At 40.4% G+C, this 144,179-nt stretch overlaps 3 protein-coding genes across 8 annotated transcripts; 2 read left to right on the top strand and 1 right to left on the bottom strand.

The window, feature by feature from the left end:
• The first annotated feature begins 25,061 nt into the window (after window positions 1-25,061).
• ZNF366 (zinc finger protein 366) lies at window positions 25,062-37,559 on the top strand. Its single transcript, XM_009949551.2, has 4 exons — window positions 25,062-26,366; window positions 28,484-28,675; window positions 34,362-34,536; window positions 37,024-37,559. The coding sequence occupies exons 1-4, from the start codon at window positions 25,071-25,073 to the stop codon at window positions 37,557-37,559; spliced, it is 2,199 nt and encodes a 732-aa protein (XP_009947853.2). The 5' UTR covers window positions 25,062-25,070.
• A 31,684-nt stretch (window positions 37,560-69,243) lies between these two features.
• Window positions 69,244-87,237, bottom strand: PTCD2 (pentatricopeptide repeat domain 2). Of its 2 annotated transcripts, none has more exons than XM_086479429.1 (10): window positions 87,132-87,237; window positions 84,965-85,060; window positions 82,484-82,613; window positions 81,523-81,640; window positions 80,006-80,084; window positions 78,735-78,826; window positions 75,393-75,506; window positions 73,802-73,876; window positions 72,884-72,997; window positions 69,244-71,512 (listed from the first exon to the last, which is right to left on the bottom strand). In XM_086479429.1, the coding sequence occupies exons 1-10, from the start codon at window positions 87,235-87,237 to the stop codon at window positions 71,288-71,290; spliced, it is 1,149 nt and encodes a 382-aa protein (XP_086335555.1). In that variant the 3' UTR covers window positions 69,244-71,287. The 2 variants fall into 2 exon arrangements, with proteins under 2 accessions (XP_086335555.1, XP_086335556.1); XM_086479430.1 differs by having other exon boundaries at window positions 84,965-85,057.
• Window positions 87,238-87,322: 85 nt separating this feature from the next.
• MRPS27 (mitochondrial ribosomal protein S27) lies at window positions 87,323-136,930 on the top strand. Of its 5 annotated transcripts, XM_086479456.1 has the most exons (13): window positions 87,323-87,387; window positions 89,356-89,433; window positions 96,872-96,942; window positions 98,887-98,945; window positions 99,455-99,481; window positions 113,067-113,126; window positions 121,469-121,583; window positions 122,086-122,164; window positions 123,472-123,587; window positions 126,352-126,454; window positions 128,777-128,919; window positions 132,302-132,457; window positions 136,601-136,930. In XM_086479456.1, exons 1-13 carry the CDS (start codon window positions 87,324-87,326, stop codon window positions 136,838-136,840), a joined length of 1,311 nt encoding a protein of 436 aa, XP_086335582.1. In that variant the 5' UTR covers window position 87,323; the 3' UTR covers window positions 136,841-136,930. The 5 variants fall into 5 exon arrangements, with proteins under 5 accessions (XP_086335582.1, XP_086335586.1, XP_086335584.1 ...); XM_086479460.1 differs by lacking the exons at window positions 99,455-99,481; window positions 113,067-113,126 and having other exon boundaries at window positions 87,323-87,375; window positions 89,341-89,433; XM_086479458.1 differs by lacking the exons at window positions 99,455-99,481; window positions 113,067-113,126.
• The last annotated feature ends 7,249 nt before the right edge of the window (window positions 136,931-144,179 follow it).

Here is a 144,179-nt window from a genome sequence, read left to right as displayed (position 1 = left end):
CAGAAGAAAAACTGCCATACTATCAGAGCTAACAAGGTAAGAAAGATCACTGCACAGGAAAAAATAAGCAAACAGGCCTTTTCCTGATATTTTCTGAAATGTTACACATTTTACAACATTAGATGACCAGCCTAAGCCTGTAAACATGTTAAGTAATTTCAGATGTTATAGTCCACTTAGTGGACATTAAAATACATGAACACTCTTAATCAAGTAAGATCACCAAGAAAGACCAGAACAAATGCTGAACTAATTTCCCAGTCTAAGTAGATACAAAACTGTGGCCTTTATGGTTGTCAAATGGCCAGCTTTGAGAAATCACTAAAAAACTTGGTGGATAATTTGGCAACTCTCCACATGTTACAGATCTTCAAACACGACACCAAATTCAAACATGCTGACCAAAGCCGAGTTCTTGTCCACCTCTGACCTGAATAGGGCTCACAATTCTGCTCACATAACTTCATGTATGTTGAAAGATAAAAACACATCGTTTTAAACACACCATCTTGTTTTAGAACAGCTTCTGATGGTATTGTTTTAATAAAGGTAGTTGTGATGATTACATACAGGAAAAGCTTATCTTTAAATGACTGCAACCCATGCCATTTACCAGAAATGAGTTTGGCTTAGGATGAGTTATAATGGCCACTTTAATTTATAGTAAGGCTTTTATCACCAGAAAAGCTCCTCTCTTTAATACAAATTCCCACTTTTCTCTCCCCAAAACAATTGACAAATGTGGTTGTTCCAAAGGCTGCAGTCTGCAAATACTAATAGTTCATTAGAGTGATGGTTAAATATTACCTGGCTCAAAAGTAAATTATGTAGATTACAAAGTAGTAAATCTAACTGTTTAAGCACATAGTTGTGATAATACTCTGATCATACTATGATCATGAAAGACAGACAGTAGTGTAAAAACTTTGGAATATTTTCTAATATTCTGATATTTTCTAATCTTAGAAACTAAATAAAATACATATAGTATGACTGCAATAATAATAACAAAAAACCACTGGAGATATATTATTATGTAACAATGTATGCAGGCTTAATGCGTAGCAATACAACAAACTGCAATACATGACTGAGTATTGGTAACAAGAGCCACATTCTCCATGTGCTGCAGTACAGAAGGGTAGTCTTTTAGACTCAGGTCAGCTAGCATTTTGACAGCTTGCTCGTGAACAGCCTGTGGTAAACAGGCAATGCAGAAAAGAAACCAGGGAAACACAGCAGAGAGTGACTTATGGAAAACAATTAAGTGTCCTTAATTTTTTTTTGTCTCTAAGTGAGAAGTGTATTATTTTCACTCAGTTAAAATGCCACAGGTATGCTCTAAATCAGAATGAGGGTATTAATCTTATTTTTTCACAAGCAGTTCACATGTATAAAATTATTGTCCTAAGGCAATCAAGCAAACCAGTAAACGTATCTGTTTTTGCCTCTGGTCTCATTTTCTCAGGATGAAATGAAATACTATTGCTGCTGCAGTTACCTCTGTGTTCTTCCCTATCTACGCTAGATAGAGGCTCAAATTATTTTTAGTGTGTTGAACTTGTTTAGTTCAGTCTTATTTCGGACATCATATAGGAAAGCATCCCTGCTGTCGTTGGGAACAGGCTGTGAAACACAGAGAGGTATTCCCTACTGGAGTTAATAAAACCAAATCAAACCAAACCAGAAAACAGAAGAGAAAAGAAAGAAGTCAAGGCCTTAGCGTCATAGATGTCAGTCTGATCATACAGACTTACAGACTGGTATTAGAAGAATCTTCCTGGTCCTCCGTACTTACCCTGATTGTGGCCACAAGAATGTGTTTTTCCTGTCCACTCCTTATAAGAGATTATGGACTGGACTCTCGAAACATTTACACTTGAAGTTGTTCACTTACCTGCATTGAGACTGTACCTTTCTGAATTTGTATCAGCGATTTCATTTTGGCAACAGCATGGTGAGAAAAGGTAAAAAAAAAAGGCCAACGCTTCTTCCAGAAATATGTTCTGAAAAACAGAAGAACTTGTCCCTTAAAACTTGAGCAAATATCATAGTGTGATCTGTTGTGACTTGGTTTGCATGACTCCAGATATCAATGATTTTGGCCATGCTTTTATTTCTTCATAGTCAGTAATTGCATGGGCAATGACCTTGCAAGGTATTCTTCTGGCATGAAAATCATTGTTCCAGTGCCTCGTGCTTCTTGGGTTGTGATTTTCTTGCAACAGTTGGGAGAAATTGTCAGAAGAAAGAGCAAATACTACAGGGGCTGCATGCTGGGAAGGAAGATTACTCTACCTGGCCTTGGATGTAGGAACTAAGTAAGTCCTGAGCACTTGGGTGGAGAAAAGGCTGCTGACAATGGGGCCTGAGCTAGGGTTAGCAAAGACCTTACATGTCCTGCTCTCCTTGCTGAAGTAGAGGGCTCTTACAGTCTCCTTCAGTCAGAATAATGAAGACATATCCTGCTGAAGGTGCCACATGGATGTTTGTGGCCAGCTTCTTAGCTTTGTAATCCTCAAGAAAGGAAAAGCTGCTATTTGAAGAAGTATGGGACATCTGTGAGAATTAAGTCCTTCATAGAGTCCCACACAGACTATCTCATACCCTCAGCAAATTATATCAGAATGATCCTAACTCGGCCAGTATAGGTTTTCAACTAAACTTCTGCAATGTCTTCCCAATGGAGAGAAACAGAATGACATGTAATGGCAGTCTTCAGGGTCTCATTAACCTGGCATGCCTGGCAAATAAATAAACAAAAGAAACTTAAAAAGCCTGGAAGCTGCTACCATCTTTAAGGTCTTGAAAAACAATTTCAAAACAAAATCAAATTTTTGAGCTATTAGACTGACCTCACAGGACAACAGATTAATTTGGTGGCTTCCCATGCCTCTTCATTTTCGTTATGCTTGGTATGCACCCGAGATCTCTTTGATTAGGGCCTCCATTCCCAAGCAACCATCAAGGACTTCATTTGCAGAATATAGCCCAAGTGCATTGCATTCTTTTGCTTTTAAAATTCACCCTCCTGTTAAGCTTTCACCCATTCCAGGAAAAATTGGTGACGTTGTAAGGCCAGAGATCATTCATAGTACCTGCACTGCTCTGCCAGCTACCGATGTTCATTATAAAAGCTTTCAGTTTCTGAATATTAAAATAAAAGCTTCTCCAGCCAATTCTCCATTGCTAGATGTCTTCTGGAAATAGCCCAGGAACTGCATGAAGGAACACAGGTGTCAAAGAGCTACTTCCTATGTTGGTTTGCAGCTTATCAATTCTCATTATTGTACAATAAAAGAAATAATAATCTTTATGGGATAGCGTACCAACTTGTCCTCACATTAACACTGGATTTACAGCAATAACTCAATTTACTTTAGCAGCATTTGTCTAGCTATTGCTCCCAGTGCAAATTCTGGATGCACAGTTTGAAATTGCTTTTTGTTTTATGTCTTTCAACGAACTCAACCCTGAACTGCTTGTTGATGAGCAGCTCCATCTTTGGAACCACATTACAAGGCTGACTGAAAATGCAGCTGCAGTGACAGTGTGAAGGTGTTTACTCACAAGAATACTAGAATGAAAAAAAGATAGTGGGGAAAAATCCAGGGAGTGTCTGATCACTATGAGTGGACTTTAGTTGATAGATAAAGTTAGGGGGAAATATAAAAGCAAAAAACCCATTGTGCTCATTGAAGCACAAGGGACTAAACTTATCCCAAGTATAACTCCAGACAGCTGGCCAGTATCTGGTTGTGAAATACATTTAATGAGGAAAGAAAGAAACAAAATAAACTGTAAAACATCATAAAACATGGCACATTGGTTTTGTTTAGATAAACCAGGTTGCCTTCTATAATGTAATTTTTTGAGATAACTGCTTGTTACTTCAACTCCAGTATCAAGCTGTGATCCTTACCATTTTTGTGACCCTTTTCATCCCCCTTTTTATTTCACAGCATTCTATAAATATTCAATGTGCTATTTTCTTGTGATCATAGTAAAGAGGGGCTTTATGAAATTTTGTACATGTATCACCGTGGAAACAAGATATGTGTATACATCTATGATTGCTCCTTCTCTAGAGTAAAAGCCTGCATTCTCTGTGCAAGCTTATGGCTAATTGTTCTGCATAAGATATGGGTGTCTTATTACTACCCACTACTTCGGAAATTCATTTCATATAGTTGCACATAGCAAGCGGTAAAGTAGGTTTTATGAAGGCAATAATGCAGATATAATACTTGAGGAATTCCTTTTAGTTTGGATGTATTTATTTTTCCAAACATTTTGTTTGAGAGAAAACGAGATTGCTATCTGCTGTTTCCTTATTTTTTTGCAGGAAAGCAAAGGGTTGTTGACTTCCTCTCCCCTCCCTTCCTTCCTTCTTTCTGAAGGTACTGTACTCATCTGAAAAAAAGGGAACGAAATGATTGTTCCTGTTCTCTTTCTTAAGTCATTTGAAACACTGTCCCTGCTAGTTTTCTAAGTTTACTGCAATCTCTGCGCGGGGGGAGGGAGAGAGAGGGAGAGATTACTAACATGAGAGCAGGTAGAGAGTTTAGGGCAAGACTCCTTCCAGCTTCAACAACTGGTAAGTTAAGTAAAAATGCTTTTATGGTTAACTCTTTAGAAGTGCAATATATATGCTTTTGTATTAAGAAAAGGCATTAATTAGATACACATTTAACCGATAAAAAGATAATAACCATATGCACTGACAAGCAGTGTATTTACGCTATAGATACCTGTAGTCTGGTTTTTCAATACTGATGATAAGAGCACACAGTTTAACTAACGCAGACAAGTAAGTGTTTTCCAGCAAGGCTGATAATATTCATAACATAATCTGCTGTGAACTTTGCATATATGGCTTCTGCTGCCAGAATCTTGTTACAGGCTTCACTAACTTTATCCTGAATGTTTCAGCAAGATTCACTGGGCCATTGCTGAAATAAAGAGAGAAGCTGTGTTGTATGCAAATTGATGTATTGCATATATCATCTGCCACTACTGAAGTCTGCTCCAACCCACCAACCTCTGCTACAGTGGGAGAAGAATTACCAGGGCTTTTTTTTTCTTCAAACTGTATTGTGTTTATGATTACATATGTTTATCTCTACTCATCTGTGTATACAATTAGTCTAGGAACAGCGACATTTAAGACATAGTAAGACAGTTCCAGGTTCTCACTTGAAAAAAAAAAAGAGAAGTTCATGTTGTGTAGTACATAGCAACACCGAGGCTGATCACCAGCATCAGTAATAGGATGGATTAAAATACTTATTTGTTGTTTGCACTGTTGTAGATACCAATAATAGTTTTCATTTTGGGCATAAATGTGTAAGAATAATCAGAAGTGGCACGTAAAATGAGTGATCGAATGCAAGGACATGATTCAAATATTGGAAGAGAAAAATCCCCCCTCTATGCTTTTATAAAAGCAGAATGATGAGGTGGGGGGAAGAATCAAGACAGGTGTCCATTTCTCTGCAGAAGGAAAGCTTAGTCATCTTCTGATCCAGTATTTCTTCACGCTGCAGCTCTCTGAAGTGTAGGGTCCTCTGCAGGATGCCTGGAGCCCAGACAGATTGGCTCCAAATGGCGGGCAGGCATCGCAGAGGACCGGCAGGCAGCTCGAGCTGCCCGGATCCTGCTCCTGCTCCCATCAGGGCACCTGGGCTGTGCTTCCGCCCCAGGACAGCCCTCTGCTCCCATCCCTCGCTGAACTAACTAGTGGAAAGGATTTTCTTCCCCCTCTATCTGGTGTCTTTCTGCAGGTTTTTCCATAGGAAGGAGTGATCTACCTCAAATTCAGCCCGATTTCTGGGTAAGTTGTAGATTCACTTTGCTTTAGGAGCAGCAGATGGGTTCTGCCAAAGGAGGTAGCAATAACTTGTTTCTTGAACTCCGCAGCTTAATACTGCAGCTTGGTCTAGTTTGGTACCAATTATTAGGTTTATTTGATCATATTTATCCCACAAAGAATTCTCTTCTAATAGCCATTTTGCCATGAAAACAACTTGCACATCTTTTCCTTGGATTACCTGGGTTTACGTTTTACATGACTGAACACAGACTCAAATTAAATAGATGATTTGGACAGTTATTTTAACAGTTACACATCAAACATCTGGAAAACCACTTTTTACTTCAAGTGAGAAGTAGAGGAGTCTCCCAAGCATTAAAAAATACATAAGCTCTGTATTTGTAGTGGTAATTTGCTCAAACTGCAGAGTGTTATTCTGGGTTGTAATCACCTGTACATTTTGATCTGATTAGTTCAGAAGTTCAGTTTGCCATGTAGGTAAGAGCCAGTTGCAGCCTTTAAGTGCGGATTTTTTTTCTGAAGATACCAAACATTAATGTGTTCTTGATTTGGACCATGTATACAATAAATTCTTTCTCTGAGAGATTGTCTGAAACACATATACAAGAATATGTGTGTTCATATTCATAGTAGGTGGCCAAAAGCAGTACAAGCTATTTTTAAACTCATTCCCCAATAACAAGCACACAGAAAGAGCATTTTTAAAGGAATGCTTAATAATTTGACAGGAAAAAATAGACCTTGACTTTTGAACTTCATTCTTAGATTTCACCGATTTGGTTTACTTTTCCTTCATGTAATACATCTTTGCAATCATTTGGAGTTTATTTGTCTTCACATTGTCTAATTAATTGTGGGGATAACTATAACGTGATTCAGTCTAACAGTAATTTGTAACACAACTAATATCTTTCTCGAGGTGTCAGGAAGAGGAGATTTTTGGCCAATGTGCTATTCTCATCCCACATTGCTCAGATATCCACAAACAGAGAAGGGTATAGTCTGAGGCTGGGCTCGGTACAGATCTACTACCAGCTTATGGCACAAATTAAATATTTGTGAAACGAATTTTCAGTTATTAACCTCAATATCACAAAAAAAAGAGCAATAAACCAAGAATAAAAAGGGAGAGGCTCTGTTTATTTTGCTTAAAGTCTTACTGCTTCTGTTACTAAAAGCCATATTTATGTATACAGCATACATTAAGTAAATGATCAGTCAGTGTATGTATTTTCCCAGAGAATTAGTTAAAGGCATTATTTCTGTTTGATTTGTTCTCAATTATAATGAAACAAAATATATAGAGATTTTGCTGTTGTTCTTGAAAAGTAAAAACAAAACTACCCCAATGATGGCGAAGATGTTACAGAAACAAGTTGTAGCCCATGGAAAGCCCAAGTTAACACGTCTGATTCAAAAAGCATAGACACTGACAGAAGTCTTTCTGTAAATGCCAATTGTCTTTTTATATTTAGGACCAGCTTCTTTGATGGTGAAACTGTTGAGAATGTGAATTTTGGATGCAGAATAGTAGCACTGAGTTACATTCCTAGTAACATTTTGGCATCTCTAGCATATATTTTTGACAAGAAGATAATTCGAATATTTGACTTCTCAAAATTTTTTATTGTTTTTGCATTCTTTCAAACACAAACCTAAAAAAGAGCCCTGTCCTAGATGTAAAGCAGATACTGGTGGACTGAGAGGCACAATGTGCATCTCACAGATGAACATATTGGCAAGTCTTTTTGACGCTGTTTCTAGGAGCACCAGATAGATATGTAGGATTTAGAATGGGAGAAGCACAGAGAGATGCATCATAGTAGCAACCCAAGACAGAGGCAGAAAAATACGGATTATGCCAGACAGCAGTTACATTTTTTCCAATTTTTGATATTGCAAAGCCTCAATGATTCAGAAAGACATCTGTCTGAATGGGCCACTCCATTCATCAAGACATGTCATCGATACCAGGATGAACAAAAGCAGTAAAGGATGCATAAGGTGACAGGGTTTTTCTGTGGCTGTGGTTTAAGGACACAAGGGAGGCAATGGTGGGTAAGAAAAAGTAGCTTCTTATTAGTTGATAAGAAATTATCCATATTTTCTGAACACTAATGCATGTTCCCCAGTACAATGAAACAAACTGGTCCTTCAAACAGACCTTGCAAGTGCTGTGTAGACTACTACAGATAGTTTTAAAACTAGTCATTTACTTGATGGACTAATTTTATACCCCAACCATTTTCTAAAAATAGACTACCTGTTAAAACCAAGTTAGTGTTTTCTTCTTAAATGATGCAGTTTTGCTCATTCTAGTTTACCAACCCAGAAGATCACTGAAAAGGAAAGAATGTAAGCTTGGAGAAGAAAGAATTATAGACAGACAAATAATATGAAGCCTTTAAAAAGAAAGAAACAAGTCTGGAAAAAAAAGACAGCTTGGAATTACCCTGTTTCTGCCAAAAAGCTGATATTCTGAAACTGAGACTGCAGCTCTCCACTGCTGTTAAAATGCAGTGGAATTTTATGGATGATATTCAGACTTTCATCCAATGAACAGGCCTGAATTAATACTTATTGGTTATTTAAAACACGTATTGGACTGCATGCTGGGTGTCTGATTTTTCTTTATATCTATCTGGCAGTGACTAGTCCTTCTTCCCTGGCTTCTAAAATACTAATGATCCAATGAAAAATGTTATTTAATCTTTGTTTTAGTTCCTTCCAAACTTAATACCTTTGTGACTTGTTTTTGTAAAACAAATGGTTTTATACTCATCTTGGTAAGCAAAACACAGGTTTTTCCTTCTAAACCAACAGTGTTTAATGTATTGTAAAAACTTCTAATGTCATTGGAAGTGATTAAGCTAGGTAATCATATATTAAAAGAAAATATTTTCATGCTCTGAAGGTTACGGGTAGAAATTATGTCAGTATTTGGGTTTTTTTCCTTTTCAATCCTTATTTCCTGCTTTGTATGGTAGAAAGATACATTATTAATTATTTTAATGAAGGATGAAACAAAATATTATTCTTACTTTCTCTTCCCTCCCTCTTCTACTGTGAAAGCTAAAACACTGACACATTTTCCTTCTACTTTATGGGTGTGCATGAATTCACATGATGTAAAAGAAAAAACTTAGGATAAAAAGTGTACTTCCTGAAAACATATTTTCACCTTGCAAATATTTATAAAAAGTAAACTTGGAATCATCCAACTTTCCAGCTGCTTATGCTCATTAGCAGCACTAGAATTCAGAGAACATTGAAAAATACAAATATTTATTGAACTTGAAGGTGCATGTAATTACAGAAAGCTACAAGGTAAACTGAGTCTCATAGCATTGACAACATCACTTTTCACTAATGAATTAGAGAAAGGTACCACTAATTTGAAATTGCAAGCAAGGCTATGAGTAGGGTTATACATTTTCAGTTGTTGTTATTAAATGATGCTATATACAAAGAACACTAATGCACAGCAGGCAGGCATTACCCACCCAGTTCTCGGTCTGGAGGCCTGATGAAGAATAGAAAGCACCTCATTTCCCCATGTGCAAGGAATTTTGCAGGGTGGTGTTCCAAGGGTGGAGAAGCAGTTGTGGCAGCTCTGGGATGGGAGTACATGGCTTTGCCCCTTCTTGGGGAGCAGCTTATTCTGACACCAGGCCCTCTGATAAGACACAAGTGTGTTGGCAAGATGATTTCGAGTCTTCCTTTTCACTGGTTTGTTGCTATTCCTGTCTGTGCAAAAGCCACTTATGCTTTAGTCTTCCCTCGTTAGGGTTGCAATTTACCTTTTAGACTCTTTTTGCAGTGATGAAAGACCTTTTATTTTGTGGAGGGCTTTATGCTGGCTCTGCTACTAGAGACTTCATAAATTGGAAAGAGTTTGTGCTCTTACCGACACCCAACACACTAGATTTAAACCAAACTTAAATACACCAGCTCTGAAGATACCCAGGAAGAACACATTGGAATATAGTTATTATTTCAGGTTTAGTCCTCTTTGAGGTGCTTTCTAAAGCAAGTAGTGTTTCAGCTCCAGGTAAAAATTATTTGAAAGCATTATTTGAAAAGGGGTTGTCTTTCATACAGTACTCCTAGGAAGCATGATGTTTTTCTAACTGGCTAGTTTTTCTTAAAAGTACTTAGAATACATGTGTAATGAAAATACCAAGAGGTGAAAAAGAAAGGGACAACCTGTTTTTAGAGCATCTCTCAGCTTCTACGTAACAACAGAACTTGTTTGAACCATCTGGTAGGCACCATCCCACGCTGGGTTCATTCCCTAGTGCAGGTTTCTGAAGCTATGAAGGGTCCTGTATTTGTCCAAAACTCTTGTCCTGTAATAGGAATTCCAGAAAACTGTAAAGGATTTCCTGGAAGAGCAAGCTGACAACATAGTGTTCATAGGTTTACCAGCAACTAAACCCATCCATTTAAAAAGGTGCAGGAAAATATTTTTTTCTGCAGCACCACAGCAAGGAATCATACCAGCACGAATCAGTTTTTCTATGTAATGCTCCACTCGCAATACGTAGTCACCAAGGTTTCCAGAATAATTTTATATGCCTGTAGGTAGCATTTTGTCATGATGCCGTGGAAGCAGTCATGTGCATCAGAGAAATGGTTCTCACCAACTCCTCCTCCGTATCTCCTCTTCCCTTTGCCAGAAAAATCAAAATACTGATTAAAGCCTTTTGATCCCAAATGGACTAATCTCTTTTTTCATGTCCCACAAAAAGGGAACACCCCCTAAGCTTAAGCCACAGGTAAAGAAATGCAATTGAACAGATGCCACTGGATTCTAAAGGCAAATGATCAGGACTTGTGACTCCCTCTAATGACTGCAGTGAGGGTTTCCAGTCATTTCAAAAAATGCATGACCAGGCTCCCAGCAGAAAGCACAGGATGTGGTTAAGACAGTAAGTCAGAACAGAATTCACACAACTACTCACCCTCTGGGTAATGTCACCCTGCCCATACTAAAGCCTTGCCTGTTATTCCTCCCAAATCACAGCAGTAATTTCTATCAAATCTTCAGGTTTTCATACACAGCACTTGGCATTTTTCCAGGGAAAAAGGCCTGAATAGAATGATGGGGGGGGGGGGGGGGGGCAGGAATTGAGAGAAAGAGTTCTATTAGTAAGGTGTTTTTTTACAAAACTTCATTTTATATTGCTGGTTGGCCATTCTTAGTCATGGAGTAGAGTCACAGAGGTTTGATGGTTTTTTTGTTTTCCTTTTTCTTGCGGTGAAAATCTGAACCAAGTTAGTACCCAGAATAAGCCATTGGCATCTGGAATATCGTGTCCAGTTCTATGCCCCTCAGTTCAAGAAGGAGCTGCTTGAAAGAGTCCAGCACAGAGCCACAAAGATGATTAAGGGAGCGGAACATCTCCCTTCTGATGAAAGGCTGAGGGAGCTGGGTCTCTTTAGCTTGGAGAAGAGGAGACTGAGGGGTGACCTCATCAATGTTTATAAATACGTAAAGGGAGAGTGTCAGGAGGATGGAGCCGGGCTCTTCTCGGTGATGGCCAATGACAGGACAAAGGGGCAATGAGTGCAAGCTGGAGCATGGGAGGTTCCATACTAAGATAAGGAAAAACTTTTTCACTGTGGGGGTGACAGAGCAGTGGAACAGGCTGCCCAGAGAGGCTGTGGAGTCTCCTTCTCTGGAGACATTCAAAACCTGCCTGGACGCGCTCCTGTGTGACCTGATCTAGGTGGTTCTGCTCTGGCAGGGGGATTGGACTAGATGATCTTTTGAAGTCCTTTCCAATCCCTAACATTCTGTGATTCTGTGATCACTAATGGTGAAGGATTAATACTAGAGTGGTTTGGGAAATGTTCAGAATTTCAGATTTCAAACTATGTTGAGTTTCTTCTCACTCTATTTTTTTTTTTTCTTTGGCAAAGAGTAATTTCTTATTTGTTTGTAGCTCTGGCCTCTGTTCCAGTATCTGCTGATGACATTTAGCTAAGTCTGAGCTGCCATTCCTAGTCTGTGTGCTAGTTTATTGAATTCAGTAAAACTGGCATTTTAAATCTGTTTCAGTTTAAAACCATTAACCTCAGTAATCTTTTCCTGTTAGTTGATTTAGATTTACATAGAGATTTGTTTTCCAATTGATCAAAATAACAGAAGCAATATAAAATTTTCTTTAGCGGTGGCAACAAACATGCTTGTTTTTAAAACTTTCTAGAGGTTACCAGAATAACTAAGAGCAATATGCAGCATACATTTTTGGGATCAGAGAGGGAAGGCATTTGCTTTTTGCAGCTCAGTCAATGAGAAGATTCAAGTTTTGCATCACAGGTGAAGGGCAAATCCAGAGAGGATGGTATCTTAAATTACTTCCTTACAGGCACTTCATGTGATCAGTCAAAAATACCACTTTATTCTGGAACTAAAAAAGTAAGCACATTTCTCTTTAAACAAAGTACGCTGGTTTTAAAAAATGAACCCTCATCTGAATGCAATTGTGAGATGTATGTGAAGATGGTAATTTTTCTGAACAATAAATACGTATTCAGCATGGCTTCAACGCTTTAACACAGATTTTATGCTCTGGCAGTCTAGCAAGAAGAGCTCCCCAATCACAGTGCAGATATATCAAAAGTAGTTTCCTCCAATGCCCCAGTAATTTGCCTTAAGAGCCATTTTTAACTCTGTCTCATTGCTCATGATTCTTATTTTTTGCTATTTGAGTATCAATGGAATAAACACAGTGGTGTCCTAGGAATGGCACTGACATCTCCAATTCCGTTGCTGTGTTTCCTATTGAACTTATGGTCAGAGGGAAATGTCTAAGTCACTACTGAGCCAGCTTAACTGTAGGTGAGTAATAGAGGTTAATAGGGATTAATCAGCCTTTTCAGCCAAGCAGCTTTTCCAGCAAGAAGTCTGCTCAAACTTCAGCTAAAATCAAATTTATTCATCTTTCCTAAATGATTAGGAAAGCATCATCTGGTAACTATTTTTAATGAACTGGACACCAAGAGAAGTGTTCCTAATTCTGTCAGTTTCTGGATCAAATCCTCTTCTTTCAGTTCTTGTAGGATATTGCATGTCTTACTGGAACACACGATACCTACACTTTAGCAACCTTCAGTTTCACTATGAGTTCTGGATTATGTGAAACAAAGAATTGAACGCAAAATAAATACAAACAGCAATGCTCCTGCTGAAGTCTAATAACGGTCGCCCATGTTTAAGTAAAATTAGACTTTCATTAAAAAACTAATATGTTTTGCAGATTTTATATGAAAAATCTCCCATAGAATCCTCTTCTCCCTCAGCCCTTCTCCAAGTATATGGGCACATTTTACCTGGTACTTTCTTTTTTGAGGTACCTGTTACTTTACACATGCAACACCTAGAAAGTGCAATTAACTGCTAACAGTCGAGGGTGCCAGCAGGCTGGCTTCAAAAACCAAGGCTGAAGGTGTCCCTTAGCTACCCTTTAAGATAACAAAGAGGTGGGAGGAGACCAGACCATCTCTCTGGCCTCCATAGAGTCGATAATGACACTGGGACTACAGTAGGAAGGAAAGCTCAATCCATTTCCTTTTTAAAGGTCACGAATGCCAGTGAAAGGTTTACTTTCAAAACAACAGCCCAAGCAGGACAGCCTGAGGGTTATGGAAGGGCATGCTTTTTTGATCATTCTAATTTTGGGTGTTCTGCATAGCTTTATTATTTGTTTTAAAATAATACTACTGTACAGCTCTGTCTCCAGTTCACTCTATAGTGTTTTTAATGATTGTGCTTTGTAGGTGGAAAGATTATGTCCAAAGTCGTCTTTCAAGGACTCCATGCTCTATTCAGTATTACTGTTTTTGATACCAGATCCTTCTTTTTATTTATTTATTTGTTCTTCTGTTCACCCTGTCTCTCATAATACCTGTATGGTGAGAAAAAGAACCCTAAACTGCATTAATGTTATCTGATAATTTTCCAGAGGAAAAACTATTTAATACACAGGATTCCTGTGTTGCCCAAAATGTACTATTTTAATTTGCAAAGGCAGATACTGAAGTAGACAGGAAATGGGGATGGAGTGATAGGACTTCTCTAAACAGTGATTAAAGTGACTCCACATACTTTACGAAGGCAGGGGCAGATCCATGGTTCCAGCCTTTGACATGAGAGCTTCTTATCCACTTAAGAAAAGGAAGAAATTTGTCTTACTGACATCACCTCGTAACAGACAAATCCCCAGATTTTCCATAATGATTTCAGTACAACGTGGATGATGCCAGGGAGAGAATTAGGACAGTTACTTAGGATGAATTACTGCCATTGTTTAATTGAGTAATTAACTGAGCTGGCCAACCCATCAATATTTCCAATAACTAGTGAGAACAGGATCAAGTTGCATTTCCGCCTGGTCTGCTGGCATCAGTTAAGCTTTGCACATTTGAAGCTCTGCTACTATATGTGCTCCCTGATGTCACCATCATGGCCAGTCTGGTCTTGTCAGCCCTGAACTCTGGGCAGGGTCTAGAAACTCAGTATACCTATACCTAAATGCTCTCAGGGATTCAGTCCTGTAAGAATATTTATATGAAACTGAATATACCCCAACGATATCAAATTCAGTGCAAAAGACCTGAAGACAGTCCTGGAAAGTTGTCATGATACCGTCTCCTGTTTCTTATATTCTTCTCAAGACCAGCATTTTGGGTTATCTATACTACTAGCCCAAGCTGGTATGGCTGGTTTTGTATCCTCCTGTACCTCACCAGCACCTCTGTTTCAGACTACGCTTAGTAGGTTTCTGTGGCAGGAAAGAGAAAGGCAAGAGGCTGGGCCAGAGCCCACCCTGCTCTAGGCAGGGATGGGGCAGGGCTGTGCTGTGGACAAACTTTTAGAGGTCTGCCAGCAAACAGCTGTTCACTTTCCCCTTCCTCCTCACCCCAAAGTAGACTTGAAGTCCCTGTTGGTACCAAAGACTCAGCTGAGGACATAGAATCTTTGTCCCCTTACACACTTTCAGACCAGATCATTAGCTGTGCCTTGTAGGCTCCCATCATATGTAGCTGTGGTTTGGGGTGACTTTGTGTAAACAGCTAAAAATTCAGAGCCTGTGGAATTAACATCCACTTCATTATCTGGGTTATCTATGTGTTGCTGATGATTTTAGCAGATAGAACAGAGAAGCAGAGAGGGAGCGAACCACAGATGGAATAGCAAAGTGAAGAGGAAAGGAAACACAGGAGAAGAGCTAAGAAAACTCAGAAAGAGGAAGAAAAAAAAAAAGGAGAAAGAAGGATAAGAAAAAGAGACAAAACAGCAGCAAGCCTAAACTGTACTCAGAGGGCACTTCATATGTACATTGAAATGACTAGAGACGGTCCGTGGGGCTTAAGTACTGCTAGGGGCATTACCAGTAAGGCGCTATTGCAGATGTTCAGTGGCTAACCCAGCCATACTGATCTGTGACGTCCACCCACTGTCTTGTTAGGCAACAGAAAAATAGGGAGAATGATAGCAAAAGTTTTGCTAAGCTAAGGACAGAGCACACACAAAAGCAATAAGAGGGATAGCAAACCATTTTACTAAACTAAGAAAACAGCACTTGTACTGGAGTAAAATATCTACAGCTATCTCACTACGACAACAGGCAAATTATTTTTAATTTAATCAATGCCACTGTTGAAAAGTAGATTATGCCACAAACCACTCTATAAGCACATCTGCTGCCACAAACAGTGCCTCAGCTTTGGCAGGGTGGGTGGTGAGACTGCTGTAGACTTTCAGCAGAGGAAATCTCAGAATCTAGTCTAATACTTTCAATAATTATCAAAACAAAAATGATCTGTAAGTTATGGAAAAGTGAATGTACATTCATTTTGATACTATTTTAAGCATTTTCTTTATTACAAGAAATACCCAAGTAGATAAACTCCTGTAAAAGTGCTCATAGTGTCTTGCTCCCTGAGGATTGAGTACAAAACCTTGTTACACATGTACCCAAGACCATTCCAAAAGCCACCCTATAGGCAGTGCTGGCAAATTTCCTAAAAAACCTGTGTTTCCCAGCTAAAATAAAACAAAACTTCTGTGAGTTAAAATGTGGGAATAACAATGACAATGCAGGAAGGGTATTTATATTGCACGCTTTTCTTGAGAAGACCCATTTCTTTGTATTGGTGTCATCTCCCAGACAATATTAATGCAGCTATGCTGCATAGGAAGCCCTTAGAGTAGAAAGAATATCATGCCAAATCACAGCCAATGAAGGAAAAAAACAGTATTTATTATGTAAGACATCTTTGAAGGCTCATTGCTTTCAAAGCTGTTTAAACTTGTCAGATTTTTTTAATCAATGAAGTTTCTTAAGTGCGTGATTGTATGATTTCCATTAAGTTTGTCCGCAAACGTTACCATCTGTTAACATATTGTCTCAGGATATGTTATTTTTTTCCGTATGTGTGCAATACATTTGTCAAAAGTATCAAAATTTGGCCATGGCATAGATGCGTTCCTATCTCATTGGACAACAGAACATGTAACAAACAACAAGGAAAATTGTGAAGGATTAATTTCAGAGTTCATGTGAAGTCTTTCCATAAGTCTTAGTGAGATCTATTATGCCCCAGGAAGAGTTACCAAGGTTATCAGTTTTCCTTTACCAATTATTTGCTCAGAAAAAATCATCATTTGTGGTTGGAAAGAAGAAGTTTTATCCTGAAGCCTGATACCAGCAGATGAAGGTATTTTCCCAGGGAGAAGTGAAAAGACACTGAGCTCCCCAGTACTATCATACTAATGCAGGAAGAAAAAAACTGACCTGGTCCGCTTCTCATTTTCAGTCATTCCAGACCATTTTCACGAACAACTGTTTACTTGTTTCCTATTCGATTTCTATTAATGACGGTAACCCAAAAGGGGAAGACAGACATTTATGACAATCTCTTTATCTGAATAGTATTCTCCATTTAAGCAGACATATCTGTCTCATAAAAGGCATGGGATAAGAAGCCTTACCTCAGAAGACAACCAAGCTGTTGGTTAAATCATGGACTTCATTTGACACAAGGTCTTCATGCACGTGAGAGGCAGAAAACAAGTTTTGTAGAAGCGGTCTTGGAAAAGATTTGATCATTATTATTCCCAGCTCAGGCCTGTTTTTTTAAGGTTTCCACAACATTTGTGTCTCCCTAATCAGTATCTGCACTCATTGATTTTGGACACTTTCCCTAAATCCTTGTTTATTTTGCAAAGAAGTCCAAATCTCCTGGATTCACACTGTGGCGGAAAAAGTTCTCTCTTCATTTAAAATGTAAGTCACCATTTAGCTTACTTCAAATAATGTAGCATAAGGACTTTAAGACTGATTTGGGTCTATTAACATATACTCAGTTTATATATAACGTACTCAGTTTATATACTCATCTTGAGTATATTAACATACACTCAGTATATGTTAATGGAGTCCATTTTTCAAATTTTTGTGCTTGGAATGTGGATATTTATGCCTGGAGAACATGGATGGAAAACATACCTTGCATAGACTTCTCTAAAGAATAAGAAATTAGGGTTGATGCTTATTTTAGGGAAGTTCTGGTATGGGTTTGAATGTGGTCTTTTACCTTCTGCCCTCTTGTAATGACTATAGTCACTGAAGCCTAGAGTAAATAAAATACCTTAATTTGAAAAAAACTATACAAATAGTCCATTACTGAATAGCAATGGCAGTTTGAGCCAGTATGTAGTGAACATAGTATTGAAATAACTACATCTTTTGAGCATATTTAGAACTTCTACATCATTCACCAAGGCAACACCTACAAACAAAAATCCAACTGTACAAATGACAAGCAGGTGCACAGATTTTACAGATATGGAACATTATTATCATCTAGTCCAGCTTCTTACTCAAGACAAGCCATGAAACCAGATAAACAGACAAGATACACTTTAAAATTACAAGTTAAAATCATCCACATGATTGCTTTCCAACTCTCTGAATTTATGAAATTCCCAACAGAAAAGCAAATGAGGAACAACATTATTGCATGACTTTACTCACGTACTGGAGGCAGCAGAAAAGAGCGGGATGAGAAAGAAAAAAGAGGCTTATGGAAGGTTCATGCTGCCATTGAAGGAAACTGGCAGTGAAAACTGTAAGGAAGGATCAGATGTTTACTAACTGAAAATACTTGTTTACCGGTAATGGACACATCCATGTTTGTACAGGTGTTCCTGGCATTTTCAAAGTCTGACAAATAACTCAAAGCATTGTAGATTTTGTAGGAAGCACTGCTTTGCTGCTGAAATTAGATCAATTGATCATAGTAAAGCACCTTTGGTCAGATCCTGAGGCTGATGCAAGTTTTGCATACATAGCAAATGAGTGAAAACTAGATAAAGAATTTGGTGCTTAGTTCAACATCTGTATGAGTGAATACATTTAAAACCAAATTGTATTTGGAAGTGTGAACTGAACAAAGGAGATCCTATTAAACCTATTAAGATAACCATAACCATCTCTATAATAATATTTTATGAAAGTCAGCGACTGAAATAAAAAACAGTTGGTTGTTCAATAAGGCTGAAGCTCTCCAAATGCTCAACTTTAGCTCAAGAAATGCAGTAGTGTGTCATTTGTCACTGATCCCCACCAGATCCAACACAGAAACAGCTGTTAGATTTCATTCTTTTCCTTACGGTTGCCAATATTTCAGGCCCCAAGAGAAAAGCAGAAATGCAGTCTTACAGGGCATGGTTTCTACAGTCATACATGTTCAATTAAACGTGGAACTTCTCTTCCAGATAAGAGAAGCTGTTCAGCCTTTTCAGCTATCTTTAGATTTCCTACACTATCCTCTGTTTCATCTCCTGAAATAGCAAATACAAATGCAAAGGTCCTAATAAAGTAGCCTGTTTCCCTTAGTCAGAGGGTACATGTCACTTTCACTCATCTTGGTCTCATTTCTGGTTTTACCATTGTGTTGCCCAAGAGCAAAATCAGAAGAGTGGTAACCCGTGTTTAAGCTGGAGAAACTTCATATCTTCATATTTTTATGGGTGGGCTTATTATTAGCCCGTAGACAGAAGGCACTTTCATACAAGTGAAAGAATCTTCACTTTCTTGTGAAGAAGAAGAATCTTGGTTCCACTGAATTCTGAAGAAAATCTGCTGTTGACTTCAGTACAAAATATTAACTGGAGGCTGTAACAATGCATGTGCTTGTAGAGTGAATAGTGTGATTTAAATACTTTTTAAAATTCTTTGTAGAAATACGATGAGTGGAAATGAGAAAGAAAATGGTGATTCATATTCTGTATTAAACTCTCTTCCTCTTTCATGGAAGTTAACACTATTAGCTGCTGCATAGATAATCTATTTTAGAAATACCTCAACAACTATCTGAACTCACTGTAGCCTTTTTTTTCTTTTTTTTTTTTTTTTGAAAGAGCAGGGAGAGAGCATATTTGTGTTTCTATTTTTCAAAAGAATGTATTTCCAAATATACTTATTTACAAAAGAAAGAAACTATGAGGATGCTTATGTGTTCTAAAGAAATTAACTTCTTAATAAGCGCTGGAGTGCTAGGCTTAGGGTTCTTTTTATGTTTAATTTTCCAATACAGCATGGAAACTTCTATCTCAGAGAGCTTTCCAGACCAAGTTTTCAAAACTTAGGACCTGAAATACTACTGAGAAAAGCTAGAATTTGTAACATCTATCCAGGCTTAAACTAACCTCAATATTTAGAATCACACACTGCTGTACTACATAGCATTACACTTTAAATACTAAGTGCTGAAGAAAGAATAAATTTTTGAAGTGCTCATGTAGGATTCAGAAAAGGTCCCTAGGAGACACTTAACACAAAAATTTTTCAATTCTCCCCTACTTATTTAATGTTGAGTGTTAAAATGAGGTCAACTCCAGAGTTAGATATAACAAAATTATTGGGAACTGTGCTATTAAAAGCTTTAAAGTTCTCTACTGAAGTTATTTAAAGAAGAAAGGATTGCTCCTTAACTATTTCTTGCATGATGGTCAAATCTGTAGTCAATTCTATAGTTTCCTCAGGACTCACAGTTTTATGGAATTAAGTTCTGGTCAAAGTGAAGATGATGACCCCATTCAAATTAGCAAGGGTTTGCTACCAGCATGAAAGGAGATGAGAAGAGAGTATAGGTTTAATCTTTCCTCAATTAATTTCTACATTATGTAGTTTGGCAGATTGAGGAGAAAAAAAAAAAAAAAAACAGCAAGGTGATCCATACTTAGACTGCAAATCTGTACTTTCCCTCCCCTTTTAGGTGCTCTTTGGTGGGTTATGTAACACCTCTCGGATTGTGCTGGTCACTGTTTAAACACTTTCCCTTACAGGCTTGGTCCTGTGATGTGTGTAGCCGTGGACACTGGAATAAACAACAATGCTCAGCGAAAGCAACCAAAGGTTAGTAGTGCGAAGAAATTATTTCTTTCTAGTAATTTCAAGCAGTCCTACAGCCTCTGCCATAAGTTCACATTCCAGAAAGATTGAAATTTTGCATAAAACAGGCTGTGGAAGAAGGGAGTAACTAGCAGCCAAGAGGCAAGACAGCAATTAGACACAACTCACTGTCACCTCTGTATATTTTTGGCAGCATTTCAACAATCTAACAAAAGCTGTAAATAACATAGCTGGATTCTCAATTGCTGTGGGCTTTATGAAGCATTTTATACCTATATTCCTGGGAAAGAATCAGATACACAAGACAAAAGATATTTGAGGGACAGGCCTGTACTTTGAAGGAAATAGTTTGGTCTACAGGCATATTTTATGTTCAAATTGTGTGAGTTTAACTTTGCTCAAAATTAATTTTGAAAAAAAGCGTTTTCCCTTTTGGCAAGAAGTGGAATCTTTTTCAGTGTTCAGAGGACTCGCTTCCCCTTCTCCTTTTTTAATAAGTCAAGCCTTTGTATCCAAAGAATCTTCAACATCTAATTGTTCCTTATTTTGCCCAGAGAGTTATGGTGACAAGGAAACATAGCATAATCCCTAACAATTCTTTCTGATAGAACATACAGTTATATATATTACATATATACGCATACACACACACACACAATAGTGTATGTATACAGTGTGTATATGTATGTACACTATTTCCAATCAGTGAGCCAGGGACTGAGTGTCACATCCTGGTACAATTCTGAGATGCTTGTCCCAGTTGTAAGCAATTTCTTTTTTAGCCTTTTCCACTATCATAGGTGTTTTTGGAATCATCAGGTTAGAGAGTCTACAATTTTTGCTTCAATTACTTCTTTGTGCATTCATTGATCCCTTTGCCTAGATTTTCCATCTTAAAGTTTTGTCACTGAGCCTTTGGCTTCAGACAGTATCTCAAAGACAATTCCACAGTCTGCTATGTTAGAATTATAGAATCATACAACGATTTGGGTTGGAAGGGACCTTAAACATCACCTAGTTCTAACCCCACTGCCATGGGCAGGGACGCCTTCCACCATACAAGGTTGCTCAAAGCCCCATCCAGCCTAGCCTTGAACACTGCCAGGGAGGGGGCAGCCACAGCTTCTCTGGGCAACCTGTGCCAGTGTCTCACCATCCTCATAGGAAAGAATTTCTTCCCAATATCTAATCTAAATCTACACTCCTTCAGATTGAAACTGTTACCCCTTGTCCTATCACTACGCTCCCTGATGAAGAGTCCCTCCCCACCTTTCCTGTAGGCCTCCTTGAAGTACTGGAAGGCCGCTATAAGGTCTCCCCAGAGCGTTCTCTTCTCCAGGCTGAACAAGTCCAACTCTCCCAGCCTGTCCTCATAGGGGAGGTGCTCCAGCCCCCTGATCATCTTCGTGGCCCTCCTCTGGACTTGCTCGAACAGGTCCATGTCTTTCCTGTGCTGAGGACTCCAGAGCTAGATGCAGTACTCTGAGTTGGTTCTCACCAGAGCAGAGTAGAGGGGAAGAATCACCTCCTCCAACCTGTTGGCCATGCTTCTTTTGATGCAGCCTAGGTTTTCTGAAGGAAGGAATGAATCTGTTTGGAAGCAAGTTTTTAAGATGTCTTCTCTTGTCCACAGCCTAACTGGGTCACAGAGATGTGCTTTTGTCTGTCTTTAGAAGTAGGCTTGTCCAGCACATAGCTTCCTGTAAAAGAAACAGGAGCGTCTTTAGTGCTCCAACCACCTTCATGCTCTCCACCCAGCATTTCCAAGAAGTGTTATAAATAGCACCATCACAGGTGACAGAGGGAAAATATGCCTAGTTTTCCAACATAACCTCTTCCTGGATAGACGCATGCACACAAACGCACACACATTCAGATAAGTGCATTCCTCAGGAGGACTACAAGGATGTTGTGAGGTTATGCAGGGAGAAAACTAGAAGGGCCTAAGCCTAGCTGGCTACTGCCATAAAAGATAATAAAAAATGTTTCCATTAATACATTCACAACAAAAGCAGGGCTAAGGAGAATCTCCATCCTTTATTGGATGCGGGGGAAACACAGTGACAAAGGATAAGGAAAAGGCTGAGGTACTTATTGCTTTCTTTGCCTCAGTCTTTAATAGTAAGACCAGTTTTCTCAGGGTACCCAGCCCCCTGAGCTAGAAGACAGAGGCAAGGAGCAGAATGAAGCCACCATAATCCAAGGGGAAATAGTTAGGAACCTGCTACACGACTTAGTCAACCAAGGGAACACAGGACCTGCCCAAGGTACTGAGGGAGCTGACAGAAGTGCTCACCAAGACACTTTCCATCATTTATCAGCAGTTCTGGCTAACTGGGGAGGTCCCAGTTGACTGGAGGTTAGCAAATGTGACACCCATCTACAGGAAGGGCCAGAAGGAGGATCCATCCAGGGAACTACAGGCCTGTCAGCCTGACCTCGGTGCTGGGAAAGCTTATGGAGCAGATCATCCTGAGTGCCATCATGCAGCACATACAGGACATGAGGTGATCAGGCTCAGGGTTTATAAAAGGCATGTCCTGCTTGCCTAACTGCATCTTCTTCTATGACAAGACAATCAGTGGATGAGGGACGGGCTGTGGATGTTGTCTGCCTAGACTTTAGTAAAGCCTTTGACACCAATTCCCATGCCATTCTCCTGGAGAAACTGGCTGCTCATGGCTTGGATGGGCGTGCTCTTCCCTGGGTAAAAAACTGGATGGATAGCTGGGCCCAAAGAGTTCTGGTGAATGGAGTTCAATCCATTTGGCAACAGGGCATAAGTGGTGTTCCTCAGGGCTCAGTATTTGGGCCAGTTCTGTTCAACATCTTTATTGATGATCTAGATGAGGGGATTGAGTGCTCCCTCAGTAAGTTTGCAGATGACACCAAGTTAGGTGGGAGTGTTGATCTGCTTGAGGGTAGGAAGGCTCTGCAGAGGGATCTGGACAGGCTGGATCAATGGGCTGAGGCCAATGCTATGAGGTTTAACAAGGCCAGGTGCCAGGTCCTGCAACTGGGTCACAACAACCCCAGGCAGTGCTACAGGCTTGGAGAGGAGTGGCTGGAAAGCTGCCCGGCAGAAAAGGACCTGGGGGTGCTGGTCGACAGCCGGCTGAACATGAGCCAGCAGTGTGCCCAGGTGGCCAAGAAGGCCAACAGCATCCTGGCCTGTATCAGCAATAGTGTGGCCAGCAGGAGCAGGGAGGTGATCGTGCCCCTGTACTGGGCACTGGTGAGGCCGCACCTCGAATACTGTGTGCAGTTTTGGGCCCCTCACTACAAGAAGGACATTGAGGTGCTGGAGCGTGTCCAGAGAAGGGCAACGAAGCTGGTGAGGGGTCTGGAGTACAGGCCTTATGAGGAGCGGCTGAGGGAACTGGGGTTGTTTAGCCTGGAGAAGAGGAGGCTGAGGGGAGACCTTATCGCTCTCTACAACTGCCTGAAAGGAGGTTGTAGTGATGTGGGAGTCAGTCTCTTCTCCCAAGTAACTACCGATAGAATGAGAGGAAGTGGCCTCAAGTTGTGCCAGGGGAGGTTTAGATTGGACATTAGGAAATGTTTCTTCATTGAAAGGGTTGTCAAGCATTGGAACAGGCTGCCCAGGGAAGTGGTTGGGTCACCGTCCCTGAAGGTATTTAAAAGACTTGCAGATGTGACACTTAGAGACATGGTTTAGTGGTGAACTTGGCAGTGTTAGGTTAATGGTTGGCCTTATTGATCTCAAAGGTCTTTTCCAACCTAAATGATTCTATGATTCTATGATTCTAGACAGTCAAGGCAAAAGGTAGTAGCCTTATTTAAGATGAACCAAAATTCATAACCAATATATTAGATGAACCCCAAATTCAGGAGAAGCTCACTGTATGATCAGTGGAACATCAAATTTTGCCAGAAGAAAATTATTAATCTGCCTTGTCACACTGTGCCACTAGAAAGGCTCAAAGTATTCTCAGGTGTCAATTATTCTGGAGATTTGGGGGGTTGTTGACATTAATGCTATATTTAGTTTTCTAGTGGAGATTTTGCCCACCTATTTAGAAATGAAAAAACTCTGGAGTAAGTCTATAAAACTGAATGTAATTTGGAGAGTTGTCAAAGGTCTTTCCTCCCCCAAATCTGCCAGGTAAATATCTCTGTGATTAAAACAAAGAAAATAAATTAATCTCCGCCTTCTTATTACAATACAAAGTGAGAGAAGCCAGGAAACACAGCACAAAACCTGATGGTACACTATGTCCTTAGATCGCTTGGCCATTGTTTTCTGTTACAGCAGCACATGTTAATGATACAAAGAAGTTTAACATTTTTTGGCTTTGGCTTTTCATGTCACAACCATAATAAATGTGCACATTATTGTTTGTATTGCCATATCCTTTAGATGCACCGCCAATTTCTAGAGCCTGTGCATGCACAGCCAAGAACGGGATTTTGCCCACAAATAGGCTGGCTGAATTAAGCAGAAACATTGCCATACAGATTCAGCCACAAAGTAATAGTGTGTTTTGGTACAGCATGTTTAAGTTGTGAAGATTTTGTATGGGTCAAACTTGATTTAAACCACCAATTCTGCCATAGGAAGACCAAAGCTTCTTGGTTCTTCACTAACCAGTCTAATCCTGCTTTAAAACGCCTTTGCCTTATATGGATCTAAGACATCCTTAGTTGCATTTAGTTAGAAAAAAACAACCTCCAAAACAATAAAGTAGACAATAAAATGTTAAATCCAGGAGAACAGGAAGAAGTAAAGAGATTTGGGGTTTTTGTTTGTTTTAAGGAATTTGGCCGCGCAGAAAAAATCAAATACGATGAAGAATGAAGAAACGAGTTTTAATGTGGACAGTACACGAGCCTCTCCCTTCTCCCACTGCCTGCAGCCATTGAGCCCTGTATCAAAGCCACACAGAACAACTCCATTTGGTGAAGAATTCAGATCACACCTCTCACATTTCCACTATGGCCCTCCTCCTCTTGGAGACATGGAAACATTCCAGGGGGCCTTGGAAGGAGGGTCTCGGAAACGCAAGAGCATGCCAACAAAAATGCCTCCTTCTGTCAACCGTGAGGGTTCCTCATCACCATCAGACAGACCTGAAGATCACAATGACATAGGCTCTCCCAGTCTCCCCTTGGTGTTCCAACAGCCAGCCCAGCCCAAGTACAGTTCCCAGATGATCGACCTCTGCAACTTTGGTTTTCAGTTCTACAGAACTCTGGAGCACTTTGGAGCCAAGCCCATTAAGCAAGAACCAGTGAAGCCTAACGTGGCATGGCCCAGTAGCTCAGCATTCATGCAGGCTCCTTACTCTTATTATCCTAAAGTCCACCCTGGCTTAATGTTTCCTTTTATTGTGCCACCAAACTTTCATTTCAGGAACCCCTTTCAAATGAAAAGACCTCCAGAGACACCCTTCAGGAGGGCTGAAGTAAGAGCAAGTGGTGAAAATAAACAGAAAGTGGAAAGAGTAGATGTCAACCTTCAGATAGATGACAGTTACTATGTTGATGTCGGGGGTGAACAGAAACGCTGGCAATGTCCCATGTGTGAGAAGTCGTATACATCCAAGTACAACTTGGTCACCCATATCTTGGGGCACAGTGGAATTAAGCCACATGCTTGCACCCGATGTGGCAAGCTCTTCAAGCAGCTGAGCCACTTGCACACACATATGTTGACACACCAGGGCACGCGGCCACATAAGTGCCAGGTATGTCACAAAGCTTTCACTCAAACCAGTCACCTTAAGAGACACATGATGCAACACAGTGACATCAAGCCTTACAACTGCAGGATCTGTGGCAGAGGTTTCGCCTATCCCAGTGAGCTGAAAGCACACGAGTCTAAGCACGAGAGCGGCCGAGAGAACATTTGTGTGGAGTGTGGTCTGGACTTTCCAACCCTGGCCCAGCTGAAGAGACACTTAACAACCCACCGTGGCCCTATACAGTACAATTGCACTGAATGTGATAAGACCTTCCAGTACCCGAGTCAGCTGCAAAACCACATGATGAAGCACAAAGACATCCGCCCATACATCTGCACCGAATGTGGCATGGAGTTTGTGCAGCCACACCATCTCAAACAACACTCCCTAACTCATAAGGTAAGCCAGCATGGGTTGCACTCTCACCTTGCATCGCAAGGTAGCACAAGAATTACAGGGTACTAAAGATACATGTATGTAACCCCTTGGAAAGAAGGTAATCAGTCTATAGAGATGCATGCTGGCCCTTTGCCAGTTGGAGAGATTTATGCAGAGCAAAAGCCCTAGCAGCACTGGCAATAATGAAAGCTAGATGTCTCTGTCAGTTTCAAGAAAGTACACACAAACCCTGCTTTGTTATAAACAGGAGCTCAATTAAATCACCTGTATAACTGCCCAAAACTGTATTCCCATCTCTCCGTTTCTGGGTTTTATCTTCAGAATGACTTTCTGTGACATAACATAGTTTTGCATAGCTGTATAACCCCCCTGAAATTTTAACAGAAATTTTGTACTGAAAATTAGTTCTATATCTTTGCTCCCTTAATTGGGAAGTAGGTGGATTTGCAGTAGACTGTATGTATGCAGCAAAAGAAAGTATATTACTAATCAACAGATTTTGAAGAATCATTATAGTGAGACATTTAGGAGAAAAAAAAAAAAAAGAGAAATTTCCCTTTGTGCATAAGTTATCCAGAATGACAGTTAATAAAAGTGAACAAGCAGGGCAATAATCTCTGCTAATTTGTTTCAAGTGGCAGGCTTGCCACTGCTGACAGCAGAGTCAGTTTAGGCTAGGAGTGGGCTTTAGAACACATCCAGAAAGATCACTTCCAAAAATAGAAAAAAGGAACTGTTTCATTCAAGAATGGCTAAAATTGGCTTATCCACCTTTACAAAAGTGTTGTTAAGACAAGTCAAAACCCCACAGATTTTATAAAAATCTGCTTCCAGCTTTGCATATTTTTTAAACAACACTTGAATTTTGGCTTTTGTACTAAAAGTACAGAAACCTACAGAATTTCAGTCTTACTGACACATTTTCATTTAAAAACCAACAACCCCTACTTCCACATTTGCTTTTTCTTCCCTACTGCATGATCGTAATTTCTGCTCTTTTTGGAAATTCCCTGGTCTTTGGATTTACCATGCAAAATTCTACTAATTTAAGACTTGGTAGTTTTTTGTCACAGGAAATGCAATGCCCCTGAGCCTTTAGAGAGCTTCTGCTTCTTTGTCCACAGCTGCAGGTGGATACAGCTGTGAACATAATTAGCAGTACTTAGCTGACCAAATGCAGGTTCACATCAGACAGGCAGAGACTTAAAACCACTGTTGGTTTTCACAGATTTATCTTCGCAATTAACTGTGAAAAACACTGACTGACACAAAAGTAGAGATCATTTCAAGTCTTCTTTGTAATGGGGGCCTGCAGGAGGAGTAATTGCTCTCAGCACTTCACTAGTAAATCCTCATTACCTTCAGCAAGTTATACTCAGATTTTTAAATGGATTGATTTTCATAGCATCTAAATGACTTTTTGAGGAGCTGGCAGTTAGACCATGTGGGTGTGAGCAAGAATATTGAATTAGGCATTAGTAAATTGACTGGATAGCATAAAAGGTGCTAGAAATGCTCTGTAAATGCCAGATAAAATGAGATCACTCTGTTAGGGTTAGTGCAAGTCTCACTAAGAGCGAACAGTTTTTCCTGTTCATTGAATGTAACGTGTATATTTTTATTTGGTGACATTGCTTGACTACTCTGCTGCTTCAGAGTATTTTCTGTAGCTTTCTTCAAAACAGGGCTATGCGTTTTTTAGAAGCCAATGATTTTCAGTTAACAAAGGCGAGCACTACTTTCTCTTGACTGGTTAGCTTTTATTCTTTGTTAATAAGCGTACGCGTTCGATCAATACTTTACATAAGCAGCAGAGTAGGACAGAGAAGCTTTGCTGCTGACTGTGTCCCATTGATTTGTAACTTACTGATGGAAACAGAACTCATTATTTCATTAAGCTTACATTTTGTTTTCCTTCTTTGCTTCTCAGATTCCTGTAAGAATTTGCCAGCAAAAAAATAGATTAAGTATCTATTACTTGAGCAAATGATGTTAAAAAATTTATTACCTGCTTTGCTAATGCAGAATGAATAATTCATATACTGCTGTACTGAAGATTAAACGATCCAGAAAATTTTCCATCTACAAAATTTTCTGATTTTTTTCGTTTCTTAAAGGGTGTGAAAGAGCATAAATGCGGAATTTGTGGCCGGGAGTTTACTCTGCTGGCCAACATGAAGCGACATGTCCTGATCCACACCAATATCAGAGCTTATCAATGCCATTTGTGTTTCAAGAGCTTTGTGCAAAAGCAGACACTCAAGGCCCACATGATTGTTCATTCTGATGTCAAACCCTTTAAATGCAAGGTAAGTGCACTTGCTGGCAGAGGCATTAAACCACTGGATATTTCTGTGGTGTTAACACCTTACAATATGGTAGAATTAGAAAAACGAGACTTGCTAACCCATACTGCATTTGCATTTAAAGCAACAAAAACCAGTCTGGTTTTCTTTCTTTATCCAGGTTTTGCTTAGGTAGCACAAAATAATAGACGTAAATATCTGTGATTTACTCCCTTCCCCTTCAATATCAGTAACTTTCATCCCCAAATATTTTTTGTGCTTTGTGAGCATTTAAATGACACATGGTTTGAGGACAATAAACATATCTGACATTTGCTTAGTACAGCCATACAAACAGAAGTCTAACTGCTTAATGGCTTGAAACACTGACTATAAACATAGATCAAGTCGTGCACCTTGCAGAGGACCATGGAAAAGCAGCAGCCACAACTTCACACAGTGATCCTATGTGACAGTTCAGGGAAGGACTCGAAGAAAGCCACAGCAAAATACTACTGCAGAAGCAATTTGAGTGGTCCAAATATAACTACCAGACTGAAATTCAGGGCAGGACATCAGTATCCTAACAAAACGGCCTCTGAGACCATCTGTACTTTTTAGGATCCTGTGCAAATTCCAGTTTGCTGCCTCCCTCCAGCACATTGGAGGTTGACATTCTCTTTCCATCCTCTCTTCTCCTCCCTCCTCCTTTGAGGCCTTCACTTTCTTGACAGTGCTCATCTCTGATATCTTCCTTATGAATTATTCGTATTCGTATTCTTACTCAGTATTGGTCACTACATCCATTCCTTTTGCTGCTTATCTGGTTCATTACTGTAGTCATACCTTGTGAAGTCAAAGGTTGTAGGTTTTATTCCCACTGTGATCTGCTCTAAGAGGGCTATAAATACAGAGTGGAGCATATTACCCAGTTTATGCCTAAGTAACTGAAAATTGATCTGGAAGCAATTTCTTGAACTCTTTCATCCAACATCTTTATGGAATTAAATATTTTCTTAAAACGAATGTTTCCTTGAGAAGTAGAGCTGGATGAAAAATTTTAAATGGAATTATTTTCTCTTGAAATATGTAGAACTTCAAAACGTCACAGGAAAATAGGGCATTTAGTGATAATTTTAATAGGAAAATGTCAAAATTAATCTTTTTGACTTCCTCATTTTGCTTTGATAACTTTGAAACATTTCACTTTGAAAAACAAATAGCAAACTCTTTCAACTTTAGCATTTGTCCTATTAAAAAGTTATTTTACATACTAGGAATTACGTTATTCTGTATTCATAAAACAATTTCTGAAATGCTTGGCTAGTTCCATGTCAAGTCTGCTGGAGACTTTCACTCTTCAAGAACACTTGCAATCCTCTCTTTTTGTTCCCATTTAGTCAAAATCCTCCTCCGACTCCTCAAATCTCAGAAAAGATCAACTGTTCTGGATACAACATCTGGACCCACAGCATGTGCAGATTAGTTGGAATTTTGTGTTCAGGTTAGGGTTTGATGATGACAGACTTAAAACCTGGAGATAGCAATAGTTTGAACCGTGGAGTACCACCAGTATGTTTTCCAGCTGGTAACAAAAGCTCTACAGAACACCTGTTTTTCTTTTTCTTTTTCTTTTTCTTTCTCTTTTTTTTTTTTTTTTTTTTTTTTTTGTACTGCTGTGTCCCCACCCAATGTTCATAGGAGGAAAGAAACAAGTAAGCACAGTGAACCAGTTTTTCCTATGGCTGAAGGGGTATGAATCAACACCAGTGCCCCTGAACGGAGCGGAGATTGTAACGATAAGCAAAGGCAGAATCAGGAATTGCGCTTTGGCTTTAGGAACATCCCTTGCCTCTCTGGAAGAGCCCTTGAAAGGCTCAAGCAAGCATTTCTGGCTGGTATTCAGAGGGTTAAGGCAATGACCAGATAGCAGCCTTTTGGCACCAAGCTCCTCCTCAGCAGAAGGAAGGATATAGCTGTATGAACAGCCTGCTTAACAATGGCTCACATGTCCCCGGGGAACCGCCTGCAAATAGATTTCATCTTGCTTTCTCTTGTACTTTTCAAAGCTTCCTGTTTTCTCACGGTCCTTTTGGACAGTTTACAGTCTTTCTCCCTCTCCCTCTCTCTTTGAGGAAAGGAACACCCTTCTTATGAAGAAAAAAAAAAAAAAAGATGAAGAATGCAAGGGAAAGAAAGCACAGCAGTAGCCTTTCTACTTCACCACATGCAATGGTTTTCTTTACCTTTTTCTCACAGCAAAAGAAAACATGAGGCTTTCCTAAGTGTCTGATCACAGCTAAGTACAGACTATCTGAAGTGAGGGAGTAGCAAATTGTTGTCCCTTCTGTTTCCTCATCCAACTGCAACCTGGATCTGTGTTTGATTTTTCTCTGAGGAGTGAACTTCTCTGTAGTGTTTTAAGGCCTGAACCTGTGCTGCCTTGTTTATTTCTGTTATTAAAAAAAAAACGACACTGAAGACTTCTGAAGGAGTTGCACCAACTGGTGCAATAGTGTTAATTCTGATTTGTAGAGGAAGCTCCTATGAAATTTACACTTGCTTTTAGTGCCGAAGTCAGCAATGCTTCAGACCTCCTATAAAGGATGCAATGAAGTTTTGTCCAGCCCAGCCAAATACAGTTCGCAGCAGATGTTTTGAACTCCAATTTTCCCCATCTAATACCATGGGTTTAGATCAGGAGTAAAAACCAAACTAAATGCGAGAGATGAGTACTTTGGGAAGAAACAAAACAGACTGACAAATGTGGAAGGGTGATACTTCATGTGGTGGCTTAGGAAGACAAAATGTAGTGTTGAACAAACTCAGCTTTTCTAGTAAACTGTACTGAAGTCCATTTCACCAGCCAATGCAACAAAGTATGTTCAGCAGACTTGCAGCTAAGGTCTTTCTCTTTGGCGCTTGAATTTTGTTTTGCCTGAAGCAACCAGTCTAACAAAATATCCACAAGTAAATATGTTGTTCCTATTATCCCAAGATGTCTTGCATGAGCCTTGCATCTCCTTGAGTGCTAAGGTGCTCTGTAGTGAGTTCTGCTGGAGCTCCCTCCCGTACAACGGGCTCAGGGTCATCTCTCACACTCTGCTCATCAGTGCTTACACCCGTGCCCTGTCACAGAGAAAGGAAATCTTGTACATCTTCCTAGTTTGGTCTGCAGACTCAGGCTGTTCTTTAAGCACTAACGGTGAACCCAGCTAGTTCTGAGTTGCTATCTTCTAGCACGTGAGCCCAAAACCTGCTCCCTTCACCCTGTAGGTCATGGACTTTCATCTGAAAGTTGTCTTGTGTCCTTTGAAAAGAATAGGTTACCCAGAGACTATGCCACACAGAGCCATCATTCTGAAAAAAATTTTTCATATCTGCATTTCTTTCATTTTCCTGCCACACCTCTAGTACCATTTCCTCGTGTCCCCAGAGGAGATTTCAGGACAAGAGCACATTACATATCCCTAAGCCTGTGAATGACTTTGGGAAATGGAAAACCTACCCCCTTTATTCAGAGACACAGAACTTTTATGCTGTAAGGAACTATTCTTTCCAAAGTCCCCTGTCTTTTCATTATGAAGAAAGAGAAATAAATGTTGCCTTGACAGAAACAAAATAAATGCTCCTACTAGACCCATTTTTATAGTCAATACCTTATAACGATAAAGATTGCGTGAAGTACTCTAGCCATTCACTTGTTCAACCTGATTTTCCTTGATTGCCAATTTAGCTAGAGAAGTAAAGACCCAGCTACCAGGAAGCAAAAGCTGGTGAGAACCCAGGTTAGCCACAACGCAAGCAGATAACCAGAAGCCTTCTGCTAAGAGGTATTAGAGAGGTGTTATTATTGGCATTCTTGTAGCCAGAGAAATATTGACATGTCATAGGTGGTTCCAGCAGCTGTCAAGATACCATCAGCTGCCGTTCTTCCTTGCAAATTTTCTGTCCTCATCAACGTTTCTTCTCTTCTTTGTTTCTTCCCAGCACTTTCAGAGTGGTTTCTTGGTGCATTCACTTGCCTGAATCTAAGTAATCCAGCATATTAGCTCTCTTTTTGAATGCAAAGAAGAGACTGTCCTCTTTCTTCAGTGGGTGGATGACCCTTGGAATCAGATATCTTACTTTTACAAATTAATAACTCATTTTCAGTGGCTATTCTCTCTTTTTCCCCCACTGTCTTGGTGAACACTTTGCTGATAAACTTATTTACTAGAATGTCCATTTTACCAAAACAACAGAGAGCAAATTATAGGAGAGCTTATGCAGCTGAAGCAAGTATTTTTTTTAAAAGCAGGTGAATATTTCCAGACTTTTTCTTTTTGCAGCATTGACTCAGCTCTAGTTTTTATTTAAAAACTATAACCCTGCAATTTTTTATATTAATGAACTGCTTCCGTTTTCCCTCAAGAGTTGGTTTAAGATGCAAAGGATACAGTACTATTTCACCAAGGATCATTCCACTATCTATTTCATCCAGATACTCCAGGTGATGGCTTTGTGAAATTGAATCAAAAAGTACTGTAGCAGACCTTCTGTACTATCAAAATAAATCAGAAGTCAGATGAGACCAAAAATTTGGTGGAATTTCAGTAATTACTTTTTAGTAATTTTCTCCCAGGTAAATACATTGCTTGAGGAAAGTTTCAGTTACTCAGTAACAGTGATTCTAGCTGATCAACAAAGATCACAAAAAAAAATAAAATCTGATAGTAAAAGTATTTGTCTAAAACCATTCCAAAAAAGGGAGCTGAAGTAAAAAGCAAACAGCAGTTTGCAGAGGATGGAAATAGCCACTTGAATGTGAATAAAATTATAAATCCTGATAAGGAAAGACCAGAAGACAAGTAAGACTAGAAGCTTGTAATAGTGATGTCAAACTCTCATGTCTTGGAAATACATTTGATTTACACGGGACCAGACCACAAAAGGACCCATCAAGATAAACAACAACAATGAAAAAAAAAACCTCCTTATTGTTTCATCAAAGGGAAACTTGCCACATCAATGGCTTGAGCTGGCAGGAACATACTTCAGGGAAAGCTGAGTCATTCTTGCAGCTCCATGACTGTTTAAATTCTAGCTTACTCACCAGAGACACCGAAACACAGAAGTTGGTAAACAGAAGATAAAAGGATCAGAGGAAATTGGGGGAGCAAGAAACAAAGGAAAAAAGGAATTGCTTTTTCTAGCTTTAAGTAAAATGTGCAGCCATTTTATTTCCACTTAAGGAGAAGTAATATTCTGCTTGACTGTTTCACAGAAACACTTCAATAGTTTTATCTTGTATCTCCATCTATGCCTGGCGTTGTTCTTGATTAAAGGCTAGATTTATAAACTACAAATGAAATGGTTCACCAGGACAGAAAGTTGTATGTCAAATTTCATTCAAGTTAAGAGCCTTCCAGGCTATGCACTTAAGTCTCTCCCCTCCTCACAACAACATTTCCTGCTTTTGGGGAATCCTTGACTGTTTGTTCTAGTCACCAAATTAAAAAAATGGCAGCAGCGCAGGTGGCCCTGGATAGATCAGACTCAATCACAGATTCTTACCTGTAGGTTTTTTGCTTGTATCTTTGAAAAACAAATTGCAGCCAGAAGCTGCTAGGGCTCAAGTTGAGAAGAGCAGATCCTATTTCCTTTTAAAATGTTCTGTTTGGAAGTACATCTTTGAACTAATAATTTTCATTTTTACTGTTTTTTACAGCTGTGTGGAAAGGAATTTAATAGAATGCACAATTTAATGGGACACATGCACTTGCACTCGGACAGTAAGCCTTTCAAGTGCCTCTACTGTCCCAGCAAATTCACCTTGAAAGGGAACCTAACCCGGCATATGAAAGTCAAACATGGGGTCATGGAAAGAGGATTTCATTCACAAGGTAATATTTTTCAGCAAGGTTATTTTCTGAAAGATTTGAAGATGCATATCACTAAACCCAAATGGGCTTTGTACCACAGATCCACTATCTTGTACTGATTCAATGCTGTTTGAATCCCGTAAGTCTGGGAGGTTGTTATTAACTGTCATCTATATTACTCCAGGGCTACAGATCAGAGATCCCCAAGGTAATGAGTGTTTTCTCAGAGACCTTTCAGGCTAGCTATCTGATGACACAGAGGTACAGACCAAGATAGAGGAGTAGATGGAGACAAAATGAGACAGTATTTATAAGCACAAAGGAATAATTTTAGTGCAGTAAGTTGCTGTCGTCAGATGTTAGGGAGTATACAGTCAGTAGTGTGAGCAGAGGATTTATCGAACCATACCAAATGTTTTTGTACTTAAGCCCAGGGCTCCCTGTTTATCCCTGTAAGAAGGTGCAATACTCATAGCACCACAGAGCTTCTCCCAGCATGTGGGTACCCTGAGACACAAATGGGAGAGAGCTGATGGATACTCAGCCTTAGTGAGGCTGTGGCACATGTAACTGGCCAGGGGAACAATTTGATAACATGATCTTCCTGCCTGAAGGTGTAGTTCCATTATTTTTGAAAAAATGTTAGAGTTTCAAAGGGCTTGATTGCCAGAGGCTGACAGACCACAGCCTAGCAGCCACGGACAAGAATTTCTCCCCAGACACATCTGGTTGGGAGTCTATAGTTTTTCTCTCATGTTTGAGGTACATCATAAATCATAAATTCATTCAAAGCTGAAAGAAGTAAAAAATGCAGAAGATTTCATGGGTCTTGCTCACTGCTTATTGCATTCCAGTCTGGAATGGAAGCCTAATGACTCTTTGTCCAAGAGCCTGGCTATTCTGTACCATATTGACATAGCTGACATTAGGCGAAGGCCGTGGGTTCAAGTCCCAGTTTACAAAGAAGCATGTGAACAGGAGGAGAAACTCCTCCCCCATCTCAAAACATATGGACTTTTAACTCCCCAGGGTATCCTGCAAAGCATTGCTTATCTCCCACCTACACTTCCTAAAGTCAGCCTTATGTGTGCACACATGCCAATGCTATCTAAAGAAGTGGGGGAAATAGGGAGAATTGTTTTTAGAGTTTTGGTATCCAAGACACTTGGTTTGTTAAGTCCTTCTGGATAAATAATTCTTTCATGGGTAAGATTTCTTGGTGTTTCTCAAATTCGGGTTTTAGGACAGCCTAGCACGTACGTAAAACACATACTCTAATGACATTTGGCATAAAATTTACAAAGATCCTAACAGGTAACGAAATAAATACCTCTTTTTTTCCCTGTAAATCTCCTACAGCACTGCACTAGTTACACAATTACTTGTAATTGAAGACAGCCTAAGAGCTTTTCAGTGTACAGTGATTCTTCACCAATTGAGGCTTATCAGTCACAAGATAATTTTTAAGGGCTGCCACCTGCTCATGAACCATTTTAACAAATACAACCTGTTGCAAAGTAGCAGCTCTATTTAGTGAGGCTGTACAGATCCATCAGAAACTGGATTCAGTTACTGGGGGGAAAAAACCAAACCAAACCAAAATAAACCAAAACAAAGCAAGTGAAATAGTGGCTTTCTTAGATATTTTCTGTTGGGTGAAATCCTCATCCCAGTACTGTCACTATTCTTTTATTTGAGATAGACTATGCCTGCAGTGTCTGAATCTTCTTCAGAGCGTCCCAATGGTGAGAGAGCATTTGAGTCCACAGGTGCCTCCTGGGTTTCCAGCAAAAGGGGAGACACTCTGACAATTATTAAGACAAGCCAGTTTCAGGACTACAGTCAGATTTATACTGCACCGCTCAAAATCATAATTTGTTTATAATGATTTCCACAAGCTGAAGCACTATCTAGTGCATAGAGCTTTTCACTGGCATGAGTGGCTTCTCAGTGAATGAAAGAGGAAAAAATTAAGGAGAGTGGAGGTTGTAGACTGATGAGACTGGATTGTCTTTTCATTTTTAATGTAGTAGCATTGAACCAGTGTCCACAGAACATAGAATTGACATGGTTTTTAACCTCTTCCACCCCTCTGGGGAAAAAAAAAAAAAAAAGTACAAAACCTGGGACTTTGATTATGGCCTATGATGCTTTAGATTAAAGTTTTAATTAAAAAAAAAAAAAATAGGAAGGAGGAAGTGAGCAGGTTCACTGGCGAAGTAGTTTACAAGAGGCCAGGCCACTTCACTTTTATTTCTAGCTCCCTCACCATGTGTCTGGCATGCACAGTGCAATGTTTTTTGTGTCCTGACTTGGCTGTGAAGTGTATACAATGGTAATTCTTTTAAGAGCATCTCAAAGGAGATGCCATGAGACATAAAGTACTTGGAGATACCTGAGTGGAAGACAAAGGTAAAGTATGAAACAGAAGGCAGCCTCATATCTTGTTTTTCAGCCATGTATCACGTAGTAAAATTTCCTTTTCTCCTCCTCTCAAACTACTACAAGGTTTTGGAAGAGGAAGAATTTCTCTGTCCCAGACAAATGTCTTGAGAAGCTTGGAACAGGAAGAGCCCTTTGATCTTTCCCAGAAAAGCCAAGGGAAGGGAATCTCATTTCATTCGGATGGTGAGAGTGCCAAGGGAAGCTCAGGACAGGAAGAAGAGGAAGACAACTGCTACGAGGCAGAGCAGTACAGCCCTGCCATGTACCACCATGATGACAACAAGCTGTACGCAGCTCAAGATCTGTCTGGCAAACGTGAGTGCATGATGAAGGACTTCAGAGAGTCCTACTACAATGAGAAGGAAGAAGTGCTAAGTGAGGAAGAACTGGAGAAGAGAATAGGAAATTCAGACAAACAGGAGAGCCAAGGAGAGAGAGACCTTGCAAACAACAAAGAACACCTCAGCTTGAGGTCCTTTGAAAAGGCCAGACTTGGCCACTCTCTCTCCGATTACTTGTATTTCAAGCACAGGAACAAGAGTTTGAAAGAATTGCTGGAAAGAAAAATGGAAAAACAAACAATGCTTATAGGCATTTAAAATGGACTTTTTAAACAGCTGGAAAATGGGAACTACACAGCTTTTAACATGAGCTGTAATTTACCAAAGCCTGGAATTTTGTAGTAGTCTTTAGAAATAAACAAGCCAAATTATTAAAAATAATTTAAGGAAAAACACATACATTAAAAGAATAAAGCAGTCCAAGGTCACCAAGAAATGCAATAGATATTGAACAGTAATATTTTTATACTTATCCATCTTATGTATAAGCAGACAACGGGATGGGTACAGAAATTTATTTTCCTTTTTCTGTGGTGATAGAGACTTATATGCAATTTTCTAGTTATCAACAAGCAACATCCTTTAGCCTTTGATTTATTGTCTGGCTAGATATATATGAAAACTTCTAACCATACCTCTCAAAAAAAATCTGAAAATACTAAGTATTTCACAGTATAAGCAAGAGTACTATTAAACATCATGTGCATGAAAATGCTGTTACTCTCAGAACCAACACAGTCCAAATACTTTCATTTACTGAGGTGACTGTTAGTTCAACCACTTACAATGAGAAATGGGAAACTAAGAAGAAATACTGATTTCTTGTGAGACAGTAAAGGGTAGCTCTGTAAGGCTTTGAAAGGGCTGGAATTTAACATGGTCACAGGAGCTTTTCCTCTGGCCCAAGGGATGTTTGTGCTTTGCTATGTTTCAGTCACCATGGGAGCATTCAGCAATTCTTTAAGTGAAATAGCATGCACTGTGTTGATGTTTTGTTCTACTGTCTGCTCAGACAAATATGTCTAACAAGCAGCAGCACCGTGTAGCACTTGCAAGTCTTGCTGTAATTACACATAATGCAGTATGATTAATTTCACTGAGAAAATGACGCAATTTTGCTGCTTATCTGTTCAGCTTATCTTTGCTAGTAAGGACGATTTTGAAATACACAGGTCTGACCTGGTTTTATTTTAGAAGTTATGCCAAAAAAGAGCCCTTACAGGGCAAGCAGTACCTCACAGAGGAGAAGTGTTTCTGGATTTCCACTGATTGGAGTCAGAAATTTTCCCTTATCAACATGGTTTGACCAGTAAGCTCCAGGCCTTTCAGAAGAATTCCACTCATGCTGTTTTTACTGAGTCATTTGCAACTTTCTTCTTCTGATTCCCATACAATTACATGCTCATAACAAAGATGCTAAAAGCACATTCCATTAAGAACACTCCGTTAATTGCATGAATAGTTTGACCAGCACCTTCATTCCTGCATCTTCAAGATAGACAACAAACAGCCCCGCACCATCCTATTGCTTATAAGGAAGATTTAATAAGTCATTTAGTTAGTCCTATGTCATTCTGACATGCCAGCTCAAAAGGTTAAAATCCATATATATGGCACGTCTTTTTCAAATATTATTTCTTCACTTACCTGCCAAGTTCTTGATTTGAAATACCTTGCTATAATGCTCAATATGTAGCAAGTTATAATTAAATATAGTCATACACTCATGGCTTGCTAAGGCTAGAGTCATGTAGCTGCAGCCCTCTGCCATTATAAGAACCCACTCACCTTACAGAACTAATGATTCTCACACCTACCAGCTAATGAGTATTCATAGGGCAGCAGCCTTATTCATCATATAGAACTGCATTTATGTAGTCCAAGGTTGCAGAAGATAGTTCCATTTTTCAGGGCTCAAACATGGCATAATAAAGATTCTGAATGAAGAGCATAAAAATCTGTTGATAAAAGTAGCTGTAACATATGGGTGACTCTTCTAAATGTAATTAACTCTACAGCTGATGTATGTACTTTTTCAAAATAAAAAGGGTATATCAAATTGAAGTGGAATTTAGGTCACTTTAGGTCTAGAATTAATGATGTCTTTCAAAATGAGGTGTACTTCAGACGCACATAGACATGTTTTTTTCAATGATGAACTGTTTTATCATATACATTCAACTTCCTTCCTTCCACTGCAAGATAACTCCTCTTGAAAGAGAGGCCATCTGTCTTTCGAGGAAGACATTGTAGTTAAGCAGAAGAATCAGAAAATTTTTAGAGTAGTGTGTGTAACTGCATTCTTTCCTAGACTAGAGGGGAAATGATCAGGTAGAAATTCAGCATGGTCTAGGAAATTGTCTCCTAGAAATGGAAACAAGTCCTTCAGTTACCTTCTTGGCAATGTATTTTCTCTGCCAGACAAAAGCTCCTATTTGAGAATGTATACAGACAGGAGCTGGGAGCCAGTGACTTTTAGAAATGTCTCTCTCAGGGTTGTGTAGTTGCCAGCTGTGCATCATTCAAGATCAGTCCACTCCACCTTCGCAGCCATATTAGTTCCTGTGATAAGAGGAATAAGCAAGGAATCAGGAACCTGGCTGCAGCTTCTAGAATGGTGATTATACAGATGAGTTGAACTCAGCAAGTCCCTTTAATTCTGTGGTGGGTAAAGCAGAAAGGCATGCAGCCTTTCCATTGCAAAGTCCCGTTGTCTATGCATTGGAGAGTGTTATGGGACAGATAGACAATTCTTATCAAGAAAGAGACAAATTATTACACATCAACAGCACTCCAGGCAAATGGAGCAAAGGTGACATTATCAGCAGAGCTCAGTTCCCAGTAGGTAACATCATATCCAAAAAAACTATATGTCTACTGGAAATATGCAGTCCAAGAGTTCTCATACAGGCCTCTAAGGGAAAGTGCCAGATGTGTCCTTAGGAAAGGAAAAAACTGCAAACAGTTCTGGGTTGTCTCAATCATTAACCCAAACACTTTCAACCACCACCACTGCAGCCAATTTATCCACTTCTACAATCACACTTCTTGTTGGAGAAAAAGCAACTGACAGCCACATACAGCCAGGTGGAAAGGAGCAGAGGTCCCCAGAATGGCAATGTTATTTGGGAATAATTTGTAATGTAAATCCCTTTTCTTTCATTCTTCCTAGAAAGCAGAGAACATCCCATTACAATGAAGCCTTGAGACTGTGCCCAGTCACATAGTCACACTAAGCTAATTCACAAACACCCAAGGCTAATTCATGATAGAATAGTAAGTCACCAGACAGAGGAATTGCAAACAAAACTGTTACTGAGATAAGGAGACACTGCCAAGCAAACCAAGCAAAGAGATTAGGAGATGACAGTCCTCCCTACAGCAGAGGATAATGCAGCTGAGTTTAAGACACTTGTTACAAAGAGGCCCCAAGGGACAAATTAAAAGTGAAATAACAGCCTTCATTGTGAAGCACCTTGCTTTTCAAACATAGTTATTTTCACACTATTTACATTGGCACTGTGTTGGGAACAGACAGTAACAGCCTTTGCTTTTTAATAGCTTTGAAAATGCTTTATAGAAATCTGCTCTCATAATGAAGTTATTTCCCATTTCTAATTTTTGAGGGATTAGCTTCCTTGTTTTGCTGTGAATAGAAGCTGAGAAATTCCATGGAGCCATCGCCGGTGTCCTGGACTTTGGGGATATATTTTCTTTTTTTCTTCCTTCCTAACCTGAGTCTATCTACCTTCTTCTTGCTATGTTGTAGAAAAAAAAAATGTATTTATCTGACTCTTCTCTGCTATTTGGGTTTTCAGCTTGTGGTAACACAAGCTTGTGGTAACGTAAAAGCCCAGTCTCCACCACCTCTATATTAAATCACATCCATACCATTTCCCTGCATCATTAGATGAAGTCTAATTTCATCCTCTTGGAGAGCATCAGGGCAAATAAGAGTGTCCACAAACCCATACAACTGAGATGCTTCAAGAGGCCATGCTGAGGAAAGGTAAATTTGCCACACGATAATGAGCCTGGGCAAGTGAAGGCATGTGGTTTGTTTAATTAGAGGCTTTTCTGCTATTAAAGCAGCAGAGACAATTCTGCAAGACACTGTGCAGAACAGAGTAGGTGGATGAAATGTCAGAAGTGGGATTAGTAAAATCTGAGGGCAAAGAAATACAATATGTTTATTGAGAAAGTGAAGTTGGAGGTAACCCTGGAACAAACTATTTTGAGTCTGGCCACCAGGACTCAGCCATCTCATTGTGAACCTGAGTTCTCCTGGCTGCCAGGCAGCCTCCAGTCTGTGAAGGCAATGACAGGTGCTCTGTGTTCATCAGCTCAAAGGATAAAACACTTCATAATAAAAGTTTATCCTGTGCTGTGTCCTATAAAACAAGTTACTGGAAAGATCGAGTAATGTTACTGCACCCACTTTTTTACAACTCTGTTGGACCACTAGCTATTCTCTAGTTTCTCTCTTCATATGGTGCTGCTGGGCTCTGCTGTTAGGAGTGTACAGTTAAGAAGTAATATAAATAGTATATTTATTATTACAAGAAGTTTTTAATAATTATTAACAGTTTTGAAAATAAGTCATGTCTGCTTAGCTGAACAAGATGTAACAGAGCTAACATTTTGTACTCCTAACAGATTTTGCAAATAATGTGATGAATATTTATTTCACATAGAACACTGAGTTCTTTTTTAAAGCTCAAAAAATGGACCAACTATCTGTGAATATTTAGTTTCTGGCTTTCTGTCTCAATAGCAAAAGCATGTACGATGTATTGTATTAATTTAAGCAAATAAATACATACTGGAGAAGCTGCTGTACTTGGTATTGAAATGGATCAAGAGTTCTTGGCACACTAGCTATTTTATATAATAAATGCTTGGGGCTGGTCTGACCAGGTCATACTTCACTCAGCACCACTGATGAGTGGTCCTTGTAAAGGGAAGCTTAAATCAATGATGGAGGACTAGTTAGAGGACAAGAGCAAAAGAGTTGTCAGGACCTCTGGGGTAAATAGATCATATCATTGTAACAGACTGAAGGGAGGACATGAAGAAAGCTCTGGAATTATTATGGTATTTGTTAACTTGGCTTTAGACAAGCTGAAAAAGACACACATAATCCTTATCTTAAAGATGTTTCAAAGATCTGCATCATGTAAAAAGAGAGGAAAAACCAATGAGACATGTTACGAGATAGAAGTTAAGAAAGTAGGAATGCCTTTATAGCTTGAGGAATAAGCAGAAGACTCTGAATTTGGAGGCTCAGAGTTTCTTTTTTTAATGGGAAGCATCACTTTTAAGTGATGAATAAACTCTTGGATTTGTTTGTTTTAATGACATACAGATAGAATTAGCATAATCAGACTTCACAGAGAACATGTTAATGTGTTTTTGAGCACAGAGCGAAAGCAACTGGAATAACTCAAGTAATACAGAAAATAGAAATATTCAGTTTCTAATTCTCAGAGGTACATAACTTAGAAAGTGCAAGAAGGCTTATACAAACACTAGAAATACCTGTAAGAGGCTAAATGAAACCGAAGTAAGCCTTTTTGCTTTCGGGTTTTCTTATCTTCTTCCCCCCGCCCCCCCCCCCCCCCCCTTCTGTTTTGATTGGAGGTAACAACCACTAAGAAGATTATCAGCTACATGAGGAGGAGGAGGATGTGTTGGGGCCTGACCTAGCTCATTACCATGCGACTCGGTATCAGTGAATCTCAAAGTTTTCTCTTTGCCAGACACAAAATTATAAGTTAGAAAAACCTGTGTTTGGTCCTTTTCACAGATTTCCTTTTCATTTTTTCATTGAAAACTGAGCTATGTTTACTTATGTCTTCAAACAAGCAGAAATGAAGTAGAAGAGAAAAAGAGCCTCTCAGATATTCTCAGAGAGCTTCTCTGTGCCTGTAGTGAAATGGTGAAAGGCCCAGTATATCTAAAGTATTTTCGTGGAGATGGCCAAATAAATATTGATGATACAATGAAAAGTGGTCAATCATTAAAAAGAAAAACAACCTTAGTTAGATACAAGTTATGTTGGATATCTCTGAGAAGAGCAAGTCACTGTCAAATTGCAGTGTGTTAGACCTTCAACAGATTAAAATCCTCGTTTAAGTAAAAAGAATACATAAAAACCTTTTGCCAAATTTGTCCCGCTAATACACTCTATGGCTTGTGTACTGTGATACGCTAAATGTGTTTGCCCACTGGTTTGTGATGCAAAAATCTGATCTAAAAACACACGCAGCGTGTCAGTCATTTCAGCACTTGTGAATGATGAAACACTAAGTAGGGACCACTGCTAATGCTGTTCCCAGATATGATACGATATTTATTATATGATGGTGTGTTGGATCACACAGCATAAATTTCCCTAGTGATCAGCCTGCAATGAAAGTACAGCTGAACAGAGAACAACCACTTTTATGAATAAGCCTTCTGGTGTCCTATTATTCTGTTTACCCTGTCTGAAAAAATACTGTATATCCAGTCCAATCATATAAATGATTCAATTTGGTTGGAGCCAGACACCATTCCCTTTAAGGGAATTACTTCCTGGATTGAAAAATCTCTTGATGTTTGAGCAATTTCGTTCAACAGACCTCTGTCAATTTACATCAGTGGAGAATGTTGGCTTGTGTTTTTGGAGCTGGGATTGTCTGTTTGTACTGTACTTTTTTCAGTATTTAAGCACCCTCACAGCTCTCAATGGAAAATTGTTAAAGGATAAATTATGCTTGGGACACTAATTAGCCAACTAAAAGAAAGGGTACAGTAAAATAAAAATGATGGAGTTGTGTGAGAACAAGAAATGTATTTCTGCCCTGTGATGAGCTATTATAAAATTAACGGAGATGGGAACATGTGTAGAAATGTCAGGCTTCTGAGTGTTGACTCAAGCAAAATAAAGCACTGTGTTTATTAGCCCTGGATAGAGCAAGGATGAGAGCTGAGCAACGTGCTCATCTGGCAAAAAACAGCAAAATTTTAAGAATGCTGGTATCCGCTTCTCCCTTCTACAAACCTTGTGAGGGGAGATAACAGCTGAAAGAGGGAGGGAGCCTTGCAGTGGCAAGATGGCTCTGTTTTGGCTAAAGAGTGAAGAATCAAGCAGAAAAATAGTTTCAGCACAAAACTTTGAAGGCCATGATGCCCAGAGTGAAACCTTTGCTTAATTATCTAGGAAATTAATATTACATTTAACACCCCTGCAAAGGTAAATGAGAATTATAGTGATCATGCTATACATATATGACTATGTTACCCAACTCTCCACTTAAATCATGCTATACATAATACATGGGAGAGAAAACAAAGAATTAGACAGCAGCCAGCTCTGTTGAAAACCAGCCCCAGAGCTCCTCAGGGGAGAAACATGCAGTCATAACTGAGATGCAGTTGTGTGTTTCACTTCTAGCTTCTCCTTGCACTTAGCTCTACCTCCACTTTCTGAAGTCCTTCACCATTGCAGGGTACAAGCTCTTATTGTAACACCTCCAGTAACCATCTGACAAGGATAGCCAGTCCTTATGCTCCTCTTCTCATTTTTCATTACAGGTTTCCAATACCTTTAAAGCAAAGTTACGTGTCAAAACCTCAGTTTTTTCCTCCAAGCACTGGAGAAACAGGACTTCTTCCCTCTGGACCCCCTGACTGCCTCTCACCACCTTGCTGCTTCCACTGCTGAGTTTCCCTCACTGAGTGGGTGAGCTCACTTGGTTTCCACACTGATGGAGGTGCCTAAATCCATTCCTCTCCTGGTCAGAACCCTCCTCCTCACACCTTCTCTACTTTGTATCTGCTAACCTTTGGGTGTTTGACTTTACAACCTGAATAATATTCTGTTAGGGTATACATTTTGTTATTACGGAGCTCTGCTTTGTAAGAGGAGGAATAGCATCACTGGCCATAAATGCCATCAGACTGTGCTCCATGTCTTTTCTAGCAAACTTTTTTTTCCTTCTGGTCTTTCTTTCTTTTGCTTGTTCTTTTATTCTTTCCTCTAGGCAGATGTAACTGGAACATCCCCTCCTCAGCTGGGAAGCAGTAGGTGGTTGTGTGAGTCGGACTATAAGACCAAATGAAAATACAGAACAAACTGCATGCTGCCCTAACTGTGCAGCAGAAGCACAAGTTAAGTTCACTGTGCAAGGAAGTAATAGCAGTTCTGTGTTAACGGCAGATGCAATTGCATTCTCCACCTTTAAATAAAAATTTTATTTCTCTTATCTTTAGCCATCTGTCCTAGGTTAGAGTGTAAAATGTGCCAAAAGGGAAAAAAAAGTATTCTATTACCATCTTCAGGAGCTGTTGAGACCAGGTGGGGCGGTGCTCCCTGCCCCCCCTCTGGACTATCTCCTGTTAATGGCCCATCAAGGAACTGCCTCATGACTCCCCATCCCATTGTGAGATGCTCCACCCGGGGGGAAGGAGCCAAGCAGTCCATGCCAAATAAAAACTGAGATTTTGAACACCCTAGCAGCCTTCTTCCACTGGATCCCCAGAGGAGTTTTTCCTCCCCACTGGAGTTCCAGAGGACAAGAGCTACCTACCTACCACTGGACCTTCGGAGGAAGGCCAGACTCTTTTACCTGATTGCTGCTTCCACAGAACTACATCCATCGCTTCAGGAGGACTGCAGCCAGCATCTGATCGGACTGCTACTGCCACCCTAACAGGGTGTCAGGTTGTATTCCTGACTCTGTCAGTGTAAACCAGTGGGTTGTTTGTTTTTTCCCTGCCTTGTGTTATATATATATATATATTAGTAAAGAACTGTTATTCCTATTCCCCATATCTTTGCCTGAAGGCCCGTTAATTTCAAAATTAGAATAATTTGGAGGGAAGGGGGTTGCACTTTCCATTTTCAAGGGAGGCTCCTGCCTTCCTCTGCAGACACCTGTCTTTCAAACCAAGACACCATCTCAGAGATGTTGTTTTTAAAAAGGTAAATTTTAAAACCATGATTCACAGGAAAGTTGAATAGACATTCAGAACTGGCTTTCACTTTACCACAAACCAATTGTAACACATAGTACAATAAAGAGGACTTCATAGAGCCAGTTCAGCACACATGAGCAGCATCCCAGGTCTCTTCCCTATCTTTAATGGGCAGCAGATTGGGCCTGACAGCCAGAACAGCGGTTCCCTCATCCACCAGCTATGACAATACCAACCTAAGCTGTGTACCTATAGGCAGGGCATACATACAAAACTTACAGATCAACGTAGTCAACCACACAGCTGAAATGGAAAACAGCTTTAGCTGTTAGTTGAGGCTGCTGCCTGATGCTTACACTTTCAGCCCATTGACTGAGGAAGGGATGTACCTAAAACAGGTGCCACTAGACCTTTCAACTTTGAATGCCTGACTACCTGCCAGTTGGCTATTTATAATAAAAGATAAAACAAGGTTTCTGACAGCCAAACTTCCTTTGCTCTCTCTTCCTCCTCCCATGGCTCAACAGACTCTGATCTGAAAATGCTCCTGTGCTGGTGTCTGACAGATAGCATTACCCTGGTAAAGTGCAAGCCTGACCCAGTTTGACTTGGCTGTTCAATTTGGAATGGCACACAGCCAACTTGCTACCAGTTGGGTTATTCATGCTGCAATAGGAAGCAATCTTCCTGACATGCAAACTTCCTTCTTCTTCTGCCTGAGCAGCAGTGCAGGCAGTCAAAGATGCTGAGCTAGATAAAGAACAATTTGACCCTGTAAAGATACGGGTCTTGACCTAAGGCTGTACTTCAGCTTCATTGTGCTAGCCAGCAGCTAAAAACATCATTACACATGGCAAATACTGGAAAGACAGAAAGGAGTTCTTGCAATAGAGAATTGATGTTACAGCCCCTATAGCAGCACTTACCCCATATTCGGATGCGAACGTGTGATCTAGAAATCCTTGGTAAATATAATAGGCCATGGGAGGTGGTAATCTAAATTGGAATTTAAGGTTCCACTGCAGAGTTTGATTACATTCATCTTGCTGCCAAGAATGCTAATCTATCAGAAAGGACTTCATCATCTGCGGGTTAAACTGGTTATATGAGATTGCTTTCTTCCTCTCTCTGTCCTCATGGAAGCTCTTAATCCTATTTTTAAAAAAGGCTACATTGGCCTGCAACAGGTTTTGTTAGTCTGGTCACTTGAGCTGATGCACAATATTCTTCCTGGAGGACAGCAAGTTATAAGAGCTATCTGTCCCATCTAAGAACAACAGGGCACCAATACAAGCCATGTGTTTGTATAAGGCTTTCTTTAAGTCCTTATATGAAGGGTAAGGAGAGGCTTGGAATAGCAGGAGGAAAGGAATGTGGAGCCTATATTTTAGTTTCCAACTGAAACAAAGATGTTCTGTTACCCCTCATATCCTCACACTCATAATTTTTACTCATTCTCATTGTTTATCAACACAATTGTACCATGGCTGTAGGACTGGTTTACACTCCAACCCTGAAAGCAAGGTCGTAGACACTGGAGATCTACCATAAGGTTCAGTTGAGTAACTGGAAATTAAAGTCAGTGGCAAGAAAGCATCTAGGGAAATTAAAGGTATTGGAAGTCCGTTAACAGCAAATCATAGGCTTCATGGTGTACAGTGTATTTGTCTAAGCCAGAGAGATAAGAAATCCACAGCAGGAATAAAGTAAGAATATTCATAGAAGAATATCATGATTCAGGCAGAATAACTTCTCCTCAAACCTGCTTCATCATTGTGACAGTGATGTTTATGAGTCAGGTCCCTATGAGCATCTTTCACCTCTTGCTGATCATTTCCACTCATTTCCCAGAAGACCGAGACGTGAGCTCAGGCAAGGGGCATTCTCACAAAGCTGCTGTGTTGCAGAGGGTGTGGGTTCATATTGGCTGAAAACAGCCCAGGCCAGCATCCAGGGAGCTTCCCCCAGGCATGAGGACCTTGTGATAACCATTCCCTCAGTAAGTTTGCAGAAAGCACCAAGTTGGACATGAGTGTTGATCTGCTCGAGGGTAGGAAGGCTCTGCGGAGGGACCTGGACAGGCTGGATCGATGGGCTGAGGCCAACGCTATGAGGTTTAACAAGGCCAAGTGCAGGGTCCTGCACTTGGGTCACAACAACCCCAGGCAGCGCTACAGGCTTGGGGAGGAGTGGCTGGAAAGCTGCCCACAGAAAAGGACCTGGGGGTGCTGGTCGACAGCCGGCTGAACATGAGCCGGCAGTGTGCCCAGGTGGCCAAGAAGGCCAATGGCATCCTGGCCTATATCAGCAATAGTGTGGCCAGCAGGAGCAGGGAGGTGATCGTGCCCCTGTACTGGGCACTGGTGAGGCCGCACCTCGAATACTGTGTGTAGTTTTGGGCCCCTCACTACAAGAAGGACATTGAGGTGCTGGAGCGTGTCCAGAGAAGGGCAACGAAGCTGGTGAGGGGTCTGGAGAACAAGTCCTATGAGGAGTGGCTGAGGGAACTGGAGGAGAGGAGGCTAAGGGGAGACCTTGTCGCTCTCTACAACTGCCTGAAAGGAGGTTTTAGCAAGGTGGGCGTTGGTCTCTTCTCCCAATTGATAGGACAAGAGGAAACAGCCTCAAGTTGTGCCGGGGGAGGTTTAGATTGGACATTAGGAAAATTTCTTCACTGAAAGGGTTATCAAGTATTGGAACAGGCTGCCCAGGGAAGTGATTGGGACACTATCCCTTGAGGTATTTAAAAGATGTGTAGATGCGGTGCTTAGGGACATGGTTTAGTGGCGGGCTTGGCAGTGTTAGGTTTACAGTTGCATTTGATGATCTTAGAGGTCTTTTCCAACCTAAATTATTCTACGATTCTATACCTTTTGGGAGGGATTCTCCACATCACCAGGAAAGAGTGCAGGTAGAGAAAGATATGGTGACTTGTTCTGCTATTTACATCAGTGCACAATATGCAAGGAGAAAAAACAGGTGGTATTTAGATTCTTGAACTGACAATTTTTTTGACCAAAGATCAGTATGCACTTGCAGCTGTGCAAAAGAAGCTGAGGAATAAAGTTAACAAAGGCAGCAGATTTTAGAAAAACAGTACTTATGAGCCAAATATCAAGTACCTCAAGCACATAATTCTGCTTTCAGACAAGTCTCTTGATGTAAAACAATTTACATCTAGAGAGTTTGAGATTTGGGGGGTGTGTTGCTCTCTATTTACTAAGAAAATACACAGAATTCTGTCTCTTTGAATACAGTAGGGACAAACAACAGGAGGTAGTTTCTTTGTTCAGAAAATAAAACTGTTTTAAGCCAGCATTCTGTCCAAAATTAGAACTTTCTCTCCCTCTTTGGATTTCTTCCAGGACTATGCTGCTGGTACTTCCTTGGCTGGCCCTGGCTCTTTTGTGACTGCGTTTTTGTTAGGTTCATTTCACACTCACAGATATGCATCTTTATGATCTAGGCTGAGCCCATTATCTGTGTTTGCAAAATGTCTCAGAGAGAGCTTTTTGACTGATATAGTCCAGTTCCTTGATGTTCTGTGACTTTGGTAGCAGTTGCTACTGTTTCACTTGTTGCTAAGCAAAAGGGTATTTAATAATTTTCTCAGTGAGATTATATGAGAGTCTACTAGCCAGCTATACTGAGGTTTGAGATCAACAATATGTCAAAATTATGAACCCCGACAGCTACCAGCATCTTCTAGCCTAGAAGTGTTGTATTTATTAAAAGAAAACAAGTGTCAGAATATGCAGGAATTCAGCTGGCACTATAACAACACGCTCAGAATTGAGAAGAGGAATATGAGTTATATAAAGGTGTGCATTTAATGTGAAGCATGCTTACAACTTTAGATTGTAGCATGCATTTGATTTGATTATATTCCCTTTGAATTTGAATTAAGATACATAAAAACTTAAACTTAATTCTTAAAAACATTAGACAAAAAGGAATTAAATGCAATTTATCTGATCTACTTTAAAATTAATTTGGTTTCACATCACTGAGGGTCAATTTGTATGTCTAAAACATAAATATTTCCTCACTGATTCCTTTCATGACGTCCGTGAAAATGAAATATGACTGGTCAGTGTAATATTAATATATAATGACATGCTTAAAGCAGTATGTAATAGGCAATCAGCATTGTTCTGAAAAATAACTCCAGCTGATGATATACAAACCAGAAGGGTATAACAATGCGATCCCTCTGCCAAATTTGCTCTTAGCAGCAGCAGTTGTTAGATGTGACTCACTGTGATTTAGTAAACGCTTTGCTGCTTGGGAGCATGGCATATCCCTGGGTAGTTCAGTTTAGGAATTAAAGAGGAGAGTTGACTTAATTAATCTGTGGGAAAGGGGCATGAGCAAGCTGCTTGGTTGGTCCTAAATCTGGCTGAAATCCACTTTAATGAGATTGGCATTTTGATATTTTTTTATTGTTTTGTGTCACTGAAAGGTGATTTGACAGATTGCCTTAGAAAAATGCTTTCTGAGCTAAAGTTTTTGTAGGATCCCTTTTTAGTGAATGGAGAGCAGTAATTGTCTCAGCCTCCATGTGTATTCTCTCTGTTCTTGTGAGTCACCATCACAGAAAACTAGGATATTTAATCTATTTCTCTGCTGGCTATGCAAGGAGACTGGTTTCCAAGTGAGCAGCCAACTTACCTGGATAAAGGTAAGTAGCATATATACACCAACTCCTACTGAAAGTGTGTCAGTACAAACCAAATCCAAGCCACGTGTTACACCAGATGAAGATTTAGTGATGGGAAGAAACATAAGCTAGCAGGTGCCCAGAAACATTTACAAGCACAAGCTATGTTACTTATGTAATATCACCTAATGACATAAAAAAACAGCCTTTTTTTTTTTTTTTTTTTTTTCCCAGAATAGATTCCAAAATGCAATCTGAATCTTTTCTGAAGTAAAAATCTTTCTGACTGTAGAAATTTTCACTGAGATCAATACAGCTTTGCAGGAGAGAAATAGGTCGATTTGAAACAGCTTTTCCTGACAGAAGTTACTCAGACAGTATTTCTCAACTGTAGCCACTCCTGACCTTATAAAAACTTCAACTGTTCTCTAAAACTTGAAAGCTATGATGGTTACATGTGCTGTACTGTGTTCCTTTGACTTTTCCCCTTCCTTTAAAATGTAAACCCGTGACAGATCCATCTATTTGTTTATCTTTCACAGTACAGAGCCATGCACATTTCTTGTCCTATACGAATGATTAATAATGTCACGACTTTTTAGCCACTGACTACGAAGAAACACTTTGCTGCTTACCCTCTGCTTCGTAATTTGAAGTGTCCCACCCCCATCCATGACACACAGGCCTGTCATTCTCTTTCACTGTCATTTCCTTCTATTTTATCTAAGTGTTTCAGAGTTTTCCCCAGGAAATTCTTTTCTATTCATTTTTAGTGTTTTTAAGGGAGCAAACAAGATGAAAGCCTAAGGAAAAAAACGTTGTCTTTCTTGACATTGTAAATATAGCTGATGTTTCCCTTTCTGTAGCTATGTGGGGTGCAATCTAAAAACTATTAAGGTAAACAGAAGTTAGTGAAGCCTTCATTTTACAGCACAGCAGACACTGCAGAAACTGAGTACCTTTCTAAATAAGTTAAAAAGCAACACAAAGTCAGAGCAATGTAATAAAAGATTTCAGTAGATATCTAAAGCTTAATTGCTTCTCTCCACAGCAAGACACGTTAAATGTTTAACAATTTGTTTGTTCTTGTTAGCGATTTTAAACCCAGGAATACAACTTGATTGCTGCCTTATGGTAAACTTGATTGCCTTCTTATGGTGTAAACCAAGAAGGAATAGTTCATTTGAAGTCAGGCTGTTCTCATGAGGGAGGTTACTAATCAGAATCTGGTAAAACAGGAGAGAGTAGTTTCCTTTTCTCTAGCTACTTTCGTGCAATAAGCAACATGCAGAAGATGCAATGCCTCTCCACATTATTTACTGGCAGCACTATGCAGACAATTCACTGAACATTGTCTTCCAAAATCCCCATCTGATAGAGTAACTGAATAGCACAGCGTGGTGAAAAAAAAGATAATCGTGTAGTAATCAGGAATTCCTCCACCTTCAGTTAGGTCTTCTTAAAATATGGTAATTAACGTAACAAGCAGGAAAAATCGGGAAAGAGGAATTCCCCTTATTACTATGAAAATCACAAATTGTCTGACTGACAAAGGAAAATAGATTTGTTGTATTAATAACTTCAGTAGCTGAAGAGGATGCAACATTTATAGAATTGGAGAATCACAGGATAACTGACGTTGGAAGGGACCTCTGGAGGTCACCTACTCCAACTTCATGTTAAAAGATGGGTCCAAGTAGATCAGACTGCTCAGGAGATTGACCAGTTGAGTTTTGCGAATCTCCCAAGGATGGAGACTCCATAGTCTCTCAGGGAAACCTATTCCAGTGCAACGGAAATTTTCCAATGAAAGTTGTTTCTTATTCCCATCTTCTGATTTGCACCTGTTGTCTCCAGTCCTGTCACTGTGCATGTCCGGGATGACTCTAGCTCTGTCTTCTATATCTTCCCACGAGGCAGTTGCAGACAGCACTTACATATTCTCTGCAAAGTTAATTTCAAAATGCTCATTTCACTCTCTGCAGTGTTGCAGGAGGTTATTCCCTACTAGGACTTTGAACTCATCTTAGTTAAACTTTCTGAGGATCCTGCCACCACGTTTCTCCAGCCTGTTGAGAATTTCATGTTCCACTTAACATACCCTCCAGCATATCTACCATCCCCTGGCTTGGTACCATTCGCAGGCTTGCTGATGGTGAACTTCCTATCATTCATGCCGTTAACAGAGATGTTAAACAGTATGAGTCTCAGTACCAGTCCCTGAGGGACACAGTGAGTAACCAGCCAACAGCTGGACTTCGTACTCATGGTTGCACAACCCCTTGAGCCCAATAATCCTGCTGATTTTCTACCTACCTAACCATCTGCATATCTAATCCCCAGCTCACCAATTTGGGTACCAGGATATTATGGGAGACCATGTCAAAACCCTTGCAAAGTGTGGTGCAGTCATTTCATCACAGGAGTCAGTGGGTTTAGTGGCTGTGACTTTTGATCTGCTAAAGATTCATATTGATTTATTGACTTTTGACTGTTTCTTTTCAGCCAGTAGTTTTGACCCTGCTGTATATACTCAGCTAAAGCTCCTGGTTTCTGTTCTCCAGTTGACTTGGTACAGTTTGAAAACTCAAAGGTCATGTCGAACGAGTGAAAAGAGGAACAGGAGCCCACGAAAGGAGACCTGCACTGTCTTATGGCTCCTGCTAGGTGGTACAACACAGACACAGTTTTTTCTCTACTGGACAGGATCCCTAGCTGGCTGAAGTCTCTGGGAAAGCCTTATGTGCTCTCCTCCTCTGAAAAAAAAAAGAAAATTATATATTGTGCTTGCAGAGCCAAGACGTACGATAGAAGATGTACTTTATACATTGCTGATAGATATCACGTTGCAAAGACACCATGCAGAAAAAAAGTCTTTAATTTCAGCTGAAATATAATAAGCTTCAACCATAAAAAAAACCCCTTTACTGATTTCAAGGAATTCCATGATTTGTCAAAAAAAAATGTTTATTCTTCTTCATGGAAGACAGAAAATCCCAGGGACGAGATTTCATCAAAAATATGGTTTTATGCCGAAGATCAGTTTAACTAGAAAATGTTTCCTATCTGTCAGCTAAAGCTAGGTGTAGTGAGTCACTGGAACCTAGCTGAAAATTAAGTCCTGTCATTTAAAAGTAAAGATAGAACTAATAACACTTGCATACACTTTGTAAAATGCCCCAAGTCACTCTAATAATAAAATGCCTACTTGCAAACTGCTATTAAAACTTTTGTTGAAATTATTCAAATGAACATTTCAAATATATATTTGAACACCCAATATATATTATTATTACAAAACACGTAGAACAGTGTGTATAGTCTATTTTTTCCTTAAAACTTTCCTATGACGAAGGAGAAGTCTGTGAGACCACACAGACTTACAAATATGAACAGTATTCGTGTGATGTTAGAGGGACCAACCAAAATAATTGCCCCAAATCACAGATGCATCAGACCTCAGAGCTCTTTGTGCTGTCTCCAACATCCATGTGACCTTGTAAATGCCTGACATGGTCTAACAAATTTCCATTGCATTCTTTCTCAGAATATTGTATTTTCTTCCTTGTATCTTGCAGTAAAAGTATTAGAAAAGTCACTCATATATCATTATCCTTGCATGACACCAGTTCTTGCAAATATTTTCTTAGCACATATCTAAGTGGTTCCCATTTGAATTTGTGTAAATATTTTGTGCTATTGAACTAGAAGTCACTTAATTTTACACTTGTCCCTTCCTCAGTTTAAATAATACACACATATTTCTCCTTCCTGCTATTGTTCTCCCATATAGGAAAAGTAAGATCCAGAAAGTGCAACTTGTAAAGAAAATTGCATTAATGTATATTGGAAAAGCGCATTAATAACATATGAGTTAGCAATTGCCCAAGTTTGATATAGAAAAAACCCAACCCTCTTTATCAAAGGCACTTTTCCACGAATTAACAGGTATCCTTCTTTGCATTTAGTCTATATCCAGTTTCTATTTCACCCAATGGGAATGAGTTTGTTTTCTTTCTGCAGCACTGATAAAATCTGTGAAGAACAAGAGGGCAACATTCTGTTTGTTGAAAGTCCTCATGTATATCATTAACCATGAGGGATTATATCCACATGGACGAGAGGAGGTTGAAATCAATAGTGTTGAGCCATGGGTGATTCAAAGGAGAGGATCTCTAGATGCAGTGAAACATTTGAGCAACATAATTGAAATGTGACACTAACCAAGGTTAAGTGGCTGGCACAATGAATTGCAGAGTGTCAGCGCAGAGAGATCTTGATAGACTTAAGGACTGGGCCAACAGGTAGCTCATAAATTTCAGTAAAGAAAAGCGGAAGAAGCCCACACACTGGTGTGGCTGGGAATGGACTGGCTAAGAGCACTCTAGTTTCACATCATGCAAATCTGTCTGATGTGCTGGGTTGCTTTAGCAGGACTATAACCAGCTGATCAAGGAAACTTCTTCATAACAATCTTTACAAAATGTAATAGCTAAACAACCAACAGCATGCCTGGAAGCTAAAAAAATGAGAAAAGACAAAATTTGGGAGCATAATCAGGAATACTTTAAGGTTTTTTTCATGATATAATGACAAATTTCAAGATTTGCTGTTGTGGAGGCAAGTAGAAATAATCAGTCAACGTCTCTTGGTGTCTGCCTCTTGATTGGAAAAAGATGACTATTTATTTTGCACAGCTGCTTGTTTTCAAGGAAACCACCTTCCCTCCACTCACAAACTCCAGAGGAATAATTTTAAGAGGACAAGTTTCAAAAACTTTATTTTCAAAGTATTGGTAGAAAGTGGTTGGAATGGTTAAGGTTTTTGTTCTGGAGTCTAAAGCATCTCTAAGTGCCACTGTAGACAACACTTGGGAGGACACCAGTACTTGTCTAGACAGGTGCTGCAGATTCCACACACCACCACTGTTCACGGTTGAGAGTTTTAAATATATAGGAAAAATAATGTTTTCATACCGTGATGTAAGATCTCATCGAGAGCATAAGGATATCATTCCTTCAGAGATGAAACCTTCATATCTACAGTGACATCATATTTTCAGAACTATTTTCAGTTCTGCTGCAGAGACATGGTGCAAGAACAGGTAACTCTGATTTTGAGTTTAGTGAAATTTCAGTTTTGTTCACTGTAATGTGTTGGTGCAGTATGTGGGCATTTTTCAGACATTTCAAGAGTTTTTCTTTTGTTCAGGCAGTACTAGACTTCTGGCTACTGCCAGTCATGGACAGCAAACTTGGGGTACCAATGCAAAACAGTGTAACACATATTCAGAACAGAAAAGTCTGTCATGTTTAGTAAGTATGATGGGATATTTGGTTTTTATATAGCAATTTGGTAACGTGTGTGCTGTGAGTCAAGAGCAGAAAATATCTTTAACCATAAAATTCTTTTAATTGTTCTTTAATGTGTAGAGGTGGATGGATGAAGGTCACTATGACCTCTGGGGCTTCTTTAAAACCATACATAAATAACTTTAGCATTATTCTGTATTTCCCTTACTATTTGAAACTGCAAGTGCAGTATAGAATTGAAGAGGTATGCAATATAAATCAAAAATCATATTTACTTGCAAAGAATCCATAAGAGAAACAACCATGTGGACACCCAGGTAACTGAAGAAAGAGAGGGGGAAGGTGCACCAGAGATTCCCCTGCAGCCCGTGGAGGACCCCACACCAGAGCAGGTGACTGTGCCTGAAGAAGGCCACAACTCTGAGGAAGCCCACATCAGAGCAGTCCATTTCTGGGAGGACTGCGCGCCATGGAAAGGACTCACACAGGAACAGTTTGTGAAAAACTGCAGGCCCATGGGAAGGACTCACATTGGAGAAGTTCATGGAGGACTGTCTGCCGTGAGACAGACCCTACACTGGAATAGGGGAGGACTGTGAGGGCCCCTCTGCTGAGGATGAAGGAGCAGCACAGACATCTTATGACAGACTGTAACCCTCATTCACTGTCCCTCTGCACTGCTGAGAGGGAGGAAGCAGAGAAATCAGGAGCAGAGATGATCCCTGGAAGAAGTGAGGGGTGGGGGGAAGGTCTTTTGAAGATTTTGTATTTTTCACTATCTTACTCTGATTTGGTTCGTAAATTGGTGGTGGTGGGGGGTGTTCAAACTAAATTTATGGGTTTTTTCCCCAAGTCTAGTCTGGTTTTTGCCTGTGACCACAATTAGTGAGTGAGCCGTCCCTGTCGCTGTCTCAAGCCTCGAGCCTTTTGGTTATCTCTTCTCCTCCTCACCCCACCGAGGGGGTGTGGGTAGGAGTGAACGAGTGGATGCACGGTGTTTTGATGCCGGTTGGGTTGCCTTAAACCGTGACACTAGATCTGATTTCAGCCATAAAGGCTGTATAATACTGTGAGTTGATCTCAAATTATTTCATCTACCATGCTTCAAAGTGCATGTGAAACTACCTGGTCCCATGTAACAGCAAAACACTGTTTTGTGTATTTGCCCAGTCTCTGTCCAAGCTGCCAAAATTTATAGCCTACAACTACAATATATAGTTTACGCACACAAAAAGTTGTTCTATGCCAGAAGAGCAGTATCATATTTATCATTAGCAAGACGAAGGGCATGAAGCACCAGCTGACTTTCAATGCAGTATGCAAGCAGAACATTTTCTTTTCTCGGAAAGACCTTTGGCCTTACTGGTTTTCAAACATTTGAATCCATCAGTAAAAATAATTGCATTCTCACTCTAGCTTCACAAACACGTCATAGGCGGGTCCAGCTTTAGCAAGACATCTTTGCCACCATTCTTCGTAGAAATGGTGAATTTGGAGCCTTGGTTTATTCCATAAATGTAAAGGAACAAGAAACAGCAAAGAACGGCTGCAGATACAAGCAGAAACAGCAGTCACGAGACACACAAAGAAAGATCTGTCTTTAACAAAGGTAAAAGCCTCTGCCTCCTGTCTTACCTGGCAGAGTATGAGGTGCGTGCTCAGCAGTAATACTGCCCCACCAGAGAAAGAGAAAGCTATGTGCATAGATAAAGATCAGTACAAGGAGAATGGGTTCCTTGGAGGTCAGGGTATACCGAACTAACCTTGCCAATGATGAGGCATAAATCTTCCAAAAAATGTGGAGTTTATTCACTTACACAAAGAAGAAAGTAAGTTAAATTAAACAAGGCCAAAATTGGCTTTGTGCAATAAATTGCGAATCTACTCTGGGTTTTTCTACACTTCTGGACTGAATTTGCCTGTATTATTCAAAAAGGCACTTTTAAAAAATGTCTGATATTCTCAGTTTTATACCTTCATATTTTGTCTTAAGGTTGTTTAGGGAAACAGAAAACATTCTTGCTCATCTTGTTTTGGCTTATGGTTTAAACAGCAGCATTCTCTGAGCTGCCCTTTTAACCACATTTACAGAGTCTACAGATTGGGTGCTTGGTGTTGGAACTCAATGGAAAAATCCTCTAACAGCAGAAGTAATCAGAGCTGAGCTGGAGCAAAATGACACACAACAATTTGTACCAGTGGAGGTCTGGCTTCTGTATTTTCTTGAGTTTCTACAGAAGCCCAGGCGCATCACATATGTGAATGAAGCCTACTGGGATGCTGTAATATAAAAGTAGTTCTATTCCAAGATAAGGTCTGTTTTATGGAAACATGCAAACACCTTGGGTTTTATCAATTTTTCAGGTTAATTGTGCTGGAATCTAAAAACGTTCAAGATTTCACAATCTTTAGATTTGCAAGGCAGAAGGAAAATTACAAGATAAAGTTGCTTTCCATCATCCTCCTGCACCTCTATTTCTGGCACAAGGAAGGACTGTGGAAGTAAAACAGCTTGGTTAAGAACATTTACAGTGGGCATGTGTCTTGACTGCCAGGAGCTATTAATTCATTTCACAGCTGGAAGTCACCAAGATACTGTATAGCTACCAGCCAAAGCTGTCAAGAACATTTTTACAAAAGGCATGGAGTCTGGGGTGCCTCATTTCTGCAACAAGCTACTTTGTACCTAATTTTCTGAGCTGCCAGACAGCACAGAAAATCCATGTGACACAGCATCTGAAAATCAGTCCCTAAATTTCCAGAGACCATCTCTCCAAAACTGAGTCAAATATCAAATGTTTGGCTGTAAGTACATATTTGTCTATAAAATACATGAAATAATCCATCATATAAATATTACTTCTTAGCCCCTCAGTCTTTCTGGTCGTAACTCAAGAAGGAGGCTGCCTAAATTATCTCAGGTGGTCCTAAGGAACAGATGTCGGTTCTCACGTGAGTTACAGATTTTGGTCACTGCAGCATACAGAGGGTGTATCTCTACTTGTGCTCAGAACCAGGGGGAGATAGATGGCAGTCCCTCATGCCATTCATGGGAAATTTTCTAAGTTATTGCATCGTATAGTGGAATTGATTACATTACTCAGCATTACAGTAATTTTCTATGTGTTTTCTTTTTAAATAATATATTAATCGAAAGCATATTGGGCTATTTAATAGGATATCATGGATATTGAAACAGCTGGGAAACATTCTTGGCATACATGTGAACCAGCTGATTTGTAACTACCTTTCCTTATTTCTCTGATTTGCCCTAATTTGCATCAGGAATTGTGACTGCATCCAGGACAGGAAAACATCTCTGATGAAGTAAACACCCACTGATGTTTTCTTCTGACACAGAGAAGCAGTTCTCACTTCTTCCCCACCATTTGTTTTCATGGGTGTCCTTCTGAATGTGCAAGTTTAAGGAAAGAAATATTAAGAAACCAAACAGAAGACCAGCACACTACAACTCTGACTTGCAGCTTCCAGGCTGTCTGCATAATTCTGCAGACTAACTAAATGAGCAGTCTTGCTCAAAACACACACTAATAGCCTCACTCACTATTTATAAGACTGAACTTGAATATTTATAAGACTGACCTTGAATATTTATAAGACCGACCGTGAATATTTATGAGACAAAACACACATGTGTAAATTATTCCCTGCAGCTAACAGGAAGAGTAAGCATTTATGCAAGCAAAATATTATAATAACGTGCACATGGTATTTTCATTGGCAAATTGAGCACAGTGTTACACCTCTTGTTAAACAACAGGGAAGGAACAGGACCAAGCAGAACACAATGCGGGGGGGGGGGGAAATAAATCGCACCTGGCTTTATATGCGAGCACAAGTGAGAAGAAACATATACTGACGTGTCATCATGGGACCACAGAAAACCTCTAACTGCTGAAGCTCACTTTGAGAAGAAAACAGCTTGCTGTTTGAACATCCAAATCTGAAGTGAGGGAGAAGATACAGCACAGCAAGCCCTACACTCCTTATAAGCCTCATACACAACATACATCTCACACAGGAATAGTCAGAGCCACACTGGGATATTGCTTCTTATTGCTGCTATTTTGGCAGTACGAAACTCTTTGCATAATCTGGACATTTCTAGGTATGTCATCAGGATTTGGCACAAGGTCTTTAGACAAATTTGCTTGGTAAAAACATCACTATCACCCCCATCCCTAAGACTTACAGGAGATAAAAGTGGCTAAGTATATAGGTACTCCATTAAATAGCTGACATGGGAAGTCCTGACTTGGTTCAGGAAGTTGTACATCCACTCCAACCTTAAGAAAAGACATTTGGAAGAACAGTGTAAATATAAAAAGAACGTTAATGGAATAATGAGACTTCGAATTGTGTACTATTTGATAGGAAAGATTCACCTGTAGTAGCAAGTGACTGATTAGCCAGTAGGTGAGAAATAGACCATGGGCAGGACAAAATGGTGCTACAGCAGTGAGATGTTTAAAATCATCTGTCAATGGAAGACACTTCATTGCTCCCCTCTCTGGAGCACCCCTGCTTAGGAAGAAAACAATAAAAGCTAGCTACAGGCCCTGATTCAGAGTGATTCTCAGTCCATACTTAAAACACTCTGCTGAGTCTGCAGAACAGTCATTTTAGGAGTAGGCGGGAACAAGAGCTAATTATAACCAGGTATGAAGCAAGTTAATTAACTGAAATATATGGCTCTTAAAAAGAATAAAAAGTGAAAGAACAAGCTTGGTTTCACTGGAAGAAAAGGGAGATACACCTGTATGGCTACAATTGCACAGGCAAGGATTTGAATTTCCTTTCTCTCACTCAACATTTCAGTGATATTCTCTGATGACCTGTAATGGTGGATGGAACAAGAAGACCTCCAGAAATCTCTTCCAATGTAAGTTAGTCTACAGTTCTGTGATTAGTTTTCAAGCAAAAAAAAAGTCAACCCAAGACATAGGTGTCACTAACATGGTTACAAATATTTGTAAATCAAACAGAAAATGTAAACCTGACTTTGGAAATGCAAATACAAGGCACCACACTTTTTCTATCACATTCTTCAAGGTAGTAAATTACTTTCTCTGGATACCCACAGCAGAGAAAGATACATGGCAACTCATGGGAGGAAAGCCTTGCTTCCTGTACAGTTCTGCCCATGCAAAGGTGCATACTGTGTAAACTTTCAGGCCTGAAATTTTTCATGCTGATGTTTTCATGTGTGTGGCTGGCCATAGAGTGTTGCACTAGGGGGAGAGCCACCACAGGTTCTTTTCTAAAATCAAGCATACACAAAAGGCATTTTTCAAAGCTGTCATTTGGCAATGCTTACAAATCTTAAATTCTTCCAAAGGGTAGTAAAAGTGCAGCCGAGCAGATTCTGTGGTCTGAATTTCCCCTGAAAGTACATAGCCACTGGGGCAATTTTGTGCATGTATCATCCTTTCTCCATCACAGTTCTCTTTTTCTGTCATTCTGATGTGAGAACTGATAAAGCTTCAAACACAAAGAAGAAGTTCTCAACAATGTCTCTGCCTGTTATTTCTCCTTTTTTTTCCTCCCTTCCCTTTACCCCTCCCCCAAGTGATAGTATTATAGAGAAAGAGGATGAGAAGTTTCTTAAATTACTTTGCTAATGTTTAACCATACAGTTAGGACTTTTATATTTAGATAAAGTAAATTTGTGAACTTTCCTGTTCTAACAAGTTATGCTGTAATCTCTAGCTCCAGTTCTGCAGTACATGGTGCCTGAAAGCAGTGCAGAACCACTCTTTCTTTTAAGCCAGCAACAAAAATAAAAAATTATTAAAATCTTGACATCCAGGGCAAGGTCCATTTACCACTATGAAGTTGAAAGTGCCACAGCACTTGCAAGTAGTTATAGATGGAGTAATTACTAGGGAGCTGTTACCTGCAAATTCACACTGCACTCTAAGCTGTTCCAAACATTACTGTTAAGTTACCTTTTCCGTTATTATTTTCTAAAATTTTTCATGAAGAATGGTGCTGCCAAGTCTCCAGCTACAAGACATTTCCTGTTCCTAAAGTAAATGTGGTAATTTTTTGCATCGTAGCTAGCCTGAATTATCTATCACAGGCAAGACTGGAGGTGGGTAATTTTCTATTTTATTTTGATGTTGCAGTTTCTGCTGGATATGGCCGAGGCCCTAATCGCTCTTCAAGCATCTCACAAAGGTCAATAGGGCGGAGACCCCACAAACTTACCTTAACTGCACAGAAACTGAAAGCAAGGACTAGCTCAGGACTTTGGAAATTCGACATGAAAAGCACATAGAATCATAGAATCATTAGGTTAGAAGAGACCTCTAAGATCATCAAGTCCAACCGTTGACCCACCACCACCACGCCCACCAAACCATGTCTACAAGTGCCACATTAACACATTTTTTGAACAGCTCCAGGGATGGTAACTGCATCACTTCCCCGAGCAGCCTGTTCCAATGTTTGACCACTCCTTTAGGAAAGAAATTTTTCCTGATGTCCAATCTAAACGTCCCCTGGCACAACTTGAGGCCACTTCCTCTTCTCCTGTCACTTGTCACTTGGGAGAAGAGACCAACACCCACCTCACTACAACCGCCTTTCAAGTAGTTGTAGAGAGCCATAAGGTCTCCCCTTAGCCTCCTCTTCTCCAGGCTGAACAACCCCAGTTCCCTCAGCCGCTCCTCATCAGACCTGTTCTCCAGACCCTTCACCAGCTTCGTTGCCCTTCTCTGGACACGCTCCAGCACCTCAATGTCCTTCTTGTAGTGAGGGGCCCAAAACTGCACACAGTATTCGAGGTGCGGCCTCACCAGTGCCCAGTACAGGGGCACGATCACCTCCCTGCTCCTGCTGGCCACACTATTTCTGATACAGGCCAGGATGCTGTTGGCCTTCTTGGCCACCTGGGCACACTGCTGGCTCATGTTCAGCCGGCTGTCGACCAGCACCCCCAGGTCCTTTTCTGCCAGGCAGCTTTCCAGCCACTCCTCCCCAAGCCTGTAGCGCTGCCTGGGGTTGTTGTGACCCAAGTGCAGGACCCTGCACTTGGCCTTGTTAAACCTCATACAACTGACCTCAGCCCATCTATCCAGCCTGTCCAGATCCCTCTGCAGAGCCTTCCTACCCTCAAGCAGATCAACACTCCCACCTAACTTGGTGTCATCTGTAAACTTACTGAGGGAGCACTCAATGCCCTCATCCAGATCATCACAAAAGACGTTAAACAAGACCGGTCCCAAAAGTGAGCCCCGGGGGACACCGCCTGTGACCGGCCACCAGCTGGATTGAACTCCATTCACCACCACTCTCTGTGCTCGGCCGTCCAGACAGTTTTTTACCCAGCACAGAGTGCACCTGTCTGGGCCATGAGCCACCAGCTTCCCTAGGAGAATGCTGTAGGAGACAGTGTCAAAGGCTTTACTAAAGTCCAGGTAGATGACATCCACAGCCTTTCCCTCAAAGACTAGATGAGTCTTCTGGTCATAGAAGGAGATCAGGTTGGTTAAACAGGACCTGCCCTTCATGAACCCGTGCTGGCTGGGCCTGAGTCCCCGGTCATCCTGCAAGTCCCTGGTTATCCTGCATCTGACAATCTACATTGAGTACAAATCCTTGGAAAAAACCACTTTTAATGTGAACTAGGAAGACAATTTCTTTTTTGGAGTAGGTGCTGGAGTGAATGCAGGGGCAGGTTGCTGCAAGCACCCATCCCCTTGCACCTCCACGAACAAAGAGCCCTAGCTATTTCAGACACATCGCCTGTCCAAGGATACCATCAGCCCAAGTAGCTAAGTCAAAGCTTTACATCTGACAGAAGTGAGTGCACTGTTTTTCTTCTGCCTTGCTCCTGAAGCAGGTAATGGGTATGACTTGCACACAGAACTGCGGCTATTTAGTAAGAAAATCGCTGGTAACATGGTATTAGTCCACATCATTATCTACTTTGATATTGTATGTGAAAAGGAAATGTCCCCTTAAATTACTTCCAAGGTAGCAAGAAACATTAAGATCATTGCTGTAATGGCCTGTGCTTATTTATATGGTAAAGCAAAGCTCATTTGAGATTTGTATTTTCTTTTATCCTGGCAAATTGTGACGTTTCAGAAGACAAATAAAGGCTGACGGTACGTGAAATTAAAAGACTAGGCACATGAGCTATCTGTGAAAACTTTGTACCAGCATCTCAAGTCAAAACAGTAGGAGGTATGTCATATTCAAACAAACCAGAGAAGTAGCAATAATTCCGGGTCTAAGTGGAGAATCTAAAAATTGAGTATTTGACTCATTGGCTGAGGACACCAGTACTGTCTAGAACAATCCAGGTAGCAATACAATGTTGATCTTAGTCCTTTCAATCTTGGATTTTACAATATGAATCAGACAAGCTGCATAAAAGGAATAAAATGTGCTACAGTTCCACCATAGTTGAAAGTACCTGACAGTGTTCTTGAATAAATTTCAAACACTATCACTGTGCCCCGCTCCAGCAAAGAATTTTGGACATTTGATTTTAGAGGTGTTTACCACCAAAAAAAAGAGTAATGTTTGGCCACATAACACAGGTCCTATGAAGACCTGATGAAAAGACTATTCATGCCCATTCAGGATGCCTACCAGATAACCGCTGACTATTGAGTTCCCAAGGCTACCTTGTTCTTATTATACCACGTGTAGCTAAATTTGGTGATTTCCAGTCTGAAGGGTGGAATTATCCAGACTAGCCATCATCTTGCCTATTTGTACAACATATGATTGTCATATGATTTGGAAATTTGCACTGCTGTGCTCCGGATAGCAAAGGGGCATCAGAGGGGGCAGGTGTGAGCCCAAGACTTTCATTGTGACTCATAACCCTGACACCCCAAGTAAGCATGAGAACCAAGCAACCTTGCAGCTGGATGATCACCATCCTCAGTACAGAAGAGACTAAAAAGACAGCCTTGTCTACATAAATTAGATGAGAAGCCAATTAACAAGCCAGCTACATGGTGGTATGCCGGGAGTTTGAAATATTCATGTGCGTTTGTTTCTCACAGAACAGTGGGAGAATGCAAGGCAGGGTAGTCAGTATGTCTCCCACGTTTATAACAGAACAATTTACTTTGGAATGAACTTCCAAAGGTCACCTGGTTCAAACCCCACCTCAGAGCAGATCTAGTCAGGTCAGGTTGCTTGAGGCCATGTTCCAGTTGGGTCTTGAAGACCTCCAAGAATAGAGATTTTACATCCTCTCTGGGCAACCTGTTACAGGGTTTGATCACCCTCCTGATAACTTTTTTTATCTTAATACCTGAACAGAATGTCTCATGTTTCAACTGGTGTCCATTGCCCGCTGTCCTATCGTCATGCATCTCTGAGAAGAGTCTAGCTCCACCTTCTCTTTGCCCTCCAATCAGGTTGCTATAGACAGGAATAAGGTTTTCCCTGAGCCTTCTTTTCTTAATGCAGGCCAAACCCATTTCTCTCAGCCTCTCTTCCCCTGACCAGCTTGGTGTGAAAAAGGCAGAGTACCTCAGTCTTTTCCCTGTCACTTGTCACTAGTTCCCCTGCCCCACTGGGAACAGTAGGCCAGTGTTCTCCTTAACCTTTCTTTTGCTGCCAATGTGCTTAGAAAAACCTTCCTTGCCATCCTTCACCTCCCTTGCTAGTTTCAACTCCAGCTGAGCTTTGGCTTTCCTGACTCCATTTCTAATCTGTGGGCAGTGTCTTTGCATTCCTCCCATGTAGCATATCCCTGCCTCCACTTTCTGTGTGCATGTTACGTTTGAGCTCAGCCAGGAGCTCTGTGTTCATCCATGCTGGCCTTTTGCCAGCTTGCTTGACTTTCTGCACATTGAGGTCGATCATTCCTGTGTTCTGAGGAGGCTGTCCTTGAAGACCAACCAGGTCTCCCAGACAACTATCCTTCCAGTATAGTTTCCTGCAGGATCCTGCAAGAAGGTCCCTGAACAAGCCAAAATCTTCTGTTCTGAAGCCCTGGATCCAACTTACTCCTCTCAGGATCATTGTGGCTGCAGCAAAGGTAGCCCTTGCCCTTTATGCTATCCACCAGTTTTTGCTCACTTGTGAGACGCAGGTCCAACAGAGCACCTTCCTTCACCAGTTCTTCAGTCACATGCATCAAGTAATTACCTTCAATGTGTTCCAGAAGTCTCCTGGATCAGTTATGCCCAGCTATGTTGCCCTTCCAGCAGGGTGATTAAAGTCACTTATGAATACTAGGGCCTGTGACTGAGCTGCCTAAAGAATGATTTACCTGCCCCCTCACCTTTATTAGATGGGATGCAGCAAATACCCATTGCAGCATCACCTGTGCTGGTCTGTCCTCTGATACTCACCCACAAGCTCACTACTAGCTCATCACATGTGCCAAGGCAAAGCTCCATACATATGACTCCTTTATATGGAGCTCAATCTCTCTGCCATCCCTGCTCACTGCTGTCTTTCCTACATGTCTCCACTGCAGCACTCCCATCACATCACCATGATCCTAACATGGTCTGAGCTCTGCGGCTGTGCATCGACTGTCCTCCTGCTTGTTCCTGCTACATGGATTTGCATACAGGCATTTGAGATAGGTCCCAAGTTGTGCTGCTTTTACAGAGGAAGTGGGAGAGTCACCCCTCTCACGCTGTCTCCCAGACACATCTGCTCTGCCTCTTGTGCCCTCAGTTGTCTCCAGGTTAGGTTAGGAAGGCTGTTTGCAAAGACACCATTGCCATGCTTTGTCAGGAGTACCCCATCCCAGCTCAGTAGTCCTTGCTGTAACTGTGGTCACAGAAGCCAAAGCCCTGCCTGTGACACCAGCCATGCAGGCAAGCCGTGACACCCTGGCCACTTCTGCTTAGGCCTTTCCCTCTATCACTGACAGGGTTAAGGAGACACCACCTGCCCCCTTTGCCCTTCACCCTCATCCCCAGTGCTCTGTAGCTACCCTTAACGCACTCCATGCTACTCCCAGCAGCATCACTGGTGCTGTGGCAGCCTGGGCAGCACCTCCACAGCTTCCAGATTGGTTGTCAGTTTGCTGCCTTCATTTCCATAGAAGGGAGTCTCCTATAACTATCACTGCTTTTACCCTTCACACAGACACCAGGTTCAGGTTCAGCTGGATCTAATCCCATACACCTGATTTACACAGATGGTCCCTAACTCAACTTCCCTCTGATATCAATGCTCCTGCATTTATTTAGAGTTGCTGCTTGGCACAGGGACTTGGGAGCTGGCCTTACCTGACAGTATACAAAAGGGTTTGCAGTTAGCTGGAGCATCAGTGCTTGCAAAAACCAGCATCTATGCTTGGGGAGGTGAAGTCAGACTATCTTGGATTTCACTGCACGTGCTGGAATAATTAGGAGGCCCAGACAACTGCACAGAGAAAAGACACATCAAAAGCTCCCGAAGATCTTCGGCCAACTATCTTCTACAGGACAAGCAAAGATGGAAATGGAAATCCCACTATATTTCACACTACAAAACATGGGACCAGTACCAGTAGTAGATTTAAGCCTTCCTAGTCTCTCTCACTGCTTAAATTTATCAATCAGGTAAAAAAAAGGTGACTTAAAAAGTAGCCTGGAAAGGGAGAAGGCAATCAAGACATTGCTGAGTTCAAAACACTGTTCATAAGCAGCAGGAGAAAAGAAACAGAGCAGGAAGGGGGTGTATGACTAGCATCTAGTTTTAATAACCTTGCTAAGGAGTCTGTGGCAGCACAAGAGCATGTAAGCAGCCACAACAGATGTAGCTTTAAAACAAACAAGTCTCTGCTTATTTTGCAACAAAAATTTTTAGAAGGATACCATGTGAAACAACCCTGAGGAAAAAAAAAAAAAGCAACCCCGAAGCTGAATAGCTCTAGACCTACATGCTATAGGTCACCCTACTTTCTATAGTGCTGCAAAGTTCTAACAAGTCTTCATTTCAAAAGTTCTTTAAACTCGTGTAGAAGGCTCATTAAATGCACGAAAACTCTTCTTGAGGCCTGGAAACATTCCTGAGCAACCCTGCAATGACTAAGCTTTTCACCTTCATTTTTGTTGTTTTGAAGCAGAAAATTAATTTGGGAGAAGTACAGAGGAAGTGAGCCTTCCTTACCAAGACTCAAGAAGCTTGTGGAAAGGAATACGAAAAAGAAAGAGGTATTAGCTCATGGAGAAAAGCAGAAGCATCCATTGCAGAGGAATATCAGTCCTTTCAAGACTGAACACAATCCAGATCCCACGCGAATGTAAAAATCAACGCTTTTACAATTGAAGTTGGAAAAGGTGCCCAACTTTCTCTTAAAGGTGTAACAAAGTAAGCCTTTATAATTGTCACTGGTGTACTAGAAGTAACATAGCAGCCTGTCTCCTAGGTCATTGATTAGCATTTCCACAGAATACTGTAAAAACTGCATGGTGATCATCAGCAAAGGCAAGTTGTTTCAATAAATGCATTAAGTTTCAAATTAAATGCTGTAAATCTATAGGTTTGCAGTCTATGCCCAACACCAACCATTTGAGGCTGCTGACTAATGCCTGGATTTTCCATTTTAAGACGGCATGTGTTAGACATAGGGCAAACCGTTCATTCTGCCCTGCCTTTACGTAACTGTCACTGCAAGTAAAGTTATCCCCGGAAATCACGTCAGTATGAAAGTATGATCGAGGAACGCCACCTGCTGTCCCCTGGATCACTGTTCACTCTTCCGAAAAGCTGCTGGAATGCAAAGACATGCACAGAACTCATGTTTTGTTTTACTGCAGGAAGAATATTCGAATACGAAAAACAGCAATCCCTTTCACATAACCGCACCCAAAAGAGCCCTTAGATCCTCACCTGAGCTGCTTACTACATAGACCTTTAAGCAGCATTTACTAGAGCAGTCTCTTGCAGCAAAACCTAGAAAACAATGCAGAGATTCACTTTGAAATGCAAATGCTTTTTTTTCCCCCCCGGATTTTTCACACACACACAAAATTATTAATTGAATTTCACAATGTTGGCTTCTCCTTAGTTTCAAGGTTCATCCATGATTGTAATATTAGTTATCATTACCTCAGTTGCAGGTAGGATATGGCTTAAGTCAGGAACCTAGCCAATTCAGATTAAAACAAACATATGCATTTCAGCCCTAAGATGAACCAACTTCTTACAATTATTACTAGTTTGAAAGTGCCAAATAAGGAAATTGAACAGAACTGACCTTATATATTTGCTGTGTAACTGGCTAAATGGGTCAAACCACCTTCTATTGCCTATAAAAACGTAGTTTTACATCAAACACATCCTAATAGTACCAATCGAAAAGCAGTTCACTCCTTTCATTTTTTGAAACTTAATTCTTGCCACACTGCAAACAGCCTTTACAAATCCTGTTTCAAATATATTTGTGGATAAAAGATTGGGAGCTACATAAGGGTCTATCTTGTATTGGAAGTGCTGAAAGAATTTCCTACTGAGGGAAAACAGTTAAAAACCTGAACTCCTGAATTATGCGTGAAACTACGTGCTACACAGTACTACAGGCAAGTAGTTAGCTGTGTTCTTAGACTAACATATGAAGAACTTCAACCCATGCAACCACGCATAAAAAGTGTGCACGTATTTCAGAAAAATGTGAGACAAACTTCAAATTATTCTGCACTTGCATGGAATTCCATCCACTGTGTTACACTTTTGTGCACTGTAGTATTAACAAGCCATACTGGTGACAGAAATGAGTTACAGTGTTAGAGCCTCAGAAGGAAACCTCTCGGCCTGCTGTAGCCACATTTGCTTTGATGGGCTCAGGATGTTTCTGCATGGATGGGTTCTTGTTTCTTCACAGTGACTCACTGGCTTCAACAGTTTCACCCAGCACACACAAACTCATTCACAGAAAGAATCCATTGAGTTCTGACATTTGCTCAAGAGCGGGAGAGGCAAAATAAAAATAAAAATAACAGAAGCCAAAGGGGAGTAAAGGTGGCCCAACTTGGAGAGTACCAAGCTGAGCTCCACCTAGTCTTGCGCTCACAGGACTGCCAAGTTCTGCACCAACAGACTCATTACTTCATACGCAGAAGTAAATCAAAAGTGCCTGAGTGCCAGCCAAGTTATAGTTGTTTTCAACTCCTTCTATTTCAGACAGTGAATTAGAAAAGATTTTGGGGTATACAGGGCTCATAGCTACAAACAGCCTTTTATTACTAAAACCAAGCACATTTGGCCTGGAGTCATTAAAGCTGGGTCAACATGAAGCTTCTTTATACTGTTTTTATGATCACTTGCTCTACATACAAGTGAATTATACAGATGATACACAGTTCTAATCTAAAAAAGTGATCTAAGAAACGTGGTAGGACTTAGTGGCAAATTGGTATCAAGATCTGCTTATCCTGGGAGGCTTAATACCAGAAAATTTGAAGGAAGCAGTATGTGGGGCCACTCACTCTGAGACTCTGATTTTTGTTCAGGAATCTCTCCCAAATGAGAAAACAACCAGCTGGCTACCATGCCACCTCCCATAGCACTTCCATGATCCCATTTGGTATGAAAAAAAGATACTAATATATTGTTTCTAAAGAGAAAGATACGAAAGAGAACAAAAGAACCCTGCTTTCCTCTGGTTCTCTTGAGGTGTACAGAATTTGAATAAACAAAGCACTTCCATACTCTTATCTAGACTCTGGACTGCATCTATCCTTTCAGTCAGAACATTACATCTGATGAAGACGGAATTTTCTTCTTGGGAACCACAGAAGTCAGGTCAGACACACATACCATCTTGTTCACATCCATCAGGATGCTTAGCACAGAAAAATCCTGCGTTAAGTGCCTGAGGAGAATCTTCAAACTGTTCTATCACTCCATTTCTGAACAACACACGAATACCCACTGTCATGGCTTGTTTTTAGCATCAAAATTGAAACACGGAAGCTACAGGATCCGTATTTAAAATGCAGTTTCACACAAATAGCTCAAAAATTGCTGATCGTGGAGGAGGGGAGAAGACATGTTATTTGAACCTGCCTTCTAAGAGATGCTAACAGCAGTTCAGTTTGCCATCAAATACTGAACTATTCCAACAACAGATTTGACCAAAGTGGTTTAGCAGCCTGATAGCCCAATTGTTTCTGATTTAAAAGCTTTGCAGGGGTCTTCTTTGAACTAGGAATCTGGAAAAGCATGTCTTCCAGCGTGCACGTGGTTATCTGTCCTGAAGTTTGTAGTTTCGTGCAAATATCTCCTAATTTGGCAGAAAGGTCAGGGTTTTCTTCCATCTTTTCCCTGACTGTATCCAGCTGCAGAGGACAAAATGACAGACTGTTACAGTTCAGCAAGTGAAGATCTCTTTCAACCACCACACTGAGGACAAGCAATCACTCAAAGAAAAAAAAAAAGTACACAACGTAAGATAGGTGGCTAACGCAGTGACTCATCGGAAGAGAATTTTATGCAGCACACATTATACCTCACCAGACAATGGTGGAAATGCACTGGATACCTATTACAGAAAGAGTTCATTAGATTTAAAACTTCCTCAAAGTTGTACAGTCCTAGTACAGACTAACACAACTATTTTCTGTTTAAACACAGGAAACCTAATTGCTTCCCGGAATCTACTTTCCAGATCAGCACAATTCTAATTATTATTATGTATCATACAAAATGTACAGTCAATACAAATCAATCAAAGTCAGACTGTAGAACACTTGAGAAGTTTTGTATGCCATACATAAAGGATAAACTCAAGTGTATGTAAATCCTTTAAAAATCGTTATTGATCAATAACCTTTTGTGGAAGGAATGGGTTAGGACTACTGCTTAGTCTTCTTAGGGACTGTTACAAGTTTGGCAAACAAAAGCAAAATACAACATTAACACATGCAACTTTTATTGCAAGGAATTCGTAAAATCAAATGTTGCTTAAAAAAATTTTCCTTTCAACAGAGCAGTTTATATATAGGGGTATGTTTCGAAAGGTATGCCCGCCTTCCTCCTAGTATTTGTTATTTTACGTATCAGTTATTAATTTGGTTTAATAGGCAGCAGTGAAAGGCTAAGCATTTAATTATTAACACAGTCTTAAAATATCTTGTTCCATAGACATGCTCAAAATGAATACACTAGTAAACTAGTTTCAGGAAAAGCAGCAGCAATGCTGTCAAGCTGACAGGGGCACATATGTGCTCTGAAGGAAGATTTCTTGGTCATCAATACTGTAAAAGCTATTCTTTATAGTAAAATACAGTAAAACATCAAAAGCTATTATTTGCCATATCACACTTCCCTGTATAGCACCACAGGTCTTGCAAATATTACCAACCTAACCATATTGCTGTGATCAGAACTTTATTCTCGTTTTTACATCAAATGAAAATAGCATAGAAGGCAAAGGATTAAATTATTTAATGCCATTAGGGAATGCTTCATCTACATTTGTATGGAATTTGATCTTCTAAGACCAAGATCCACAACGAAAAAGGGAAGTGGACAGCTAAGTGCTTTGTCCAACAGCACAGAAAGCCAGCCAGCTGCTTTGGCATCTGAATGCAACAGAACCCAAACAACTTTAGTAGGGTGAACTCAGGCATCTGAAGTTCTGTAGCTGAACCACTGTCAACATGGCTCAGCCAAGCACTGTGGACCTCCTCTCATTACTACATACTTACCACCTGTTCAGAAAACTTGATTTTTTTCACAAAGGGAGGAGTATCTACTTCCACTGCTGCCTCTAATGTCTTTATTACTTCTTCTAGCAAACCAGACTGGAGCTGGACAAGAACCTTTAAAATAAAACCACACCACACAAATAGCATATACTGTCAGAATGCAGATTTAAAAAAAAAAAAAAAAGTGTTTGAGGAAGATGAAGCAAAGCAAGACAAAAAACATTTCTAGAAGCTGAGCTGATAAAAATTGATTAACCACGAAGAAAGCAGAAGTAATGATCAATTTCCACAGAGCTTGTTGGGTTTTTTCCCACAGCTGGGACCTGGAAAGGAAGGGTGAGCCAGGAGGCACAGCTTCTCTGACTGTGCTGCATTAGCTGTTCTTGAGTAAAAGTGTTTTACTCCACAGCTTAGAGAGGTCACTTACAGGGCACATGCAGTAGACTCTCTCAGGTTGTAGACCATGCAAATAAATTAAAAAAAAAGTTGTATGTACATAGGTGGTTAAGGCTCACAGAGCTGAAGGAGGCCTGAAGTGGGTAGAACACAGCTAAGGCAGGCATTTACCTGGAGCTGTGTTTTTTTAAATCTCTTGTAGCAAGAAAGAAAAAAGTCACAATGTCATAATTAGAAATAGTTCACGGGTCTGTACTCACAGATGTAGGGTTGGTCTACCTTTCCATTCACACCCATGGTAGGAAGCGACTTTAAAAAACTGGGGGAGGGCATTAACAATTCAGAATGTAACTCATCGAACTGACAGAAATTGTTGGCTCCAAAACAATCTCACCAATCATACAGCACTGATACATGCCTGTGCTACTAAGAAGCTGTCCTTCCGTTACTTTGCAGTGGGAGTTTTTTGTCCAGTATGGCATACTTCCCTGCAAGATTCTAATACAAAGTAAGGATACTTACTTTAAGATTATTGTACAGTTTGTTCTCTGTTTCCATTGTCTGGGAACAATAAAATTTGGCTTGCGCTACATCATTCTGGGAAGGAATTATACATAATAAAAAAAATATGGTTAAATGTGCGTGACACACTTCCACAATAAAACAGCGCTTTCACAACTTTTCAATGAATCACAAACCAGCATCTAGAACCCATAGACTCCAAACAGCACCCAGCCTGTGAAAGAAACACCCCACACTGGAGTTGCCATGCCATCTAGCTCTTTAGCACATCAGACAGTACTCCCTGCCTCAGATCAGCAGGGAAAAAAGGAAGCATGTAACCAACACTGAGCATGACAGCACCTAAAAGATAAAAGATCTACACACATGCTCAGTTTGACACATGTCGGAGTACCTAAATGAAGTGCAGCGTATGTTAATATGGGTATGTATGCCGCCCAGCACTTTTACCCTTTTGGACACAGACATTTACAGCACTGTTTCTATGCCACTAACTGATGCGTATAGACAGTGAATGTTACACTGACATTTACTAGACCAATCACTGTTACGTGTGATCAAGAAACATCTTACTCCAGCAAGATGTACTGTCAAAGACCATGCAGCTTAAGGAATAGTTAAGTGTAATGTGGAACATTACCCTGTTTGCGAAAGAAGAATTTTAACTGATTTTTACATAAAGCAACAGCATCATGGATATTTCATGTTATTTCAGAAAGAATGATTCTGGGTTTTTAACTTCAACGCCAATGAGAAGTCCTGTCATGCCACGGTGCACATGAATAAATTAACTTCAATGATGCTATTGTTCAGTGCCTCTGTCACAGAGGCAGTGCAAAAAAGACCACGCAACGCATAAGAAAATTTTAATAATTCTACTTCATTCATTCAAATCCATGAGTAACATCAAATTGCTACCTCTTACGCTGCCTCTGACCTCTGTTTAGACATGAAAAAGAAGGTTTAGAATTTCCTCAAGCTGTATACACAAATTAACAACAGAGGAAATAGATTTTAGAATTTCCTAACTGTTACTCTCCTGCTCAATCTTTCACCCCACACTGCAGCAGAGCCTCTTCATATCAGCACTTAGGCACATGAGGTACATGAAAACACGCCCCTGAAGAAACATGTGGAAAAGACAGGCCATCTCCCAGTAGGGCAATGCACATCATAGCCTTTGAGTTTGCCTCCCAAGATAAACATTCTAAAGAGACGATTGTGCATGTACTTTAAATTATCATTTTAATTCTGTTTAAAGGAAACCATCACTACATAGCAGTATAGACTGTGTCTATGGTTACATCTAAACCTGCTGGCCCAGCTCTCTTGCATTTTCTAAAAATATTCTGTATGGTATCATCAGTAGCACAAAATACCTGTGCATTAGACTCAAGATATACATTTAGATTTCAGAATTTCCGCATTCACTTTGTGTAGGAGTTGTCTATAACTTATTCTTACAGGGGCCTAAAAGTTCTAACTTGAAGTTATTACACAGATCATTTATGCTTCCTCTATGTTAGCTTCCTTTCACCATCTTACTATGACAAAACTATAGAGATTCAGATCAAAACCAAAGGTACTATACCTGCTTCAAAGCAGTTGCCGCAGCAAAGGAGAAGGCTCGCAATGGCAATGTGTCACCTTTTAGCTGTGCTTCTTCAAGCAGTTTTGCAGAGATTTTGTAAGACTCCTGGTTGTCCTGCATAGAAATGTCAAACCTAAGTTGCACTTGTTATTCTTGGGATCTGAAAGGACTGTAGGCAATTGCAACCACATTCAGAAGACATACAGAAATCAACATACTGTAAGATCACCAAGGCAATCCAGATCTGAACCTGACCAACCAGATTCTGTGCAGCACTTCTTGAGAAACACAACAGCAAAATATGATATTCATAGCTACAGAGTTCAGAAGAGGCTAAAAATAACTTCTGTTATTTTAACAGATATATGCTTTGCCCTAACTGTCTTGGCTTCTGTGAGAGGTAAAACCACCCCAGCAGTAAGCTAAAGCCAACAGCCACTTTCCTTGCCACTTTCCAATCATTCCCAAATCAGGAAGAAAATTGACTTTTTGTCCTTACTTTATTCTAAAAGCTACATTAGACAGTTAATGAAAATCAATGTTTTCTAAGCATTGAACTACTCAGCACCTTTGCACTAAAGAACTCTATGTATGTGCAAATTTGAACGTTCAGTTTTTAGCTTCTCTTACGGATTAAATCTTGCGAGATGTTTCCAAAGTATATATTCTAACACCTTGACTTAAACATTTGCTTGTTTCCCAACATAGAAAGTTTCAATTACTGCTTGGACTATTTTCAACAGGAGCCTCCAGTAAAAGGCAATGAGTTTACCTGTGTGTTATCTCACAAACCACCAACTCTCAAAAACAACACTTCTCACACTGGAAATTATGAGTACAGCTGACCAGATCCCAAACAAAATAATACATTTCAAACTTAAAAGCTGGCAGCAGGAAAGTTTTGTGACAACTGGTACCACCAACATGGATAAAAGCCTTCATATTCCTTCCTAGTATTTGGTATTGATTTCTGTTTCTACTGTTCAAAGTATCATTCCTGCAAAATACTGGCCATGACTTAAGGAATGGGGTCATCCTTCGGGTGTTCAAGGGATGCTTTTCCATGCCACTGTTGAATGGTCTGCACAGCTTTTGAAATTACTTCTTAAACCACATGAGTAACCTGCGGTTTAAAACACGTTCTTTGAAAATTTAGGAACATTCTGATCACCAGAAGACTGATTATTATTATATAAATATTTTGCTGTCATCAAAACGCATATAGCCCTTTCCTGCTCTAAAAGAAGGACCATTTGTTACCTTAGAGGACAGCAGTGCCTTACAATGATTTAAAACATCCCAGAAGTCTTTTAGAGTTGACCTCTAAAACACTTCTGTACAAAGATTAAACATTAAATCCTTTGTTTATCCACTAGCAATAATCTGAGCTTTAAGCCTTGTACATTTTTCTGTACTGGTCTCTGGCACAGTTATTCAAAAGAAACCAAGAATTAACCTGGTAAAAATCAAGCACTGCTCTTAATGATACCAACTCCTTTATTTCCAGTATTCAAGTAGTGCATGTTGAAGATATTTTCCCTTAAAAGTTTTTTGGTTTTAAGTTTCTTATGTTGCATCACAAGCAAAAATACTGAGCTTCACAATTTCTCCTCCTACCACTCACAGCTGAATCAACAGATTAAGCTTTTGAAAGACCTCCAACTAATCCTCTTTAGCGCATGAACGGTTACTACAGCTTATTCCCTTATTGATAGTACTTTATCTTAATGAAAAAAACCCTACAAATTTGTTGTGGGTGTTAAAACAACAGAGTGACTGTTTCGAATCATTTCACCTCTTGTTTTTATCAATTTGCTAAACAAGTAATGATGGGCCAGATTCTCTACTGACAATGCACGTAGGGCCAGAAGTAGTAGAAAACGTAACTCTCAAGAACCTCTTCCTGTTGCACATGCCATGGATCCAAGCCTTCTGACAGCAGGCCATGGAAAGAATGACGTAAAGATTTTAGGGAAGAAGCTACAGCAGAGGGACTAAAGGATACTTCAGAGAAACACAGTGGATTTATGTGAAAGCCTGTACCTAAATGGGCAGAGTATAGACCAAAGAGCAACCCTGAAGTGGTGAATACTATCTCAGTGGATGCCAGTAGCAAACACCAGCTTATAAACTTTGGTTGTAGCACAGTGTCAGTCTTTGTACATTCACAACTTTCTACAAAAAGTGCCTTCTACCTAGAACTGGTAACCTCCCTAAACTGACTGTAACCATCGTCTCTAGCTGGTTTTAACAGCAGACAACTTCCACAGCTCTTTCTTAGCTCTGTCTACTGCCCCACTCTACAAAAACCAAAGCCAAATGGCTACTTCCATTTCCCCTCACGTAAAGGCAGTCCTGAGAATTTCAGAAGCACCACATAAACTACTGCTGAGGTATCATTTTAGGCCAACTCTTTTTTACCACATATGCACTCAGTTTCATTGTACAGTTAACTGAGAAACCTGAGGAAGTTTAGTCTAGTGGTATGGTTTTCCTTCAACTAGTATCTTTCTTCCTAAAAACATGAGGAAATGGAAGAAGAGTTTCCTACTGAGTTTGGGAAGGGCCTATGTTAATATTTCAAATTGCAGGACTGATTCAAATCTTGAAAGGAAGATCAAAATTTTTAAAAAAGTATGGGGATCTCACTGTGCTACAAAAGGGAACCAGTTCTAAGGAAACACTCACAGAACCTATATAGCCTAGTTCTTACTGTGCTTATGCTCTTTTTCTCTGAGCTAAAAATACAGTCAAGCTCAAGGGGTAGCCTATCTCTCACTGAAGGCATTCATTTATGTTTCTTCTCTCCACTCAGCTGCCCATTTTCATCAGGAATGTAGCAACAGATTACCTTTGAGAACTCTAATCCTTGTCAAATTTGGGTGCAATTACAGAAATGGTTCAAGGTTACTTGGAGGAGGAGGGGAGAAATGGAAGGGAGATGTCTGACAAACAGAGTGTATCGTATATATGCCTCGTCTCTTAAGGAAGCCAGACTATAAAACCAATATTGAGGCTGAAGCACAGAGTAAAGTCTGAAGAGATGCACAGATCCCACAGAAAGAATACTATCAGCTAATCAAAGGCTCTATCAAACTTGTTCCTTAGTGCTTACGTCCACATAATTTTTTAGAGATTTGCTTTGTGACATTAGTTTGTATGGGAAGCTACATATGTGCACCACACCATGCACGATGAAGCAATTTAGGACTGAAAAATGTCTAAAATAGTTGCACTAGATAAGAAATCATGACTGTGAACATATGGAAATTTTAAAATAAAAAAAAAGTAAGACAGAGAAGGCATTTCAAATACTTTTCCATGTAAACTGAAAATACTTACCAGTTTGTAGCATATCGCAAATGCAAGTAGATAGGTTTCTTTGTTGAAAGGTATACCTTGCTTTCTCATTTCTACCAGAACTTCCAAAGCACCTATCAAAAAGACATTAGTGCTACTCACTTCACAAACTTAAGGCTGTACACTCAGTAACTGAAAAAAAAAATAAAATTGCAACATGGTATGAGCTCAGTAAGCCTATTTCAAAATAAGAATGTAAACTGAAATCTGTTACTTTTAAAAAATTAATGCATTTCAAAAAGTTTAATTTAGGGTCAGCTGGATGTAAATATTTCTCCCCTACATTAGCATCTGGCCTTACTGTTCTATTATTTTCATTCTAGATACTTGACAAAGCCACTCTCATTCTTCCTAATTGCCCAGAAAGTAAGCCTTTTAAACACATAATTAAAGCTTCCACCGTCTTAGGCAAAATATCTAACAGATCCTCAGTAACGCACATGCTCCACTACACCACTGCATTCAGGCTCTGACCTAGTTCTTTTTATAGGGGCTCAGTCTCAACTTCCAGGACAACGCTGGACTTAGATTTGCCAAATGTCAAGAGACCGCGTGCTGCATGTTCAACAAATTTCAGATAAAGGAATTTGCCTGAAAAGCCTACTCCATGCTCAATTTAAGACTTTTTAATTTTAATTTTAACTTTTTCTCATGGAAAGTCTCAGTCAGGTCAGACGATTCCCCTTTATCCTCACAAAGGGCCAAACTGATTTGAAGCATTTAACTTAAATATTGCAGTAGCCACCCTGTGTGGGCATGCTAGCAAGACAAATCCAGAGAGGACTACGGTCTGGTTTCATTATCAAAGGAAAAAAAAAGTGTACTCTTCCCTGCTCTGACACAAATGCAGAACTGCCACAAAATATGGTTGAAGAACTTACTGTTCCAAAAATCACATAAAACAAACTTTGAATAGAGAAAACAAAAAGCTACCAGAAATTACAAACCAAAGAGAAGTTAAACCTTTAGAGACGAAGGTTTAGGAAAAAAGACCCCCTGGAAAATTACAATTCTGTGAAACTGAGAATGGTAAGAATACCATCAGAACTATGAAATAAATAGAGCCTTCCATTTTTATTACACACTACAGTGCAGCTCATTCACATCTACACTCTTTTACATGATGTTTGGCCTTCCAAAACCATAAACCAATCAGTAATATTCATTTAAAAATATGTATTTATACACACACACACTTACAATGAGAAGCATCATCCTTAAAATGCATTTGCCTCAGCAAACACAGAACTTACTTTCAAAATGGCCCTTTTTAAACAACATAGTCATCAAAATATGGAACGATGTACTCTCTGAGAAAAAACCACGCAAATTCTGGAGAAGAAACATACGAACAAAGCATGTGTAAAGAAAGTTAGGACAGTGAGCATTCTTACTGTGCACAGCATTTAGCAAGTCTTCCTATTGGAATAACTCCCAACTTCACAAGTTCAACATTTAACTCCCTAGGTTCCCTGCCTTTACCTTTGTCAAGTAATCCCTAAAATAGCCGTGACTCAGTACGGTCGAAAGCTCACTAAAATTAAACAGAAATTTCCCGGAGATTCTCACTAATTTTTTTTTTTTTTTAAATGACAGATTGTGACCTCTAAGTTAACGCAAGCAGAGTCACTGACTAATGGCAACTCCAAAACCTCAGGAGAAATACAGCTTGCAGCTGATTAATGATATCTTTGGGGTGAAGTACCACCACCGTGAAACTGAAAGAATTTCTTTGCTAATCACAATATCAAATGATGAACAGATCAGCACAAAGGCTCGAATAATGACAAGCAGAGTAGTAAAAGAAAGAGCAAGTATATTTTACATTCCACTTCAATCGCACTGTGTTGGGAATAGCCAAATAAAATGCCAGAGGTATTAAGTCTAAGTTTCTGCAGCAGAGTCTGAAGAAGTGGTACAGTACCTTTCTATCCATCAGTTACTAAGTCCTGCAAGTACTGCAGGACCTGTCTTAATGACACAGATCTCAATTAAAAAACCAAACAAACCCCACACATATTCTTACACATGCCTAATTTAACAACAGTAGCCCAAGCAAGACTTGTCCCATTTCTGGCTAGGCATAGCTCATGCCTTAATGGATTAACACCGCAGAGATGATCTTCCACTGGCAGCCACAGATTTTTGAAGACACATTATTGCATAGAATCTTTTTAATTTATTGTACACCAGGCATGATTAATATCATGTCATAATAGCACACACAGCATTTTACAGATGTTCAAAAAAAAGTCCTTAAGTTTCTTCAGCACTAAAATGGCCAAGTTCCTGAGCTGATGAATATCATCATGGTTCAGAGGGATTTTGAAGCACAGAGTAACATGATGAATTTGTTGGTGCAAATAACCCAACAGGATTTCAGAGGTCTACTACATTAAAAACTCAGAAGTGTTCATTTCCAAGAATGACCTAACGCAATACAAGATGCAGGAAAACATGCATCACCTGTGTTCATTCGAGGAATTATTTTTTAATCAATACTTTTTATTCAAATGATGCAATTATATGGAACTACAATAATAAAGTTATTGGTCAAACTAGCATCTAATTTTCTTTTAATTACTGTTTTGCTATTTTAAAAATAAAACCCATGTAATCTGCATCCTTACATTAATGTCAGACATCCTTGCTACTGTAACATACACACTTCAAGTCTATGAGCTCATGCAAGGCTCATGCATAGCATACCAATTACTTATATTGGACTAGCAATAATAACAATAATTTTAAAAATATATAAGGGAATTACCCGGTCTTTGATAAGTTCTACTGCAGATCTTTCAAGATCCAGCTCATAACATAGCCTCATAAAGAGGGGCCCAAATCTAAAATTATGTAAGGCTGTGATTCCATTCTGTTCATGGTACCTATTGGAAAGATTAAAAAACATTAATCAAACAGGGCAGGAATTGTCAAGGGAAAACAGCTTTAAACAGACGGGAAGATCTGTATGTGCAATGACAGAGGCACACCTCTCCATCTGCACCAGCCAATGACACTTAGATAACAGGAGATTGATTTTATGGAAAAAAAATATTGTTTTGATCAGACTAATAAATTAAGTAGTTACATGTAATCTCTTCTATTTCCAGTAAAGTAACCTGCATTGGATTAGTAATAGAATGGGTCTCTGACACTAAAATTCCCAGCTACTTTACCTTCTATTCACAGAGCAATAGCACAGGAAGTCACAGCAGTCTATTTAAGCAGCAGCACCTGCTAAAATACCTTAACTTTTTCTCTCCTATGCTAAAAAATAAATAAAAAGATAAAAAGAGAGTGTTTCACTTTTTTCTTTATAGATCCTACACTGTAATTGCAGGGAAGGCTTTCATTCACAAAAGCTCCTGCCCTATCACTGCTAGGTCCAGACCAGTTTATAACCAGGCATGTCTTGGCTGTAAAATGCCACTGAACACACCACTACCTCTCAGCTGAGAGATGACGTTTCTGTGTGGCTCACCATTCATTCTGCATGCAGTGGGACACCACTTTACTCCTGTAGCTTGACTCTGCTTTGATCTGAGAGTCTCTGAAGGGTCGGAAGATCCAAAATAAATTAAAATACAGTGTTCATTTATAAGGGATTAACTATGCATATAGCCACTGAATTAGGGCAAGCCCTCAACTGCAGACATAACCTGAGATGATCTAATAAGAGCCAAAAATGTAAAGACAGAAAAGAGTGTTACCTGGATTGTTAAAAATACCTGTAAATAACTTTTCTGGCTAGTTCCACATCAGATGAAGTCTGACATAAATGCAGTAATTTTTTTAATTCACTTTCAAGAATCATTCCATTTTTCTTTAATTTTTCTTTAATACTTTTAAAATACAGATCTGAAAATAAAACACATTACAGCAGCAGTCTATAGACAATTCCATTACCTGTGTTGCATACTTGGTACCTGAAACATGGAGATTCAATGAAGCAGAAAGCTTGTTTTTTTCATCAAGAAAAATGCATAAAGCTTCTCACAGACGAGTATGCCTAGGTGTCCCCATGAAGTCACATCAGACTTGGAAAACCAAGAAGATGCTTATTGTGAACTTAATTTCATTGTGTATGTTATGGAATATATCAGGTAATACAAAAACTTTTAAGAGGAAGGAAGTTTTGTAAGCGACATTTTCTGCCTCATGTTCTTTTTTTAAAAAGTAAGCAAAAAACCAAAAACCAGTCCCACTCAGCACTCAAATGAGCATAAGAAATTCTACTCAACACTGCTCATACAGAAGATTTAAACCCCTTCACAACTAATGCAAACACAAAGAGTCTCACACACAATCTATGTATTTCTATACATAGCCATAAACTCAGACTTGCTTCCCTTCCCACCTAAAAAAGGGGTTTCTCTATCCAGCACATTTTCTATGACAAAGAAAGCACAAAGCTGAGTCCTTCCATTGGTAATCTCAAGGTTCCGGTTCAGACATACACAAGATTAAAATCACAATACCACCTGGAAGCCCCATTCCTCTAATGGTGCTGCTTCTTCCCTGCCCCCCTCCCCCCCATCCCCGTCCCTGTCCCCATACTGGGCAAGTAAGTGAACTTTTTCGTAGTGGTTGCTGGGTCAGTGCTGTTTCCAAGCTAGGATCCTACACAAGAAGTGCAAAGTGAGCACCCCAGAGAACAACATATGCAGCTACTGGAAGCAAATCTGTTGCTACATGCAAATACAAGTCCTTAATCAAGACTGCGATGCAGAGCTGAATCCTATGAAGTCAGAAGAATGGAATACAAGCATGCCTATATAATGGTTGCGATGTCTTCAAAGATGCGCAGAAATTTAAAAAACACCTTTGATCCAAACTGTATTTGTAAAGAACACATAATAGTTATAAGTGCCACAGGTAGTTGTTTAACTGCTGTAGCTAATAGCATAACTATTATGGTTAATAGCTGCATTATAACTATAATAAATAATAGCTGTTACATATTCTATGTAACAGAATAGTTATTACTGCTTTTTCCATTTCTAAACCAAGTTTGTTACTGGCCCTCATTACTTCTTTTCATCTTTCAAGTACCAGACTAAACCCTGAGTACAGAAACCATGCACATATACACACTAATAGGTGCTTAACACATCATTCTCATCCGTTCTCAGAGTCTACTATTTGTACAAACCAAACCAGTCAGCTGTGAACTGTAAAGACAAATACTTCGCTTTGACAAACCTGTTTTAGCAAGAGTGACTGACTCATAGCAATAAAGTCAAGTACCTCAAGTACAGCATAAATAACGCCCAATATGAGTATATCATCATCACAGCAAAACACAGTAATGCTACGGCTTGCCACTGCCCGATTCAAATTCTACTTAATATAGAAAAATTGTCATGTTGACTTTACCTCCCACTCCGTCACAGAAAACTGGTTTATATAAAACTAAACTTGATCGTCTCTCTCTTCCTTGCCACACACACAAAAAAATAAAATTAACCACATGCTTTGGAACAATTGTCAATTTGTATCACTAGAACACCTGCACGTGATTAAACAGGTGCAGGAAATGGAGCTTTACCTAACTTTCTGAAATATTAAGGACAGATTTATGTTTATATTTATGTTCCTTAAAAAAAGGAAATTTTATACACTTTAACCAGCATGACAAAATCCCCATTAGAAAAAAAAAAACACCGATCTTGCTCCTTTGTTAGTCTGGAAAACCTGAATTTGTTTTTCATACTCTGTGCATACATCAGCTGGAATTGGGTGTACAACTGAGAATTTACCTTAGGTAAAAGGAAAAAAAATCTAAAGAATAAGCTAACTAAAGCTACAGAGCTGACTAAAAGCAAATCACTGGCACAGGCCTTCTCTGGCTAGTTAAGTAGCTATTAGGCTTTGTATTAACTTTCTCTGCTGATAATACATTTGAAGTATTTTCAATTAAGACTACCTGATGAAGCTGGAAAAGCAAGGACACAAACTTTTCAGGTCTTATGTAAACACCTTGCATACTTGAAAGCTTTCCCACATTTTCCAACACAGCATAACTAATACCGTTTCATTCTACAAAGCCCCAGATCTTCCAATTATTTTAGCTACAAAACATTTGCAAGAGGAAGCCATAAACTCTTGCTTTAAATGGGGTCAACTGGTGTCATATTATGATGACTTTGTCTGCTTCCTAGGACTCCAGCTAAAATTGAGAATGATGATTATGAAACAAATACTAATACCTTTATTGCCATGAACTTCATTTCTAACTGCAACTTTCATCTGCTGAAATTCTTGTAACTTTATATCATCTTCTGTTAGCAGATACCGCTTCCCTACTATAAGAAAAAAAGAAGAAAGTTGAGTTTTACATCACATTGTCTGTTTGAATACTACTGAACTTTGCATTCCTGAATTACTGCTGTTAATTATTGTGTAATGCCAGACCACTGGCAGCATGACACTAAAAAAAGACTGCAAAAATTGCAGTTGCTCACATCACTGACAAAAGAACCCAAGCACTGTGTCATAGCTTTCCAGAGTTAATGCGTACAAGAATGAAGAAGTACATATTTATCCGAAGCGCAAAAGAAAAACTAGAGATGCTATTCTTCTCCACCTAGCCAAGGTACAAGAGGATTCTGCACAAGAATAAGATCTTTCTACCCTTTCATGTTTTTATAACACTTTGTCTTGTCATCTCTTTTTTCACCACAATTCACTGGTGGCACAGCTTCCTTTCCTCAGACGTGCTGTCCTGCTATTGTAAAATGCATTGCTCTGGAAGCTCCAAATGAAGTAGGAAGACAAAAGGAAAAAACATTATTTGGATTGTAGCAACATTCAGGAGACCTAGTGAAGTTCTGATGCAGTACAGACATCAGAGATAAGAGAGTCATTGAGCCTAGAATCTCAAAATTAACTTTGGGTGCTGACCTCAACTGTACTGCATTTTAAGCTCCTTTAACAGAAGCGTCATTCTAACGCTGCTTGTGAAGGTTTTGCTGTCACAAAACCAGCTCTCCAGTAGATTTTTACTCGCAACCAACTATTTTCAAACAGAAAGTCACTGTAATAGTATATGTTGTCACAGTCTCATCTTTCAAATTTTTGGCTTCTTAAAGCATTATTCTAACCGTGAAGGGACAAAAGCAAGTATTGACCTGAGTTCGGTTATTTATTCCCCTTCTGCGTTTCCCTAGCAAAATGTAACAGGCCACGCAAATAAAAGCACTTGTTTTCTACGCAAGCAAAGCATGCTAACGACACACTTCACAAAATCTGAAGAAAAAAAATTCATTAAATGGCACCTTTAACCATTAAATTTAATGGAAACAGTTCCAACGGGTAAACAAATACACTTTACGCAGCATGAAATTGGCCTGGGTTACCCTGCCACCTACTTCCCACAGACTTCTTCAGGTGATCTAACACCGAAAGACCACCCCTGTCCTGGGCCTCTCCAGAGCTGATGCGGGAATTATGCTGGTGCCTGGCGAGGCATAGCTGCACCACATTGCATGGACACTCAGCAGTCACAGGCAGAGCCAGCAGAGAGTTGGGGGCGGCAGAATTTTGCCGTTCTTGAATTAAATTTTCTGAATTCTACCACTTCTTTAAATTAATACCTTACAGTGTTATAGAAACAAACCAGTGCAAAAGCAAATAAAAGGACCTCCGAGGAAAAAGGAGAGAGATTGATAGGATGGATGGTGCGCACAGGCAGTGCAGACCATCCCGGAGAACTTAACCGACCAACCTGCTTTACCCCAGACGCGCTGTCACGCTCCAAAAGGAAGCCCAGCGAAGAGCGGCGGGCAGACCCCCACGCAGGGGGCGAAGCAGTGCGGGGGAGCTCTCTGCCATACACCTCCTTTCCAAGTGCCCCCGTTATGTCCTCTGGGCGAGTGAGCGCCCTTGAAAGCCCTCAAAAACCCAGGTGCTGTGGTGGTGGTGAAAACCTGCAGGCACAGCCCGGGGCCTGGATAAGGTTGTCATCCTCCCAGAATAAACAGGCATTTATGAAGCTGCGTATTTGGCTTTTTTTTTTTTTTTTTTTTTAAGTGGCTCGTATCCAGCCAGCGGCAAGCACGGCATAAATTCAGCAACGCCACTGCCAACCCTCCCCGCAGGAGAACTCTGCCGCACCAGCTCGGCCTGCCCACCACAGCACAAACGGGCCCGCTTTGCAGCCCACCAGGAGCCCCTCAGTGCTCCCGCCCCCCCGCCATACTCCGCCCCGAGAAGGTCATCCCAGCAGGAACTACAACTCCCGCCAGGCATAAAGATGGCGGCGGTTGCCAGGCCTGCCGGGAGCTGTAGTACTCCAGTCGGCCCTCCAGCCGGCGGGAAGCCCAGGGCCCCGGCCGGTCATTCCGCCGCCCGCCCTCGCGGCCTAGCCCGCGGTACCTCCAGGCGCGCAGCCCCAGCAGCCCGAGGCGGGCGGGCGAACCGCTGAGCGCCACACCGCCTCCCGCACGACCCGGGGGGAACCGCCAGCGAACACCGCCGCCATCTTGCATCCGGGCCTGCCCGCGGCGGCCAGGGGCGGGGCGCTCGCAGGCCTGCCCCGCGCCGCAGGTCGCCTCATCCCTCGGCGCCATGGCCGCCCCCATGCTCAGGCGAGGTGTGCTCTGGAGCGGGAGGGCCCTCGGTGCTGCGGCAGGTCGGTGGTCCCTTGGCAGGCGGCAGCGGGGCGAGGGGACGCGCTGAGGGCCGGGCCGGGGGAGACAGGCCTTGGCGGGACGGGTCCTCGAGTCTCTGTGGTTGCCGCTGACTGCGGTGGCCGCCGTGGCGAGCAGGGACGGGTGCTGTGTGGGGACTTATACATACCTATATGTGTGTGTATATGTATATATGTAAATTGGAGACAGCTCTGAGAACGGCGTATCACTAGCATACGGTGCGGGAGAATATTTTTAATTTGTTTTTTATAGATATTCCACTTTTCCTATTTCATAGCTTCGTATCTTAGGACCTGCCTCTTCGGGTCACGGGAAGCCACACGGAATTGTGTGGAGGCCGCGAAACCCGTGGCAGTTAAGTGTTTGGCAAAACCTGTAGGTCAGGTGACAGAAGCACAACCAAGACTGATGATTTTTAAAAGCCGCTTTTCCAAAAGTCCTGACCTTTGGGAAGAACTGAACTCAGTAATGTTTACTTAAAGTGTAGTGATGGTGGGTAACTTTGTTGTGCCTTTTCGGCTTCCCCAGGCAGAAATTTCTCTGTGCTGCTTCCTGGTAGCTGGATGCCCATGTCTCAAAAATGCTGCCCTTCCCTGTGCTGCTGGAGCCGCTCTGCAGTGGACTGGCGTGAAGAGCTCAAACCTGACCTCCAGCTTACCTGAGCAAAGCGCTGCCATACAGTTGCTTGTGCTGTAGAAAATAGTTCTTTACAGCCTCATGTTTGCTAGTGGCATCCTTAGCTGTGAATGAGCATACAGAACTTTATCCTAAAAAAAACCCAAACCCAGATCTTTCTGTATGTCCTTTATCAATATAATGAAAAATAGCTTTAAAAGAAACCCCACCAGCCAAACAAAAATACTTAATTTTCTTAATTTCTATCTTGTTTGGTAAAGCATTGTATGTGTTCTCATATTCTGGCTGTGGAATTCCATGTGCCAGGTCTTTTTGACAAAAATTTGCAGTGATGTTCAGAGCTGGGTGTGTATGTATGATTGCGTGTCAGAAGGATGATAAGGAGAAAATTTGTTTCACGCTCAAGAATAACAAACTTTTAGTGGTAGCAGATAGATTTTCAGATAAAGGCTTCAAGGTAGTTGCTAAGAATTCTGTGTAGCATAGTAATGTCTATTTTTAAAATATTTAATGTTTCTTAACATTAATTTCTGCAACCTTCTGCATGTATTTCTGTATCTTCCTTCAAAAAATTTTATCCAGATATTCCTCATGTGTCTTCAAGGCCTCGTCATCTGTGGATGATGCACAGACTTGGTTTGTTCTTCCAACTGAACCATTTTCTGTTATGTTTCGAAAGTTAGAACAGCGTCTTGAGCCGATTTCAAAGGTGGTACAAAGAGTATTTGGAAAAAACTTTCAAAAACAGTTGTGTGAACTCAGCAGTTCACAGAAGATGCGAAAAAGATGATAAAAAATGGAGTACTTCCAGACAAGCATCAACCTTTCATTTCCAGTGAGACAAATCTTTACAGGTAGAAAAAAAGCCTGTCCAACAACAACAGAAAAGCCTTTTTGTGTGTATTCATCTTTTTTGCTTATGCTTTTATGCCTACGTTTAGCTAATTGCAAGCACTTGGTGAGAAAGGTCTGTGTGCACCAAGAATCTATCCTTTATTCTTGTTTGGGGGTTTTTCTACCTTTACAGATTTGTCATTTTCTTAAATACAGAGCTAAGGTTTGGGAAGATTTGTTTCATACTGAAAAAAAAGTTCAAGAGAATAGTTTTTCTGTTTTAAAAATGGTGAGATAATGGCTTATCCGCGTACGAGGAACCTGAACTGTTACAGTAGCTGCTGCTGACAGCTGTGTCATAAAGACAGTTTAATGCATCCAGCTCAGTAAATGTGGTAGACAAATGTGATATCTAATAAAGTGTTCATTTGTTTAGAGATGTCTAAGCAAGCTGTCTTACATAGTGATTTCTTCATTAGGTAGAAGATCTCTTCTTTCTGCAGCCTATGTGGACAGCTCAAAATGGGAAAAGAGACAAAAGGAGGAGCATAGCCTGGGTGAGAAAAGTTTGTTTCTTTTTCTCCACTTTGACTGATTAATTGCAACCTGAACTCATTTTAGACTAGTTTATCACCTGTAAATACTTCAAAATAAAAAAATGTTTGGAGCAAAACGCTTCTGAGGCTCTATGTCAAAATCTGCTCAACGTGTTAAAAATCTAGAGTATCTATTCAAAACTATCAAGCAGAAACAAGTTAGAATTTGCCCATTTAGTGAATGTTTGGTTTCTACAAGCTGATTTTTTTCTTTCACAATGTCCAAAGCTTTTATGAATGTCATAGTTTTGTGTCTGACAGTTAAGACTGTCTCTGAGTATCCTCTTCATTGACATTGTTTTAATTGTAATGCAGTGCAAAGGAAGACCTGTAAGTATTACAAGGCATTCCTGTTTAAAAACATTTTTTTAAAGAACATTTTGCTCAGAATTTTGCAGGAGGGAAAGTTGAAATTTTAGATTTTTGTTTCAGGGAAAAATGAAACTAAACGTTGACAGGCTGAAAGAGTTGGAGTCGTTCAGCCTGCAGAAGAGAAGGCTTTGGGGAGACCTTATAGCGGCCTTCCAGTACTTAAAGGGGGCCTACAGGAAAGGTGGGGAGGGACTCTTCGTCAGGCAGTGTAGTGGTAGGATGAGGGGTAATTGTTTCAAAGAGGATAGATTTAGGTTAGGTATTAGGAGGAAATTCTTCACTACAAGGGTGGTGAGACACTGGAACAAGCTGCCCAGAGAAGCTGTGGCTGCCCCTTCCCTGGCAGTGTTCAAGGCCAGGCTGGATGGGGCTTTGAGCAACCTGGTCTGGTGGAAGGTGACTCTGCCCATGGCAGGGGGGTTGGAACTAGATGATCTTCAAGGTCTCTTCCAAGCCAAACCATTCTATGATTTTGGAGAAGTTGTACATAAAACTGTATCTTCATATGGTGCTGAGATCTCTCATGCAAATTTCATAGCTAAATTCTTTGGCTAGATTACATTTGAAATTAAATTCCACCATCTTTTTGGTGACTATGTTAAATAGAAAGCATCATGCAAAATGTTTTTCCATGCTAAAAATACGTATATGTTATTTTGTACCACAAGTATTTTGGAGACCCCTTAATGCATAATCTTTTGTTTCCTGTTTTTCATTCCTGGGCCCCTGAACTGTGTTTGTTACTTGTAACACAGTATGAGACTGAAAGAAGAATCAGCAGGTGAAATTCAAGGGCTTTTGTCAAGCAGGAAGACAGACAAAATGATCAATGATATTTCTTATGCAGTAATTTCTCTTATTTGCCTATAAATAGCTAGGTTGGTATTGTCAACATGTTTTGCTGTACACGGGCCAGAAACAGTCAGTGGGTGCTCATGACTGTAACTTGGATCCTGCAGAGGCTGTTAATAACTTATAACCCTTTACTGTCAATAGGACTGCTCATGCAGTGTTTTTTGGGCTGGAGCCACAGACTGGTGCCCTGGGATGCATTTGAACCAGTCACCTTCTGTATTTTGGCAAACATTATAGGCAATAGAAATCCTGTAGAAGAAAACATCGTTGTGCAAGTGCTGGTACAGTCCATGTTTGGCTTTCCCCAGGCTTGGCAAGACCTTTCATGACTGTTTGGCAAGCACAGTTCTTGCTGCTGCCCTGCTGATGATCTTGATCCAAAGCAGATGTCTCCTCCATGTTTTTCAAAGAACTGCTTTGCATTTTCATTTTGTGTTCACAGAAAAGAGAAAACAAGTTAACACAGTGTCAGCTGTATTAGCATTTTCAAATAGGAGACAGCCCTGCAGACGTCTGCTCTGTAGTTGTTGGTTGTATGGTTGCGCATACAATCTTGTGTGTAGTAACTAGTGATTGTAGCTAGGGTGGGTTCCTTGTGTTGACGAGATACTCTTTTATTTGTTTATTTCAAACACTGTTTCAGAACTGATATTCTGCAAAACTATGCTGTGAAAAAATGTTTAAAGGAAAGAGTAGTATTTTGGTATTTTTAGGTCAGTTCCATTTCTCTGCTGGAGTGATATGGTGCCATTCCAGACTGAAACTCGTTTACTATGTCTGTATAAGATATGCTTTATTCTCTTCTCTGTAGTCTCAGTTCAGCATTCCAAGCATGAATGAGTTTAGCAAACTTCATAGAATCATAGAATCATTAGGTTGGAATAGACTTCTGAGATCATCAAGTCCAGCCGTTGACCTAATACCCCCATGCCCATTAAACCATGTCCTGAAGTGCCACATCAACAAATTTTTGAACAGCTCCAGGGACGGTAACTGCATCACTTCCCCGAGCAGCCTGTTCCAATGTTTGACCACTCTTTTAGGAAAGCAATTTTTCTTGATGGCCAATCTAAACCTCCCCTGGCACAACTTGAGGCCATTTCCTCTCGTCCTATCACTTGTTACTTGGGAGAAGAGACCAACACCCACCTCACTACAACCTCCTTTCAGGCAGTTGTAGAGAGCGATAAGGTCTCCCCTCAGCCTCCTCTTCTCCAGGCTAAACAACCCCAGTTCCCTCAGCCGCTCCTCATCAGACCTGTACTCCAGACCCCTCACCAGCTTCGTTGCCCTTCTCTGGACACGCTCCAGCACCTCAATGTCCTTCTTGTAGTGAGGTGCCCAAAACTGCACACAGTATTCGAGGTGCGGCCTCACCAGTGCCCAGTACAGGGGCACGATCACCTCCCTGCTCCTGCTGGCCACACTATTGCTGATACAGGCCAGGATTCTGTTGGCCTTCTTGGCCACCTGGGCACACTGCCGGCTCATGTTCAGCCGGCTGTCGACCAGCACCCCCAGGTCCTTTTCTGCTGGGCAGCTTTCCAGCCACTCCTCCCCAAGCCTGTAGCGCTGCCTGGGGTTGTTGTGACCCAAGTGCAGGACCTGGCACTTGGCCTTGTTAAACCTCATACAACTGACCTCAGCCCATCTATCCAGCCTGTCCAGATCCCTCTGCAGAGCCTTCCTACCCTCAAGCAGATCAACACTCCCACCTAACTTGGTGTCATCTGCAAACTTACTGAGGGAGCACTCAATGCCCTCATCCAGATCATCACAAGAGATGTTAAACAAGACCGGTCCCAAAAGTGAGCCCCGGGGGACACCGCCTGTGACCGGCCACCAGCTGGATTGAACTCCATTCACCACCACTCTCTGCTCGGCCGTCCAGAAAGTTTTTCACCCAGCACAGAGTGTACCTGTCTAGGCCATGAGTCACCAGCTTCCCTAGGAGAATGCTGTAGGAGACAGTGTCAAAGCTTTACTAAAGTCCAGGTAGATGACATCCACAGCCTTCCCCTCTTCGACTAGGCAGGTCACCTGGTCATAGAAGGAGATCAGGTTGGTTAAACAGGACCTGCCCTTCATGAACCCATGCTGGCTGGGCCTGAGTCTGTACACAATCTCACAGTCTCTACACAGGCTTCAGTACTGCAGCAGGCATGGGGAAGAACAAGACTGTATTTTGTGTACAGAAGCGCATTTATTCAAAAAGGTAGCAATTGAAAATCTGTTAATTTGGAATTTACAAACTGCTTGCTGGTAGGAAGATACCTGTCTAGAAGTAATTTGAACTCCATTTATTAAAAACGAGGTATCAAGGAAATGGGAGGCGTGACTGGACTTAGATTCTTCAGCAGTTCAGTTGGTTCATCACTAATAAGGGTAAAATTAAGTGACAGTAAGCATCTTGATGAGAAGAATAGCAATTGCCAGAATCCTAGGGGTTGGCAGAATCCAAGTGAGATAGGAAATACTTTTTTTTTTTTCATTAGAAAAACTCATGGTGCCCAGAATGGCTTATCGACATCACCAGGTGGCAGTGCTGCCTTTACAGACTTGAATAATTTCCATTCAAGGCCTGCTTTGGTACAAAGCTGTGGTTCTTTCCAGAAGCTGCTAGGGATGTGGACATACAGAGAAATGTGAAACAAAAATTTGTAAGGCAAAGTACTTGCATCAGCCTTCCTTTTTATTTTAATTGAGTCTTCAAAATAAATCAAGACTTTCTTTATATAGCAAACAAAATGTTAGTCTGTAAGTTAAGGTATTAGCTCTGCCCATCATTCCCAGCACAGGTAAACAATGTCACAGGTGTGTCACTTTCCTTTTGCTGCCCCATCATTGGATTTCAACCCTGTCCTCGATGGGCCACTTCTAAGAATAAGAGGGTAGTGACCTTACATGGTAGCCAAACATGGCAGTTGATGTGGCTGTGTGCTGTGAACAGGTACACACTGCAAATCAAACTGAAACTTTGTTGATTTCCTAGGCCACCAAACTGGTACTAGATGTCATAACCACTAACTTGGAAGGTGAGCGTCAATATTTTCCCAGTTGTTGTCCTGAATCACCCTGTTGCAGGCAGCAAGACATTGAGTTTCTATGAACAAATGAACATGAAATCTCAGTTATCAATATTCTAGAAACAACTGTGAAGTCATGTCCAGAAGTACACGACCTCAGCTCAGACTTATGATTTGTTTTATTAGTTTGTTTAAATCCATGAGATTCTGCAGTATCCAGAAATAGGTTTTTAGATTAATTGAAGTTTTGTAAAAGTTCATCTTGTAGAAATGTATTTTTAGGGAGTGTGTATAAAATATTATATATACTAGTGTCCTCTTTGGTAATGACTATCAGATAAAAGCGCTTGCAACACTTATGTATCAGAATGTACATAGAATTTTGCTTTGGCCACTAAAACATGTATTTGGTTTATACACCAATGTTAGTGCTCCAGTTTTACTACCAAGAGTGCTAGGAGACTTGGACATTCACATTCTTGCATTCTAGTACTTCCATTGGGATGCTTTTAACTGAGAAGCAGCTTTAATCTTGATTATTGAATAGCAACTTATGGAGCAAACCTGATTTACAGAAGGTAGCTGAATTATTTCAAATCGTGAATATGAGGAAAAAAGCCAGGTTTTAGGTGTTCTTCAGAGAAAACAAACCAGGAAAGAATTACTCACTGCAAATTATTCATGTCTAGAAACTACAGCAGAAACAGTGATTTGTCTGGAAACAAAGCTAAATTTCTCATTAACTTGATTTGTCTTCTATTTTTCAAGGCTTAATCAGCTTTCATTTTACTGTGACTCACACTGGAGTTGATAGATAAGTGCATGATGTTGCTTTCCATGCTAAGGTTCTGATGGAGAGTTCCGTCTTTGTGAACCACATAAAAGGTCAATCATTAATATTCTGTGTGTGAACTCTCCCAGAGGAGGTCTGTGTATAAATGGCTAACAGCCTTGGGATCTTGCACTCATAGCATTGTATTCATTTTGTTTATATTCTACTTAAGTACTCAGTGTTCCCTGAAATGGGCTCTTCATCTTCATAAGTACCTAGACAAAAGAAGTGCCAAGCTCAGGGGTTGGCCCAAAATGGTCTTAGGTATCGCCTTCGAGTTTTGGAGGGTGATGCATAACAAAAATAGTTCTGAAATAGATAAATGAACTCCCAACCTGTACAGTTGTCTGTCACAGATCCACGTTGCTGTGTCATCAAACAGCAGATTTTGGAGTGAATTCTTTTTTCCAGCTGTCTCGAAATGCAGATGAAGAATGTTGGATGATGGTTTACTTAGTTTGTTTAGGCAAGGACCTAACCAGTTCTTTGCTCCTGACCAGTTGACTTGGCCACAGCATCCATTCTCTCGTAACTTCCAGCACTACTGTGAATGCCCCCAAAGTCTGTGCCTACACTCTCCATCGTGACCTTTGTGAGTGCTGGAGGGGTGGGTAATATAGAGTCAAATACGGACACTTCTTGTAAGGATATTCCCACAGAAATTTCTTTGCTGCTAAAAAAGTTGATCCACTGTTCGAATTGTTATCTGACATAGCATGGCCTCGGTGGCCCACATCAGCTCAGCATCCTGTGCTGTATTTCATAGGAGCTGGTACTTGCCTCAGTAACTTTGCCTAGGATTTCCCTTTGCTTTAATGATCATGAAATACTTGCCTTCCCTCAGCCAGAGATAAATGCTCTTTCTGTGTTTTGAAGAACATCTTAAAGTGCCTCAGGGAGAAAGGTGTTATGTAAATACAAAATACTGTGATGTGGCAGACAGCAGTATTGTACAGAGTCAACCATTTTATTCCAAAGCAAGGCTTTATCATTTTACTGCAGCAAAAATCTTTGCACATGTGTTGTAATCTGAGAGAGTACCTGTAAGGTCAGAGTAGCATTGAGTGCCATTCGTACTGTTAGAACTGTATACCCCTCAGTATTCACTGAGGTGTGTTTTTAAAATGGTGAATAGTGATATCCCTTGTTTTGTGGACAGAACATACGTGGACTGCACCCCCTGGAGACACAGAATGTTACTGGTGCAGTGCTGCTTCCTGCCCCTGACAGCTATGCCAGATTAGAAGGCCTAGTCAATTCTGATGTGGTGCTGCAAGTTACGCTCACTTCACATTGACAGGTGTGGAGATCAGATGACCTTTTTGGCAAATGAACTGTAAAACAAGCCAACCCATCAGTACTTGAAGGAAGGCCAGTGGGACTAACAGAGAGGTGTCAGAGGCTGGTTTACTAACAGTTGTAGTCTTGGGGTACAAAGGATGAAGCAAGGTGTTACTGATACAAAGAGAACATGTTGGATTCCTGGTCATGAAAGATGCAGGAGAATAGAAAGAAAGTATGTTTGAAGTCTCTAGATTTTATATGTGGATATCATCAGTTCATATCTCAGCTAAGAATCAAACAGCTGACGCTGTAGCACACAGTAAACAGCTTGGTCTTCCTGATCATTACTTTCCAGGAACAGTATAAAACTAAAACTCTAAATTAAATTAATTTAACTTCCAATTAAATTCATTAAATGCAATGGTTGACTACCTGTTCAACAGTCAGAAGCTTAAAGTTCCTGTATGGTCAAATTAATGTTGCTTTACAATTGCTGGAGCAGAATGCTATAAAGTTAATAAGGTACTGGCACAGTGCCCAGATTGATTAACAGGCTTTCTTTGGATTGCTCTTTGTGACTGTAGGTTTTGTCAGTACGGTACTGCTTGTTTCTGTGTCTCATTGTTTTACCATAAAATAAAGGACAGAGCCATGCCAAAAAGCACTGTCCAGCATATGTTAAGCTTGAAAGCAAATGTGAATTTTAAGGACCTCTGCTTAATTTTTTTTAGATGACTTACATTAGTTGTGCTAATTTCATCCAACACATTATAGGGTAGTTTGCTTTTTTCCCCCGTCTTTCTAGGAAGTTAAAATCATCATGTTGAGAACCTTCCCATGTGTTGTTTTCTGTTAAAGTATTTAAAAATAATTGAAAGTATTGTTTTCATACAACTTCAAGATGAGATGCTAATAAGGAACCAGAATTTGATTTCATGGACAGAGGTTCTGTTCTAGGTTATATGATGGCTCTGCAGATTTTCCTGTAATGCTAGTTGATTAAACATACTCTTTTTTCTGTTTTCTCCAGCTGACTTAGCCCACTTAATGGACAGAACCTATGAAAGAAAGCTGCCTGTTAGCTCTTTGACAATAGCCCGGGTAAGGAAATAAATCCCAGTCATAAGGTGATGGAAATGACAGTGGAATGCTTATGAAATCAAGTGAGCTGAGAGGGGATGAATGGTATCGCCTCTGTTGGGAGTTTTGGGATCATAAATGTCTTGTTATACTGTTAAATTAATGTACAAAGCTGTTTTATTGTTACTTTGTACTCATTAGTACCTGGACTGTAGGGTCTTCAAAACAGAAATAGGTTTTTTTTTTCGGTAATATCTGGCCTCACTGTTACTGGGCTATGTATTTCCCTAATGTATGTTTCCGTGCCTTCCTGTGGTTTCTGTCTTGGTGAAAGCTTTAATGCACCTTCAGGCACCTGGTAAGAACTCAGGCTGCTAAGGGAATGCAGTGAATTAGCACACTGGCTGTCTGCGTGCATCTTGCTCCGCTCCTCAGGCTCCTTGCAGAGTGAGGCAAAGGTGGATACATTTTGCATCAGCAGACTGAGGCAAGACGAATGCTGGCATGGCATAAGCGAAGCCGTTGTTTTTACTGGAATTAGTATCTGTTTCCATCCTCTGTATGAGTTCATTTGGGGAGGGGGAGTGGAGGCAGAGACATGAAATGTGCTTTTAAGTCCCCTGTGTAAGTGAGTGTTTGTACTGAAGAAGTAGAATTAATGTGTCACTTGTTTTAAAAAAAACAGGACAAAGTAATTCCAATCTTCAAAATTATTCAAAAAAGCTGAGTCACCACCCTGCTACCTCAGTAATGCCACAAATTAGGATCATTGGCACCGCTAACTGAGGAGTCACAGAACATTTTGTGCAGTTACAAGTTCAAGCATTTATGCAGATCAAGCATTCTAGAATATTGCTTCTGAGACAGCATCCATGGGGGAAATGGGTGTTCCTCTCCTTTTTATTACCTAATCAGCTTTATTCCTTTCCTTTGTTTTCCTGCTTTGGGCTGACCTCTTCTCTGGAGAAACGACATTTCCAGATTGTCAAACAGCCCATTTTGCAATACCTGAAGCTCTTATTGGGTTCTTGCTTTCTAAAATGTAAATGAAGTGCGCGGGCATGCTATTGCCACACTCAGAAGATGAGACCTACATGTATACAGTATGCAAGAAGTGTTAAGAAACTAGAGAGCAACTACCAGTCAGCTGAAAGTATTATTTCTAGCTTGTGCTTTAGGTAAAGAGAAGTACTGACCTTGAGAACATGTTGTTTATATATTCTGAGCTAAAGGTATTACATTGGGAAGACTCTGGAGTGTTCCAGCATCTTTCTGCTTGTGTTATTAAAACATACAGGAAAACAGGATGCACTGTACCATAAGACAAAGTCTTGTTGAAAACTTGGCTTTTGTTTAAATAGTTGATAGCGCTGGGAATTTTGGAAGATTGTCTGGAGTAGACGAGATTTTAAATGAGAGGAAAATTGTGCTTTACAGCATGCGAGGTGATTTTTTTCTTACCTTAATTTGTATGTGGGGTGAAATACAAAATGCTGTTGCCCCTGTCATTCAGAATTTATAGTATGAATAGGTACATCAGGCAAACTTCGTCGAACAGAATACTTTTTAGAAAGAGAAGTAAGGCATGTCAAGACTCACTCAAAGTTGGAAGAAAAAAGGTAAGGAATTGAATGTATTCTCAAATGAAAGAGCAAAAAATTCAGAGAGGAGCAGCAAAAATACAGGGTAGTGGGCTATATGGACGTAATTCTCAGATGGTTTTCGTGTTTTCGAAGTGCATAACGTTTCTTAGAGGTGAGGAGGGGAGTTGTCTCTGTTTAAAAAGATTTGACTCTTGGCAGTCTGGAAGAAACATGAGTAGGAGTGAGCAAAGGCTTGAAGACCTCCAAGTACTGTCAGACACCTAAATATGCTAAACGTGTTTTCTTTACTGAAGGGGCATTTTCTTTGAATATGCTTTGTGAGTGCTCCCTCTGAAGCTTTTCTTTCTTATTTTTAAATCAGTTTGTTGACAACATCTCTTCACGAGAGGAAGTGGATCAAGCTGAATACTACCTTTACAAGTAAGCATCTCTCCCCCCAACGTGAGCTTTGAGACATACAAGTAAATGCCATGAAGTCTTGCCCTTTTAAGTCTCTGACCCTTTCCAGCTTATTTGCTTTGATTTCTCTTTTGGAAAATATATGCATCTACTTGTCTTACAACTCACAGATAAGGGCCTTCTTGGGAACTTCTCCTTCTGGCTACCCTGCTTCTGGACCTCTGGCATTGACTCCTGTTAAGCTTGTTAGTCTGAGCCACTGAACAGCTAATACAACCTCCAGCTACAGTCTACATTAGAGATGCTGAAATTATATTTGTTTACAGTTTTTCCTTCTGATACTTCTTTGTTCTCTAAGTCACAATTTAACTAAATTTGCTATATGCATATTTGCATGTGTGAGCGAAGGACTCAAGGAAGCTTGTTTCCTTAGAATGATAATGGGCATGCTATGGTAATAACTAAGTCAGCAAGGCTAAATGAAGTATGGTTTTGGTTTTCATCCCTGTAGTACTTTAAGTTTCCCAGAGAAGCTCTGTAGTTCACCTTATACATGGGTTGTTAGGGTTTTCTGCAGCTACTTTTGTGTTGAGTGAAGTGTGTTGGGTACCTTTTCTGCCAGTGTCAGACTGAATGCTTGCTTGCTTGCTTCAGGTCAATACATCTCAGTACTGACTTAAAGAGGGCAGTACTTCTTGCTGATCACTAAAATAAATCAGTACTTTTATGGGTGGTTGCACACACATTTTTGAGAGCTAGGTTTTCTGGTGAAGAAAGTAACTCATCCTGTCAAAGTGCATGAGAGAGCATCTTTACAAATAATGTCATGTTGCTATTTGTAAATAATAATAATTGATATTTTAATGAAGAAGTTTACTGGGTGGATGGTTTAAGTATATGCATAGTTGTAAGTACCTGACTGCATTAGACTTCAGATCTCTGTGAGTCTCTGGTACTACTGGGGCAGTATCTTAACCTCAGAACTTCAAGATAGAAACAAGAGAAATGCGGTTTGCTAATACTAGCAATATCCTGTAATGAAAAAGTAAAAGGAGGAAGAAGAATCTCTCACAGAAAGGAGGTTAGTGGAGCTTTCATTCCTCCTGATCAAGATTTTATTAGTCATGTCAGAATCTGTGATCAGAAATCAGTTTTCCATCCTGCCACAGGTGAGATGAAAACAGGAGAAAGTAAAGGCAGTTTAAGGCAAGCATTGTGTCACACCGTTCATTCTGATAAGAGTTGGGCCTTGTAGGATAAAGAGGTGCCAAGAGACCTTTGAATGCCCTGAAACCAAGAGGAAAGTGTGGTAGTTTATTTGCTGCGTCTCAAAGTGGTACAGATCAAATACAGATAGCCAGTGAGGTGTTCTTACGTAATGTATCTTAGAGGTCCTTCCTTCTTGAAAACAAGAGGTTCAGGGGGAGTGACAAAAAATTAGAAGCATAGAAAATATTCCATAGCAAGAGGGAGAGAACAGAATGGGAATCTCTAACATGTAAATATCCTTCCCACTCTTCATCTGTGCCTGGTTAGTACATCAGTTTAAATTACAGGGGTTTTATCCCTAAAAACACATTCTAAAGGAGAGATTTGCAGTTCAAAATAATTACAGTTATTTACTGTTTCTCTGAGAAATACCTCTTTTGCGGCTGGTGAGTATAGTTATGTGCGCATCAATTATGATCGTTTGTAATTGATACATATTGTAGTAGTCTGCATGGAGAGAATAGAGAGGTACTGATATGTCACACAGCTTGTCAGACATGCTTTGGTCGGAATTTTTCTCGTATGTGTCCCTGTAATGCTGCTTTGTTTTGTGTTGCAAAGTCTTTAGTTGTTTGGTGATGTTAGCATCAGTTTTCCAGAAGCTTCATTCCAGCATGACCTGTGAAACTACGCTGAAAATGCATTTATATGCAGGGGGTGAAACACTGTAGAGAGGTCTATAATTTGTGTGAAAATGTAAAAATCTCAATTATAACATCAGCTTCCCTTTCAAATGAAAATAAGTGTGCTAGCTTCAGGAAATAAGAGATGTGGTTGGTATCTGCAAGGCCCCTTTTATTGTTCTTTACATTTTGCACTTAGACTGGAGTTCAAATGAAGAATGTATTTATAAAGATATCTCTTTGCAGCTGGGAGGATGTTTGACACAGAAAGTTGTGCAAAAGTGGCCACAGCATGAGACATAAAGGAGGTGTTAGAGAGGGAGAGTTAAGAAACAGAGAAGCTTTGACAAGAAATCTCTTTTTCTGGCTTAATGAGAAACAGTTCAAAGCACAGTTTTTGTACTTTATGTAAGGAGAGTAAGCTTCTAAAAAAGTGGAAGGCAGTTTCAGCAAAAAGCTTTTTTATATCTTTTAAGGTATACAAATCCGTTGTGAGCAGATGGCATGTACATGGCCTGGGAAGTTGACCGTGTGCATTTGCCTGAACTTAAATGAGCAGAATGCTCCTAGAGTCCTGTGTTTTTCCCCTTAACTGCTTGTAGAGTATAAGGGGGAGATTTTGCTGTCTCTCCCCAATATTGGGTGCCTCTGGCAATCTGAGGTGAAGGATAGTCAGTTCCGAGGCCCCTACAAGGTTGGAAGGTGTTCCTGGTAGAAAAGGGCAAACTGTGCCTGTGGGAAGAATGAGAGGGAAGTAAATGGCATTTCCATGCTCTCTGTGTGGGGTTTTCCAGAAGATGGGAGTGCCAGAATTTGTAATTGTAAGCTTTGTAGACTGGAGACTTTCTTTGTAGTGTGTCAGGCAGAACGTAGTTTCGAAAAGTAGTATTGTGGAGCATTATCATAGTGCATTTAGGAACACAAAATACAATATACATGTTATACTTAGACCTGTTGCAACTTTCCATCCTTTTAAAGCAGTGGATCTCCAGCCATACTGTCTCCACAGAGGATCCTGAGCTCTCAAGAATAGCTGTGTGGAAACTGCTGTGCTGCATTGTGGAACTTGTCAGTAAGATGGTAAAGGCCATTTTGAGGCATGACGTCATCTGCTTTCAGTGCTCCTCTTTTTGTTCTCTTTTGAATACCTCCCCCCTCCATTAACTGTCAGACTTAAAAAAAATCCTTTCATCTCTTAGGATCCCAGCAGAAATTCTAATCAGAATGCAGAGCACTTTCAGCCAGATCAAAGACCTGCAGTTCGCCTTACTTTGTCCTGTCTCACTGAGGTGTCACTGTTTCTCACGTCAGGGTGTTTTTCCTGTGATAGGAACATTAGCATAATGGAGAGAGGTTTTGTGGTGAGGTAACTCTGCTAATTCTGTATGTAGGTTTTATGCCAACAGAGATTTTCAATGTGTTTGAAAGAAATTGTGGAAATTATATGTGGTGATTGCTCAGGAGGATTTTTAATTGCATCAAACCCATGACCCACTGTGTACAAAAAAGTATGCACACAGTCTGTAAAATGTAAATGTTTGTGTGTGCATGCACTCTGCAAATCCTTGCATGATCTACCTAGATTTTTTCATAACCTTTCCTTGATTAATAACTGCTTTTTTTGAAATTGAGTTATTTCTGCAGATTTCAGGTTTTATTACCTGGGGTCAGTACTTGATTATAATGACAAAATGGAACGTTAGCAAACTATTAGAAGTTATTCTTAGATATGTGTTATATCTTTCATGGTAGCAAGTTACAGTTTTGAGGCCTAATTTCAGCCATTAAATCATTTTGGGACTGTAGTGGTCTCCATGTATATGAAGTTGTGCTTATTCCTTATAATGCCAGTGTATCAGTAGTTAGGGTGACATCACATGCAAAATAAGTTTCACCTGCATTGTCTGTATCTGCATGTCTGTTCTGTGGCTGCGGAAGTTGCATTATTTGATACTTTCATGCAGATCAAGCAGTTTAGTATCTGAAAATATTTAGTTACTCTAAAGTATTGCTTGTAATAAGTGATCACAGTGGACCAAAAAGAAATGCTTACTCCTGAAATACACTTTGCATGGCATTCATTCCCAGTAGTATATTTTCTTTCTGTATATAGATCTACAGGATGTAATGAATATCATTAACCTGTTCCAGCACAAACAGAAAAAGGAGGAGAGATGTAGATACAACCCTACAACGTATTTAATTCTTCCTTTGAGATTTTTCATTGTCCTAAGGCTGTAGCTGACACAGACTTCATCAGTTCATCAGGTCTTGGCTTTCGCTCCCTCCAGGCAAATATGTGGCTAAAAAAAAAAAAGAGACATATAGATAAATGTCAAAAATATCTGCCTATTATTCAAGTTACACGGCAGTGCTGTTTTCAAATGATATTGAGAAATGGTGGAAGCATCTGAAAGAAAAATACATGTCATAGCCAGAATGGTATGTTTTACCAGTTTGGACATTTGCCTCAGCTGAGCAATCCAAAATAACTTCATTGGCAAAAGGTCGTTGGCGGGTTGGGAGGCGTGGGATGGATTTACCTCGTTAGAATGTTCCAGTAATTTGCATGTGAATGACAGAAATACCTGTGTTTAATGCTGTTGCATTATGGTGGCCAGTGTGTGATGCTGCTTCATAGAAAGAACTGTTGGTCACTATCCAAGCCAGTGCTGTCAGAAGTAAGCGTTATGGTCTTAGAGACTCCAGTGCTCTTCTGGCTCCATCATTCGCTCATTTCTGCACAGAGGGGTACCTGTGCTTACTCTCCCTGTCATCTTTCACAGTTTCTCTGTTGTCATTGTCTGTCCATGGTTTGTCAGAGTCTGAGCTGTAGGAACCATTGGGAGAGATAACTAGCCAAATACGTTTCAGAACCGAGAGCAAAATTTCAGCAAGCCTAATTCTGTAACCACATCTAGTAGGTGTGCTCAGTCAGTGTAACTGTGCTGTAAAGCGAAGGAGAACTATCAGTAAAGATGTAATGCTGAAAAGCATTCAGAAAAATCTCTTACTGTAACACAGGACTTTTCAGTCATCTGCTTTTCTTAGTTCATCTGTGCTTTTGTATATGCTTTCCTTTAAGCTTGTCAGAAACTGGACAAGAGTTTCTAGGCAATGCATATAAAAGCAGAAAAAGTTGGAAGACTTTCCTACTAATCTTTTCTTTTTCTTCATGTTAAAAACACTAGAGGGGTAAGTGTTTGGATTTTTAAAACTCTTCTATTTAAAACAAGGGGAAGAGAAAGCTGCTTCTAGAAACAGAACGCATGTATCAGCTATAGGCAACCACCCCCGAGATTTCTGGAGTAGATAGAAAGATAAAGCTGGTCAGATTCAGAAATGGAAAGAACTGACTCAATCCATACCCCATGTAGATACATTTTTCGTTTAGTATTGGGAGAAAGGCTTTCATTACTATTCTTGCAAGAAAAAAGTATTAGCAGAATTTTCGTATCTTTCAGCTGGCATCATTCTTGCCAGCAGCTTAAAGCATTCTATCTATTAGATAGTGTTGGAAATAGACTGAAGTACAGTGTGAGTATTTAACACAAATTCTGTACTTGTTATATGTTGAAGGAGAAAAGCAAATTTTGTCTCAGAAATTGACTCGTACCAAGGTCAGTTTTGCTATATCCAGTGTCATTCTAAAGGTTGTTTCATAAATTCCTGCACCAGTAAAAAGCCTGTCTGGAGGCAGATCTTGCATTATATTTGAGAAACACTAAAAGTCTAGACAAAGGTTAAATTGTAGCCAAAAATGTAAAGAGTGAGCTGTTCATATGAATACAAATGACTGGGGCAAAGTAGAGCCTTTTATAAGCTTCAGAATTTAAAACACAAACACAGGCAGAGATTTATTCTTTGCTAGCTTTGAAGACTAATAATTCTAAAGGTACACTTGAGAATTAACCCCATCCGACTTCCCCTGAGAGGAACTTCATGTTCTGTTAAAGCCCCTGAGCAGTAATGGCAGCTAGAGCCAGGCAGCAGCTCCAAACTCATGTAAACAGAAGGAAAAAGCATATAAAGTTATTGTTTCTGTTGAGTTCCCTCTCTTACAGCTTTGCTAAGTAGTGTTGGACAATACAGCAATCTCTTCCCTTTAAGTAGTGTTGAAGATGGCAACTACTAGCATAAACCCCTTAATTTTTATTAGGCTTACGACCATACCCAAAGCTGCCATGGTCCCTTCTTTGGCAACTGCTAGCTTTGTGGTTATCCATCAACCTAAATTATTCCTTTGTGGTCCAAGTATTTATTCCTTTTTGAATCAAAACAAATACGGCAGGAAAAAAATTACGAACTGCGTTGTTAAGGAATAATCTTGACATGCTGTGGACCAGAGCTGTCTTATTGTTTGTAGGTTAATTAGAATTATTTGAATTGTTGAATTTCGTCTTGTGTTTAAATCAGCAACCAAGAAATCTTAATTCAAATAAAAGACTTTGATCATGTTTCGTGTTTTTAATTTTATATCTCTTTCTAAAGAAGGCCTTATTGTTATTTTCTGTTAACACTTTAACCCATTTTGAGTTTATTTGGAATTACTGTACTAAATTTGGTACCATTTTTTAACTGAGCAAGAAGACAATCTTGTGTAGGTATTTATGAAGTTAACAGGTATTTATTTCCAATTTAATTTATATATTTGATTATATTTTTAAAAAGAGAGAAGTGTTCACCAGGATGCTGTTTTCCATTGATATGGACAACTCTCTTGAGAAAGAAAATTGGATGGAAGTATTCGTTTTCTCAAGTGTGCACATTTTAATGATTATGTAAGCATTAACTATATTAGATACAATCTGGAAAGCATTTATCAGAATGTGTTTCGCATTTAAAACTTACCAACTACAGGAAATCCTGGGTTTATTTGTTGAAATTAGCAGATTCTCAAGATGTCAGGATAGTAGTATTTGTAGCTGCCAGCTTTTATTCCTCTTTTTATTTAGAAGAGGTAAGCATGCATTCCTGCTGTTTTGAGTCACAAGTTACTCATTATTGAGCTGAACTGAACATAACATAGGAGAATAAGGAATATATTATGATTGCAGCTGTAGAAGGGGCAACAGTTGTTAAAAATTCTGGTTTCAGTTGCTTAGCTAGGAACTGTCTCTAGTCTGTGGTATGCTGCTTGTAAAATTAGCTGTAAAATACGTGCTTCTTGAGGATAAAAAGATATTTAATGCAAATCGTTGAATTCAGGGTGAGTGGTTTTTTGTAAGCAGTTTATTTCAAACAGAAATTCTGTTAATTTCTTAGGTTTAACTTGCTTAGTCACACTGCTGAGTAGTGTTGGATTGTGGTGTGAGCAAGACTGGGGGTAGCTGTTCAAATGAAAATGTTAGGCCATTTTAACTTCATTTGTCTTCACACATCATGCATAAAGCAACAAAATAGGCTAAAAATGGGAGAGCATTTGTCCTGTACTTTGGGAAATACAGGTTTTTGTGCTACTGCAACAAGTATGTGCTCAAAATGCTGAACAGTTTAAATGTCACAAGACAGAAGAGTAAGTACAAAGTCAAAAGACTTCTCCAGATCAGGCAGAAAATCTCTTAGGAATGTCAGTAGTTGTGATTATTTTACTGTAATCAGTAGTAGAAGAGAGAGTAAAGGCGATTTATGATACAAGTTACGGTGTTGATTTGTTGCCATTATCGGTTTTCTATGGGGTGAATCAGGGTGTTCATGGCTTAGATGAACTGTGCAAGTAACTGTGGATGAGCTTCTGATAAGGACATGTATTTTATTGAAAACAGATTTTTAAGGACAGGATGAGTATTTAGAGCTTGACTTGGTCAATTTTGACTTGGTCAATTTTATTCTGGCAAAGTTTGAGTTAGGAGCTGGAGAGGAAAGGTACACAGAAAGTAGTGTTGGCTTGCTGGTGTCCTGATGATGGGTATAGGAGTTGCATAGCCTGCCACAGCTGTTATGTTGAAAATAAATCTTGGGTTGAATGTGCATATTGTAAAGCTGATTCCCTTACCCGTGTTTACTCGGGATTTTCTCTTTTAATTGTTTTCTCTTATTTTTAACTGAAAGTAACGCTTGTAAGAAAGTGGAACTGGAGATCCATTAAGAATGTGAAATGTTTTGAAACATTCCAGGCCATATTACACTGCAGGTTAGTATGAAAAGGGATTTGTGTCTATCTGTCTTTCTATTGAATTTTTTTTTTCTTTACAATGTTTGAAGAAAAGTTTCTCCAGGAGACTTAACGTGAATGCTAATAATACCTATACATGTAGTTTCATGACACTGTTGGTATTCTACCATGCAAACAGTATCAGCTCTTGAAGGGTGCACCGAAGCAGAGCTGGAACCAAAGCATCTCTCTGACATTCCACTGCATGAGAGTTCCTGTTCTGCACCACCTTTATTAAGAAGATTGTCAGTATGGATGAATGATGACAAGTCTTATGCTGGTTTTATAGTGTAGGCTGATAGAGAGAAGGATAAAGGCACTAAAATATTTTCTCCTCTGTTACTTCAGCCAGCATATGAAATCCAAGGCTCATGTGCATTTTCAGTGAGAACCTCCCTTCATTCTACTGTATACAAGGAAAAATCCATATGAACTTAATTTTAAACGAATCATTGTTGTATATAAGCATGCTGTGTTCCACAGGGCATGTAAGATGAACACAGTCTGATCAATCACATGAAAAGGGCCTACGCCATCTTATTGGACTTGTAGTAGTCAAGAAAAGTGTTTTGTGCTTTGTTGGTAACAGTGAAGAAGTTCAACTTAGTATAATATGATCCAGTAGAGTGTCTGTTGTGTGGTGCTCTGAGGGTATCTGTGGTTTTGATGCATCTTGCTGCATAGTTTGTAGTAACAGGTAGCAGAAGTGATGCAGGTTCCAGAAGGTGAAAGACTTTGGAAATGGAAAGAACATGATAACAGAAAGACCGTGATAAGTGATGAAATAATGCACTACAGGTATAGATCTAACCTTCTTTTGTTCTGTTATACGCCACTGTAGAAAAAAGGGTTGTAACAGAATCAAAATTACTGTGAAAGGGAGAGACCTATTTTAGCATATGTCTTTCTTTAGCTTATAAATTATTGGGAATGTTAGGTTTTAAATAGCTGGCTGGTTTTATTTACAGAAATTAATGTTTATACTTTTGTAGGCTTCAGAATGTTTGGTCAACAATCAATTATCGAGACATTTAGAAAATTATCTGGTTATATCTGTTAGGCTATAGATTTTTTTTTTTGGCCCTTGTAATAAAGAAATTTGAGAAGCCATCTTACGTTGCTTGATTCCAACGGTTCAGGTTTTTTAAAATACTTTGATCTTCTTCAGAAATGTTCAAAAACATTAGAGTGCAAAACAAAAATGAAAATAAGCAGGTGTATTTAGTTAACTTGTATGGCTGCTTATTTCTGCATATACATTTGTGCCTCTGAAGAAGTGTTCTACTCTGTAAGGGGAGAGGAAGCTTCTATTGCAAACAGACATAGAAAACAATGCTTTGCTATAGTTGAATAGAGATACTGCTAAGCAAAGATCATAGTTTAACATTTTCCTGGGGTGATATCTGAGGTTATTTCTCTCCTTGTCTTCTAGAAATGAGAAATTAAAGTGCAAATTTCTGAATGCAAGATGCCCAGTAGCAATATGAAAAAAAGCGGCTATTCAAGGTGCCAACATTTTTCGGTGGTTGTTTTAATGTTGCTTTAATAGTGAGCTATTTTTAAGGCTGTATGCTCCATATCTATATCTATACTGTCTGCTGGAATGAGGCCAGTTGCATTTTCAGTGCTTCTCTGTACCAAACACTCCAGTCGCTCTGCTCAGCTACCTGCGACTGTTCCTTCTGGGAAAGTCCCTGTTACCTCTTTTTCTATTTCTGTCCTTTACGTGGAAACTCTTTGGTTCCTAAGCAGAATAATCCCTTCCATTTTTTTTTTTTTTTTTGAGAGGGGTGAAAGGTAGGGCATGATGGGGTGGGGGAAGCTTAGATAGAAGCCCAAGCCCCTCCTATCAGCTGATAATATCCCCTTATTTATTTCCAAAAATCCTGGTGCGTCCCCTGTCCCTGAAGGAGAGCGTCCCCAGGCTTTTCAGCTGCCTCCCTGCCTCCCCTTTGCTATACCAGTTTGAAAACTTGAGGGGCTCTCTTAAATGTGGAGTTGGTCATTTCAGGAATAATGCTGTGGCAGCTCTCAGCAGCTTTTGTCCATCTTCACCACCCTGACAGATTTTGTGGGATACTCGTCTGCACATCCTTAGAAAGTGCTGGAGTTGTCCTTGCCTCAGAGACTTAGTCTAATTAATGATCCATGCACACGTGTTTGGTGTGCCAGGTCCTCTGTGGTTTGAGGCAGGCCCCTGGTAGCTGGGGGAACCATATGTTGACTCTTCAGACCAGGTGAGCATTTGACCCAGCATCTAGTTCAGGGAGCATTTAAACAACCAACAAAGAATGTGTTGTTAGGTTTGTTGTTAAAATTGGAAAGGGATATACAAGAGAGCAGCTCGTAGAAACTCATGTTTTCTCAGCTGTAAGTGTAGACACAATAAACATTCCTTCTTTTTCTTGCTGAGAAATGAACGGGGATTTTTCCCTGCCCCTTCCCCCTTCACTGTAGAGCTTGTCAAGCTGAAAGCGCACAAATTTTGGCAACTGGCTTTGCAAGCAGATTTCCACCTTTATGAGTAGTATCTTTTTCCAAGAATTAGTGTGGGTATAAAGCTGGCTTTAATCTCTAAAGTCAACTTTAAGATCATCCTCTTTAAATTGTCATTTATTTAATTGTGATCTCTTTCACTACTGTTTTCACTTAACAAAGGGGAAAAGTACTTTTTTCAGTCTAATCAGCCACTTTCTACTTGGTTCCATTATGGAGTGAGCAGAGAAGGGCTAAATCCAGCCACAAGCGAAATAGATGGCCTCTGGCATTGGACATCTGGGAGTAAAATGGACAACCCACCCCCCACCCTTGCCTACACTGCCTGTGCCAAACCAGACTGGTTGCTGGTGCTTGTAACTGGGGGTGGACAAGGTATAGCAGCTACTGTGAGAGTGTGGCAGAGGAGCATTTGCAGCAGGAGTGGTAGACTCCACTTTCTCTGCAAAGGTTTGCTTTTTTTTGGCCTTCCATTGGAGTTACTGACCTGTAGCTTTCACCCCTTTTTAGATCATAAAGCAGCAAGTTCATCTTATGTAAGATACTATTGCGTTGTTTTGAAAGTCATGATTCTTTGGAGGAGTAAAATAAAAAAAGCCAGATAACAACACATCCAGTACGTAATTGCGAATAGTTGTAGTGTTTTCCTCCCTCTTCTGTCTTCTCTGTTCTCCTGTGCAGTAACATGACATGTATAAGCCTCCTATGTACTGTGAGTGCCTTGGAGACCTGGATGATTGTAAATGTCAGTTCAGAGCCTGAGTACAAGATCTGAGTGGCCATTGCAACAAGGCGAAGTGGCAGGGCATTCTGGCCTTTCATCATACACTGATGCTCATCAGCAGAAGCAAAGCCAGTAGTGGTTTATATTTATAACAAACAGTCCTAGATGTATTCCTATCTCAGAAGGGGAGGAACTACAAAATAGCCCTTTGCATTTGAAATCCTCTGCCTGTTTTGAGTAGCACAACTTCATTTTACTGCGTAGCTTGTACCTGCCTGTGCAAGGGAAGATTTGTCCTACAGTACGTACAGTACTTGAAGTGAGGTACTTACTGTCTCTCTCTTTAAATAACAATTCTGATGGTTTCTTTTTCTGAAAAAAATTAAACAATCACAAAGCTGGTAAGAGTCCACAAATTTCAAACTGCCTGACAAAATGCTTCAGTCAGTTTTGCCATGTTTGTCCTTGGTTTGCTTACTGGTCCGTGTGCTTGACATATGCAATGGACTAAAGGGACTTTTCTGTCCCACTGAGCTTGAAAGAAGTTAGATACACTAACAGATACGTTAACTAGAAGTTAGCCTCTGAAGTACTGTGATTGGGTTACTTACTGTGGTTAGGGAACAGTTAAAAATGTATCATGAAGGACTTGAGGAGTTTTGGTTGTCATTGCTAAAAATATTTTTCTCAGGAACATAGGTGATTGGAAGCACAAAAAAATATGGATAAGCTGTTGCTTATTGAAACATGACATGGAATGTAAACAGATTCATGGTGGACTGCCCAGTAGCCAAGATCTGGCTATGCACCTATGGTTTACTTTTTGGAAATGCTTGCCTTTTTGACAGCAGCTGTGGCTGAAACTAGAGGTGAGCATCAGGTGTTTTGACTGTTCTGTGGCAGATGTTCCTGCTTAATATGAAAACCTTATTTGTTTGCCTTGACAGCTTATCATGTAGCTCTTCCTCCCCTTTGCTCCTGGGGTACAGAAGGACAGCAAGGCACAAGAAATCAGACTCTAGCAGGGAAGAATGAAAAAGGCACACGTAGTATGTTAAAATTAGGTTAACTTGAGCTGTGGGACTATGGCAGCAAGTCTGAAAAGGTGAAACCTGAATTGTGCAAATCCAGTTTTTTAAGTGTTTGGCAGCAAATGTAAGGTTTGGCTTTTCCCTTGCTTAAGTTGGCTGCTAAGATCCATGCAGTATTTTTATTCCTGCATCAGCACTCTGTTGCCAGCATCTCCTTTTTGCTTAGGTTGCATGTGGTGTGAAACTGAACACCTTTGCAGAATAAGCAGTTTGGCTCATACACCTCTGTATTGCAGCCTTTGGTACTCAAGCCAGAGGAATACTTTGCTTGCAATCTGTGCAAATTCGACTGTGATCAAGCTGAAAAGTATTAAGGGTTGTGTCAGTGGCTGTAATGTTCAGTAGTTTGAAGCTAGTGTGTTATGTATTTCTGGGAGATACTTTGTGAAGTGTAAAGAATTTGAGTAGAATAAATAAATGGAAAATGCAACATCATTACAACGTAGACATCAGCTCTCAGTGAATTAGGACTCTGACAATGTTAATTTTGTCTCGGGTTAAATTTAGGCTGTATATTAGACACCATTAAAAAGTTGCAGTTTACAAATACTGTAATAGCAGTGTCTAGTTACAGGCTGGGTGTTTTCCCGCTCTTAAAAGAAAAAGTCGTTATTGGCTTTTGTTGGCAGTGGTTTTTATGCATACTCATAAAGTATTCCTTTTTATTATAATGTGCAAGAGGTGTACTATCATAGTTTAAGCTTGGTGCTGGAAGGCAGAAACTCTTGAACGTTTGTCCTAACTCTGATTCAGTTCTCTCTGACACTGAAGGAACTATTATAAAACTTGGAGTTTCTGTCTTGTCAGCTTGAAAAGTCTTTGGTGCTTCTCTTGGTTAGGCTGAGGTAGAATCACAGCCCAGCCGTGCCAGGCAGGCCGTTAGTAGTTTCAAGTCAGCCAGGGCAGCTGACCAGAGTTAGCTACAGATGTAGCCCACACCATAATGTCATGGTCATTGTGAAGGGGGAAGGTTTGCTGAGGAAGGGGAGCTCCTGTGGGAGTCCTGTTGGAGTTCTGGCTGGGATTTCTTCTCTTTCTGCTCCTGAGGACTCCTTTTCTGTTGATTGTGACTGCTGCATACTCATCTGGCTGAGTATAACTTTGTATACCTCTGTTGGTATTAGTGCTATTTCATTAAATCTGTTTTCACCTCAAGCCACGGGTCTGCTCTGCTTTTCCCGATTCCCCTCCCTGGCTGGTGACAGTTTGTCGGGTGCTAGAGCAACTGTTACGGTTTAGCCCTGGGTACAGGGGGCTACATCTCAGTCCAGCTTGGTTAATGGAACACAGACTTCACTGTGGCATCACTGCAATAGTTGGTGGCTATGAGATGGAGGTTTTCTGAGGCATCTGAAGTAATTTAAATATTTTTTTTTAAGTGAAACATCTAACTAGCTTTGAAGCCATTTATTCCCTAAAATCACATAATCTTCAGATAGCCTGGATTGAAGAGAGCCCCTGTCATAAGTACTATTTGGTACCCAGAAGGTTTCAAACTTCCAATATGCAGCTAGTGGGAACTAGCTTTCTGCTAGAAACTTTCTTGCAGGGGATCTCTCTCTCTCTCTCTCTCTCTCTCTCTCTCTCTCTCTCTCTCTCTCTCTCTCTCTCTCTCTCTCTCTCTCTCTCTCTCTCTCGCCCCCCCCCCCCCCCCCGCTCTCTGTGCCTCTCTCTCTCTCCAAAGTGAACCAGGTACAAAAGTGATTTCAGCAATTATGAATTACAGCAGGGCTTTCACAACATTGCTTTTTCATTTTGAAAAATTTATCTAGTCAGTAGTACCAGGTTTCAGACAAGTGGAGAATTATTTGAAGTAATGATGGGCGTAGCTGGGCTAGTAAAATGGTAACAATCAAATCACTACTTCACTTACATAGGCCATTTTTTACAGCCTTTCTGTCAATCAGTTTCTGGACACGTAAGTAAAGATTCACCGGAACTGACCCGATGTTGAGGTTTAATACAGCAAGTTTTAGCCTGACACACTTAGAAATTGCTGAGATGCAAAAATATCCCTGAAGCAAGAAATGTAGTGTGTTGTACAGGTCTTAATTTCTTTCTATGTGTTTTTGTATGCCAGGATACCAGGAAAAGATATAATTAATGGAAGAGTTGTTTTAAATCACACTTTACTTTGGTTGCATAGGGACAAGGAAAGGCGCTAGAGAGTATCTTGTCAGAATCACTATAGCAACAGCTCACACCATCATTCCGTGTATTTCCCTCAGCCTATGATACTCGCTATTCAATCACTAGATTATTAATGGCATTTATATTCAAAACGAGTAATTTCAACTATAAGCCCAGAAGTGTTTTTACAGAGAGAGATTCTAGGAGCTGTGTCCTTTACAGTCAATAGTTTGGGAAAATGATGGGCTTTTTATTGTTGCTCTTACTATTATGACAAGGCTTTTCCTTTTTCTTGTTCGCTGTTGGTCTCTGAGCGAATTTCAGCTTTGTGGAGAAAGTTGTATGGGTTCTTCATGTGTGGGAGAAGAAAATCTGTTTTTCCTGCCTGTCTTCCAAAAGGAGTGGGAGAGGTGGGGGGTGTTGGGTAACAAGACATTCCATTATCCTAGGAGGAGGAAAAAAATAGAAATACTGTATTAAAATGTTGGTTTATTTGATTTCTTTCATTGAGGATATATCTCTTAAGCAACAAGAAGTGTTGCAAATCTCCCATGCCGTTCACCTCATCATTCTGTCTTGATCATAAAGGAGTAAAGCCAAAAAGGGAGGTTGCTTGTTTCATAGTTCACATCTAAAGTAAAACTTCTGAATGTTGATAAAATGACAAAGTTTTATTTTCTGCATGAAAATAAACTGGGCATCACCACCTTTTCTTGGTAGCAGTATTTATACTATTACAATGTTTTTTTCTCTACCAGTCACATTGGGTATCCCCAAATGGCCAGTTTTAGCTTTAGTTAGCTGGCTGTTGACCTTCCCTTTAACCTGTCTCATTTAAATATTGTACCTAGAACAAGGAATCATGTTGATACTGGATTTTTAAATGTTAAGGCATTTAGTTTCTAGCTAGACAAGGCCTGTGACTGATGTCCTGTTGTGTCAGGTTGAGGCATGCAGAGCACCTTCAACCAAGCTGATACAGAAGAAATCCTGACTCGTGTTCTTTTGAGAAGTGAACTTCATTGGTGACCTGCCAGAGTGTGCATAGTTCTGGAGTATTTTGAATCTACATGGCTAGAGGAGCTTTTTAGGAAACACATTTAACAGCTTGGAAGAGTTTTCCCAAGAACAAAGAGTATACTGAGAAGCAGTATGTTGTTTGAGCCTGATCCTTGCTTTTTCAGTCTGGTTATAAACTAATTAGTGTAAAGGTCTGAGGCATTCAAGGCGAGCCTGTGGAATGCTTAAGTTGATGAAGTTGTCTGAAGGATTCCTCCTCTCTGTGCTTTGCAAATGATTTTAGAGGGGTTCAAGTCTGCCTGCTGTAACCTGTGGCAGAAGATTGGAAGAGCTGCTCCGCTCCAGTTCTGTTATGTTTACTACCTGTGGATGGAAGGACAGAAATAATTCAGGTACTTTTCAGAGCTAGGAATCCCAATAAATTGCTTCAAACTTTGCTGTAGGTTCTGGATCTGTTGCTGTTACTGTTTCTTTTGCAGTGGTTCTTAAGTCTATTTATGTATAAGCAAAGCATTTCTTTTGTGATGCTGTAAACTGCTTCTCCATTCATATATTGTTTTGAAATTTATAACATTTATCTAGGATTTTGCAACTATTCGATGATACTGTTTTTTCTTTTTAACATAATAACGCTGTTCCTTGTGTTTCACTCTTCCATCAAAAGGGAGAAGAGCATTTAGTGATACAAGAGATTGACAACAGTGAGCCGAAATGCTTGTTGTATCAGAAATTCAGCTTGCCATTTGTTAATCAGCTGCAAGAACTGCCTCTCAAAGTAGCTAGGTCAGTAAAGCATAAGCTAGATCCTAGCCACTATAGGGTTGATTGCTGTACATGATAGTCATTGTTAGAAGAAGACTGCAAAGCTGAGCTTTCTGTGCAGGAGTGTGGTTTTGAGTAACGCAATAGCTACTCAGATGACTGAACGGTGAATTCTGTCCCTTCGGTTGTTAGGAGAGGGTGGTTATACCAGGGTGATATCCTGAGACTTCCTAAATGACTGCATAGTATGTACTTCTACCCAAAATATATCCTTTCCCAGGTCTGGTCCTTTTACCAAGCATAACGGTTAATAAACATATAAACCTGTAACGTAGGGGTGGGGAGAAATAAAAGATGAGTGTAATATTTCACTGGAAAGCAAGACCCGATACTGAAAGTATTCTTTAAGTTTCTGTTCAGCCGTGATGTTCGACTGTTTGGTGCTGTAATTTCTCCGTATCTAAAACCTGATCGTTTAGGCCTGTTTTGAGGACTCTTTCATCAGTGGTGTTAGAGCTCTGTGCAACTCCTGAACAAAAGACACTGTGCAAGAAATATGCATTCAAGTGGAGCTGGAGTGAGCCTAATTTAGAAGAATTAATTTTATGGTCAAAGCCGTCAAGAGCTAAATTTAGTTTAAAATCAAATATGGAGGAAGGTCAACAAAAATTAAAACAGAATAAGGGCTGAATGTGGACTTTCTTCAGGGAGTCTCCAATCCACTTTTCTTCTTGTGTAAGAGCATAATTCTGCCTCAGCATTAGACTCTGTTATAGTTGATGCATCTAATTTTTTAAACCTGTCCTGTTAGTGCCTTTGAAAATTGATTTCTTATACTATGTATGCTAGTTGAGTTTTTTGATTTTATCACAAAAGGAGTGTTCCCTCTGTTTTTGCTTAAGTTTAGGCAGTTAATGCATGAGGTATTTCCTATAGGACTGATATGTTTATACATGAAATTTTTAAAAGGATGCATACAAAGAAAGGTGTAGGCTAAGATGCAAGCAAAGAGGAGACTGAAGAATAAAGTTTTGTTCATGTTTAAAAGGAAATTTCAATCAACAAAGATTAGGCGCAGGCAAAGAAAAGGTGGAAAAATAAAGTTTTGTTCATGTTTAAAAGGAAATTTCAGTTAACAAAGATTTTTTTCAGGACTGTTGCCTTTGACACTGACACATGAGCAATGCCTCTGCATCTATTTAAAATGCAGATGATTTTTCCCAAGGCCTGTGGCTTGAAATGACAAACAAAGGGAGAGTTTTGGGTGGGTTTCCTTAGCCTTCCAGTTTCCAAGCTAAGCCTGCCTGGAATCCATTTGATCATTATGCACTGTAGCTTAAAAAATGTGCCTGGGAAGAAAAAAACATGGCATTGCCAAGAAGCTTCACAGCCCTATATGACTTGTGTAAAATGTGGAGTGGCTTTGGACTCATTCCATTGAGAGAGCTTCTTGCTGGCTCACAGAGACATTTCTTATGATATTTATTCATTTTAAGTGTCCTTACATTTTGCTTCAGGACTTTTTAGAATTTTAAGTGGATGAGAAGAAATCTGGCACTATCCCCTCCTGATTAAAGCAAATGAACATGCAAACCCATGTTTCTCTCTAGTTCTAGAAGTAGGAGAGATCTGAAGTACAGGTGGAAGAAATTTGTTACAGTGACTACCACTAGATAGTTTCCTTCCTTTCCTGAACTAGATCCTACTAAGGGACTAGCGACATATGAAACTTCTTGTTTTAACTCTGAGGAAAGCACAATAACACATCTAAATTATGTATACTAGAAATAATGAAAGAATGGAGATTGCTCAGTTTCCTTCTGTTGTTAATTTCTCCACTTCTTGCAGTGTGACAGAAGATGGTACAGGAATCTCTAAAGCATAAGAACAGAGAAGAACATTATAGTACAAGAGGTTTTGTTTAAGGAGTTTTATGTACGGTAATGCAAAATTAGCAAAGCAAAATGCAGGTGAAATTTAGAAAGTCTTGAAGAAATTTGGAGGCCTAAGAGATCATGCAGTTCTGTGAACTGGATGTGTAGACCGTTACAAAATACTTTCATATTAGGTCAGACAAAGTTTGAGAAAGGAAGGGGAATATTCTTCCTATTACATAGATGGGGGAAAAAGAAAAACATTGTATTGCACAAGGATAGCCTCAGGCAGTACTGGGAATTGGACTGACCGCTAAGAAAGCCACGGAGTACAAAATGGGAGCTTCTGAACGGCTTAGCAGAGAATCAGAATAGATCTGCTGAGCTGGCTTTCCCTCCATACGGCAGAGCGGTTCCTGGTAGTATATTACTTTTGCAGCACTTGCTCTTCTGTAATCCAGCAAATTTTCCTTCACTGTCTTCCTCATTTGTGTCTGTCCCCAAAGCAGCGAACTCCCCTGGATCAAACCTAGGGAATAGAATACAGTCTGGCATCTTGATGCTTCTGTTTGCTTTCGGGGTTGCTGTATTACACTTCCGTTGAGAATCAAGATATGTGAAAGCAGCAGTAGAGTGCATCACCACTTGATGGCACCAAACAAATTCGAAAGACCACTTAAAATACAGAAAGAAAAGGAAGAAAGAAACTAACTCAGCTTTTCTGCAGTGGGGGAGAACACTAATAGGAGTCGTGTTTGCAGTATTAGTAGAGCACTCCATAAAGCACTCTCAGCATCTGATAAATTCTTCCATTGTTCAGTTTCTTTAACACAGCATGAGTGCTTCAGCACTGTTGTAAATAATGAGCAACAGGGCCTTGTGCAGGAAATGAGTAAACTAAAAACGTGTTCTTAGCCCAGGGTGCTGGTCCATTCACGAGCAAGAGAGAAAGTGCACTTGCTTGGCTAAAAGTGTTCTGGTTGCCTTGTATTGAGGCTGTACACTCGTCGTATCTCTTCCAAGTTATAATAATTTTGCAACTATGAAGCAATGGTTTAATGAAAATGAAGTTTCTGGACTGCATCATTTAGACAATTTTCCAAAATAAGGGGAATTCTAGTACCATTGCACTGTGTGCTGTTAGATTCGCAATGACCTTGATATTTCAGGAACTCCTTGTCTCGCAGATACTCCTCCTCTTGTTCCATGTGGGGACAAATAATCTCAGTTCAGTGACTGGAAGGATGACCATATTGATTCTTCAGCAATTAACATTAAAGTGTAACAACAGGGAGCTACCCTGGTGCTGTTATGGATGCTTCTCCTTCTCTTTTCTGAATGCGTTACAAGAATCTTGTGCTTGTCAGGTTTTTATTAGTTCTCAGAAAAATGAGTTTCAGCAGCAGACATCTGTAAGATAACCTTCTGGTCTTTCCATTAAAACACACAGCAATTGCTAGAGGCTTCCTTTATTTAATTCACTCTGAATCCTCTGCTTTCTGTAGTTTTGGCTTCCTTCTGTCTTTTCATCTGTCCCTGAACATATTGCCTTGCTTAATTATATCCTGCTTTGTGTTTCGTGGAGAAAGAGGAAGAAAATGTTAATGCTTGTCAAAATGACCAGCAATCTCCTCTTTTCCCCTGATTCTCTTTCAAATAAAAATGTCTGCCACAACATTTGGTTGGTTTGTCTGGGTTAACTGTAAAAACACGTAGTCTCTTGGCTTCTCTTCTCATGTAGTAGAATAGAGACAGAGCTCATCCCAGTGTTATGTGGATCAGAAACAATTAAAGATTGCAGCATACCTGTTTTCCTTTCACTTCCAATTTGCCTTCTAGCACATCATGGATTAATGGAAGTGTGTAGTGTTGAAGGATCATGTACATGCATATGTATCGCATTCTTGTTGACATGGAGACAGAAAAATTTTGGCATCAGTACCCCCTCTTCATTCCCAGGCAACTGTTTTGTAATTAATCATTAGAATTAACTAGAAAATTATTTGGCTGAGAAGCTGTTTGCTTTTCATTTGCATAGTAACTAGTGCAGTGGAGACTTGGTCCAAGCATAAAGATCTTAATGGTAACATACAGCAATTATATCTGATAGGTCCTGTGGTTGTCCATACATACGCCTGCACCCACACTGCATTCCAGCCCTACCAAGCTCGTGAAGGTTTTTTTAAAAAGTGCTTTTATAACATGCCTCTGAATTTTGTGCATATCAATTCCAGAAACTTGTGTTGACTGTGGATCAGTTTCATCCCGTTCCTAGACCGCATCACATCAGTGTTAGGCCTTTGACTGTCAAAGTGCAATTTGACTTTTGAGACCTCGAAGCATTTCACCGCTGTGCAGGCTGTAGTATTCCCAAGGTGCTGGAGGTATTGAAGTGCTCTTTCTCACTGTGGTGTACTCAAGGGAATAAATACGGCTCTTCAAAACGGTGAATATTCAAATCCATTAAACATTTGGGTTTTGGTTTGTTTTTTTTTAAAAATGTTTGCTTCCCTCCTGTGTAACTAATTAGTAGGAAGGATGCCAAACATTGTAGCAAAAGCATAGCCTAAGTCTTTGAGAGCATCAGTGTCATGTTTTTACAAGGCAAGTCTGTTGTTTTCCACTTATGAAACATTATTAACCATTTAATGAAGCAACTTTAAAAGTTGCTGGCAGCTTTATTGCTGGGTACTGGTGTTGCACTCTGACCCATCTTAAATGGCTGGTGAAACAGTCTGTAGCAATTAGATAATTGTTTCATCAAAATATGATTAAATCCAAGTGCCTGTAATTGATGCTTCCTGTAAGCATTTTTGAAACAGGACTTTAATGAAAGCAAATATACGTTCTTGCTGTTCCCAATATTTGAACCCCAAAGGGAAGAAAATGGAAAGCAATTAAAGCAACAAAATGGATGTTTGTAATTTAACATTCAAAGCATGTTTTTCTTTTTCTGTTAAATTCTAATTTAATGGGGAGATCTCATGTTCTACTTAAAAAAACCCCTGCGTTTGGACTTTGTGTAGTTGTTCAGCTCTGCTTTTGGCCCCAATGTCTTCTGTGTTCTGAAGGCTCTCTGGGCTGCATTACTCTTCCAGGCATGGTCGTCTGTGTAGCCCTCAGCCATGGGATGCAATATGCAGAGATTCACTGAGGGGGAAGGAGAGTTGGTGGCCACGTTAATCTGATAAATGTTCTGGAAAGCATGCTCACTCAGATGGAAGAGACAGCCCTGCCTCTAAATGGTGCTGCAGCTTGGCTTGAAGCTGCAAGCATCTGCACATGAGCCCAACTCAGTCGTAGGTGTTTTCTACAGGAAGTGGCAGTCACTTCTGTGCTGGGGACTAAGCCCAGTTTTCATGCATACAATTTGAATTGAGAAAGATTGCGTGCATCTTTTCACACCGGGGTGTGAAATTCAGCCCAGGACCAAGGAAACAGCTCCTACCACTGAACTCTTAATTAGTTTTTGAGTCTTTGCCAAAGGTAAAGCTCCATATGCTTTTTGTCACCACTTCTCCAAATACAGAGCAAAGTGTATTATGTCTGAATAAAGATGAAATAAAAGAGGCAGAACTTAAAAGTATTTAATTTTACAAATTGGTTGAGCACTGGAGTAGATTGCCTGGGAAGACTGCTAAAGCCATGGCATGAGGTGTCTCAGAACAGGTTAAAGAAACATCCTGCAGGGGGGAAACGCAGCCAGTGCAGGGGGGCAGAGGAAGACTCTCCAGCAGTTTCCCCTTGCATGAGGCATGCCTTACTGATGAAGCTTTTCTAAAGCAAATGAAGCATGCAGCAGCCCGGAGATGGTTCACTGAGGCACAGTGAACTCTTAAGTGGCTGAAATGAGGCATGAGTTAGAGAGGGTGGGAGACATCAGATTACACAAGTTCCAAAGGTTCAGACCCAGCTGTGTTTTGATGCAATTCTGATAACTTGCTGATGTCATCAGTCACGGAGCAGTGTTGCTGCTTGAGGAGACCAGCAACGATGCAATGTTGCACAATCAGGACAAGGTTAAAAAGTGCTACAGCTTTTAGCAATCTCAGTTAGGCTTCGTAAATATACCAAGCTACTGTTTTGTGGTATTCGTCTTTTCAGGGGAAAAGCAGTAGGCTTTCTAGAAAGTGATAAGCTTAAAGTATTATGCATTTGTGAAAGCTCAGATTCCCCCTTCGTACACGCTATTAAAGTGTATTAAAGTTTTGTTTCTCTTACTTGAAGGGGCTAGCTGAGCTCTTTGGAGAGCAATGATTGACTGCAAAGACAAATACAGACAGATTTATATTTGAGATCGTGGAAGCTGGGGGTTCTGAAACTCATAGCTTGTTGATTGCAGCCTTTGTCTCTGTGGTAACAAGAGTCATATCATCACCTAGAACATTTATCATCCTTTAGGTTTCGGCATAGTCCAAATTGCTGGTACTTGAGAGACTGGACCGTCCACAGCTGGATCAGACAGTGCTTAAAATATGGTGCACAAGACAAAGCCTTATACACATTAAAAAATAAGGTAAGTTTTTACAAGGAAAAGCCGAAAATTTATTTGATCAGCTTTTTTGAGACAAGCTGGCTTACCTGGAATTCCTACTGTAGCCAGGTCCTGTAGACTGTGGTTTTAAGTTCAGATATTTCTTTGTCAAGACAAAAATTAATGTTGCACTTGAATTTTAGCTAGAGCTCTTTCTTTACTGCCTTTATTTCCTCTTCTTTCCCAGGAAGCTTTTTGGTTTTATACAGTGTTGGTGTCCAAAACATGCTAGATGCAGGAGAGGCAATGCTCCTCCTGATCCCAAAGGCTGAGATAAAATGGCAAAACAAATGCAGTGTATCAAAAGTTAGAAGGCTTACATCACAGGAGCCGTGCTAATCTCCTTGTGTTGCTTGACTAACTGTCACATTGCAGCAGTATGCAGTGCCATGGTTCTGATCTTCCTGATACCTGCAGTGCTATGCCTGGGAAGATTTGAACAGCAGACTTGCACACTGATTGTTTCTTTCCTTCTTCTTTTCAGGTTCAGTATGGAATTTTCCCAGATAATTTTACATTCAATATTTTGTTGGATTGTTTTATAAAGCAGAAGAAATACGAAGGTAAGAAAATACGTACCGATTCTGCCTCCTTAGTTGTGTGCTTTTATATCTGCAGAGCCTTTCTTTGAATTAAAAGCTTCATATTTTCCATATTTAGCCATATTTTCTCTGAAGTCACCTTAAAAACATGTCCTCACCTTCCTTTTCTTCATGTTTATATCTGTTTCTGTTGGGGTTTTATTCGTTATATAATTTCAAACACACGCAGTTCACATTTTCTGCTGTAATTAATCCCATTCCACATGTAAATCAACTTCTCCAGCTTTTACAAGTCTGACTTACATCATAGGAGTTATTAGTGACAAATACAGTGTTAGAAGAGTTGAAATGCATGTTAGTAGAGTTCATCTTACCTACAGTTAGCTATTCAAAAAGCTACATAAACTGTCTAGACTTTCTGTCACTGGAGAGAGTCAGCTATGCTGAGTTGCCATGTTGAGGTGCCCGTCTTTCACTATGGACAGTTTAAGTGTGAGGATGAATAATCCTCTCATGTTTGATGACATATATTTAAGATTCTCATGTCACTGCAGGTTTTCTGGTACTGTAGGCTTGCAGTGAGCCTTTCTTTGCATAAGCCTCTTGTAAAACAAATAACTGAAAGGGACAATAGAACTGCAGGACTTGTCTGTAGGTTTTATCGTTAAGGTTTTGCTAAATGGCAAATTAATACATATATTTATTTTATTTTGAGAGCCCCTATATCTGTGAATTCCCCCTTATTCCATGCATGTTTCTTTTCTGTGACAGGCTCAAGGCCTTTTGTTTAACAAACTGTCCTTCCTGACAGGGAGTGTCAATGAACTCCCTGTGGACCTCCTCCAGAGCACTGTTTGCTGAATACAGTGAGTGCTGTGGGTGATCTGTGACAACATTTCTGCTCCATTGTACTCTCCTGTCACTTTAAGAGCAGTGAATTTAAGCCAGTCTTCTCCTGTTGTAATATAAAGAAAAGAACAAAGTCATTTTTAGAGGGTTTTTTAAAAGATGTTAATGATTGAAGGGCTGAGCAAAGAAGAGCCAGTTGAAGAGTGTAGAGCTAAGATGAGTTTGGAAAGCTCCTTTGCTGTTATCTCATGCTATTCAACCCATTCTTCCTTCTTGTAGTGTGTTTGAATAACCCAAACGAATAAGGCTAATTCTCTACATTGTATTCTATATAATTCTATAGTCATTAGAAAGCTTTAACTTTCTCCCTAACTACTTCAAAACATACTACAGCAATAAAGTATCAGTGAACATGACTGGGTGTGAAAGGGAGCTGTGTAAATTTGCACTTGCTGATTATGTATTGTTTTCCTCCATAGATGCTATGTCAGTAGTAACAGAGATCATGCTGCAAGAAAATTTTGATGAATTGTCAACACAGCTTCTTTCTCTATATGTTTTATACCAGTACCTGGCAACCAAGTCTGAACATAAGGTAAGCTGACCACACTCGAAGTGATACACAAGGCCTCTGTTTCTATGTGTCATGGTGTAGTCAGTTGGGCATTCAATCTTAAATATATTTTATTTCCCCTAAGTTTACCTGGAAAAAAATAAATACTCCATGGTTTTTTTCATTATTTTTACAGCTGCAGAAGAAAGAAAAAAAAGACAAAATATAAAAGCTATCAAATAACTTGTCACCTCTTTTGCTCCTTTCTCTGAGGGGGAAGGTGGTGTTGGGATTTTCAGATGTATGCCCATTGGAAGGCTATGAAATGACATTTCAGTTCAGTTCAAAGAGCTAACAGTTAACACAACAAAAAAATGTGTCACCTATTGTATAGGACTCTGTTAAGGGGAGCATTGCTCACCTGTAGAGCTTAGTAATGGTGATGTTGCAGAATTATGAAGTATTTTCATTAGGATTTTTACTATCCCGTTTAGTTTTGCATGTATTGTTTCTGGTATGTACTTGTTTTAAAAACTAAATTGGTGACACCTCTCCTGTCTCCAAGGGTTAGGGGTTTCTTATTCACATCTCAGTTGCTTAAGGCCAACATGACACTTAAACCTCTTGGAAGTGGCATTGTTATACCTTTGCAGAAGTAGCTCAGTTACGTATCAGCAAAAGTCTCTTCCATGTCCATCACTTTAGACAGCTACTTTTCGTGTAGTTTGGCACAAGCCTTCAGTAGGATGTTGTCTTCCATAAGGAAAATGCTTGAAGCCTCCATTTATCTTACATGAAATGTCTTCCAAAATGCATATTACGGATGCCTTAAGGTTTTACTCAGTTGGGTTGTAATTTCAGTTTTCACTATAGAAAACACATGTGCATTTGCCCTGTTCTGTGTTCTCCTTTGTTCCTGGAAGTCAAGTATGCTTGATCACTTGTGTATGAAAAGCAGAAGGACCAAAATCTCATTTTCCCATTTTGTTCGTCCATGTTTGTGTATCCTCACTGCAAAGACAAGCGCTTGTTGATATATGTAGCATTTTGTGAAAGCTGAATATGCAAGCAAGGGTGGTGTGGACATAAGACGCATTTAAGCCAAGCATATTTATATAGCTGTGGCTTATGTAATACACATTTTGAAATAACCTCATCCAAAGACAGCAATAAGCCATATTTTTATATGTATACACTGTACAGAGTACCATTCAATAGCTCATAATGCTCAGTACCAATTTTCTGTGTTAGATTTAAGAAGCAGGGCTACACAGGGTTATGAGATCTGCTCAGCTACTCCTGAAAGTTCCATTCTCTTTTCCCAGGGTGTGGGACAGGTCAGGCAGTGTTGTTTGCGGACAGGCCCTTGGCTGTAGCCTAAGAGTCTGGCAGCCTGATGAAATGTTTTTTAACTTTGAGAGCTGAATCTTGGGCAATCTGACTATGTTAGTCCTTGGTGTGTATAGCAGTGGTGATAGAGAGCTTCCATTTTTCTGCTCTTTTCTGCACTACTGAAAGCGTGACTGGTCTTGGCATTCCCCAGAAAGTTTGCTCTCTGACTGCTGCAAACAATCAGTATCCTTACTACCTTCCACTGCAAAGGTGTTAAAAGAACCTAGGCAGCTAAAAGCCGTGTTTTTCCAGTTGTATCTGGTTTTCCTGTAACATTCAGACGGAATGCTGAGTCCAGCACAGAACATCCCTGTCTCCTTGTATCCCTTTTCTGGGTAAGGCAAATACCTTGCCTGGTTGTCAGGTGATGGTCTTTTGTGTCAGATGATAACTTGCAAATTCTTGTAGCACCTGAATGGAGACACAAAAAAATGCCATACCTTGAAAAGACATCTCTGAATAATGCATTAAAACAGAAGGTTGAACCTTTGTGCTTTTTAAGACTCAGTGTACCTTGGGGAATTTTTCAGAAGGCTTCTTCCTTTCACCAGCTCTATGTGTTTCAGATCCTAAGGTAATAAGCAAGACACTGCCACAAAAAAACATATGTTAGAGAGTCAGACTTCCTCCAATCTATTGCCTTTTATGGCTTCCTTTTCATAATTTTCTTAGCAGCAGAAGTTGTTCAACTACTTTCACTTGCAGTAGAGACATTTATCCTTGATATTTGTGCTTCTCTGGTCTTGAAAAATGTACTGTACCAAAACAAAATTCACACTGCCCTTGTGGTTTAAAGTACTTACTGATTGGGTGCCCTTCTTTAGCCATCATTGGTGGTCTGGCTCAGACAGCTGGTACTTCTTTCTAGCTGACGAGACAGCTGTACTCTTAATGCTGGGGCATACAGTGGTCTTCGTGAGTTGCACATGTTCTCTTCACGGTGCGGATTTTGGACTCAGAGCAGCCATTACCAGCATGTTCTTCTCTCAGCGTTTTCCTGTTCTAGTGAGAGATAGTGTAGCATGTATCTTACCACATACTTAAAAGAAAAGGCTGCTCCTAGTACAGAAGCCATGTAATTTTTTTCTCCAGCAGTGTTAGCCTGAGGCAAGTGGTAGGACAGAGACAGAGCTTGTAAATCAGTGTAACCTTCTGTCCTGAAGTAACGCATCGATTGACTTCCATGCAAAATCCCAACCACTCACATTTCACTGTCTTCTGGAAAGGGAGCTGTTCCTCAGTATAATGTGTACTATTCCTCAGGATATGCATACCGTAACTCTGAATAGTAGACAAGTTTAATGTTTCTTTATTGCTAAGACATCTGATGAAGGGCACGTATGCTGTCTTTGGCTGCTGCCATTTCATGTTTGTGTTTGGCAAGGAACACTCACTTAATTTGCATTATTTGCAGTGGGAAGAGGAGAGAAATCTTGGAGCATCGCTAGTGCTTACGGGTCTAACTCAAACAAGCACTGTGGGCTTTAGTTCCCAGCTGTATGGCTATGCATTCCTTGGTAAGTTTTACCACCCTCACAATCTTTTTTTTCCCTCTTGTCTTCAGTGGCTGAATTAAATTGTCATATTTGCTTTATTAAAATATAATTAAGGAGAAGACTAAGACAGAAGGCAGAAATAGTGGAAGTAACAGTTTCAGAGTTAAGATTGAGACTGTTTTGTAAGCCTGGAGGGCAGAACTGATTTGAATGGTATACCCTTTATCAAAGAGCTTTAGAACCTCCTTTAGGGCTCCCTGCAGGTCTTGACTGCCATGAAAGAAAGGAGTTCTTAGAGAACAGTAGGGTTGGTTTGTTTGTGGACCAACAAATTAAAAAAAAAAAAAAAAAAAGGAAAAGTACAAAGTTCCATAACACGAATTTAAGGTTGTGGACAACAAACTCTTTTTCTAGTTAGTGAGCTTCTTAAAATAATACTAAAATCTCAAGAAGTTCAGAGAGAAGAGCCTGAAAAACACAATATTTAGAACATTTACTACTCACTGTAAACTTAATGTTTCTGTTGTGAACAGCAGCTAGCAGTGCCTTTATCCTGTACTTGTTCAGGAGTCCTCACTGCTGATGATATGCTATATTGTTAGAGAGCCTTTAGATCAGACTATATCCAGAAATGGAGGGAAGGGGCATGGAGTCAGTAGTTCTTTAATTTCCTCTAACCTTTAGAGGAATATAGTTTGCTCTACAAAATGATTATTTACTTGGAAGTAATGAATTAATTTAGAATTTCTGATTATGCAGTTGTTCCATTACTGCATTATATTTTATTCTAGGATTTATTAGGGGTAATAAAAAGTGGGCTTGTTCTTAAAATGTGGCCTCAAAATGCGATGTATAGTGGCAGAGTTAGAATGCTGATTTGGATTTATCATGACCGTAAAACATAAACCTCATTTTCAGTCAAAAAGGGGGATAAATGTGAAAATTCATTTGAAAGCAGGATTTTCCATAGAGCTGTAGTTTGTTATCCAGTGGAGATACTGGTACAAATCAGGACTTTGCCGTCCAGTTGGCATTCAGTTTGGAGTGTTTTTATGTCATATAGATTGGTTGAGTAGTGGCTGTATTTAAAAAAGACACTGTTGTCTGTGAGCAGTAGTACTTGTTCCATGACATTGACATTCAGTAGATCAAAAGCTATTTACTATTATGTCACACATTCCACCGTCTTGCCAACACTAATGGAACCGACCTCTCAGAGAGTGAAAGATGTCTATGGGCACAGAGTGACCTCAAGCACCTCAGCTATATTTAATTTAGCCATAGTCCATAAGCTTTGTCTGTGCACTTATTACCTTGCTTTTCCTAAACTGTTCTCCTCCATATAAAGAAAAGTAAGTTGTCTCATTATAGAACCATAGAATTGTTTAGGTTGGAAAAGACCTTCAAGATCATGAAGTTAACCTAGCACTGCTAAGTCCACCACTAAACCATGTTGCCAAGCTCCACATAGCCAGAGTGCAAATTAAATTGAGAGCTTGCATACAACTTCCATAAGCTATACTGAAGTAGTGTATCTGTTACAGTGACGTGTATCTGTTACATTGACAATGACAAAATCAAATCGTTAAAGTGACAGTCATTGTAAATTAGTGCTTGCCAATTGCAACGTGGTGTACATTTCCTCTATTATGTAGGAGTTTGGTGTTCTCTATTAATTCCTGTCAGAAGAAAAGCGACATTGTCAATGGTGCTGCGCATCACAGGTCCTGCTACAGTCAGTGAAGACCTTGTTGCACAGTATGTCCTAAATGAAGAGCCAAGATTTCATTTTGGCAGGTGTCCCATTTTGGCTCCAACAGAAATAGGGGTACTGAGCTTAACCTCTAACTAGCCAGAGCATGTACTGTAAATACCATACAGTGTGGCCGTGACACATGTGAGTAGACCCTGAAGGCCACAGAGGTGAGTCCAGACGCTCAGGTTTCATGCATACATCCTGAACAGTCAGTGAGTGAAGACTGAGGAGACATTGTCTGAGATCTTCAGACACCCTGCTCAGAGCTGCCATTATAACTGCCAAATGACCAGAAAACCTGACCATTTTTCTTCTTTTCCATCTGGACAAAATTTCTGGGCATGGAGGGGAGGGGGAATGGGGAGGAACCAGAAACAAACAGTCGTGAAGTTGTGCAATAAGAAGGCACTTTAATAAAATAAGGTAACAGCAGTTCTGTCAGAGCAGCTTTGTAGAAGTGTGCATTGTTTTTACCAGAGAAGCCAAGACACTTGCCATCACTTCTAAAGAAGCAAAGCCAACCTGTATGGATTCCGTTAAGCCTCAAATGTTGAAGTAATAACGCTAAAGTATATTTTTTATGACAGGGAAGGTGGAGTTGAATAAAGGGCTAAGAGCTGTGTACAATCTAATGCCACTGATGTGGACACCTGGATACTTGAATAGAGCATTGCAAGTGATGGAGAACGTGGCTTCATTGTCAGGAGACAGCAAAATCTGCAAGGAAGCTGTAAGTACGAAGGCTATGACCCACTGAACAGAGGGAATTTTATACTAGCCAAACTCTAGTAAAATCTGTGAATTCTGTGCCTTGCTAATGAGAAAGGGCTCAGCAATGTTTCAGAGGTCTTTGGAAGACAAGAGAAGTAATGTTTAGAACAGAACCACTGCTTTCATTTGATGAGCCAGGGATGATGTCTACTTGTGTGTCCTTGAGAATGGGTGTCTGTTGTTGCCACAAACCATTTAAGTATGTTTCCTAAGCCTTCCCTTCCCTATAGAGACACCTGGGTCTGTATCACAGGAGGCACATATCTGTGAGCATAGGAAGACACCTTTGTTTCCCACGCTTCTGAACTCACTTGGAGACATACTTCTTAGCAGTGAGGATGAAATACCACATCTTGTTCCTTTCTTGGCTATTTCCATATATTCTGTACCCTCTGAGACAATGTCCTGAGTGATACTGCTCCAAAAACAGTACAGATTGGTTTCTGGAAGGGTTGTAGTGCCCTCAGTTGGGGAGGATGGATAGACTTGATCCATCTGTGAGGTCAGTACTAAGGGTCTTGGGGCTTAGGAATGCTGTGGAGCATCAGGGCTCATCCTGGAATTGGTCAGCTTAGGAGGAGTGACTTAGGAAACCACCACCGCATGGGCTGGAGCATAGAAACAGTACCTTCTCTTCTTGGAACTGTTTCCTGAATGTGTCTCTGGTGAGGGGAGTCTCCCTTTTGCTAGCATCATTTCTAGGCTTGCAGTGTCTGCAGTTCCCTTGACAAAGGCCAGGGCACTGCTTAGTAGGTTCTCCTGTCTATTGCTCCGTGCTCGGAAGCCACCCTATGTAATACTGGACAGTCCAAGGAGGGAAGTATCGCATCTACGACTTCCACCATTGGATTTCCATCTTCAGGTGTGTGGTTTGGGGGATTTTTTTCCTTACTCCAAGTCTGAAGAACTCAGCCTAATACATTTGTGATTTTTTTTCTGCTTACAAACCCTACACAAATTAGAGAACTCCTCAGTGTGCCCTGTGTTGTAGATGAACATCCTAGTGTTGAAACAAGGCTGTATCTGTCTGTGGTACAACAGGTCCCTAGAAGATCCCATTCTGTGTACTGATACTGTAAAAATAGTAAACGTTAGTAATGTCTAGCAATGCTTTCTTCACAGAGACACTTTTTAATTTGTTCATTGAACAACTAAGATCTTATAAAATAAGTTTGTTACTGATCACTAATGCCTCAAGTGTCTCTGTATAAATCTAGTAGTACAGCCTAAAAAGCAGTAATCATGAGAGCCACACAGAAACTTCCCTGAAGAGGTACTTGGCCTCATTTGGACTTGAGGTAGCAGTATATAAACAATAGTGCAAGTCACGTAAGTTTCACCAAGCTGAGGACCAAGAGCAGGCCTGGATGGATTATTGTTATCAAAGTAATTTTTCTCTAATGCATTTTTGTGACCCCAGTGCAGAAATGAAAACAAGGAAAATATGTTGGTCCATATCCTTATCTGGTGTAAAGTAATTACAGTGTATTGATTTGCACCATCTGACCCTTTTTACCTAAATGCTCATTAAGATTTTACTATTAAAATCCATACAAAATATTTTTAATTACTATTTCCAATTAAAATGCAGTATTCCTGAGGGTGAAAGACAAAGAGCGCTGACCAGGTCAATATTGGGGTCAGTCAACTTCCACTGAATTCAGCAACAGATATGATGGGAACAACCTCAAGTGCTGTAAACCCTTTTTTCCTGTAGTGTCCTGGGCCTCTCTTGCACAGTACTAGGTCGACCATTATGCGGTTCTAGTAAGTCCGTATCATAGCACTGAGAAGTACAGGCTGTGTTACAAATCATTGTCCTTGCCTGCCTGCACAATCACAGAGTTACTGGAGAAAGACACCGCGCTGCTTTGCTTGGTTCTTTTCCAAAATATAATACTCTTTTCTGGCTGAATGAATTGCATTATCCAAAAGCGAAGTGTTCAAATGAACATTTTTGACTGTGCAGTTTCGATGTAAACATTTTCAAGTTATTTGCCCAGTCATTATCAGTCACTTACTTTTCTTTCAGGCTGTAAGCTTCTATTAATTTCTGACTAGAAAGGTGTCTCTTTTCTCTGCCATTACTATCTAAACATAATAGAAATACTGTTTTAGTATTATGCTATATTGTTTAGCTGTGAACAAGCAAGACAAGTTCTGGGTTTTTTTCAACTGTCTGAGAAAGTCTCTAAATGAGTTTATGTATTTCCAAGCACATAGTTATTATTTCATTGCTTATTTGATCCTGTTTCAGTACTGCTAGTTTAAAGCTTATATTTTGGAGTCAAGAATGTTACTTCAAATAAGGCTCATTTTTATTCCTTTAACATTATATACTTATGCTAGGAAAATGAAATTGTAAGTATCAAGATCCCTTTTGCTTGGAGAAAGCATTACGGATTCAAAGGTTACACAGAGTTATTTCATCCTGCTGATAAACATTCAGAATTAGGATTCATGGAAGCATAACAACTCATTGCGTTTGTGAAAGCTGAACTTTAAAATTCAGGCAACCTGCATCCAATAATTCCAGTAATGGAGATCATGTTATTCACAAAACAGCAGCATCCACGTAGCAGTTCCATGTTTTGTATCAGTAATACATACAGAAATAGTTTACCAAGTTCCTTAGTGAAGCTAATGCATTTTTTTTGATAACTGCAATTGGATTAGGAGATGGTGGTTCTTCTACTACCTCAGAAGACAAAAGCCTGAAGAGAACAGAGGTGTCACAGGTTAAAAATACACCCATACCAATATATTATATCCCTACATTTCCATTTTTCCTGTTAAATTATCAAGCTAATGATAGGAGTGAATGTTCCTATTGCTGAACAGGTGATTTCCCTGCTTCTTTTCACCAAAGAGGTGTTGAGATGATCTATCAGAGGTATTGTTCAAACTTGCCATAGTAATATCTTGTTTAGATGTATCTGTGATTGTGTATGATGCTAGTGCTCTTATCACTGGGACAACCATTTAGCATTAGTATTTATGGTCAGATGTCAGGCCAAGAGGAGACATTAGCCTAATGCCTGACAGATCTGCAAATACCAGTCAGCATCTGAGTCATGGGCAGTTTTACTATTGACAGGGAGTGATGGAGTTGTTCTGTTGCAGGAATTTAATGTCTAAACTCAAAGGTCCCAAGTACAGTACAAAATTCTTCCAAGAATAAGTCCCATATCCTTTTAGAATTTAGTTTTCTTTTTATCATACACAGAAGTCATCTTGAAATACATGGTAACTCACAAAGTTGTTTGTCAGCATAACAGCAGTGTTACTCAGATTGTATTTCCAAACTCTTTATGCTAACAATGACAAATGTAATTGTTCAGATTGTTGCTCTGGAGACCATTTTGCAGTCTGTCCTTGAAGCAAAACCTGGTCCAGAATCAACTGAAGAAGTCAAGGAATTAGAGCAGAAGACACAGTGTGCAGAATCAGAGGAAACAGAGCAGTCTAAAGTACCTGAGTACTACAGCCGATTCAAGGTAAGAGATTTTAATTTGTCTAAATATTCTAAGCTTAGTAGATCTCCATAATATATACTAGAAAATATATATGCTGGTTTATTATGGCTCGTAGACTGATAACCCTTCAGTGCATCAGGAGTCCTACCTGGCATTTTTGAAACTGATGTCACCTTAAATTTTCACTTCTTCAAATAGGAAGCAGCAGCCTACAAAGGCATAAATGCTCAAGGCCACTTGTCTTTTGTCTGTCTGCTGGGATTTTATCTTCACTTCTCATACATCAAAATGATAAATCCAATCCTGTTTGCCAAAGTGGTATGTCATTAGAGATCCATTATCTGACCTTGTGTGGGCTCTTGCTCATTAAAATAAATTGTAACAGGCATGAGACCATCCTGAATTTATTGTCCATTTCTGTATGTTAAAATTAAGTAGGAATGTTGCATCCTATACTTTCAGTCTGGGGAATTAAGTAAGGCTGTATCACCTCCCTTTTATCTTTGGGTTGTCACACTGATGATAACAATATGAAACACAAACAGTAGTTCATTAGGGCACAGCTATATAATTGCATTTTTTGATCATCTCATAGCTATATAACGAGCTCATTTTATTTTATCATCTTTGAATTGTGCTGTGGTAAAAAGCAAATACCCCAGGTTGAAACTAATCTGGCTTATAGTTCCAGGAGCAGTACTCTTTCCATAGCTCATCAGTTCCCTTTGTTGCCATCACAACCTTGGATGGTTGATCTGGATACAGACCATTGTTCTTGTGAAGAAATTTCAAAAGTTGAAAGACTAGTATCCTATGGTTTCACCTCACATACAAACACTTTTCCTTTCCTTAATTTTTATTTACATAAATTATCTGCCGCTAATCTTTAGATATTAAACTTGCTTTGTAGGCATTTAGAACTTTTTAATTAAAGTGTTTGGGAATCAGTGAGTGCTCAGCATGTGATAATTAATGCCTAGATGAATTACAGTGAATTAGGTAAACACAAGTGCCCTTTGAAGGAGAGAGTGAGATGTTTTTATGAGTCTCTCATTGGCTATCCGTTGTCTAACCTTGAAGAAAATAATGCAGAGTGCTCAAAACAAAGTCTAAATGTCAAATTGAGGACAGACTAGTGCCAGGAGGGTAGCTTGCTTCTCACCTCAACCTTTCCACAAGTTCCATAATTAACCCCAGTTCAGGCATTTGGTGGTGTGGCAGTGAGTGCCCTGACTTTGAGCCCACAGTCCCAATGCTTAGCTGTAAGCTCTTGCCAGAAGAGTCTGAATATAAGAAAAACATAGCCCTTGTGTGAAGTCTAGGCATCCAACAGTAATTTGTGTGTAAATAAGCCACAATTTCTGGTTGTCTGGATGAGAAAAGGAGCTCACAAGTCAGAATGCCATTCCAGGTATGCCTGAAAGAGCTCTTAGACAGCTCTTAGACTCTTCTGTTAAATGCATTAGGCCAGCAGCAGCCAGTCTTCCCAGTTGAACCCTTGGACACCTATGGGCATGGTTCAGGGCAGAGAAGTTCACTAGAAATCCGTAGACATCTGAGGGAAGGTAACAGCTGTGAAGCAGCCTGGTGATGTTGGCATTCACAGCTGCTGTCCCAGCACAGATCATCTGCCGCTCTTGTGATGTATCCCTGACACATGATTTGCACTTCTGCTGCTGGAAACACTTCAGTTGCACTTTGTCCAGCCCTGCATTAGCCAGTATGTCCCAGTCTTTTTCGTTGGGCTTAATACCAATTGCTTTTGTCTCCTGCTTGCCCAGTTCTCTTTTGTAAGTTGTACAGCTGGGTATGAAAGGGAAAGCGTGTGGATTTGCTCCAGACATATGCTTCCTGCCTAAAAGTGTAGCCTGTTCTGCATGGCTTTTGTACACATACTCGGACTCCATGTCTCATACCAGCCTTCGGAACAGCCATTTGTGGAAATACCTGAAAAAGCCATGGCAGCCTAACAGATATGATGTGTGAGAGGCAGCTCGTCCTTCACTGCAGCAAACAGGACTTGAGGGCATTTGACTATTTCCAGATAAAGCCTTTAGAGCTGTAATTTAGACTCTCTGTCTGACACTGTCATTCCTGTTGTAATTACCTGTTTTCAGATCGCCTGTGCTGAGGCTCACTACTCAGTACAGTGTTCCTCAGGCAATTCCTTCCATCTGTGTCAATGATCAAGCATTTTGTCACATAAATGCTGGGAACACCCTTTTTAAAAGCAGTACTCCTTCTCTAGCTGTCTGCATGCAGAGCCCTGGAGAGTGCTCATAAAAATAAATGGTTTAGCCACTTAAGGATGTGCCTTTTTGGTACCTGCAGGACATGGAGCCTGCTGCTTTCCTACATCAGTTTCCCTAATGTATCACAGCAGAGCAGAGAAGATTCCAGTAGTTCAGTGGTACCAGTGATGGCTTAGGAGAGAAGCCCTGCTAGTTTCCAGTTTGTTGCCTTTCAGTAGTTCAATTTTGTACTGCTTGGGTTCAGTGCATAAACCTCCTTTTCAGCATATCCTTGGTAGTGGTTAGTGTGGAGGTTCTGCAGTATCTAACCCAGTTCTGTTTAAACTGAGTATCTAATCTGTAAACGTAAGTATAGTTGTCGGGTTCCTTCCCTAGACCCAAGCTATATGGTCTCTTCATGTTTCTTACTGGTGCATAGTATACTTGTTGACATCTCAAACAAAATAGAGATGTATACACATAAATATTACTGAGTTTGGGTTTAGTCCATTAACTTCAGAGCTGTTGGTTTTGTTTTCATTCTTTATCATAAAATCAAAAAACGGAAGCAAATACCCAAGCCCCTCAACCTGCATGGCTAGCATTTTAAATCTTTAATCTGCTGTCTGTCCAATGCAAACCTTCAAGGTTCTGCCAAAACACAACAAAGCCTGCAGTTGTGTTGGCTAAGGCAGAGGGAAATGGAGAGGCCTCAGAGGGGACATGATACTTTACTGCGTAAGAACAAGACAGCCTCAAGACAGGAGCTGAGAGGCAGTGCCTTTGCAGACTATTGCCAGCAAGGGTCTGGTTTCCTTCACAGCGTATAAGCTTCCAGTGATAGCTGGAAGTCTGGGTATCTGCATGGCCCCAGAACTGCCGTTTGTTTGGAGGTGAATGGTCCCCACATCTTTCCGTCATCCTGTGATGCAAAACAATAGGCTTTGTTGAGAGGGCACAGGAAAGATGATGGCAGGGATCTACCTTTCTTTAGGACACGTACTTAATTTAAACATTTCTGCAAGTGCTGGGCTCAGTAAAATGATTTATTTAAAAGAACAATCAGAAAAATGTGTTGCTGTCTAATGAGTGAGCAAGGAGTAAAGAATCTGCCAGTGCCATGTCATCTTTCTCCCTCAGGAAACTCCTCCTTGGTTGTATATCTGCACTTCTCAGGCCATTAATCAGATTGTTAGTGAGCCATCAGGCTGAAGAATCAAGAAAGACAGAAATAGTATCACTGAATGATTCATCATCTTAAGTGAATTAACATTTTTATGCCGTATGAAATCTAGATAAGTAAAGCTCAAGAAAGAAATACTGCACAGTTTCTTACTGAAGCTCTGCTCTTAGTTTCAGTGTAGAATGTCCCTGAAAAAAAGAGCCCTTGCGTTAGGCTGTTGTGCAGTTTGTGTATGCTCAGTCAAGCCTCAGATCACAGTAGCTGTTGGGAAGAAAAATCATGTGAGTTACTTAGTATGCCGTTAGCAAGAGAGTATTTAAAGTGATGTGCATCTGTTGAGAGGGATGCTAATGCAGGTAGTGTGGAACAAATCATTCAGTGGTTTTGAGGTAAGATAGAGAAGCAAGGTGTTTATGTTTATTGTATTTACCTGGTCAGTTGATCTTTGTTAATGCCAGATCACTGAGCTTGGAAAAATAAAGAGAATTTCAATGGTTAATGAAAAGGAAACTTCACTGTTTTAGTTTTATTGCTCAAAATACTCTAGAGGTTAGCATTTCAAGAAATGGTACCCACAACCATAGTTGAAACACTTTGCTGGTATAAAATAGGTACGTGGCCTGTAAAGCCCAGCTAACAGAGTCAAACAGCGATGTATTGGTTGTTATAGGGAAGTATTTTGTGGCTGATTATTTTGTGACTGACTGGCTCTCTCCTTCTCACTCCCTGCCAAATCCCTTTTTATGACAGGAGCTGTACTCTAAGCTGCATTCACTTGGCAAGGTTGAATCTGAAAGCCTGTTAACCCTGACCACCGAACTTGTCAAGGAAAAGCTGCCAGCTTGTGAAGTGGAAGACATTGCAAAACATGAGCAGAAGCTAAAGGAGTGGGAGCAAGAACACGCACTTCTCATTGAGAGAGAAAGAGAGATGAGAGAAAAGGCTAAGCAGGAAATGGAAGCTAGGAAGCAAGCTGAAGCATCTGCTTAGTACTGGAACTCAAAGACTACCATAGTGGAATGCATTCCTCTGTCAGTGAACTGAAGTGCTCACCGTTATTAAAATTTCACTTATATCCTGCTGCAAGTGTGACTATATGTGACTGTTATATGCAAATTAAACTTTTCCCACTTTGCCCGTTTCCTGAAGTAAAGCACATGTGGTTTAGAAATCTTCATCCTGTATGTGATGTATTTTCCTCCTACCATCAGCCAGGTGGCAGGTGGAGACAACACAAAGAAACAAAGGCAGAAGAAGTAGCTTGCTTGTGATGAAAGGTGTAGAGGGAGGAGGGAACAAAAGAAGAGGGAAGAATTTCAACCGCAAGTTGTTTCAGTAGGGGTTTCTCACAGGAAAGAATGCCTTGGCTACTCTGAATTTCAGACACTAAGAGGATTAACGTATTTTGATTGCTTTTTCTTTTCCCAAACAATTTGGAAATTTCAGGCTACTCTACATGGAGTTGGAAACCTAATTTTAGACTTTTAAAAAAACTACTTTTGAAGAATTTCAACCTAGTGAGTCAGCACTTGTACATGCACTCAGAAGTGCCTTCCCTGTGAGAAAGTTAAAAATTTCTGATTTTACTAGTGCTGCTCTGCTCTGTTTTTGAGGTCAGTAGAGAAACACACATAATTGCCTCAGCACACACCAAGGAGCCTCATACTGCAGTGCAGTTTCTTTTATATTCTGGGTGCTGTTTTGTGGGGATTTTGGCCTAATTCCCTTTTTGTCTCAGCTGTGAACACGGTCCCATGCCCCATTCTTCACATTGGTGAAACAATGTAGCTATTCACACAGAGCACAAGGAAATGGCAAGGGAGGAAAGGATCATCCTGCATTGGTTGTGGGATGTCGTCGGCATTCATCCCTGCTTGCATTCCCTGTCACCACTGAATCTCATCAGCTGCAGCCAGTGACTTTATGCAGCTCATGGCAGGGCGAGTTCCTTGAAAACAGGGAGACCCGAGCAATGGCCCTGCTGTATTGCAGCTTGTTCTGGCAACGACAGTGTTGTCTCTCTGTACTTCAGCACAGAGTCTGGTAAGCATTTCCAGTTTGTCATGCACCTGTCTAGTCTTAACAGTGATAAAACTCGCATCACAAACACACTGTAATTCCGTTGAGAACACGCTGCAAATCTGTGAGGTGAACTTGTTTTAAGTGTAGGAAAGCATCTTCTGGGCATACACCAAATATCTCCCTTGTTCCCAGCAAACACAGTCAGAGCCCCATTGCTCTTTTGCATCCAAGAATTTGGCAGTAAGGTCCTTCACCCCACCTTGTCAGCGAGTCACATAGTTTCTCTAATACTGCAGTAAGTGCTGTCTCCAGGTACGTGGATAATTTTGTGGTTTGGCCTGACTAAAGCAGCAGTGAACTTCCCTGAGCAACTTTTCTTGTCTGCTGAAGTTTTCTTCTTTCTTGGTCTAAATGCTTTCTGATTACTAAGAGTTAGGGAGCCGTAAGGGAGAGTAGGAGGCCAAACACACTCTTAAGAACAATTTCCTTAGAACTGGTGATTTAAAAGAGATTGTCACTTCTAGTCCAGCCACAAGAGACTGAATTGTCCCTTCCCTGACCCCATATTTCAGTTCTTCAGTATCAGAACATGAGTTGTGCCTCTAAAGGTTCACAGTCACTCCTGCATCCTGGTTCCTTTCTTAGCTTCTCTCTACAGCCAGCACCTCTCCCTCCTGGGATCTTTTCTACAGCACCACAGTTTTAAGACCCTCCTTGCTGACACGTGGCCTCTAGCCACTGCAGTTGCTGATCCTGTTGCTTATGAGACACTGTTTGACTAGACCACAACAGGCACTCCCACATTTCTCCTTGTTTCTTCTGGCATCTGTTTCTTGGGAGCACAAGGAGCCTTTCTGGCCCCACCTCCACCCTCCTTCACCCTGCTCTGTAGATAAAGCCAGGCTGCTAATGCTAATGAGCTCCAGCAAGCTGAGAGCTGCCATGCCCCCACCCCACCCCCAACAGCATATTTCACTTCCCTCATGACAAACACCCCTTTCCATTTATTTAGACTTAACTATTACAGCAACAGAAAAAAAAAAATCCTCTAAGCTCTGGGTAGCCTCGTAATGAATATTACAGGTTGCCTCCTTGTTTTGCTCCAGACCCTGTTGGGTTTGAATGCTCTGAGCCTAGTGCAAAGCCTAAACTTAATATAGACACAACCTTTGCCTTCATCCGAATCTCTTCCCATATCCCCCTCTGCCCTTAGATGACGGGGTTTTCACTGTCAAATGCTTTGCAGGCAGCAAAGCAGGTTCCTGGGGCCAGGTGAAGGACACCAAACCCAAGACCTGTGGCAGAGGGTCTGGACCACTTCTGGCTTAAGGAGCCAAAAATTTTGCCAAGTCCTCTCATTTGTCTGTCCCCTTGGTTTCACCCTGAGTGAGAAACAACTTCTGACACTTCCACCAGCTGCACACCAGGGCCCCTCTTCCCTCCCACTCATGCCACAGCCAAGTATTTCTCCATGGTCCAGTAGCCTGCATCTTGCTTCTCCCTGCAGGTCTCACTGCTGTCTCATCAACAGAACCAGCTTCTGCCAAACTAGTGGTTTCTCACCTAACGAATCCTCACATTTCCCTCAAGCCTGTCTGCACCTTTTTGAATTCAGAAGTCCTCATTGCTGCTTCCCCTTTGACTTCACCCTTGATCCCCTTCAAGTTCCTCCCATATATCATCTCACATTTGTTTCTTCCCCTTCTCCAAGGCAGCTGGCCATGTCTCTTTGCCCCACACTCCCATCTCAGACAGCAATGTGCCCACAGATCTGCAGACAGCAAGGAGCCTGGGTTACTAAGCGCTCAAGCACCCTGAGGTTTGAGGCACCTGGACACAGTTCAGTCCTGAGTCCGGAAATGAATTAGCAACTGGAGCTTGAGGTGCTCTCCTCTGTGGTGCTCTGTCCTACCTACTAGCTTTGAACAAGGTCAACAGTGAGACAGACGAATTGTGAGACAGGGTAATTCACAGACCAGTGCTGTTCTGGCATGTGTTCAGCTTCCTAAGGCAGACATAGACAGTAGGGTGCACCACAAACACAGTGGCACGAAAAATCAACTAACTCAGCTTGACTTACCTGCTTTTGTCCTTCCCACTCCAGGAAAAGTAAGATAGACTTGACTGTTCACCCCCTCGCATAAATCATGTTGCACACACAACCCAATAAGCACTTCCTCACTAGGACACTCTCAAGCATTTTGAAATGTTGCTTCTTGCTGCACTGTTTCGGACAGCTGCCTAGACCTTTCTGTATGTCAGTAGGACTGGCAAAATATTTCCTGCAGGGGACAGACCAAAATCTTTCTTGGTAGTAACACTATCTCCTTTTTTGGATCACCTCTCCCAGAACTATTCCTTCACATCCTGTTTTCATTTGTGACTACAGCTGTGATTTGGATTAAAGCTATTGCAGTTTCTCCCTTGTCGGTGTGTATCTAAATCACAGGAGTGCATCTTCCTTTGAGAAAGTTTTTATATAATTTCCCTACTCATTATCCTGGTGTCTGTATTGCTAAAGGCAGAGGAAAATCTCCCAGTGCATGAAGAAATACATTTGCATGCACAGTCACTGAGCTGTGCGTGCCAACAACATGACCAGCGCCTACTAATACCTGGCTGTGCTGGCACTTATGGTACAGTATTGCCAGACTTAGACATGCTAGGCAGTGTTAACAGCTCTCCCAAGTGTGGGAAAGACCCTTCTTTAAACAGTACTAGCCAAAAGAACCAGAAACTAGTACAAATGCAAAGCCTGTTTGATATGCTGGCTTGCATTCAGCTGCTCTTAGGAGAAAAAAACCCAGCACTTTAAAGGTTAAACCTCTTCCTTTTAATTCAAAAAGCAGCTTCTCAATTCAAACACATGGCAGACACCAAATACTCCTGCTGATTAGGCAAGCAAATATGTAACTCTTCCTCCCACAAGTGTCACTGGCAGAACACTTCCAGCGAAGAACCGAAGGTCATTATCCATTATTCACAAGAGGAAAATTACATATTTATTCCCTTGCAGCTCAAATAAATGTCGCCTGAAGCCTGGCACAGATGGGCCCTATTTATGGTAACACCTGACCTCGCCAAGGTAAGGTTACTAGATGCTTTCAGACCTGGTCAAATGCTGTGTCCTACACACAGCACTGGTATTGAGCCCCTTCCTGCAGGTTCAAGCACCTGCTCTCTCCCCCAGTGGCCTGTCCCAGCTGCTTGCCTGCCCGTCCCAGGACTCTGGTTGTCTAAAACTGTGGGACCAGGATGATGACCTACCCCAGTTGCAGATGAAGGTTGGCTGGTGCAAGGGGGTTTCTGACCTGAGCAGCCATTAGTGTGCTGCTGAGACAGGCTGACAACAGCCCAGGGCACAGGTTAGAAAGTGTCCTCTCTTCCCCCACCTCCTCAGAAAGCTGGAATCCTAGTTACAAAAGGGATTTGCACCCTTGACTTTGAGGGATGCAAGTTATGGTCCACTGAACAGCATCAGATTCTGCAAGTACTGCTGCTGGTTTTGCTGGGGCTGTTTGTGCAGAAACTGCAGTTGAACCTTGCAAAATATATTGCTAGTGAGTATTCGAGCACATTTGTGGTAAGTAAAATTTACCTTCCCAGAAATTTAACTATAGGAAATGTTGAGATAAGGACAAGGCCTTTTGATTGTAGTAGAAAAAATACTGCTGACATAAAGTGACAAACAACTTGAACTTGGGACACTGATTCTTTCAAAATAAAACTGTAGAGAATGACGTATAGGTCAAAAATTAGTGATGAAACATTAATTCAAGAGTAACTTAAGATACTAAACATATGATGGAAAACTGTGCCTTCTGCTCTGGGTCAATCTGCCCATGGAAATACCTGTATCTTTCAGTAATCACAAAGTTGTCATGAACTCACCTAGCAATTGCATAGTACTAACTCTGTTGCTGCTCTTAAACCTTTCCGATGAACTCAAGTCCGCTCAACCCATTCTAAATTGCAGATGCCCCAGGCACAGAAATAGTATTAGAGCTCCATTGACAAGCATATTAGATTATCAGGACAAAATTCAGCTTTCAATGTACCTCATTTATTGCAAGTCCTGACAGTTTCTCCCTTAAATGAACTGGGAAAGAAACTTTCAAGCCTGTTCTGGTTGTTACAGATGGTAACTACTGCTACAATTACATCTGTGGAAAATGTACTCTTCCTAGAAATACTGACTTGCAGTCTGGGAGGTTCAGATTAAGTATTTAAGTGGCTCGGTGGCTCAGTTTACCTTCAACTCTTTAACCTAAGAAAGTGTCTGAGGTTTGTAAAAGTGTGGTCAAAATTAATTTCTGGACCTTAATAGGTATACAGGTGTAAGCGTCGGTCTGGAAAACAGAATTGTCTTAACCTTGTCATCAGGGATATGGACAATAAGGTTCCCCTGAAGTTAGGCTAACATCTTGACATGAGCCTGCAGCGGCCTGCCTGAGATGCAGTTGCTGATCCCGAGAGTGGAATGTAGTATGAAGACCCCAGGAGGGAGAGCTGCGTGGTACGAAGAGTGCTGTGCCGTTCTCTGCTACGGGGCAAGCCCGAGCTGATAAGGTGGACTGTGTAACTGCTGTCACAAAAGACTGATCAGCACCAATGGAGCCAAGGAGAGGCGGAGATGCAGAGGAGGAGCAAGGGGTGCTACTTGGCACAAAAAGGGGCTCCTCAGCACCTGAACTTTGGAAGCTTTCCCCACCAAGGATCATGACGATCGTTAGGACCAGTGGGACGCTGCCTGGACCTGGGACCATAGGGACGCCTTGGACCCGTGGTGGTAGCTATCAATCTCCTTCCTCTTTTCACTTTACTTTCCCCTTTCCTTTCACCCTCTTTAACTATCGCACGCCGCTTTACGGGCAAACAATAAAGTTTCACTGTTTGAAGCAAACCCCTTTGGTGCGGTCGCTTTAATTTTGCACTCTGAGATCACAGCAAACAAACCATCATGGGTCCACTGTCATGAGTCCATCAGTGGACCGTGACAACAGGGTGTAACCTCAGTGTATATAGACATTGTTATGTATATTTAGCTTTGTTTGTGTTAGGACATATGTTCCATCTACTTCATTTGTCTTCTCTGTGTAATTCACAAGCATGGGTGATCAGCCTGGTTGCAGTATAATGTGTAAATCATGGCATGCAATTGTTTTGGCAGTGAAGCTGGCAGCAGATGCACAGTCGATCTCCACCCCTGCCTTGCCAGCTATTCACACTGTGGCCGGTAACGCTGGAGTTGTTGAACTGCAGAGGAGCAGCAACATCAAGTGGTAAGGATCCATGAGAATCAGTGAACAGAGCTTGTGCAGATTACAGTGCCTGCTGATTTAGTTCTTTAGTTCTCCTCAGTATGTAATTTCTGGTGGAAATGATTCTAAGCATGCCATCAAACACCAGCAAATTCCATGGTAAACTAAAGGCAGTCAGCCTGTGGTGATTTTGGGCTGAATCTGAAGAAAGCACAGGCAGCACAACAGAGAACAATGCCCTGGGAGCTTCATGCTAGTGTGGACTGGTTGTGTCTGTGGGAGATGAAAGTAGGGACCACAGCAGTAGGCAGTGGTCAAAAACTGTTGACTGAGGGCTACAAAGATGATTAGAGGGCTGGAGCATCTCTCTTATGAGGAAAGGCTGAGAGACCTGGGGCTCTTTAGCCTGGAGAAGACTGAGAGGGGACCTTATCAACACTTATAAATATCGGGAGGGTGGGTGTCAAGAGGAAGGGGCCAGGATCTTTTCAGTATTACAGCGGGCAATGGGCACAAACTGGAGCACAGGAAGTTCTGCTTGAACATGGGGAAAACTTTACTCTGAGGGTGGCAGAGCACTGGAACAGGCTGCCCAGGGAGGCTGTGGAGTCTCCTTCCCTGGAGATATTCAAAATGCACAATCCAGTGACCTGCTGTAGGTGAACCTGCTTTAGCAGGGGAGGTTGGACTAGACGATCTCCAGGGGTCCCTCCAACCCCTGCCGTTCTGTGATTCTGTGAGTCAAAGGACATGGACAATGCTTATGTAGCATTACTGCAAATTACTGCATGCCCAAAGACACCCTCTAGGAAGCCAAGCTTTGCTGCAATGCTGGGAATGAGCTGGATCTATGAGGTGTCACCATGGCTATTACTCAAGAGACCCCTGGACACCTCTTTTCATCCCACCCTACAAACCATGAAACCTATAATTTCCTTCCAAACCACAGAACACTAGGAATCAGTATTAAAGTCCCCAGGTCTAGGATGTCACAAGACAGATTTCTCTTTTAGATAGATTGAAAAGGTCTGAGGGATTATCGTTTT

Source organism: Leptosomus discolor, chromosome Z, assembly GCF_034619465.1.
Source record: "Leptosomus discolor isolate bLepDis1 chromosome Z, bLepDis1.hap2, whole genome shotgun sequence".
Taxonomy (NCBI): Eukaryota; Metazoa; Chordata; class Aves; order Leptosomiformes; family Leptosomidae; genus Leptosomus; species Leptosomus discolor.
This window is presented reverse-complemented; position numbering and strand designations above follow the sequence as displayed.

Coding starts and splice junctions, on each gene's coding strand:
- PTCD2 (XM_086479429.1), bottom strand. CDS start 87,237: ATGGCGGCGGTGTTCGCTGGCGGTTCCCCCCGGGTCGTGCGGGAGGCG. Junction 78,827..80,005: donor TAAAAAGGGCCATTTTGAAA/GTAAGTTCTGTG, acceptor TCTTTTTGATAG/GTGCTTTGGAAGTTCTGGTA. Junction 71,513..72,883: donor TCAAGTTTTCTGAACAGGTG/GTAAGTATGTAG, acceptor TGTCCTCTGCAG/CTGGATACAGTCAGGGAAAA.
- ZNF366 (XM_009949551.2), top strand. CDS start 25,071: ATGAAGAATGAAGAAACGAGTTTTAATGTGGACAGTACACGAGCCTCT. Junction 28,676..34,361: donor TCAAACCCTTTAAATGCAAG/GTAAGTGCACTT, acceptor TGTTTTTTACAG/CTGTGTGGAAAGGAATTTAA. Junction 34,537..37,023: donor AAGAGGATTTCATTCACAAG/GTAATATTTTTC, acceptor AACTACTACAAG/GTTTTGGAAGAGGAAGAATT.
- MRPS27 (XM_086479456.1), top strand. CDS start 87,324: ATGGCCGCCCCCATGCTCAGGCGAGGTGTGCTCTGGAGCGGGAGGGCC. Junction 99,482..113,066: donor GTAGTTCACCTTATACATGG/GTTGTTAGGGTT, acceptor CAGTAGTACCAG/GTTTCAGACAAGTGGAGAAT. Junction 128,920..132,301: donor GCAAAATCTGCAAGGAAGCT/GTAAGTACGAAG, acceptor GTAATTGTTCAG/ATTGTTGCTCTGGAGACCAT.